At 39.0% G+C, this 144,179-nt stretch overlaps 4 protein-coding genes and 1 long non-coding RNA gene across 7 annotated transcripts in view; 4 read left to right on the forward strand and 1 right to left on the reverse strand.

The window, feature by feature from the left end:
• The first annotated feature begins 7,054 nt into the window (after positions 1-7,054).
• Positions 7,055-66,393, forward strand: gcgrb (glucagon receptor b). 2 transcript variants are annotated; one of them, XM_040014336.1, is made up of 14 exons: positions 7,055-7,348; positions 46,975-47,118; positions 47,236-47,332; positions 47,414-47,521; positions 49,305-49,393; positions 51,280-51,386; positions 51,497-51,653; positions 53,586-53,745; positions 60,499-60,559; positions 60,759-60,828; positions 61,895-61,983; positions 62,187-62,331; positions 63,392-63,433; positions 63,743-66,393. In XM_040014336.1, exons 2-14 carry the CDS (start codon positions 47,065-47,067, stop codon positions 64,142-64,144), a joined length of 1,581 nt encoding a protein of 526 aa, XP_039870270.1. In that variant the 5' UTR covers positions 7,055-7,348; positions 46,975-47,064; the 3' UTR covers positions 64,145-66,393. The 2 variants fall into 2 exon arrangements, with proteins under 2 accessions (XP_039870270.1, XP_039870271.1); XM_040014337.1 differs by having other exon boundaries at positions 51,283-51,386.
• Positions 66,394-95,726: 29,333 nt separating this feature from the next.
• Positions 95,727-99,067, forward strand: LOC120723058 (tubulin beta-4B chain-like). Its single transcript, XM_040014342.1, has 5 exons — positions 95,727-95,947; positions 96,967-97,075; positions 97,175-97,285; positions 97,488-97,732; positions 97,816-99,067. Exons 1-5 carry the CDS (start codon positions 95,891-95,893, stop codon positions 98,626-98,628), a joined length of 1,335 nt encoding a protein of 444 aa, XP_039870276.1. The 5' UTR covers positions 95,727-95,890; the 3' UTR covers positions 98,629-99,067.
• A 675-nt stretch (positions 99,068-99,742) lies between these two features.
• dennd1c (DENN domain containing 1C) lies at positions 99,743-118,901 on the forward strand. Of its 2 annotated transcripts, XM_040014160.1 has the most exons (23): positions 99,743-100,100; positions 100,524-100,588; positions 101,189-101,232; positions 101,761-101,810; positions 101,904-102,023; positions 102,145-102,214; positions 102,634-102,714; positions 102,809-102,874; positions 104,957-105,010; positions 105,138-105,248; positions 106,922-107,022; positions 107,127-107,172; positions 107,287-107,388; positions 111,719-111,844; positions 112,051-112,152; positions 112,462-112,552; positions 112,641-112,681; positions 112,764-112,814; positions 112,930-112,977; positions 113,065-113,172; positions 114,257-114,339; positions 116,861-117,086; positions 117,159-118,901. In XM_040014160.1, the coding sequence occupies exons 1-23, from the start codon at positions 100,084-100,086 to the stop codon at positions 118,161-118,163; spliced, it is 2,808 nt and encodes a 935-aa protein (XP_039870094.1). In that variant the 5' UTR covers positions 99,743-100,083; the 3' UTR covers positions 118,164-118,901. The 2 variants fall into 2 exon arrangements, with proteins under 2 accessions (XP_039870094.1, XP_039870095.1); XM_040014161.1 differs by lacking the exon at positions 102,809-102,874 and having other exon boundaries at positions 99,754-100,100.
• Positions 118,902-119,742: 841 nt separating this feature from the next.
• On the reverse strand, positions 119,743-122,184 carry LOC120722968. The gene is made up of 3 exons (XR_005693648.1): positions 122,025-122,184; positions 120,025-120,089; positions 119,743-119,856 (listed from the first exon to the last, which is right to left on the reverse strand). It is a non-coding gene; the product is annotated as an uncharacterized LOC120722968 (long non-coding RNA).
• A 2,925-nt stretch (positions 122,185-125,109) lies between these two features.
• LOC120722965 (complement C3-like) overlaps positions 125,110-144,179 on the forward strand; it is a 20,975-nt gene continuing 1,905 nt past the window's right edge. The window contains exons 1-39 of the mRNA XM_040014157.1: positions 125,110-125,233; positions 126,862-127,057; positions 127,177-127,339; positions 127,942-128,036; positions 128,268-128,356; positions 129,058-129,140; positions 129,252-129,339; positions 129,452-129,557; positions 129,710-129,830; positions 129,925-130,040; positions 130,183-130,329; positions 130,718-130,817; positions 130,957-131,051; positions 131,175-131,366; positions 131,488-131,643; positions 133,988-134,117; positions 134,339-134,407; positions 134,692-134,889; positions 134,983-135,103; positions 135,188-135,276; positions 135,367-135,506; positions 135,890-136,102; positions 137,262-137,325; positions 137,413-137,502; positions 137,649-137,855; positions 138,005-138,080; positions 138,221-138,380; positions 138,546-138,641; positions 139,088-139,238; positions 139,857-139,942; positions 140,474-140,551; positions 140,661-140,816; positions 141,103-141,165; positions 141,289-141,370; positions 141,489-141,537; positions 141,651-141,741; positions 141,839-141,928; positions 142,033-142,135; positions 143,918-144,007. Of these exons, the coding sequence (XP_039870091.1) occupies positions 125,160-125,233; positions 126,862-127,057; positions 127,177-127,339; positions 127,942-128,036; positions 128,268-128,356; positions 129,058-129,140; positions 129,252-129,339; positions 129,452-129,557; positions 129,710-129,830; positions 129,925-130,040; positions 130,183-130,329; positions 130,718-130,817; positions 130,957-131,051; positions 131,175-131,366; positions 131,488-131,643; positions 133,988-134,117; positions 134,339-134,407; positions 134,692-134,889; positions 134,983-135,103; positions 135,188-135,276; positions 135,367-135,506; positions 135,890-136,102; positions 137,262-137,325; positions 137,413-137,502; positions 137,649-137,855; positions 138,005-138,080; positions 138,221-138,380; positions 138,546-138,641; positions 139,088-139,238; positions 139,857-139,942; positions 140,474-140,551; positions 140,661-140,816; positions 141,103-141,165; positions 141,289-141,370; positions 141,489-141,537; positions 141,651-141,741; positions 141,839-141,928; positions 142,033-142,135; positions 143,918-144,007 (4,513 nt within the window). The 5' untranslated portion in view covers positions 125,110-125,159. The remainder of the gene's footprint in view (positions 125,234-126,861; positions 127,058-127,176; positions 127,340-127,941; positions 128,037-128,267; positions 128,357-129,057; positions 129,141-129,251; positions 129,340-129,451; positions 129,558-129,709; positions 129,831-129,924; positions 130,041-130,182; positions 130,330-130,717; positions 130,818-130,956; positions 131,052-131,174; positions 131,367-131,487; positions 131,644-133,987; positions 134,118-134,338; positions 134,408-134,691; positions 134,890-134,982; positions 135,104-135,187; positions 135,277-135,366; positions 135,507-135,889; positions 136,103-137,261; positions 137,326-137,412; positions 137,503-137,648; positions 137,856-138,004; positions 138,081-138,220; positions 138,381-138,545; positions 138,642-139,087; positions 139,239-139,856; positions 139,943-140,473; positions 140,552-140,660; positions 140,817-141,102; positions 141,166-141,288; positions 141,371-141,488; positions 141,538-141,650; positions 141,742-141,838; positions 141,929-142,032; positions 142,136-143,917; positions 144,008-144,179) is intronic.

Genomic DNA, 144,179 nt, shown 5'->3' on the forward strand with positions numbered 1-144,179 from the left:
CAATAAAGTTAATCACTTTAGAATTTTAAGATAGCTTAAAGAACTACATCCAACAATAACGTAATCAAAAGGTCATATACACAGGTCATATACTGATGCAGTATAGCCTGATGTGAGCAGGATAATAGTTACAAGAGTGAGTTTGGAGTAAAGTGGTCTTCATTTTCTGCAAAGGCCCAAACTTTTAAGGTCTCTCCAATAAAAAATATATTTTCACACTTTATAAGTATTGCAATTAAATTGCAATTAAATTTTCTGTCATCCTTAATCCAAGCGCTTTCAGCGTTTTTCAGCGCCTTTTGGTCCTAACACTGGTTTGGAAGCCAATTAGTTACTAATAGTCAAGTGGACATTTGACTTTTCCGCACCACATACATGGAGAATGGATTATCTAAGTGACCTCAAATAGTGGTTTCCACGAATTCGTTAAACTTTTGAAAGTCGTAATATTTGCCTAGTAACTGAATAAGGAAGGGGGGGGGGGGTTATCCTTTTGTTATGTTCTCTCTTATAACTTAACTGGTAAAGTAACAACACCGTTTTGGTTGTTAGTAACTTACTTTAATAACCATGTTGTGGGAAGGCACAGGCATATCAATGCGCACATACACCACACTTGGTGTTCTCTACTTTACACAGAAAGTAGTACCACAAAACTATAAACTGATTTTACTAAATGCATAACACCTTTTTTGTGGAAAAAATGTATGAGACAAATTTTGATTCAAAACAGAGCATGTCTGGAAGAGGGGGGGGGGGGGGGCAGAGAGAGACCGATGTCATAAATAAATGATTCTTTGTTCATTGATTAAACTGCTCTCAGCTGACTGGAAACTAGATGTTTCTGGGAAATATTTTTTACACGTTAATCATTCAGCTTCCAACTCTCTGTGAACCTAAACATTCAATTCAATTTCACAGCTTGAATAACAGTTTTTTTATCATTCGCATTGCAAAAAATAAAATGTAAAACACTGCTGCTAGTATTTGTCCTTGCCCAGCATACGTTTGAGAATCGTGCTTTAAGATGAAGCTTTAGCAGCTCAAGGTCAGAGGCAACACTTACTGATTTGCACCACCTAGAATACGAGGAAAGAGGAGGCAGACTGAGGAAGGTAGAGGAGAAAGACAATAATGTCTAACATGAAATAAGAGGCTAACTCAGAAAAAAAAAATTCAGACATATCTGACAGATTTATGAAGCTTTTTTGTGACTTTCATGCAAAGGCTGTGGCAGCTGATGGCAGGCTTCTCAGCTCAAGGTCCTGCCATGTGATTTAAAAAGTAAGCCTCATCGCTCAAACCCATTCCAGAATGATGAATCGTGATGTGACTGGGCTGGATTTCATTCCTCAGCTCTTATCATGGTTAATTAATTACCACGAGGAATTAAAGTGACAATCATCAGAAAACAAACTATTTTAATGGCATAATGTGGAAAAGAAAATTCAGGGAGTAGATTAAACTGCCAGATAGTCAGACATTTTTAAAATCTCTGTGTTTAAACCACTCATTTGGAAGAAGGAATGCGCTTCAGTGCACTGTAAATGCTTTTGTATGCACAACAACATTTCGGTTCGATATGTCTTCCTTCTGACGTACTTATTCCTCTGCCAAGCAATGTTTTCGCTGCTGTTTGTCTGTTTCTCTTGAAAATTGATAGGTAGCACTCAAGCCTTCTACAGCAGACCCCTCGCTGGTCAGCTAAGTTTTGGCACATTTTACTTCTTACTGCTTCATTCTCTGTACCATATTGCTTCATTCATTACTCCAGTCTAGCCGTGCCTCATGGCTCCATTCATTTTTCCCCTGAATCATCGTGTTATCAGTTTAAAATTCACATGGCGGCTCTCTCCTGACCAGCATCACCGATGCCAACGTACAGCACTCACCTCCTCTCTTTACTTTCTGTTTATCACTGTCTGTAAAAAAAATAAAGGGCTGCAAATGTTCAAGAGAAATGAGCAAAATTTAATGCTAATTTGTCATTTTTATGAGCATCATCTGTGACAAAAATGTCAGCAGTTGAATCTGTATGTCCTTTTTGACACAGAAGAGGCAAATTTTCTTTTAAAATGAACCGAACTTCCATTTAACCATATTTTCATTTTCCTGATGGTTGAGGACCCTGTGTTACTGCAGGCGTATAGCCAGTTTACAGAGCTGAAATTGAAGAGACGGGATAATAAACATGGTTTCCAGTATCATTTCCCTCATGAATCTTGTTGCTTTATCAGCATGTGGGTTTTCTACATGACCCCCACTTTCATGCTTCAGCGGTCTCAGTCGCCTACAAGCATGTTATCTAACTTGTTTCTGTATTACCACATGGTGAAATAGTTTTTTGAAACAGCTTATTTTAAAAACTTGTGTATGATATAAAATATGAAAACTGATATTGTGTCATTACCTATTCTCTACACTGCCAAACCAAAACTGCCTCATGGACATTCAGGAAGGCAGGGAAGTCAAAGGAATAGCTGCAGACATACTGTCTGTAATAAAATAATAAGAAAACATGTTCATTATTATATTAGGCTCTGGAATACCTAAATAGATTACTTTTGTTTGCTATAGTTATCAATGATGAGCTCAATATCATGAACAAAGTCTTTGAAGTCTTGTTTTATCGTACACAAACAAAACCATGTAACGTCTTCTGTGTAAAGAAACAAAGGTCAAAAAGAGAAACGAAAACCTTGCTCATATCAGACGTGCCATTGTTTGCCACAGAACCAAACAGGAGAGCGCTGTCCTTTGATTGGTAAATGTCACGTAAAAGTAAATGCTTAATTGAAAATGCAAACTGACATTTAATATTTTCAAATTTCAAATTTCAAATTTTATTTGTCACACACACAACCATACACAGTATGACATGGGGGTGAAATGCTTGTAGCTGTACAATGCCCGACCATTAAATGACAGAAAAAAAGTTTTACAATATTTACAATTTACAGGTTACTACAAAATTTACAAATTAACTTAGGAATTTACAGTAAAGAATGTGCAAATAGCAGAAGAGATTATAAAGATTATAAATTATAGGAATTATAGGATTATAGGAAATGTGTGGTGGTGCGTGTGGTGATGTGATGTGTGTGAGAGTCCAGTCTTATAGTGACGTGTGTGGGAGAGTCCAGTCCTACACCCGGTTCAGGGCCCGGATAGCCTGGGGGAAGAAGCTCCTCCTCATTGTCTCTGTTTTGGCCTTAAGGGAGCAGAAGCGCTTCCCAGACCTCAACAGTGAGAAGAGTTCATTGTTGGGATGGGAGCGGTCCATCATAATCTTCCTAGCTTTGGTCTTGCACCGCTTCGTGTAGATGGACAGCAGGTCAGGGAGCTCTGATTGAATGATGCGTTCGGCTGAGCGCACCACTCTTTGCAGATCTCATCTGTCCTGCTTGGTGCTGTTCCCAAACCAGGTGCAGATGTTTGCCGTCAGGACGCTCTTGATGGTGCAGGAGTAAAAGTTCTTGAGCACCTTCAGTGGCAGATGGAAGTCTCTAAATCTTCTGAGGAAGAAGAGACGCTGACGGGCTTTCTTAACCAGGGTGTTGATGTGACAGGACCATGACAGGTCCTAAGTGATGTGGACACCCAGGTATCGGAAACTGTCCACTCTCTCTCCACTGGCGTGCCACTGATGATGAGGGGTTTGTAATTCCTCGCCTGCTTTGTAGTGAAGTCCACGATCAGCTCCTTAGTCTTGCTGATGTTTAGGAGGAGGTTATTCTCCTGGCACCAGATCTCCAGGTTCCTAATCTCCTCCAGGTAGGCCGTCTCGATGTTGTCGGAAATCAGGCCCACAACAGCAGTGTCGTCAGCAAACTTGACAATGGAGGTGGTGTCTGATGTGGCTACACAGTCATAAGTGTACAGTGAGTACAGCAGGGGGCTTAAAACACAGCCCTGAGGCGCTCCAGTGCTGAGTGAGATGGAGGGGGAGACTTGTTTTCCCACCCTCACTGATTGGGGTCTGTCTATGAGGAAGTTGAGGATCCACTGACACAGTGATGAGCTGAGTCCTAGATCCGTCAACTTGGTGAAAAGCTTAGAGGGAATTATTGTGTTGAATGCTGAACTGTAGTCCACGAACAGCATCCTAACATAATTCCCTCTGCCAGTGTCCAGGTGACTCAGGGATGTGTGGAGCAGGTGAGATATGGCATCGTCTGTGGAACGATTAGTCCGGTAAGCAAACTGAAGTGAGTCGATGGTGGCAGGAAGTGAAGAAGTGATGTGATCTCTCATCAGTCTTTCAAAACACTTCATCACAATTGAAGTCAGTGCTACTGGACGGTAGTCATTGTGGCAAGCGGGCTGTTGTTTCTTTGGAACAGGGACAATGATGGACTGTTTGAAGCACGTGGGAACCACTGCTTGGGCCAGGGAGAGGCTGAAGATCTCTGTGAACACCGGTGCTAGCTGGTCAGCGCAGGCTCTCAGGACCCGGCCAGGGATTGCATATTTCTTACATATAAACTTCTGTCAGAATTCTAATGTAGTGCAGATGTTTAGGTTGTTGTCTAAGGTCATTTAATCTTTCATATATCATGCAACAAAACACAAATCAAATGTCATTTTGGTTGCTTTTGATATTTGACTTTTTTCCACTCTTTTTTACTTCCTCAAGCTGTGATCAACTCCTGGGAGTAGAAAAGTCGGAGCAGCTTCTCAGCTGCTCTTATGAATGCATTGTGCTTAATAGAGAAATCAGATGAGCTATCAGAAATCTTTTGAATTCACACCCCTAATTTCTTAATATCCTATTCCTGCTGGCACCCATTGGAAAGTGCTTCCTGTGGTATTCTATATACCATATACTTGCTATTTTCTTTTTCTTTTCTTTTTTGTTCTCTTTGATCCGTGTTGATGGGTAAATTATGCTTTGTCCCATTCAAAGTATTTCTGTGCAGGTATTTCTGAGTTGAGTTGCCTACAAACATCTATTAAACAGGATTAGAGGGGGGTAGTACCTCACACAAACACACTTTAAAACAATAAAACTCGGTTATTTTCTGACCAGTATGACTATGAAAATGACTTCCTCATTTTGCAGTGTATTTTTTTTATTGCAATGTTGCATGTAACCATGTTTTTAATTGCATCCATGGCTAAGAGTGGACAAGATTTACTTACTTATTTATTAATTTATCAGCTAAATGCCGCCTCTTACTGACGTTTTCTGTTTTTTGTTTCCCTTTTAAGATACTGGGGGCGGAATCGTGATGGACTCCTTACTGCCAGCAAACCACTGGAGGTTCAATGTTACCAAACATTAAAAAGTGCACACAACGAATCTCTTAAGATGTGCTGACTTTGGAGTCATTTATTCGTGTTACCTCTTGAGTCTGCTGGATAGTTTTATTTTATTTAATTTATTTATTTGTGTATTGCATTTATTTAATGATGTCTATTTTCACTTCTTCCCACCAACTCCCCACTCCAATCACTGTGTGTCACTTGTAACCATCAAGTGATTATTTATTTAGTATTTTATTTTTATTATATATATTCCAGATGGAAAACTCTGCTGTGATCGCCTCTTCAGGGCCAACACTTGAGTTAGAAAGGTAAAACATTCAATCACATTCAGTTAAAAGTACCGGTGAGAACGGACCTACATAAAGCTAACCATGTTTAGGAATAAGCCTCCCGGAAGTTAAGCGAATTTCGTTTCATAATAAATCAAATCATGCCAAATTAACTTTTGTATATGGATTTACGAGGGGAAGGTGTAAAATTTATAGCCTAAATAAAATATCCATCATACAGTTGTACTAAGAAAGTATCTGCAATCGAGGCACATGTTCAGCGCAAATACCAGTTTTACAGGTATCACAACATGTTGCGACATTTGGAAAAAGAAAAATGAGGAAAATTAAACACCTTTGAAATAAATGTATGACACGTTATATCGTCGGCTTTACCTAGACAGCTGAGAGCGTGGGCTCAGCCTGGGTGTCACTGGGTTTTATATTTCTGACCTTTTTTTTCTTTTTCTTTTTTTTTGAGAACAGCACGATGGCACGGTGTAGTTAGCAATGCTGCCTCATAACAAGCAGTGGGTTCAAATCCACTGTTCGGTGAAGGCTTTCTGTACGCATTTTGCATGTTCTCCATTTATCTGCGTGACTTTCTCTGGGTTCTCCAGCAACTGGTGATTCTGAATTATCCATAGTTGTGAATATTTTGTGTCTCTCTGTGTTAGCCCTGGACAGACTGGCCTATAGTAGCTGGGATAGGCTACGTTCCCACCGACCGTGAACTGGATAACTGGTAAGAAATGGATAGATGGACAGTTATTTCCTGGTTTTGTCCAGTCATTTTATTTGTTATACCTGTTATTTTTTTCCTAATTGTTTTTTCTAACTTTACCTGAACAATATTTTATAATATTTTATAATATATATAATATATTTTGCATTTTTATTCATTTTATCATATCTATCTATCTATCTATCTATCTATCTATCTATCTATCTATCTATCTATCTATCTATCTATCTTTCTATAAATTAAAGCTGAAATCAAACTTAATATACAATAGATGTGCGCTGATTTTGTGAAGTCTGCTTAGACATAACATACACAGTCTTACATGATAACTCAAGTAAACCTCTCACATAAGGCAGGAGCATATTTAACTTTTTGGAGTTATGATATATTAGTGTAGCATTTTGGCCTGTTACTTAATAACTTTGATTCATTATAGTCATTCATTATAGCCCTGCAGGCCTTTTTTTCTCCAGCATCTTTTTTCCTGCTCATTTTATTCGTGCACCTAATGTTAAATCACCTTCTATTGCCACATTCATTTGTTAAAGTCTAATAATTTTTATTTATATGGGTAAATAAATGTCGCCACCGAAATTATTACAATTCTGATAGTGCTTGTGTTTATACAGACTGACTCAGGTATAGAAACACACATACATTGTTCCTGCCGTTCATCATGTGGAGTTGTATTTTGAAACTTGACACCGGAAGTTGGAGTCCTTGTTCTACATCGCTTTCTGTGAAATACAGGAGCGCGGAGCGCCATTAGGAGCGCAGCGTTGAGTACAGCGCACAGCGGACCGCACTGCAAAGAGAGCGACATTTACTTTAAAAAGTGATTTACAGACATCAAGAGTGAAACAAACAAAAAGACCCAGTGCTGCTTAACTGGACTAGAGCTAATTTGAGAACTCACAGGTTGTTTTTTCGTTCTTACTTTATAAATCTGCCTCTGGACACTGTGATACATAGTCTGTCTGCTGTGGACCTACCTGCTGTGATGGGCCGGACGAACAGCGGGCAGTGTGGGGGTGCCAAGAGCGCAAGAGGAGGTCTGGACGCATAGGTAAAAAAACAGAAAAGAAAACAAACTGGTTGGAGTTCGCACTGTTTATCTGATTTTCTGGTTTCTGTCATCACAGAAAGTGATGACTGATAATTCTGGTTGTCACATGCGAGTTTCTCTGTTGAGGGACATTGTTTTGAGGGACATAATTTTTCTCCGGCATCGTTGACTGAAATGTGAAGCTCAGCTTTTAGAAGTGCTCTACAAGCTGAGGCTTTAGGTGATTGTTTCCTTTTTGCTTTTAAAGTGTTAGGACTGTTCTTATTGAATGCCTTTACACAGTTGCAATCCTTCTTGTCATTCACAAAATCCTTCTTGTCTTCCACGCCTCTGTGCTCTTGTATGACTGATTCTCAAGGATGTGTGAGTGCACATGAAGGGACTGGCAAACCTTGTTAAATGTGCCTCGTCTTCCGTCAGTTATCATCGGAAGCACAGGTAGCCTTTAATATAAATTCGGACCAGTTAATTTGGGCTGTTTTAAAGGGATGGGACATCAGATAACTAAATAATATGAAATGCCAGTGTTAGTTTATCTCGTGTGGTTTGTTAATCTGGAACGAAAGGTCCGTGATCACTTAAATCGGATTGTGGAAAAGTTGAGTTGTGATAAATATCTCTAGCAAAGCCATGAAGTAGACAAGCTCTTCCAGCAAAGCAAGTTTTAGTGTTTTGCATTAACACAAAACTGCAAAGATGTAAGTTGTATATGAGACGTATTTATATTTCCTTTTGCTTTACGGCAATGTTATTGCTGTATGTGCCTAAAAAGTTCCAGTTTCCTAACATTTTTCATCTGCAGCTAAGGACCATGTAACATCAACAAGTAATGTGTCTTCTCTTTAACCGTAAATTTATTGTTCTTATGTAATCACTTGATTAAAAAAGAAAAAAGTGACAGTAAAAATCGTCAGACCTTAGCCAATATCTGCCAGGTAATTTACAGCTTTCATCGCAGCTGTCTAATGCAGCTTCAGACAGAGCTCATAGTGCAATATGTCAGTGGAGGCTAAGAGTGCCCCTATACAGATAAATCAGTCAGTGTTGTAGTTCTGTAAGGGTCTAATGTTGTGCTTTTTGTGATCATTTCCTTGACTGTGATATTAAAAAAAGAAGAGCATTACAACTAAATAGAAAACTGTGACTGCAATTTAAATTATATAATGACCTCACAAAACAGTCAAAGCTTTTTATAGCTGTAATAGGATAAATTTTAGTATGGTTATGTATTGTAATTGTCTGATCCTATTTAGAAGGAAAATAGAAAGAAAGAAAGAAAAGAAAATAGTTATATAGATGCTTTTCATGGTTATTGTATTTGATGTATTTTTATTTGTGTTTGCACCTGAACGCTCTGCACACCGATTGGTTTGCCCTTAGAGAAGCCAACTTGGACTCTTGTCCCTGGGGGCATTTTAGATTAGGTTATGACTGGCTACTTTCAGTCACAAGACCACTGTATTCATTTCATCCATCCTTAACACCATATATTCTATGCACAGATAGACCTGCTCTGAATTGTAGTCTTCTGAACACAAAATACCCAATGTTTGTTCTGATGCTTGCATCCAATTTCTTAAAAATGGAACCTTTTCTCTCCTCTTGCGTCTTCTTGCCCTCTTATATGTTTTTTTTTCCCTTTTCAATAAAAAAGAAATGTCTTGGCTGAGGGCTCGGTGCTTTCACCCAGACATCAGACCACTCTTTTGTAATGGTATGATGGCCAGAGATTTGATTTGCCTGGTCAGGATGGGCCAACTGTATGCAGGGAAGATTTATAAAGGACAGATATTGATTCACAGACACTGATCTACAAACATGAAAGCAGGTGAAGTAAGCTAAGGATATTTATCTATTAACCATTTCGACCTGCGGCAATCATCAATGTTAAAGTCTTAGGGCTTCACTGGCAGAACTTTTTCAATCAATAGTCAAAGACAGAAAGGGTTTGCAACCCAAGACTGGGGAAATCTCATCAGTTGGATTTTACATGGACCCTTTCGAGTCATTTATGATATAAGACTGATTTTATTTAATTTAATAAACCCTTCTGTACTGCTAGAAGGTACAGTTAGGTCCATAAGCATGGCAAAGTTTGTGTAATTATGCCTCTGTACAACACAACAGTGGATTTTAATTCAGACAATCAAGATGTGATCGAAGTGCAGTCTTTCAGCTTTAGATCAAAGTTGTTGTTTTTTTAAAAAGTATTGCATTAATAATTTATGTTTGTGGGTATCTACCTTCAGTTTTCTCTTCAATATCTGAAAAGTATGTTCTTTTGGGTTGCGATCAGGTGACCAGTTTAGCTATAGATGGTCACCTGATCATCTATCCCATTCCTTTTCTTTGCCTTGAGCAAGTCTGGGTGTGGTTTGCTTCTGCAGTATGCTTTGGTTCATTATTCATTTTCACAGCATTTGTCTGAATCAGACCAGAGACGGCAGCTCTGTACATCATCAAAAAACACTAGTGCATTGTTTCCACTGGCAGCATTGGCGTTTGTTAATACATTATGTTTGCTAAACTCTGAAAGGCTGCCCTACAGTCACATCTTAAATGCTTAGTTTAAAATCCACTGCACAGTTGTCCAAATCTTGTCAGTGTATCGACCTCTTCATCTTTCTCAGTGGAAGTCAAGTTAAACATATTTTCGGTGTGTGATATTTAGAGGTCTAGCCCTGAAGTTGTACAAACACACTCTCTTGTACAAAGCAACACATCTCAATGACATTTTTACTATGAAAACAGTGAATGTGACTGTGAGGCTGTGAAATGATTGTTATAAAAACTCTTCACAAACTACACCTATGATACTCCAGTAGTCTCACAATTCTTTCAGATAATGACATATGTTAGGCATTTACTTGTATCTACAAGTCAATTATATTTATGTTTTTTTCCATGCTTGGAGATTTCTATGGATTCCTGGACTTTTAACAGGCTTAACATTTGTTCCTCTATTCTTCCTTCTTCTTAAGCTATGCAACCCTGTGCTCTGTTTCTCTTTAGCATGATATCCATACTAAGTGGCAGAGACCACTTTACTCCCAAACCCAACTAACTACCCCAAGATATAAAGGCTGTGAAGGTTGTAAACCACAGATGTAAATTGTGCAGTTGTGGTTTGACAGAGTGACTTGTTAGGATTTGCCACTATCACCCCATGTCACAGCATGCCAATTGTGTAGAAAATCAGCGCTTACTCCCTGGAATGTCATATCCTAACCATCATACCTTGATTGCTTTTTCTGTCTGCGTGGCAGGAACAGTGTGTGGGTGTCAGTGTTGCAACTCAAGTGATTTCATGCTTAGGGACTGCATCCAGTGAGTGATGGCTGATATGATCCTTGATATTTTCCCGGGAAGTACTCCAAGGTTTTTAGCCATTCTAAACATGCAACTCTGAGTCAGTATCAGTGGAGCTAAATAGGACTTAAGGTTCGTTCACATTCAGTATAATCACGCCACCACCTGCACACACTGGCCATGTTACCTGCCCAGACATACATTCAGCTCCTACTTGTGTGATTTTGCTTTCTTTTCAAATCTTATTGGTTTGGGAGGTGTGATCCATATGCATACAGGTGGGACAGTCTGCGTCTTCTTAACAGATTTAGGCATGCATCAGTTTACTTTGTGCGGTTGTGGGATGCAGTGTTTTATTGTTAAAATTTGATAAAAAATGATGGAGCGTGAAGCTTGAACTTTTCTTGTTGGACTTTTGAAAATGAGGCATGTCAGGTGTAAAAAGGTTTTAAACTGCTGTATTAGAGTAAAGCAAAAGACTGTGGAAGGACCCTGAATGTTACTGTCCTCTAAGACGCTGTATGCTATTATAGTTGTACTTAAGCTGAATGCTAACATTTTCATGCTGTAATGAAAGTGTTCACAAGATATTAGTTAGCTTTTGTTGGCTAAATATAAAATACAGCTGAAACTAATAGCTAGGGCAGGACAACTCTGAGTCAGTAATATTTATCATGATATATATTTGAAAATATGCGATAACGATATTACTGACAATATAATTGATGCGAGACAAAATACTTAATAACTCATTAACTTTATTTGTGGAAAAAAAACCATCAATGTATTTTCACTTAAACAAGCAGCTGTTTTTTATGTGCATTAAAGCTATATAAAAATGTAACAGTGCAAATGCAAATTCCTTGCTGACAGTTTAACCAAAAGGTATTTCCAGTGGAAATTGGCCGACATATCCTGAGCATAACCATGTATAATATCCACAAAACTTAAAAATTGGTTATATACACACAATGCGGTAATATTATGTTAAAGCACAGTACGTATTACTCCGCGAGGCTCCTGACTACGGTAGCTGTAATGCTCCGACAATCCATCAAGCGGTGCGGCTTCGTAGCTTAGCAAAGTCGTACTAAAACATTTTTTGAGCGATTTTTTTAGTGCCGCGTACCACATAAAATTGGTTCGTAATAACGACGGCCCGCTTGCATCCTCTACCAAAAAATGTGCTTTGGTGTGCATCTGCCGGACGAAAGCCAAACCAGTTCCACACCACTGAAGTTACATCATGTTTACAAACCAATTATAAACATGGTTCATCTGTTTCATTCAACGATACGCTTTCGCCCTTCTCATTCTCCGTCGCTGCCGTGCTTTTTCCGCCATGTGCGTATGAAAACAAAGGCACTGCGCGTGCGTTTTACCCGTATTCTATCGCGATATCTCATTTTCTCATTTTTTCTCATTTTCATTGCCTAACATTATACCGGTATTACCGTGAACGGTATGATATGGCCCAGCCGTACTAATAGCAATTGCTTTTTATGACCACACTTTATTTGCCATTATACTAAGATTTTGAATTGTATATGGACCTGGAGATATAATATTACACTACTCTTTACATTGCTTTCACATTACTTCATATGGTGATCTGAAATGTTTACCATCACTCTGGGTTCTTTACTAGCTTTCTGTGCAGATTCTTGCAAAAAGCCGGAGTTGTTTTTGCAGTAAAATCCACTTATTTCTGTCCTGGATCCAGTTTTCACTTTACCATTGTGCTCCTGTTCATTCGACTGTTCACTCCACTCCTCAAAACATGTAGGGGGAGCAGTCTACAAGTTTTTCACTCCTCAAAAGGTGTAGACTGCTCCATCATTTTCCTTCTCCTGCTCTTGAACTAAAATAAAAGATTACTGTAGCGCAAGATAAAGGCCATGTTTGAAGTTTTTTTTTTTCTATCCACTTGCCATGCAGATGCAGTAAATTCAGAACCTCTGTAATGCAAGTAACGACATAATTGCAGTTGTGTTGTGATTACTGAATTTAACACAGTAGGACATTACATTCTCTGTTACTGAAAAATGTAATTTGATGAAAGTAATGCAATACTTGCATTACTTGGTGCACACAAAAGCATGGGGGCCGTAAAATTCAAAACCTGCCACTTGGTTTTCCATGAATTTACAGCTGAGGCAAAACAAACAAACTGCATTTGAGGTTTTTTTTTTAAATGTATAAATTTAAAAAATATCTGTTATGGGATTGCTGACATTATGCACAGAGAATATTTATTAAATGCATAAAACACCAAAGTCCACGAGGAACAGCTGAGATGTATTATGGCTGTTGATGAACTGGAAGGCTTAATTAATACTTAAATTACTCCACTCTAGAAACAGCTATAAATAAATAAATAGTAGCTCCACTGAAGGCGATAAGATGTTCTCCTGTTTGCTTGTGCAAGGATGAACTCCAGTCTTTTCAGCAACTGTAAAGTCTAGCAGGTAAACTACAAGGAGCTGTGTTTGACTTCTGGTTTAAGCAGAAAGGATGATATAAACACACACTGACATTTGCCGCTTAGTTGAACAGCCAGTTATTATTCTCACTGTCTTTTTTATCTGTGGCATCACGCAAGAAAAACAGAGGCTCACGATAGCATTATAAGAAGTGAATGGAAGCCCAAATTACAACATATTCAATGATGCATTTAAACCACAGGCTAGACTTGCACTCTTTTCTGAACTCCACGAGACCTAATTACCAAGATTAAATCAAACATCATAGGTTACCTCACATCAGAAAGCATAAATACACACATGCACAGGAGTGCATTATTTTCTGCATTACATTACACGTTCAAAACAAAATAACCAACTGCTTAATGCTGATTGGATGGTTTGTTTTTCTTGTGTCGAACTTCAAAGTCCCTGACTGTTGTTAACATGCTGAGAAATAGAAGGTTTATGTTAAAGCCAGCCTTGCGTATTTCATTTTTCTTTTCTTTTGTAGAGTCCTGTATTTGATCCTGCATTTGTTATTATTTCATTACAATGAGTTAAAGAACAGAGAGAGTGATTACACTCAGAATCTCTTATTAGTCATTCTCTCCTGCATACAAATGTGCACATGTACATTTCAGTCAGGAGCAGTTTGGTCAAGAGAAGACTGTTCCAGTTCCTTCTGCAGTAATTTATATTTGGCGGCATGACTCTGTTCTTTGAAATAAGAGCACAGAACCCTCATCCAGGACATCGATTACGTTAGACAGCATGAAATGGATACGCTAAGGTGAAGTTGGATTACCGAACCTGGTGGTACATTGTTAAACAAACTTAAATGGTGTGCCCAATATAATATTTGCCAATTGGATTTGTGAAGGGTAGTTAGTTGAGCCATCAGGAGATACAGGCTGGCACTGAGATGGGTTGTTTCAGCTAATGTACTGGGGTTGCTGGCTGACTTGGACTTTGTGACTTGCCTGAACTAATACTGATACTTTGTGTGCCAGCTGTGTCACCACAATCCTGTCACCGTTAATACTGGAGCTCCAAACCTGATGCAGTACTCGGCTGAATGAAAGGTGTCACCACTCAGTAGAAGAAATCAATTCAAAAAGCAAACAACTTTTTTTCACAGTTTTCTCCAGAACCTTTCATCTTTTCAGACTGTTCCAGCATCTCCCTCTGTGAAATCTAAAAATCTCTGGGCTCCATTAAACTGCTGACAAGGACGGACACAGAAGTACAATTATGTCTTTAAGTTGCCCACGCCAGCCTCCCTGCTGCTCTCAGCACTGCACATGGCAGGTTACAAAAAAGTGAGAGGTGCACAAAAAACAAAAACACCAGCAAAACTCTGGCACTGTTTACAGGGTGACAATGGTGTTACAGGCATTGCTTTCCCTCCTTGAGTTTTCTCATTACATCAAGGGTCCTGCCTTTTTGTTTTCTTCCCTCTGTTATGGTAGAACTCAGTATGAACCGTGCAAAATGTCAATTTCAGCAATGAGCTTGAAGGAAATGTACTAATCTCAGATTCTTGTGAATTTCCATTTTTTTCTGAGTGGAAAATTGTACTAAGCTGATACCCATTAACATTTATTCCGTTTTAAGAGGGAACATTTGCTTTGTTTTCATTAGTTATGAAATAAAGACAGGATAGCAGAACATGCTGAAGGGTGAAACTTTGTTGATCTGCGGGTATTCTTTTTATGCATGCGTGTTGAAAGAAGGCCTGCTATATAAACACAGTTGTTTAATTCATCAACACTGACCTAGAGTGGCTCGTGACGCATTCTGTACACACACACACACACACACACACACACACACACACACACACACACACACACACACACACACACACACACACACACACACACACACACACTATAAGCGCAGATTGCCCCAGCTTGCTGAAACAAAGTTGGTGTACGTCAGCTAAAATCACAATAATTTAACTCCTCAATCTGATGTCATCATCATGAGACACCCTTGTGGCTATTTAACTGGCTGCAGGGCAATGTGACATGAGGCCTTACAGATGTCTTAAATTGCTGAACTTTTAGTGTGTTTCACAAACACAGTTTGCTTACAGGGATATACGTCCTTGTGACTGTCAAAAATAAATGAATGGGAATGTGTTGGGAATGGGGGTATAAAAGAAAAAAAATGGAATTGATACAATTTTGTTGAACATATGCAATGACAATAAAAGGCTATTCTACTCTATTCTAAGTAACACACGGTGTGTGAACGCTGTCTCTGAGTTGCTAATTGCTGAATGGTACAGAGGGAAGTGTGCAAGAGTACCCATGGGATGTTTGGGAGTGTTTAGTGCATTTTTTATATTTATTTTTTTTTAAAAAAAGCGATTAAAGAATTATGAAAAGTTACTAACTCTTGCTACAAAGTTTGTGTTATGTGTAATGAAGCATGGCTATCATTTCTGTGAGTGAGAGGGATGTCAGGCAGACAAGCTGAAATGACAATAATAATAAAACGCTCAGCCTGTAATTACATCAAACAAAGAATCTTGGCAGATGGCCTCGTGTCTAATTTTGAAATTGTGTCATTTTCTAAGAAAATTGCCACATATGAGTTAAAGATAATGGATGTGCTGTGATTTGGACTAGAGTCACATCTAAAACGATCCCTGTGATAACAAGTCAGAAACAGCAGAATATCTCTGAGGAAGTAATGTTATGTGAATAGGCTGAAAATGTAAAGTTGTTGCAACAGTATTTTTTCCAAATTGAAAAGCACTGAATTGAAAATGTACACTAAAGAAATTCCTTTCTGCATTTTCTTAGCTGTTTCACCTATTTAGTCTGCTGTGAGGCAACAGTACTAACTACTGCGCCACTGTGCTGCACATGCTGAACAAACAATTATCTGACTAGTCTAATATGTGGGCACAGACCCAGACTAACATTACTATAGCTTAAACACAACAAAGAACAGTAAAGGATTTTCCATTTCCAACATCTTTGCATATCCTCATTATATCCCCTCCTGGAGACCACGGCGGGTCTGGGCCCACGCTGGAATAATAGCGCAGGGCAGGATGACTGCTGTGTTTCCTTCGGATTACTCCTCACCCCCTACCCAACCCTGTGGCTTGTCACGTGCTCCATAATGTTGTACTGTGGACATTTATGAGCCGTCCGTGCAGAGGAGTTTTTTTGTTTCCTGTTCTCATGCTGTCCTCCCAGGAGCCCAGTATGAGAACAGGAAACAAGGAGGTCTCTTTTTCCTCTTCTACTTTCCCATTGTTGTGTACTTTTTCAGTGTTTTTCTGTAACGCTGCCGATCTCCGACCTGTATTCCCATGTGATGTCTATGTTGTGCGTGTAAGTCGGGGGGGGGGGGGTTCTATTCCACTGCGGGGCAACCTGCATGTGGCCAATAAAGCCTTGATTCATTCATTCATTCATAAAGGTTTTATCTTTGCAGTGAATTCATAATGACAAAAGTGGAAACGTTAAAAACTCTGTAAAATCTCATGTTTCCACCACTGTACAATGTTATAAACACATGTCAAAAAAAAGAGATGTGTATTTACAGTATTGTCATCAACAGTACATTACACTCCCTTTTCTCTATGAATGTCATTTTTAGAAATGTGGTGCTTAATATAGCACATACATGATAAAATTAAGACAGGGTCATCATTTCCTGCTTGTTACACTCATTATAAATATAGCTAACAGCTTGTTAACTCACAGCAATTAACAACAGTAATTTTTGATGGCGGCTATTAGCTATATTTAGTTTTATTTCTTTATTTATTTTATTCTGTGCAGCTAACTGTGACATTCATGCATGTGCCTGTGATGCCACTGTGGCTGCATTCATTAATGACTCTCTGTCCATTCTGGAAGTTTTTCTAACTGGCAGCAAAATTGAAAAGAATAGGACCTTCACATTTATCACTACCTGCGTCATCCCCTGCTCTATTATGTCAATCTTACTCTTACTGTTTCTGGACTGCATCTATTACCCTGTTCACCCATCGGTGGTAATAACCCTCCCTTTTTAAATCTAAAGGATTGGGTTAAACACACTCCCTTTGTTGTTCGGCTGGATTTCTTCCTTTTTCAGTTTCCCCCTTTTTCCGTTATCTCTTCACACTCTACAGTAACCATCTCTGTAGCCTCCATTATGCTCTCCCACACCTCCCGCAAGTCTTGCTTTAAAATTACACCACTAGTATTCTTCCAATATTTTTTTCATTCTCTTTCTTGGTGCGTAAAATTGAACTTCTTCTGTCTCTAGCCATCCCACAAACGGAATTGTATGTGAGTGGGTGGTACCTAAATCCTTGCCCTTGACTTTCATTTGACCCCACAACTGGAAGTTTTGCAGTGGGAGAATGTGTATACAATCATACAGAGCACAAGAACATTTACACAAGACTCTATTCAGCCTTGTGAAAAACTCAGTATGCCTCATGATTTAATAGCTTGTAAAACTTTGTAGAGAGATGAAGCTTTCTTCTGACAATCCTTCCAAACAAACCATTGTTGTTCAGTCTATTTAAATGAACTGTCATGAACTTTAATGTTTAACAAACTAACTGAGTGTGAGTTGTAGCTCTTGTTTTTTTTTTCCTGAGCTTTGCATGCAGTGAATTTGCTGGAATATCCACTCCAGGATTGTGAGACTGCATTAACACAGACCTGAGTAAACCAGACCAGCAAACAGCCAAACTTCTGCTTTTATATACAGAGTTTGTCGATGATCTCTTAATCAAGTGGATTTGTAAATGTGCACTTAATCTTTCACAGGATTGCATAGCATTCTGTGGAAATCTTCTTTTCTACATGACTGTAAAAATTATATATTAGCGTTCTCTCTCTCTCGTGTCTAAGGTGATTGACAGAAGTAATTATCAACAACAACTTCATAAAGAGAAATGAGCAAGAAAATCAGCTTTTAAAACTTAAAATGTAAATGTGTTTGTTTCTAAAAACTACATTGTATTTGTTTTATATGTAGTAATAACTCATGTTAGTGTTCAAAAAAGATGCATTTTTGGATTTCACTGCAGATTTTAATGCTACATTTATTTGGTTGCAATTATTTGTTACAATATTGTTTTTAATATTGCTTCAAATCCAGAAGCCACACAGGAAGCCTATCAGCTGGTGGATAATATAATATAATACACGAGTTCCTCTTCCATTATGTCTCTGTTAGATACTTGTTAGTACACTTTTATCAGGTACACTGTGTATATCAGCGGTCCCCAACCCCCGGGCCATGGTACCAGGCCGCGAGAGTTGAGGCTCGGGTGTGAAATGTATGGTTTTCAGGGTTTTTATCAGTTTTTAGCGTTATTTTGTTATCGTTTTTATTGTTAACTCGGTTTTCCTTGGTCTTTTCACGTGTGTTATGAATAAATATTCTTTTTTTCGGTACCGGTACTAGTTTTATTTTGTTGTATTTATCCATGACACTTTAAAGACCGGTCCGTGAAAATATTGTCGGGCATAAAACGGTCCGTGGCGCAAAAAAGGTTGGGGACCGCTGGTGTATATGATTCACTTACTAATGTAGTATAGTGATAGGATGGTGACGATGGAGTTGCTAGGCAGGAGGAAAAGAGGAAAACCACAGAGAAAATTCATGGATGTAGTGAAGGAGGACATGCAGAGGTTTGGTGTGACCAAGGGGCATGCTAGGGACAGGATGAAATGGAAGTAATTGGAAGGAAGGATGGAATGGAGTTACTCTGCTGTATTGGAACAAATGTACCACATCCTGCCGTAACTGAATTTAGTCTTCTAGTTTGAAAAAGGCTATTTTATGACTTGTTTTATCTTATATCTTAGATATAAATAGGAAACCATGTTTAAACTGAGAGAGTCAAAGCTACAGCCAAACATTATCAAAAGATTGGCATATTTTAATGTTTATTGCGTTTACTGTATGTTTTCATTGATACTCATTGTCAAACGTTTCAGTTTAACAGAGTCTGTTTACTTATCTTTGTCAAGAAACCATTAAGATATCCTTTGAGCAGAAATATAGAGGAAAGAGTTTCTTATTCTAAGTCTGTGTTAACTAAATCCTCAGTGCAGACAGTTTTTCCTGCAGCGATGTATCACTCTGTAGTTTTTTAGTTGTGCAGCAACTGGACCAGAAATATGCTGGAGAAAAAAATGGAATGAAGATATAGAGAATTCATCGCTTCAGAACTTATCCATTTTACATGAAGCGCTAATATACATCATAATGTGATCTATCATACATAGCTAAGGGGGAAAGACAGAAGAAGATGGGGAAGAGAAAGATAGACAGGAAATTGTAGAGAAAAATAGATGAGGTTTGCCTGTGCTCTCCGGCACTTGGCTGAGTCAAGTCGGACATTTTGACACAATCAACACAGATCTGCTGTCACTGCTGTTTCCTGTCAGGAATGAATCCCAATAGACAATCCCCCAGTGCCACTTACTCATTAATTACTGTATATAAATAGGCAGTAAACAAAGGCTGATGAATTAATTCACTGCCAGATGCTTTTCCAAACCAGTGTGGGCACATAAACATTTTTATGTAACTCTATCTCTAAGATATGCACACATGCCTGCAAGTCAAAAAATGAACTGTGATGCGTCCAGGTTTATCGGTGCTGAGATCGCGCAGGTGTTCTGGTTCTGTCCATCTGAGCTTTACTGAATGAGGTTTTATTTGGCTCGTGCACTCACCTGTGCATTCTGGGCATTGTCTCCGCACAGTTATGTAAAAGATAGTAGTGCTCGTGGAAACAGTATTTAGACTCAGATGGGCGACCATTTACCCTCCAGGATATCACTTACCCCTCCGCGTCTTTCACAGACACCTAATGTTTTAGTCATGCTCCATGTCTGTCGTCATGACTCCTGTTGTTTGGACAACCAATATCCCAGCTCTCTACAGGACACACAGGGCAGCTAAAGTTTAAGCCATCTACTCTGGTACATGGAAAGTGATGTTAGGTTAAATAAATTGCTAAATTACTTTATTGCTGATGAACAGCCAACAATATTAAGTTGCAAGTTCTTTTTTGTAAGAATAAACTGATAATTATAGATACATATAGAAACCACAACAATAATATGACCTAAATTCCCATCTCTAAAACTACATTCATGTCTAATAGGAGGAGCAGCATATCAAAGACATTACATGCATGAATGTAATAAATATGTACTATATTATTGCACATTTTAGTGGATTACCCAGTTACTTCCAGAGGAAAGTAATTTGTTATCCAACTTGTTACAGAACTTTCATGTTACAGAGTAACATGAAAGTTAGCTTTCTGTTTTAGCTAAAGAGTCTGCACCATCTTGGAAATGTCCTCTGAGCACCCTGCATTCCTTTACACATAACTGTTTCTGTACAGAAAACATGCCCTCTACCCTCTGGAAACATGGGACTGCAGTGCCTATAGAAGCAATATAAAAACAGTGTCTATAATGAGTTTGACATTGAAAAGATGTCCACAATAAGCACATTTTAGCCTGTACACGGAGGCTGTACGACAACACTAAACGTTCGGTAGATGTTAAACAAAAAGACGTCACCAGTGTACCAAAACTGAACATACATAACTGACATGTCAAAGACGTCACTTTGACGTCAGTTTGCACAGTGGGAAACTTTATGCGGCCTTCAGATTAGCTCAAAAAGAGTGTGTAGAGAGTTTCATGCAATGGGTTTCCATGATCAATCAGTCATATCCAAGCACAATGCAAGGCATTGGATGCAGTGGTGTAAAATACACCACTGGACTCTACAGCAGCGTTCTCTAAAGTGACAAATCACTCTTCACCATGTGGTAATCAAAGGTCAAATCTGGATTTGGTGGTTGTGAGGTAAACGGTACATGTTTGACTGCATTGTGCCAAGTGTAAAGTTTGGTGGATTATGGTCTGGAGCTATTTTTCAAGAGTTGGCTTGGTCTGGTGTTCTCAGCATACCAAGACATTTTGGACAATTTCATACTCCCACCTTTGATGGAACAGTGGTGGAAGGTCCCTTCCTGTTCCAACATGGCTGCCCACCAGTGCACAAAGCAAGGGCCTAAAATCCTGAATGAGCAAGTTTAGGCAGAAGAACTTGACTGCCCTGCAGAGAGTCCTGACCTCAATGTGGTAGAACACCTTTGGGATGAATAAGAGCAGAGACTGTGAAAAGGAATTAAAAATTCCCATAAACACACTCCTAAGCCTCTTGGAAAGCGTTCCCAGAACAGTTGAAGCTGTTATAACTGCAAAAGTTGGGCCAACATCATATTAAACCTAAGAATCAATCAAGTTCACATGCATGTGAAGAAGACGAGTGAATACTTTGGCTAATAAAGTGTATGTATTCACAGTCAGTCAACAAGCCATAATTGACCACGTATTTTGTTGCCTTGTTGAAGGACTGCACAGTGTGTTTCTGCATTCCCTTTGATTGAATTCCCACAATCCCTCTTGTTGTATAGTTTGAGAGCTTAACTTAGAGATGTAACTTTTTTCGCAGTAGTTCAGAAAAATCGTTTTCTTTTGGTAAAATTTATGAAAGTAAGAGAAAATATTGCAGTTTTGTTATACAAATGATCATTTGTCATGACAATTGTCACCAAGCTCAAATCTTTTGATGAAATAATTACAGCTTTTTGTATTCTGTGTCATTTTGGCTGATGTGGGTACTTGATCAGATGCAATCATACTGTCAGATAAGCGGAATCATTTCAACAAATTTTTTTTCTGATAATTCGGTTAAACAAAATGGGCGTTATTTCACGCAGCCTGTTTGTGATTCATCTAGCAGATGGTGACAAGGAGGGAAGACAGAGTAGTGGCAGGGAGAACGCTGTCAGGTCAATAGAAATTTATGAATGCTATCTCAGTATCAGACTTGAGAGGTTTGAACATCTGTTTGACTGAACACAGATGTCCCTGTAGTATTATTACACTGATTGCTCTGTTGCTCTGATTACATTCCAGATAACATGGAACGTGGAATTCAGCTGCATTTTTTTTTTACTTCCAGGAAATGCAATACATAGACATTATCTAGTTATGGCTGAAATGTAAAGTGGGTAATGTTTTCATAATGAAGAAGAATGTATGAAATAAAAAACAATATCTGTAGTTATGCTGCGCTGACTGCAATGTCATAAAAGTGCAATGGTGCAATAATATTTTAGATGCTTCATCACATCACTGGAATGCGCTAGAACCCTCCAAACTTGAATTTTGCAGATACTTCTGTCAGTAAACTTTCATATAGTACACTATGTACACTTCCTGCTTAGGTGATTTTTTTCAAAGTGTAGTTTTGTCATAAATTAACACAACTAGCTGTATGTTTACTGGAAATGACTTTCATGGTTAACATTGGCCATTTGCCTCTGACCAAAGTTGTGGGAAGGTCCTTGGGGGTGTTGAACTGCATCCCTGGAGGGGTGTCTAGGTTCTAAGATATAAAATGGATATAGTATTCCTTTTCACTTGTCACATTTTAATATAATTCTACAAAGCTATGTCGTTCTTGCAACTACCAGAAGTACATACAGCCAAATCTTAACTGAAATGGTCCACACAGCCAAGAAAAATATTCTGGCTTACAGAAAATACTTTAACACTAATGACAATAATTAAACCCCACAGGGCACACATGTCAGGCACAAAAAAGGGTGAGCAAATCCATAATGAAACCTTTAAAACATATGTCAGTCTTATAAGGCAGACACAGCAGTCAAGGCATACAGTCAACCGATTTGCACACAACATAGATAACATTTTACTTGACCCAAAAGACAGATTTACACAGATAATCTGGTAACTTTTTGCAAGAAATTTAGGACTGTGAAATTACTGATTAATTACAATGTTAAACTGCATGGTGCCAACTCATAATAAGAGTTACCTTCATCTGTGTGCAGGTCATAAGACTCCAAATGTGACTTGGACATCAGATCTTTAGGCGATAAATACCCTCACGAGTGACATCGATGCCCAAAGTGTTAAAAAAGTCTGTGAGGACATTTAACTAGTGATAGGTATTGGGTGATAGCTCATTTTGAAAAAAGGCACCACTTCTACTGATGTCTACTATGTAATGTCATTTGACCATGATGCTTGATACATGGGGCTTCACTCGCACATTTCTACAATGAAAGCCATATGGCACGGCTATGTAGTGGGTAGCATTGTTGACTCAGAGGATGAGGGCTCGTGATTGGAATCCAAGTCTGGCATATTTTAATGTTCTCTCCCGGTACTACAGCTTCCTCCCATAGTCCAAAGACATGCATGTTAGGTTGATGTTAGGTTGACTGGTGTTTCTAACTTGGCTGTGGATATAAATGTGTGAGTGAATGGTTGTCTGTCCCTTCAATAGACTGACAACCTGTTTGTGGTGGTTGTCCATTAAGGGTTATAAGTGTACAGTATTCCACATTGAATGTTTTGACTGTCACGGGAAGCATTGCTGCTCGGTATCAGCCGATGCCTAAAGCCAATAATTGTATTATATTGAAACTAGAAAAAGTGGGATTGGTTGATCCCTAGCTTCTTTTTTTTTTTTGCCTGTCCCGTTTGGTTCTTTTGCCATTAGAATTATTGTCTAAAGGCGAGGAAAGATGCCCAACGGATTTACTTTACCAAATGGACCATCCCAGCCTTGCCGTAATGATCTATTTGATTCACCTTTTATTGTTTATTTTATTTTTTATTTTCACTTGTTAGATACGGGACAGACTTGAATGAGGAAAAGAAAAGGGAGAAAGGAAGAGGGAAAGAAAAACAGCAGAGAAGAGGGACAGGGATAAAGGGCAAAAAACAAAAACCAACTAAGAAAGCAGACAAAAAAAAATACATATATCAATCACCTGGATCACCTGTTGAGAAAGAAAGCAGAAGAAAACGAGAGTAATAGAATAAACAACATCACGATGATATATGGGAATATAACAGTAAATACTAAATATTAAACATTATTGTGCAGCACGTAAGATCGACAGCGCACAGTGTGCTTTCAGGTAGGAGCCAAAAAGGGTGTAGTTTGTGTGTGTGAGCACCCGTGTGTACACCTGTGAGCATGAACGCGCTTGTTTTTAAAAGGGCGGGGAGATAGGCCTCCATACCTTGGAGGGCCCGAGATGTCCCCAGAGAGGTGGCGTCTGATACCCGACCTGACATATGGACACAGACAAACAGGCACACACAGATACAAACATCCATTCCCACCCTCATGCTCTCATATGCAATTACTCAACACTCAACCAACGTGGAAACAGACATAGAGAGACACTGTACACACAATCCCTAGCTTCAAGTTATCTAACAGGATGCTTATGGCTTTCCTGATTAAACTGTATCCACACCAGAACTGTAAAATGGAAAAAGGAAGTTACAATAATAGTTAAAGGAACTGGATTATATTTAGCATCTGTTGTATCTGGGGATTAGAGCAGCGCATTGAGGCGTGAATGATGGAGTGGAACTCTATCTGACAAAAATTGAAAAGATTTATCTAAATCTTTCTGAATTAAACCAAAGAGGCTCTTAAACATTAAGTACCCATTTTAGAAGTGCTAGTGTTAAAGTGAATATTTAAAATTTCAATTTAATGTCTACAAAAAGTCTGACAGAAATGGTAAGATTAAGCTTTCATTCCCACAATAGCTGCTGCTGTGTGCGCAGGTTTGGCTTTCTTTATGTATGACTAAACTCACAGATGCTTGAATAAGTGTTCAAGGACAGCAACACACAGAGCAGCAACTGCATTGATCTTGAATAACAACAAGTCCTCTAATTCCAACCTTGAATCACACTTGAGGTCTTTTGTGAATCACTGATATTTCACTTTATTGCGCTCTTAAAACACAATTTCTCCCAATTCCAAACATGTAATCAGCCGACACGTTCACAACTGACTATCTTCTCAATCACTGTGTGGAACACCTGTCCAGCTCATGTCATTATGCTGCGGAGCTGAAGCATGCCAGTTTAAGAGGCTGATTCACACTGGTGTACAGCCACCTCCTGTCACTGCAACCACAGCGAACAAAGAGACACTCAGTAAAATGAGTACACAATGTTCCATGACATTCAGTCCAGATTACTGCTAAAATCACCCAATTAAGAAAACGATTGAGAAAATAAACTACAAAAATGTCAGAAACAAGCTGTTCTGCCGTCTGAACCGAGCTTTTAACCAAATACTTTCAGGATATCACTGTCCAAGAAACATGCGATAGTTTCTGACGAGCCTAAAACAAAACGAGAAAGCAATATTGAATGCACCCAAAAGATAGTGTGAGTTGTCTGTAAGAAGCATGTCACTTGACTGATGCTTCTTTTAAAGCGGCTGTCACGGTGCTTTCACAAACTATGACGTCAGGAGAGTGCCATAACCATTTGTGCCCACTCCTGAGGCACACTTGACTCACCGAGCTGTTCTAAACTACAGATGTTGCTGCACAAGATAAATAAATGAAAAATTACTTCACAGTCGGAATAGGAATAGAAGATGTTAAAACAGAAAACAAATTCATAAAGTCACAAAGGTTTTTCCATGGTTTTCTCCCAGACGTCTGTAGCCACCACCCACTATGCTGTCTTGCCCATACTTTCATTTTATCCATCAGAGAGACTGATGTTGTAATGTTTTGAGCAAGATGATCCACTGTGGTCACCCCTAAAGGGAGCAGGTGAAAGAAGAAAATAAAGAGACTGATTTTCTGTAGCCGTGTTAGACGCCGGGTCGCAAAAATTACATTGCAGGGTGCATTGTCAGCCTAAACAGTACCAAAGTTTACTCAATTCCAGCAGTGATGGCATTAATTCTGGTATTTGCCACAGTTTGCAGGAAAAGCAATTCCTACTTCTGTACATCTTTTGTGTGATAAGAAAGCAGAATTAATATTGCAAAGCCAACTTGTACTGCTTCATATACACTTTCAAGCTATAGGAAGCTCACTCTCACATTTTGGCACTCTATTTGAGCTCAGAGTTTCCCATCTCTCCTTCTAACATGCATGACTGGATGTCGTTTCAGCTGCTTCAGCCCCTGGTGAGCTATTTACTCATCATGTCCTAATTTCTCAATGGAACATATTTGGGTTAGCTTTTGGGGAAGCTGATGAGCTCTGGCCCTAGACAAATAGAAGTAGGCTTTCTTTGCATTTCTGTATTTTGCTCCTGTAATAAATAATTTTGGGTTGTCTGAATGAATTGTGGACATGGTTACAATGAGCTGTATCACAAGAACAGAGTTTTTACTACAATGGAAACATGATGTCAGTGTGATATTTACTCATACAATGATGTGAGTCTTTAACTCTTAAAAATACATTTGATGAACAAACACACGCTTGCCGTCTGCATTTTTTTTAAAGGACGTTATCCTTCATTTACTACAATGAAACTCTGATATTCATGTTTTTTTCTGTTCTGAGTACCCAAAGGTAAACAGGTAACACTTGAAGGAAAAACTTAAGGAAAAAGTCAAGAAATTTCAGTTTCACTTGTTTATTAATTTCTGTCTTTTGGGCTTCATTGGAGCATATATCTCCATTATAGAACTTGTTCAGTAAAGATATTTGAAGCATCTAACTGATCTCTGGGACAGGAACTTTGATAGACTGCTGCCTCTGGCTGGGTGAGCTTCATGTTCAAGTTCAAAGAAATCCAGATTGGCAAGAGAGCCATGTTTAGCTTCATGAAAGTGTTTGGCTGTGCAACATACCTAGAGTGCTGATGTTGTACTTCAATTTATGAAATGTTGGACCGGAAACTTCTTACCAGTATGTGGATGGGTGAAAAATATGACTTTGGATTGGTTGTCTGCATTGACTTCTTATTTGAAGTTTCCTTTTAAATGAAGCCAAGTATGCTTGTTTGTAGTATGCACAAGGTTGTCTCGGACTGTTTGAGCCCATAGAAATGATGAAGGACTTACTTTCAGTGATGCTTCTGCTTTTTACGATCTAACAGTGTCTATTAAATTGATGACCGTTGTTCAATTCAGTGGTAAAAGGTTTTTTTTAAATATATATATATTTTACATATATATATATATTTATGTCAGAGAATTAATGACCTTACGTCTGAAAATTGGTTGTCAGCCACAGCTCAAAAGGTCCTTAACTTAGAAGGTCGCTGATTTAGAAAAAATATTTAATTTAATTTAAGAATTAATTTTCAGATGTCGTAATCTACTTTTTTTAAAAAAAACAAAAACAAAACAGCAGTGGTTTTAAACCAAAATTAAATATTTTTTTTAAGGTAAAAAGAACAAAAAAGCATGTAAGCACAGAACTTTACCATCTGCTGTTTTATATTTTTGCAGCCTCTTTCTTTTTGTGTCTGTGCGGATTTCCTTCTTATTCTTTCTTCTTAATCTGGCAATGAAAAGACCAAGAGGCTGGTTGAAAAAAATGGGTGAGGCATCATGTTGATATCTTAATGAAGCCACTCATCTAAGCTCCTCTGTTTTGACACTGATGGTCTAATGTTATGAATGACATCCATCGCAGTCACAGGAGCTCTCCACTTTGTTTTTTTTTACTTACTTTCTTATCTGTTATTTTTCACCTGAAGCAGAAAGACATCAGATGATTGGTTTTGTTGTCAAAGCAAAACTCCTGCTGAGTTAGTCTACAGGTATCAGTGCCCTGCACACACAAACATATACACGAACAACACTCTCACAAAGCCTTGCTGTTTTCACCTCATGTGTTTGAGGCAGGTCTGTGTTGGTAATTCACACAGCTTTCTTTACTCTGATACACAGAACACACTATGAATTCCAGCAGGTACATCCTTAAGGCTGTTGTGTGTAAATATTCGTGTGTGGTTAATTTTCTGCAGAGCACTTTTAGTGCCTTTTGATAATGGACAGTATGATGAACCCTGGATAAGAGAAAGTAGTCCATGCAGGGTGATTATGGAGGATGACAACAGATTAAGCATAAAGTGTATCCTTGTATGCATCTTGCATCAGGATTTCCTTTTCTGTCACTTTGACATTGCATGAAGTTCAGTTCAGTTCTATTTGAATCAATCTCAGTGTTTTTGCAGTGCAGGAAACTGTGGGACTTGCATCAAAACACTGAGAACTTAGTAGAGAGCAATAGGACAGAGCCAAGGTTTTGTCACTGTGCTCACAGCTTTGAGGCATCCAGGGAGAGATTTTATCAGAATACACTGATTCTGATAACATTTTCCCTTCTTGTTCCAAATAATTAAACACTCCTAGTGGCAACAATCACACACATATCAGATGCAAAATAAGACACGCTTTTCTGTGTTAAATTTAGAGTGCAATTTACAATAAACTGCCTGCCACAAATCTTAGTTACTCAGGTTTGTGTGATTCATTACATTGTATCCTTATTTGGAGAAATAAATGACGGAGCAGATGAGTTGCTCAGCAGCACAAATTCTGACTGATTATAACGTGTTAGCAATCTGTTGGAGGGCGAGTGCAGTCAGTCTGAGGTAGGATTCCTCCCACCAAGTGACCTGTGCAATTGTCTTGTGACCAAAAGTGGTTTCCAAGAGGGTGAGAGTGCTGCATGCTCAACCTCTACGTGACCAGTTGGAGGTTGCCATCCTATTTTTACACTAGTGTGATGGTAATCATGTACAAGACTGTTTCTCACATATTGCAAAAATAGTGGATACTGGATTTTGGGCCATTTTGTTAGTTAATAGGGCAACAGTAATTTATAAAATCCCAATGATGGAGAACACCAACAGCTCTGTAAGAGCTGGGTTGAGGTTTATTTATTTTCCCCTATAGTTTTCCCTGCATTAAATCAGATAGTAGAATATATGCAATATAAAAACACAGGGAGCCAAGTTGTACATTTAATGGGACTTTTGTATTGGACAAAGGTTTTGATTCACCCCTCATTTCTCTATGTTTCGTTTCCAAAGAGTCAGACTTGTAATTTTTAAAGGAGTTTTGAGCAGTAGTTCTCCAGGCTTTCTGAATGTCTTTCAAAAAATGTCCTTTGAACATTGGCTGCTTATTCGCTCTTTTTAGGATCCCAGTGTTTTGAGTTTTTATCTACCTTGTATATTTGCTGGCTTTACTGCATTTTGATATTCAAAACTTTTGTTTCTCATGAAGTTTTGTTCTGGGTTTTATGTTTATATTGTATCCCTTGAGTCTTTTATGTATTTCTGCCTCCTTTGTGTTCCTGTGTCGGGTTTAGTCCCATCTCTGAATTTTGTCTCTTGTCCTTTTGGGGTGGCTGTAGTTCAGGTGGCAGAGCAGGTCAGCCACTAATCAGGAGGTCGGTGGTTCGATCCCAGGCTGCCTCCTGGCTGCATGCCAAATATCCTTGGGCAAGATACTAACCCCATGTTTGCCTACTGGTGGTGGTTGCGCTGACTCATTTGGCTATCATCCTTGGTGACAAGAGTTAGGACGTCACACAGTCCTTGGCAGTAGAATAGCCCAAAGAAGGGTGTCAGTGCACCCCAGGGCAGCTGTGGCTACAATGTAGCTTGTATCACCAGTGTGTGAATGACTGAATGTAGTGTAAAGCGCTATACAAATGCAGGCCATTTACCATTTTGTGTCAGTTTAGTGGTAATTTCTCAGTGTTTAGTGTTTCTAGTTTTACTCATTTGGGTTCTATTCTGGGTTGTTAGGTTGTGCTCCATTCATAGTTTTCATTATCATGTTTCCCCTGTGTTTTGTCTTTAACTTGTAATTGTCTGCATGTGATTCCAGGTTTAGTTACTTCATGTTGTACATTAGTGGTTATTTGTCTGCTGTGTTTGTATATAATTTAAAGCCTGTTGTCTTATCATTCTTAATTTGTTTCCTTCTGTGTTCCTTCGTGTCCCAGTCTCATCTGCTCTTGTCCTTTTATCTTCCCATGTTCCCCTGTCTAGTCATCTTGTTCTCCTCTATGCTGAATTGCCTCCATTCACTGTTCAGATAACTGTCTTTTCTCTTTGTGCCAGTTAGTCATGTCTTCATGCTTGTTTACCTTTTTGTCTGGGTCAGACGTGTGCATTGTAGTCCTGGTCTTTGTCGTAGTTACTTCCTGTTTTTTATTCTTGTCGTTGTTTTATTTATCTTGATAATCCCTCATCTCATGGAGTCACTTAACACTGACCTGCATATAAAGGCAGCCAACTCAAGGTATGAACCTGTGTTGTGTCGGCACATAACAGACAGCTTAACACCCAATTTAAAATTTTATCTCCTGTTACTAGCAGCTTGTCACAAAATATATGGGTACATTAGCAGTAGCATTTTGCGACAACAAGTTAATTCCACAAGAAAACTTGCCATATCTCAGGACAAAAGATGGACCAAAGAAGGTAGGGGCAGGCCTACAAGGCAGATAAACAGTACCTGAAAGTTATGACCTTAAGATCAAATAAGAAGACCTGACACAGGAACTGAAAGTCACATCTGGCCCTTCAGCTGGTTAATCTATGGTTCCCTAAAGCTTCATCAGGTCACAGCAGAAAAGTAGCTGTTAAGAACACATTCTTAAGGAAGGGAAATGGGCAGAAAAGACTGGTGTGTGCCAAATATTCAATTCAGTTCATTTCAAATCAGTTTTATTTATAAAGCACCAAATCACAAGAACAGTCGCCACAAGATGCTTTCTATTGTAAGGTAAAGACCCTACAATAATAAATATTAATAATATAAAAATTATATCAATAGTAAATATAAGGGTTTTTTATGTATGTGGCCAAACTCTGTGGGTTTACACTTTATTAAAGTTGACGAGGAGTAAAACTGAATATTACATGAGCAAATGTGAACAGTTATCTACAACAGCTGAACCTCCTCTCTTCGACACTGTATCACCAAACACCTCATGTTACCAGCTTCGAGAGCCCAACATACGTTGGTTAATGTGGCCAGTGTTTGGAAAGCTGCTAGTTTGATTTTCTAATTTATTCAGTTGTTTTCACTTTTATAGAAGTCAGAAAGAAATAACAGTTGGTAATACTGCAGAAGGCATGTGTGCATCTGTTACTGTGCGTGTTAGTCTGATGAGCTGCCATGTTCAAAATGAAAATGAGAATATTAGCAGAAGAAAGCAGATCATATTTACTTAAGGTCACTATTTAAATGCAAATAGAAAACCTACAGCAGTTGAAACACTGTTGATAAATGAAAAAATGGCAATGTAGAGACATGGATCAAAGGTTAAAATAGAAGTACATACAGTTTTAAAGCTTTAGATACAATATTTATACTGCTTTTTAATACTTTTCTCCAAGAGCCAAGTTCAGTGTCCTCTAATTCCAACTGCAGTCACAAAATTTCAGTATTTGGTTATTATTTGGCATTTTTTAATGACTTTGCAGCATGTCAACTCACTTTGTAACGTGACGTCCGCTCTGGTGCGTGAAAATACCTACTAATCATGGCTGGAGTTCCACTCCTGTTTCCTTGTTTTGGTCATAATAACAGCTGTCATTCTCAGGTTGTACAGGATCGTTTTCTTTTTACTGTGTCATTATTAAACAGTGTTGTGTGACATGCAGCTGAAAACCACCCATAACTCTAAAATACACAATTGTGTATGTTATGTACTGCGATGTGCTCTCAAGTACCACAAAGAATTGGTTAGTTAAGCTCTTTGAATGACATTATAAAATACCTTATTTTACATATTAATTACAGCTTTCTTGACATTGAAAATATGCCCGTTTCTTTGTGGGTTCTGCTGCTTTACTGCTTCGAAGCATTTACAGGGATCAAAACATTTACAGGGATTTTATGTTATTTTACATTTGACATGTAAAATCAGTCTATTTATGTAAATTTTATGATATTCTAAAAAAGCAGGAAAAAAAACTGTAAAATACACAGTAAAAATACTTTTATATTACAATTTTTTTTACAGTGTGCTCCAAACACAGAACAGATTTTAAGCAATAAACATGGATATGTACAACATTATTTTTAGCTTTCATTTTACTGTCAGTCTGTGCTCATATCTGTCTCGTATACTTCTCATATTTGTAAATCAAAAACTTTCATGTGAGAGTCTGACAAAGATTTTTAGCTTGTGCTTTGTAACTGCAGTCAGTTAGAAGCTTCATGTTAAGTGAACTGCAGATGAAGCAAATACGCACTGCAGGTGAAATGTGATAATAACTTAATACCTTACAGACCTTGTCTTCGCTGAAGGCATTTTAACTGTAGATGATGACATTAATTATAACTGCATTCCATTTAGTTGTGCCAGCGGCAAGGTCCTGGTATTGCTAATGGTGTGGACTAGGACACCTGAGCTCTTGAAATGCGATCACCTGACATGTAAACTGTGAAAAAATGAGCCAGCTTCATCCTTAGCTCTAATCAGACCAACAACTGTACAGATACACTTGTTGCGTTCTTATAGCCAGTATGTGTCAGCTTTGATATCACCATGTGCTGTCTCTAATTGTTTTTAGATTTAATTTCTATATTTGAAAGGCAATTATCAGATTCAGAAGAGCTATCTGGTTGACGGAAACTTTTTTTTATGCCTTCCCTAGATTCTGCATGATTATGCATAGCATAATGGCCTTCAATGGAACATTTAACTGCATTTGAAATAATAGTCCTTTTCTATTGCATTATGTGTTATCATACAAAAATTGAAATTATTTAAATACCTTAAAGGACGAGGATGATCAGCTAGATCAGAGACTGTTCCTACTGCATTCAGATTTGAGGATAGCACAGTCATGGTTGTCAAACACATGCTAGAGGTAATTTTCTGAGCCAGGATGTTCTTGTTTGATCAAAATCAGGACCTGTTAAACTTGTTTTTGTGATTTTCTGCAGATTTTTATTTGTGATTTGCATCACAAAACAGCACCACAAAATATCCCATTGTGTCAGCACTGACACAGCGCTGACTCATTTGGCTATCATCCTTGGTGACAAGAGTTAGGACGTCACACAGTCCTTGGCAGTAGAATAGCCCAAAGAAGGGTGCAAGTCACTTGTGTCATTACAGGAAGGCTCGGAGATTTCTTCAATGTTCACCAAGTTTTGCACCAGGTTTTTGTTGTAACGTAGGGCGTTTGAGGGAGAGCATTAACAAATGACCTGTTGAGATTTTGTTGTGTCAATGCACCCCCTTATGACACGTTGAAAACATGCTTGTTTTTGGCTGCACTAACAAAATCATCATTATTCATTTTGCACTCTTTGTAAAAATACATTTGACACCGTGAAGCTTCCAGTGAAGCATCATGTGATGCACGTGGTGCTTCAAGCACTGAGACAATGGGACTACTAAGTAGCATTCCAAGTTTGGGAGGAGTTCTGGATAAGGCAACTGCTTTAAAGCTATAGGTAACAAAATTTAAGTCAGGTACACTTGTTGCTTTCTTACAGCCAACATGTTTCAACTGTCTCACCTTGTGTTATCGGTATTGCCGCTTTTTGCTGCTACTTGTAAAAGAAAAAGTCAAAGCTGGTGTTTTTTGTCACATTAATACTCATTTTTGAAGGGAGTCTGGTTAAGGTGTTGCTTCTGTAAGTACCCCACACTCTTATTTAGGAAACACATAATTTAATTGAAGCAGTAATTTAGTTTTGAAAATATACTGGAAAAGAAAAGATTACTATATTCATGTAGAGTTGCCAGGAGAAGATGTATTTATCATTAGAATTTGATGGCATAGTTCATTCATTTAGATAAATGTGCAGCGGTAAAAATTACATGGCTGACACAGATTGATCTCTTTTCTCAAATAAAATTCCTTTGCAGAAAACTGATTTGTGCCTTTATTATCTTTAATTTAACAGAATTTGTCGCTGAGTTTTTAATGCACTTTATTTTTTTTTTACCCCTTTGAGCTTTTCTCAAGCCAGTTCATTGAATCAGATTCCCTGTAATGTAATTTAAGAGGAATGGGACTGCTCCAAACAAACTAGGTTGAGTTATGGGCTGGCCCCTCAGGATGCAAATTCATGCACATACAGTATAAACACACTCTTTGTATCTTTCTGGCTTGCACGTCAACAGTTAAACTGCATTTTGTGTCTTGTGATGCCTGTGGTGCTTATGGGTCTGTTTAATTTTAACATAATTATGTTTCCTTGTTAAATCCAAAATGTATCTAATCTGACAGAGATGAATGGAGCCACTTACTCCACTTACTTTTCACAGTTACTGGTTGAGCCCATCAGAGAGCACTGAGAACATTTAGTGATGTTTTTTTCGTGGGTTTACCATTAATTATAGTAATACTTTAAACATATTTAATTGAAGGACAGTCTTATTTACTGTGATCAGAAACGGGCATGCTGAACGAATACTTTCAAGGACCAACATGCAGCATGTAAATCAGTATTTTTTTTCCCTAAGAGCGGATTAAGACATTATGTATGCATCATTCTTCGCTACTATGTAATTTACATCTCAACAGCTTAAGTCGCTGATGCAGCTATAGAGCAGAATTTATACCATGAAATCACTCAATCTAAAGATGTTTTTTTTTCTGTAGCAACTGAAAACTTGGTCTTATGCTAACTCGGTTAGAAATATTACAATATGTGAATGTGAGTATTTTATTGAAAATAACTCTCTTTGATATTTAATGAGACTCGTAAAAGCTTAGACTTAGCAGAGTGCATTTTATAGACTTTGAAGGAGGAATGAATAATTGAAGCAGTACAACAAAATACAACATCCAACACTGACAGTAAACAGTCCCCTGTCCCTGGCAGCAAAGATTGAAGGATTTAGAGATAACCAGACCAGACTAAGCTATTTTTCTACTAACAAATATAATAAAGAAATGTCAGCTGAATTAATTGAGGGGGGAAAAGAAAACTGTTTCAGGACCTCCTGTGTATCAGATGTGGTGATTTTCCTGTTTTGTTATATTATTTTTACTACTAAACTGCCACAATCAGTATCTAACACTGTGTAAACCAGAGCATTCCTCCTAAGTAGGATGACATATTTTATAATATAAAATGCTTTGATTTTTGTGATTTGGTTGTATAAATATAGAAAAACAGAGACTGAAGCATTTCAACAACTCTTCTGTCCTTTTTCTGGTGTAAACTGAAGAGCATCTGTCAAAATTATAACCTGTATTCAAGAAAAAGATGAATTTGGGATACATTCTTAAGGAGCCATGAACAAAATCAAGGATTTTAAGATGGGCAGACTCTATTTTTCCATTTACTTTAAAAAAACAACAACCATGTGGTAACAAAGTTGCTTACCATCAGTCGGGTGGCAATTTAAACTTGGAATCTGACCAAGTTGTTCTTGCCTGAACCTAACCAAAAATGTGATCATTTAAATTTAGAATATGCCAGACTCAGTGGGATACGCTTGTGGGAAAGTGAAACATGAAAGACACTCATCTCTTTGTTCGTGTCTGGATGCGAGTAGAACAGCTTGTTTGTGTGAAGAAGTAAAAATTCATTGAGTTTAGGCTCAGAAACAACAACTCAACTCAAAACCAGTGATATACTGACTGTTTCCTACTGATACAAAAAAAAGGGATCGACAACAGAAACTTTTAGGGAAAACATTTTTAATACTGCACGTTTTGAAGTACCAAGAAACAAAACACAGATCTGTGAAAGAAATTCTCAAATACTTAAACACATCATCAGGCATTTATCCAATGGGGTCATCTAGCAGGTGATGGTGTGAGCTTCTGCAGAAGACAACCTCACCAGGAGGACACAGAAAGCATACTGGCAGCCTGTACTTCAAAACTGTGGGGCACATTTTGACTTTGCCTTGAAAAGAGTCTGTACAGCAAAGCTTAATGAGACTGAGTGGAAGTAGAAAAAGAGCATGCGGCCAAGTTCTGATTGACCAGGTCGCAGTCTGTGTGCAGATAGTCTTTATGCCTGATAGTGGATCTCTTCTCCTAATCAAAAGCTATTCAGAGGATGCCTCTGCTTCAGAGGAGAGAGAACCTGAACATTTTTCCACAGTCAGTTTAAAAGGGAGAGATCATTTCAAAGAACTGAACATGATTTATCAATATAGCATTTGAGTTATATGTTACCATGTTTAAATGTCTCATATCTTGAAACATTGAGATTTTTGGGGGGTAATTGTTTGGTTTTTGATTGTTGCAATCCTTTATAGATATTCACTTATGTCAGGGGATCTGATTCACTGCTGCCATGGTAACTATAATGAAGAAATTCACATCAGTGTCAAACAGTTCTAGTTTTAGGCTAATTTGGAGAGTTAAGTTCACAATAGACAGGTTTTTTTTCTAATTGTTGTCCTGTGCTACATGTGTAATGTAGAGGTCTAATGACATTGTGTAATTTAAAATTTTCTTTCTTTCCTTGAGTCTTATCTGTTGTGACACTGGTTCAATTGTGCTTCCTCAGCGCTTCTATGTCTTTTTTTGTGTTGGTCACAAGAATCAGACACCTGTGTTTTTACCCTTCACTCACGTCTTTTGTGTTTCAGTGTACCTTGGAGACAGTGCGGGTGCCATGATAGTCCTATATGCCTTTATTTTAATACACATTAATGCACTGACAGTATCTGTGCAGGTGCACAAATGCAGAGTCATGCACAATGAGCAAACATAAAATATTAAATTGACAGTCCTTGACCTCTTAAGCCCCACGCTCCCGGTACCGGGGCTTAAGAGTGAAACTGTAATTTTCCACTGTTTCACTTTAGAAACATAAATCTTTGCACAGATGATGTTTATATGTTGGTTACTGAATTTCTGGAATGAAATGTGAACTGAGGCATATTTTTAAAAGGGTTATATGCTAAAAACAAATTAAAAAATTAGGCGAGGATAAAATCTACTTACTTTTTCTGTGTTCCAGTCTCAGTAATTTTGACACAGTAATATCTGCTTCAATATTTATACCTCTGATGAAATTTCACAAGTGTTAGCTTTATTTTGATACCACAATTGTAAGCACGGAGTTTGTAATTGCAGAGAAATAATCAGTTAGTTTGGGGCATTTCATTTTCGAGCAGGAAGCTCAGAAACCCCTTTGGGGCTTAAGAGGTTTAATATTGCTATGATTTTTTTTAAAATCATATATCTTTATTGCATATTTTATGTATCTTCTACACTTCTGAAGAGACCAGGTCTACAATGCAGAGTTACAATGCAATCAAAACCTGAAAATCTGAAACACTGGAAAGGGCTTTCATTTTATACATCTTTCCTCTTCTGAGGAACAACTGTGTATAAAAAGATATTGAAGATGAGTGTTGTATGTACAAAACGATTAAATAGAACAAAATAGCAATCAAAAATACATAATTATTCATTGCTTTTCAATGAGAGGAATAACTCATTGGCAATGGCTCTGCTGTGTCTCTGATTAATTATTGTGCCCAAACTAACCAATTATGTCATGTGTCAGACTAACACCTTAAACACAACCCAATCAGTAGCACTTTTACAGTGTTGTTTTGGAAAAAAAATAGTAATGTCCAGATCTCGTGACATGTTACCTCATTAGTTCCACAAACTAAAATGTTTACAGTGGCTAATATCATATAAGTGCTAAGCTAATGTAACCCAACTAATGTTTTACTTTGATAGTGTGTCCTGTCATCAAAAATATACAGTTATATTCAAATCATACCAGTCATTTGAAAACCTTCTAATAAAGGGGTCTACGTTAAAGTACATGAGATAAGCATATTGTTTTGGTATTGAATTAGTTAGCCAGAATCATGTAATACTACTGATATTGGTTCCAATTACTACATTTCTGGTATAACATAATATGTTTAATTTCAATTCAGTTCAGTTCAGTTGTGCTTATACAGTAAAATGTCACAACAACAGTCGCATCAAGGCACAGACAGCGAGACAACAAGTAAGCATTTGGTGACAGTGGAAAGGAAAAAACTCCCTGTTAACAGGAAGAAATCTACAGGAGAACCAGGCTCTGCTGCAGCTAATTGGGGGTGAGGGGGAGGAAGACAGGACAAAAGGCTTTGTCACTGCTGGTCACTGTGGTGTATCATCCTATGTCATCACTTTACGTTACCCTCATGTTGTGGGAAACACAATAAGTCAAAGCCACTTTGTCTGGCTTTCTGTCCTTTTGAAGATAAATCACAGCAAAAATATCTGGCACAACTTCACCTACTTCCAAGGTGCATGGAGAGGATGAAAGAATACACAATGCAGGAACTCCAGCAACACTTAAGGGAAGATGAACAACTTTATTGACTGACCAACGCGTTTCGGCTTGTGGCCTTCATCAGGGTTTTTGTCCTTTTGCACATGAACCTGCTGTTTGTACTCGAATGTGTATGTATCAGCCCACAAAGTTGAGCTGTAATCAATAACTAGAATTCATTATTGGATCCATTACTGGAACATAATTGCAGTAATTGTTTAATGGGGTAAGGAATAATAATTTAAACTATTTAAATTGCTTGCAGGTTTTGCAGCGATTGTTAAAGAGTTTAAAGCGCTGTGCAACATTCTTGAACAGTTTAAAACATCTCCATCTTTAGCCACATAAAAAAAAATGAAGCCAAATAATATACGTAAGCTGTTGGATTCACATGACTTATACGCCTCCAATTTGTTATACCCTGTTCAAAAGAGTAAAGACAAAGATCGCTAATATTACTATGTCTTCATCGCGTGAATGATTAGACAGGGAAGTGTAATGTGCAAAGGAAATTAATACTAGAGAAAACCCACACAACAGACCATATGCCCAGAGAAATATGTGAGCAAAAGAATGCACCAGCTTGTGTAACTGAATAAGAGCCAAGACACGTTATTGGACTGTTGCTTCACTCCCATTCTGGCTTCACTCCCAAAAAACAACACTGACCCTCATGCAAAAACCCAAACACTAAATCAAGACAGCTTTGATAAGAAGTCCCTCTTCGTACACCTGGCAATGAAATTAATGTAATGAGGAAAATATATGATAAATATGTAGTAGCTTGCCAACCTCTGTGCAAAAGTAAAAAAATATGTTTCTAACGGTAACTTCTAAGTTATGTGCTGGATTATTTTCTGGCTGTCTGCAGAGACTTCAGAGCCAAGAAGTGGTTCATCACAAAACCCTCATAAAATCACAAACTGTCATTTTTGCAGTTTATTTTTTGCAATAAGGTCAGCTCTTCAGTTCTTTATCTAGTACTTTATACTTTTGGATGTAGGGGAGCTTGTGGGTCTCCCCTTCTTTGACATAGAAATCTACTAAACGAGACATAAGATACTGAGCAACTGTATTGAGCAATTGGGAGCAGATTTATTTGACAATTCAACCAGGTCACTTTGGCTGTTTCATTTCCACTTTATTATTTTTATGTTTTTATTATTTCATTCTTCCATTTTATTATACAAGCAGTCCTAGTGTGGAAGACATGTGCATTGTATTGTAAAGAATAATTTTATGAAGCCCAGAGAGCATAGTTCTGGCATGCTCCACTGGACACTAAGAATGGTATGTACTGGCCAAGCCTTTCCCCCATGTGCTCTCTATCTCTCTCTGTCTTTTCCTTCACACAACTTTTATGATGCTCATCTGGACACTGCGTTATGCGTCATCCCCTAGTTGGACACCTGCCCTGTGGCGCAGTATTGCCATGATTTGATGACATAAGACAGAAATGCTACCTTATTGTGAATGTAGCAATCAGCTAAAAGCTGCTCAGCCCATCTGCCATTGGCTCAGTGGTACCCAGATTTCTTTCCAACCCAAAGTTGAAGTCCTGATATTTCACATGAATCGCAAAACGGGACTATTTTAATATATGAATAATGGAAAAAGAAAGTTGACTGTCTAGTTTTCTTAAGCCAATACTGAAAATTGTAAACACACGGTGTGAAAGTAGCTGATGAATCTGGATAGCAAAGAACTGTAAGCCTCACAATTACATAATAATAATAATAATAATAATAATATATTTTATTTGAAAGCGCCTTTCAAAACACTCAAGGTCACTGTACACAGTAGAATAAAAGCAACATAAAAGCAAGCAGTTTACAGAATCATAAAAGCATAAGTCATAAACAAATAAAATAGCAGAGTGGAGAGGTTATGTGGGATAAGCTATTTTGTACAAGTGGGTTTTGAGTTTGGACTTAAAGAGTGAGAAGGAAGAGATATTTCTTAAATCAGGAGGTAGGGAATTCTAGAGTCGTGGGACGGAGAGTGAAAGGGAGGAAGAAGATCTGAGACAACGAGATGGGGCGGTGATCTTAACCAGATCAGAGAGATATGGAGGAGAGAGATGATGAATAGCCTTAAATGTGTATAAGAGTATTTTGAAATTGATGCGATATTTGACCGGGAGCCAATGAAGCTGCTGCAAGGCGGGAGTGATGTGGTGGACAGAAGGGGTCCTGGTGATGATATGGGCAGCAGAGTTCTGGACCCGTTGGAGCTTGTGGATGGATTTTTGAGTAAGACCAAAAAGAAGTGAATTACAATAATCAATCCAGGAAGTAACAAGGCTATGGACAAGAATGGCAGTGGGGTGAGAAAAGGACGGAGATGATTAATGTTGCGCAATTGAAAATATGCAGACAGAGTAACATTATTAATGTGTGAATTGAAAGATAAAGTACTGTCGAGGATGACACCTAAACTTTTCACAGAGGAAGAAATGAAGACCAGTGAGTTATCAATAGTAATAGAGAAACTCTTGGTTCTGGATAATGTTGATTTAGTGCCTACCAAGAGGAGCTCGGATTTATTACTATTGAGTTTGAGAAGACCAGTTTTTTTTTCAATAATGGGGTGATGGCGGCAATTTTGAGGGAAGCAGGAACAGTTCCAGTGGTAAGTGAAGAGCAGATGATAGCAGATATGACGGGAAGCAAAGAAGGTAGACATGCCTTAACCAAAACTGTAGGAATGGGGTCTAGCTGACAAGTAGAAGGTTTTGACTTACAGATGAAATCTGAAATATCAGTAACCGAGGGGAGCTGGAAAGCAGAAAAACAGTGTGATGGGAGATGAATTACACAGGAAGAGCTAAATGGAACCTCGGAAACCAGTTCTTGGTGTATTTTGTGAATTTTCTCAATGAAAAATAATATTAAAGAATCACAAAAGGAGGACGAGTAAAGATGAGCAGGTTAAGAATCTGGTGACCTGAAAGAAGAGTTGAACAGTGAAAACAGTATCTTGCTTGAGTCATCTTTTGAACAGATAATGGTGGAGTAGTAAGCAGATTTTGTTTGATTAATACACTCCTTATAATACATAATATGATTATTAAACATTTCCTTGTGGATATTCAGACCAGTTTTCTTATAAAGGCGTTCAAGTCGTCGTCCTTTTGCTTTCAGGAGCCTGAGTTCAGCTGTAAACCAGGGTGCTGACTGAGAGAATGATACAGATTTGGTTTTGAGTGGGGCAACAGTTTAGAATACTATTGAGACTAGAGTTATAATAGGAAACTAAGTCCTCTTGGGTAAGCAGGTTATGAAAACGCAAATGACTAACTACTTTTAATAGTATGACAACTATATGTCTGAGGTCCATGCAAAAGATACAAGCCTTTGCCTGTTGGTCACCTCTGTGTTTCCTGCTGCAAAGATTTTCCACATAAGCCAAATCAGACAGAAAACAAGATGGGCAAGAATTCTCCCCCGAGGAGGCAGAAGGAATGATAAGGCAGGGAACAGAGGGAGATTTTCAGAAAACTTGTCCACAGGCATTTGTCTCCTTGCATCTGACAAGCCATTTTGCTTCTAAGTGGTTCAAGGATCATAAAGTAGAAGGATGAAGGAAGCAGAAGGTGAACATATGAGAGAAGGTGAGAGATGAAAAGAAATATGGCACTTGTTCTGTTTGTGAAGCGTAACATCTGCTGAAGGAGCAGATTCTGGATCACTTCCATCACACACTTCAGGTACTCATAAAATACAGGCTCACTCCCTTACATGCACACACACAAAACACACTCAAACACAATCTTATGCCAAGTGCACCTAATCTGATGAAGATAACAGTGATCCCCTCAAGACCATAATTCAAGCTCTTCTATGTGACTTCACCTTCTCTGTATAAGAGTCGAATGGACAGCATGCAGACACTGGAATCGTATTAGCTCAGGTTTTGAGATGCCAACCCAACACATTAGATAAAAGTCTCGTTTTGGCTTAAAATTGATTGAAAACTTAAGATTAGTACTTATTTCCATAAACACCCTTTTGAATAAGTTCATCTGCACAGTGGTTTTCACTCGGACTATTTATTTGGCAGAAAATACTTCCAAATGTTCATAGTGAGGTGTGTGAGAGAAGCAGGAACGTTTTGTATGGAAAAACACTGTTATTGCACAACGTTTTGTGCAGCTCAAACCCAAATCCCAATCACTTCCAATATACTGAGGTGTAGACAGAAGTGCTGCAAATATTATAAAAACATAAACAGATCCTACTATAAGTCTAACTACTTTAAGGTTAGATGTAGAATTACTGTATGCATAATGGTCTAAATTTATTTCAAAGGTTTTTATAGCACAGGAAATGGTGCTGTAGCTCTTTGATTGCAAGTTAAATTAAATTCTAATGAAGAACTTAACATTTGAAAAACACTGAAAAGAAATGACCACTATTAATTTAAAAAGCCAACTTCTTTAACTCAAGTGATAACCTTTTATGCATCTAGTTTATTAATCTTATGTAGGCTCACGTATTTAAATGCAAGCAGCTTAGCAAACCAAAACCACTCCAGTGCCTCCTTTTCATGCTGTGTCTGAATGAATCAGCGTCATATGCGGTGTCACCGGCGCCTGTTCAGTGCAGGATTCTTATTCTGCCTGCCACAGGCTTTACAAATGCACACGGAAAAGAGGGGAGAGCCCAGAACAGAGTCATACCTTCAAAGATAAATCAGTGCAGACAGAAGAAATCTTTTTTTAATAGTTTCATCCTGACTGCAATGTTTTTTTGCATTCTTGGGAGGTACTGGTAGAAAGCATTAAAAACACCAAGCAAACACAAAACAAAGTAAAATGAGAACTACTTAAAGTCCTGCAAAGAATATTATTGGAGTTAAAGACCATTTGGCTGTCAGTCACCATATGGGGCTGGAGGGTTCACCAAGGCAGAAACAACATAATTACAGCTCTGCGTTACAGCCACTGCACTCCTGTCTCTGCTACCACCTACATACTCTCCATACTAATTGCCTGCTCCTCCTCACATAGGGAATGATTATTGATTTAAACAATATAATTGGTTGGCACTCACAGCAGATAATGCACTTATCCATAGAAACTATGGCCTGAATACAAATGTACAGTTTGAATTAATGGTGATGGGGAACCATGTGTTTAACGGCTAATTTTCATCACTGGTCATTTCTTTGATCAATTAAACTTAAAGTCCATGATGCCCGAGAAGCAGTAATCACAAGGCTATATTTCTTTCCCTCACTTTCTCATCCTGCAGTTTCTGTATGTTTTTGTTGTCATTGTTGTTTTTGTTTGTCTGTTGTGCGTTTTACACATTGTGCAGTTAAATAGAGATGTGTGGGAGGAAGAGAGTGACAGGCACGGCCTTAGCCTGTATCTGGTACACTGATACCGACAGAAGAGGAAAATGAAAGATGACATTTTTTAATGGAAGAATCAGATTGACCATTTGACTTCCTTCATTCATTTTATAGTTAACAGTTTAAACAAAATTATAAAGAATTGCTGCAAGGCATAAGTCCATACGAAGTACGTGGGAGGCTCCTGTAGTCAACTGTCAATAATTTCTGTTATGAGTTAACAACACAGTGATTAGAGAGATGTTACACTTACACCTCTTTCTTCCCTAGAAAGCAGAGGCAGAGAGTGTGTGAGAGCGATAAAGACAAATGCACAATGCAGGTGAAGGCTGACACTCAGTTTCTTCAAGTAAATAACCCTAGGGAGTAACAGTAGTACTCACCATACACATGCACATTCACATTGTTTGTGGTCTGTCATTTGTTTTGATTTACATGCGCATTCATATGAAAAGGATATTTTTCAGGAATAATTTAATGGGAAATGTTGAGTCATACAGGCTTTTGTAATACAGATTAGAAGCTGGGCAAATATCTTTTTCACTTTCCATCTCTGGCTTTTTCTCTCTGCTTAATAACACACACAGACTCCTGTATTCATCATATCATCATTGGACAAGAGCGCTGAGCCCTTTCCATTTAACTACCGTGTAAAATGGGCCCAAGCTGGATATTTAAAAGAATGCAAGCATTGGTTCACATACAATAGAAGTACATAGAAAGTTTTTGGGTTTTTTTTTTCGAGTAAATGTATCATATAAATAAAAGGAAATCAAGTAAAAGCAGCATTAGACAGCATTACACAGTGTGGTGCTCACTGCTTTAAATACATCCTGTAGCCTGTGGATACCAACATTAAATTTAACTGCCACTAAATATTCTATCTACACCCAGTGAAAGGCAGGTAAAGTGTTTGCAGGATTGGAAATTAGGGTATACCTACAGTGCTGCCTGAAACTATGTTTTATAAATGCTGAAATACATTCAAATATCAGCAGTCCACAGCATGTTAATGTGTTTGTGTAGGCGTATGCATGTGCAAGTGTTTTATGCACATGTGTTTTACGTATGTGTAATGTAAAATCTCCCTGTGTGGTCGATAAGGCTATCAGTTTGAAGCAGTCTTGTAATTTGCATTGTCCTCTCCTCACTGCTAATATCTAAAAAGAGATGCACAGATGCAAGTAGCCCAGTGGGGTTTGCATGCACAGACATACGCTTATATGCACACTTGACACACACCAACTTAAGCAGGAAAAACAGACTAGAGCGATTGCCAGCAAATACTGGGCACAATATCCTCCATTCAGCCAAGAATCTGAAAATAAGCTTCTCCTACAATTAAGAGTGATCCAAACAGACCACTCGTTGTGGCTCTCAGAGGTCTGTAGAGCATAAACATTCTGTGTGAGCAAGAAAAGTCTAAAAAAAATCATTTGCTGTAAAGGTAAAACAATGTTTGCAATTTGTGCTGAGTACTTTAAAAATTGAATCTAACTGTGCATATGAACGACTCATTGTGCATTTGCAACAGAAGGTTTAGTTACTGCTTTGTGCCCAAGGTTCCCAAAAGTGTCATAAAACTGCAATTTCAGATTTAATACTATGTGATTAGAGAACTGGAAACATTAACAACAATTTTCTAGTTTCACTCAGTAGTGGAAAACAAGTGAACATTAAATCGATAAATCCAGTAATGTTGGAGCTTGTGTCAATATTTTCTTATTTTGAAACCCATCTTTAGTAATAATCCCACCAAACTTTAAAAAATAAAACAAGAACTTAAAAACACTGTTATTGATATTAGATCTCTATGGAGTATTTAAGGAACATGTTTAAATTAGGTGAATTCAAATGAGTCGCATGATAATTCCAAGTGAAACGCAAACTTATGCAATTGTGTAGTTCAAGGTAATGTACACTTTTTGGACAACAGCTGTGTTGTGAAGCACATGGGAGGAAGATATATCAGGCTTTGAACACAGGATCCAATTATTGCTGGTTCTTAACACTTTGTTTCACTTGTTTTATATACTCTTGGCTCTTTACTGAGTTTGTTAGAGTAAATATCCACAGTACGGTCATCTCAGGCACTTGGCTGCTGTTCCATTTTTTTTTCTTTCAACCCAGAGAGGCCTCCTCTAACAAGGAAGTTAAAACCCTGATCCTTCATGTTGTGAGGTGACAGTGCAAATCAGTGGCTCACTCATATTTTTAATATTCATAGATTCATTCCGATATTTCACCGTAAACAGTAGTATAGTCTAAACTCTCAGATTGTGTCCTGTATAAGAGCTTATGAACTGTCTGCTCTTCTTCTGTCTGTCTGCTTGACTTTGTTGCTCAGTCAATAAAAACTGCATGTGGTTCTAAGGAAAAATATTGTTCCAGCGCCACAAGATAAAAGATCTATTGCAGCAACAAAGCACAGCAGTATTTTGCTTTATTGTTGTTTTTTCCTCAGCTCTTAGCTCTTAAAATGAAGGTGATAATCTTTGTGCCCTGATAATGACAGGCTATTTATGCCGAGTTTAGTTCACTTTAGATCACTGTCACAGCATTTTAGCGCCATGGGGTAACCACACACAGAAACACACACCCACAGCCCGACGAAGCACTTCAGCAGAAGCAAAGAGACTGGAATAGAATGGAATTTGAAACGTTTTAGCTAAAAATGTTTCCATGCTCAAGGTGTTTTTTGCAGAAACGTTTCAGATTTCGTTTTGTTCTCCAACTGCGTTGGTGAAGCTCGTCAACTGATGCCACAGGAAAGCCACTGCTCGTCGAATTTAAGACATAGACAAAGGATGGGTTTCATTCAGAAGTATATATAGTTGTAGTGTGGAATTCTAGATGTGAGGGTTGGCATAAACAAATACACAAACGTACCAGGAGTGTGAATCAGAATCAGATTCAGAAAACTGCATGTTTTCAGAGATATGTAGAAAAGCAAAGGCCTGAAATGACTCTCCCATATTTTTATTACTTTATTAATAATAAATCTTCTTCTTCTTCCTCTTATTATTAATATTATTATTGTGCTAACAAAGTGATAGTCAGCAACTCATTAGCCCATCTTACTGATTGTGTTACAGATTTTATATCCTAATATTGAGGTCAATAAAGCACATTAATGGCAAAGGATGTGTAAAAAATAAAATAAAACAAAGACTTTTAGGTGTTTGTTTTTAACCAGGTATCTCGCAGGTGCATATAAATTATTTATGTTGTGATTGTGACGGAGAAGCGCGTCACTGATTATTGCCTGTTTTTTCTGTTACCTGTTTCACAGTCCCTTTGTTATTTCAAGTTATCTACACAAACACACGCCTATAACAAGCTTCTCCGTGTCGTTTGCAGGCCAAGTGGTGAAACAGGGCTGAGACTGCCTCATGAGTTGGGCCTCTTCTGTGTTTTGGTCCCCACCCCCATCCTCCCAGCATCAGTGGGATGTCCCAGGTGTGTCTCCTCTTGGCCTTGCTCATGCTCTGCAGCTGCAAAAAGGTATGACTCCCAGCATTATTCACTTTCACATGCCAATTTTCAAATATGTTTCCTTTTTCTTGATTCACACCGTCTACTTCTGAGAGTCATCAAAAGAAATTTCCTCTCTCCCTTCAGGTCTCCTCTGCTAACTCTCTTGAGCTTGTGAAGGAGCAGTGGAGCAGCTACAAGAACCAGTGCCTTGACCACCTCGGTGCCACGCCCCCTTCAACAGGTGATTCGTTTTCCTCCCAGCACGCAAGTCCATAAAATGCATCTGCACCAGCACAGACTAAAGATTTGCTTTCCCTTGTAGGGCTGGTGTGTAACAGAACCTTTGATTTGTATGCGTGCTGGCCCGATGGACTTCCAGGAACCACTGTAAATGTCTCCTGCCCATGGTTCCTGCCATGGTACCATAAAGGTCTGTGTGAGTATATCTGTGTGAGGTAGACAAAAAATAACAAAAGAGTAACTGCTGCGTCACAATGTACTGTTGCTACAGTTTGCAAATGTACGATTTAAATCTAGTCTTATCACTCTTATCTGTAGCATTTCATTATATGCCATAATTTTAACCTGTTTTTTTTTTTTCATTTACATGGATAAAATGCTTATACCTAACTCACTGCACAGTTTGACTGCTAATTTAAAGGTTTACTTAACAAGTATATAAGGTGATAATATGTAATTATTGTGTTTGATAGCTTGCTCACCAAAACAAAGACATCCATGTGCTCACTGTGGCGCTTTTTTTAACTATTAATGTGAATAAGTACAAACAGTGAAACAGTGAAAAAAAGGGGAGTTAATAAAAGCTTATGACCACAGCAGCCTGATGCTGCTGCACCTGTGTGTCAGGGTTTAGTGCTTCATTTTCTATTATATTTCTAGGTTTTCAAGGTTTTTAATAATTAAGCGGTCAATCTGCGTTACATGTGTGAATGACCCACTGTAAGAAGACATGTTTCAAAAATTACTCATGCATTTCAGGGTAACACGACCAGTTTTCTAACAAAACATATAATGTATACAAACACTTGACAGATTGGTTTCTGGTCTTCATGTACAGCAGGTAATCGGTTGGCAGAATGATGTACTGAATACAATGTACTGAGGTGCACTGAGGTTTCAGGGAGTGCTTAATTGAGTGTGAAGGCCAAATATTACTCAGCCCTGACTTTACTCTCAACCTATGAGTGGTGTAAAGACTTCACACTGTGTCACCGGTGGCAGCACACCTGTCCTGTGGAGCTTTCTCAGTCATTTACCTGTGGTGTGCGGGCTTTTGCTTCAAACACTTAACAGTTTTGGTTCATAGCATGAAAAGCCTGGATTTTGACTGCAGCTGTCTGTCTACTATCTTTGTTTCTATGCACAGGCTTCCTCCAGGTTGTTTTGGGCCTCTGAATAGGTGTGAAAGGGGGTTTATCTTTGCTATCTCCGGAGGACTCGTAGCCTTGCAGGGGTGTGTGTAAACATCTGATGTGCAGCACTACTTTAGACCCAACCTGTGTTTCACTAACTTTTGTTTGAAAATATATTATTCTGCTGCAAGAAAGCTACAAAGTGAGAGTATGTTAAAAATGTGAAAATTCATCTTTTCGACTTGTTGAAAAGACTCATAGAAAATGATGTCTGTTTATGTTTAGATTTGGTTACAAACGGCACATTTTCCTTCTCTGCCATACCATAAGCGAATCTACTAAGAGTTGCCTCACAATATAAAATAGTCAGTGTTGTGAATTGGTAAAACTCTAAAATTGAAGTAAAACTGAAATAAAGCTTTAATTTAATTTAATGGGGCGATCGTGGCTCAAGATTTGGGAGTTCGCCTTGTAATCGGAAGGTTGCCGGTTCGAGCCCCGGCTTGGACAGTCTCGGTCGTTGTGTCCTTGGGCAAGACACTTCACCTGTTGCCTACTGGTGGTGGTCAGAGGGCCCGGTGGCGCCAGTGTCCGGCAGCCTCGCCTCTGTCAGTGCGCCCCAGGGTGGCTGTGGCTACAATGTAGCTTGTCATCACCTGTGTGTGGATGACTGAATGTGTAAAGTGCTTTGGGATCCTTAGCAACTAGTAAAGCGCTATACAAATACAGACCATTTAAATCCAAAAGTGTCACTGTGTTTAGGTGACAGCACTATTTGCATAGTTTACATATGCCACTCTAAAATAAAATCTTACAATCGTTGTTTCTTTGTGTGTATAGTTCAGGATGGTCTGGTTCACAGATTCTGCAGTGAAGATGGCAAATGGGCACAGAAGAATACCAGTGAATGTGAGGACGACCCTGGTGAGGTGTGTGTACACAGTGCAGTACTTTGTTTTTGTGTGTGGCTTTCTTGTTAATTAGTGGCCATTTTTGAAGCTGCCTGCAGTGGCAGATTGTTACACGGTACTGCAACTTAAAACATTAACTCATTATGATCTGAACTTACTGCCGCATGTGCAAATCCTCCATCTGTTCAGTAAACTATTAGGATCTTTTTGTATTGTTTAAATAAAGCTGAATATAAATTGTGTGTTTGTATCTACAGTGGGGCAAAAAAGTATTTAGTCAGCCACCGATTGTGCAAGTTCCCCCACTTAAAATGATGACAGAGGTCAGTAATTTGCACCAGAGGTACACTACAACTGTGAGAGACAGAATGTGAAAAAAAAATCCATGAATTCACATGGTAGGATTTGTAAAGAATTTATTCGTAAATTAGGGTGGAAAATAAGTATTTGGTCACCTCAAACAAGGAAAATCTCTGGCTCTCACAGACCTGTAATGTCTTCTGTAAGAAGCTTTTCTGTCCCCCACTCGTTACCTGTATGAATGGCACCTGTTTGAACTCATCATCTGTATAAAAGACACCTGTCCACAGCCTCAAACAGTCAGACTCCAAACGCCGCCATGGCCAAGACCAAAGAGCTTTCGAAGGACACCAGGAAAAGTATTGTAGACCTGCACCAGACTGGGAAGAGTGAATCTACAATAGGCAAGCAGCTTGGTGTGAAAAAATCAACTGTGGGAGCAATCATCAGAAAATGGAAGACATACAAGACCACTGATAATCTCCCTCGATCTGGGGCTCCACGCAAGATCTCATCCCGTGGGGTCAAAATGATCATGAGAACGGTGAGCAAAGATCCCAGAACCACACGGGGGGACCTGGTGAATGACCTGCAGAGAGCTGGGACCAAAGTAACAAAAGTCACCATCAGTAACACACTACAATGGCAGGGAATCAAATCCCGCAGTGCCAGACGTGTTCCGCTGCTGAAGCCAGTGCATGTCCAGGCCCGTCTGAAGTTTGCCAGAGAGCACATGGATGATACAGCAGAGGATTGGGAGAATGTCATGTGGTCAGATGAAACCAAAGTAGAACTTTTTGGTATAAACTCAACTCGTCGTGTTTGGAGGAAGAAGAATACTGAGTTGCATCCCAAGAACACCATACCTACTGTGAAGCATGGGGGTGGAAACATCATGCTATGGGGCTGTTTTTCTGCCAAGGGGACAGGACGACTGATCCGTGTTAAGGACAGAATGAATGGGGCCATGTATCGTGAGATTTTGAGCCAAAACCTCCTTCCATCAGTGAGAACTTTGAAGATGAAACGAGGCTGGGTCTTCCAACATGACAATGATCCAAAACACACCGCCCGGGCAACAAAGGAGTGGCTCCGTAAGAAGCATTTGAAAGTCCTGGAGTGGCCTAGCCAGTCTCCAGACCTCAACCCCATAGAAAATCCGTGGCGGGAGTTGAAAGTCCGTGTTGCTCGGCGACAGCCCCAAAACATCACTGCTCTCGAGAAGATCTGCATGGAGGAATGGGCCAAAATACCAGCTACTGTGTGTGCAAACCTGGTAAAGACCTATAGTAAACGTTTGACCTCTGTTGTTGCCAACAAAGGTTATGTTACAAAGTATTGAGTTGTATTTTTGTTATTGACCAAATACTTATTTTCCACCCTGATTTACGAGTAAATTCTTTACAAATCCTACCATGTGGATTCATGGATTTTTTTTCACATTCTGTCTCTCACAGTTGAAGTGTACCTCTGGTGCAAATTACTGACCTCTGTCATCATTTTAGGTGGGGGAACTTGCACAATCGGTGGCTGACTAAATACTTTTTTGCCCCACTGTATGTTTGAATGTAGTGCATGTATTTAAATGACTTTATCTCTTTCAGCAGCAGTATGGCCGCATCCTCACTCAGTTGCGGATCATGTACACAGTGGGTTACTCTCTCTCACTGGGGGCTTTGCTGCTGGCACTGGGAATTCTCATCTTCTTCAGGTACATCATGTAAAGAGGACGTGTTAAGGGGGTTAAGGAGCAGACCTGGTTTGAATTACGGGATCTTGTTTACATCTTCTACCTTCTTACTCTCACTTCTTACCTCTTAGGAAGCTCCACTGTATGAGAAACAACATCCACATGAACCTGTTTGCCTCATTCATCCTGAGAGCTGTGTCCATTCTGGTTAAAGATGCTTTACTGACCCTCACACTGGATCCCAGAAGCAACAGTGACTCACAGGCACGAAGCTGGGTCAACATACCGGTCAGCGAACAAACACACATCCAGCTCACCTGCAGTTGTAAAACCTTAGCCATAGCCACCATATTACAGTAGATATAGAGTGTAGAGGCTGTTAAATAATAATATTAAGGTGATTAGTGATTGGAGGAGACAAACATATAGATAACTTACTTTTAATCCCTCACTTTAAACATCAGTGTTCGTCGATCGCAAATGTAATGTAGTGCAGTATGTGCCACAAACACATACAGAGAATATTCTACCACGATATAATTTTTATATTCAACAGTGTGACTTGCACAGCTCGTCCTGAACATAAATTCCATGTAGGTTTTAATAACCACCACACATATATTTCAATAAACTGCTGACTAGATAGTGATTGGGTATGTCTAGACCAACAAATCTGTGATAAGAAAGACATATTCTACAAAACATTATTGATGTTGTTGGTGTTGTTTTTCATGTCATTTCCTGTAAATAAAGCTTCAGTAAACGAATATACCCCATGTTGACAAAAGTAATGGGTCACACCTCTTAATATTCAAAATGAGGTGTTTTCAGTCTCATTGCAAAAGGTGCATAAAATCAAACACCTGACCATGCGACCTGTTCTTCTAAAGAGCACACCAGCCCTAACATGGCACTTTATAGGATGTATAGATTATAGACTTTCTTCCAACAACCTTTATAAGTAGTGTTACTGCAAAAGAAGGGAAAAGAAACTACAGCATGTCAGCCACAAAGTGACACACCACGTAAAGTTGAAAAGCGGGGTCGCCAAGTGCTGAGGCGTATAGTGCGTAAAAGTCGCCAACGCAGTGCTGACTCAGTAACTGCAGAGTTCCAAACATCCTCTGGCATTAACATCATGTGTTTCCATAGCCGAGCAGTTCCAGTAGGTGTAATGTGTGGGTGGCCCAGTACTTTTGTCCATATAGTATATAGTTTATATATGTTTGAAATTCACATGCTATTCTAACCTGTCATGAGTTCATAAAGGTCCATAAGAATTTAATTTAAAGTTCTGAAATGCGGTTGCAAGAGAATATCAAGAAACATAAAGGACTGATCACTATCTAGGATTTATTACACAGAAGATGAGCGAGGGCAGACACCTGTTGATATCTGATACCACTCAAATGTATACTGCTATTGCCCATCTAATTATCTCTGTTGCTAAAACACACAGCAGAATACTTGCACCATATTAGAGGCTATGGGCAGATCAACATTGCTTGTATTTCTGGATAAATACTTTACATTTCATTTGATACATCTCTCTACAACATAGAAGTAAAATATATGTAACATGAATTAGCTTTATTTGCATCACTGGCAATAAATTAAATGAACCACTGTTTGGATGTTCTGTAGCCACTCTTAATGGGTAATAAAATAACATTAACTTTACAGCTGAAGAGCAAAGTAGCATATACCTTTTACACACTACAGTGTGGGATGATTTTCTACTACGTTATAAGTGGAATAAAAACTACAGTTAAGAAATTTAACATTAGTACAAAAAGATAGTGACTCAATGTATAGAGAGTGGACAGTGCAAACTCAGCTATGGATATATTCAAGTTCCCCTTGCTTCTTTTTACATGAAACACTCCACATTTGTCGAGGAAGATGTCAGATAATCCACATTTAGCTCAATCATTAAGAAGTAAAAATCACTTAAAAATATTACATGTTTTTTTTACTTTCATTTTTGTGGTGTCTAGCAAAGGGGGAACTACCCGTGTATTCCACAATAAAACACCCACTGTGCTGTACTGTAGCTGTTGTCCCTGAACTGGAACAATGTTAAACTAATTCATCTGAACTGAAATATTTGTCAGCTTTTACCCTGTGAAGCTTTGTTTAAAAGCTGCATTTGCTACATTTGTGCAAGCAAGGACAACTTGGCTTATTGTTTGTGTTACCATGGTATCTGTCTCGTGTCAGGCTGTGATGTGGTGTCGTGGTGCCATGGTGATGATGCAGTACAGTGTAATGGCCAACAACTATTGGCTTCTGGTGGAAGGCATCTATCTTCATAGCCTCTTAGTCATCACTGTATTCAGCGAGAGGAAGTACTTCTACATTTACCTGGCCATTGGTTGGGGTAAGAGCATAATCTGCTAAACAGCAGCTGAACACTTGGCTTTGTGCTTATCAACGTAATGCAAAAGGTCCAACAGTGAACAGCGCTCTGACTTTCAGCCAGTTTTTTGATGGGTGATTTAGTCAGACGACAGACATTAGCAACAACAAGTCAGCCAACAGTTATGTTAATAGTAGGGGTGCAACGATACTCGTATCGATATTGAACCGTTCGATACAGTGCTTTCGGTTCGGTACGCATATGTATGAACAATACAAAATTTGTAATTTATTTTATCAACTTTCCTTCTGACGATGCTGTCTGTGTTGAGCGCTCAGTGAATCTGCGTTCGACTACTCCGCCTAGGCTGCACTGTTGAGCGCAGATCCACTGAGCGTTCAACACAGACAGCATCTTCAGAAGGAAGAGCGCAGGGCAAGCTAGCGAGACAGAAGTTAAGCTCTCCTTGCAACATGGCAAATTGAACCTCCCCCACCCTCATTCAGATCTGGCGTTTGGAATTATTTTGGTTTTCATGTGACCTATGAGCCTGAAGGTAAGCGCGTCATGGACTAAAGTAAAATAGTATGTTGGATGTGCCACGCAATGCTCAATAACATGGGTGGGAACTAGTGTGTTAGCGCAGTTAGCTCGTTAACGTGTTGGCCATCTAGCCCCACACAGGGGTAGCTCGTTAATGGAGATTTGCCGTGTTGTGGCGTTAACGTCATTTCAACGAGATTAACGCTGACAGCACTAGTGGGAACACAACGAATATGACTGCACATTTACGCCAACATCATCCTAGTGCAAAGACAAGTGGAAGCAGACAAAAACAATAAGCATGCATGCTACAAACTTTAGACAGCCGTTAGCACATGATTCTCCTTATGGGGACCTGATATGTTTAATATTGTGGCGAGCTCAGACAAGGAGGAGACGGAGGTATCGTTTGGTCTTGCTTCCCGTGAGCTAGCCAGGGAGCACAGCCGTTATTGACATCTGCAGAAGAACACTGCCGCTAGCTAACTGCTCAGCGCGGCAACCGCACAGCACAACAACAACAACACACAGGGCGCCCTCTGACCCCGGAAAGACACACCGTCGCAGCGAGAGGGCGTCACCCGTCACTATGGCAACATAAACAAAACATAACTGTACAAACAGAACCCCGAACAGCCCTGACCCGCTACAATATGCTGCTGAGAATATAGCCCAGAAGAAGCGTATAGTATAGCTTTTATTTTGGAAAGAGCCATTTCTCTGTAATAAACTCTCTTTTCCAAAGATGAGTGATTCCTCAATCAGATACAGGTGTTACCGCGCCAGATCCGCGGCCCCGAACCGTAGTAAGGAAACCTCTGGCAGTTACTTGAAGGTTCCGTAACTGACTCGTAGCCGGCAACAGCTTACTATACAGGTCAACTCCGCTAGCAAAAAGATCGAAGGAGGCGTAGGAAACTGCTTCACCGAACTTTATTTCTTCTCTAAGGCACGAACACCATGTACAGTGGGCTGAAACAGTTTACTCACAGCGAGCATCGCCGACACAACTCTGGCTGTCGAGGGAGTTATTATATTCCTTTTATTTATTTTCTTTTCGTCTCTTCTGTAGCTAACCGTTACTTTTCCCCCTTCTCCGCTCTCTCTCTTCACACACACACCAGGCAGTCCCGCTACACACATCCCGAATACATTTCCCATCAGGCTTCATCCTTAATTAAAGGGCCATGCCTGTAACACAGGGCTTGCAAAATCGCTAGCCCGACGTCCCGGGGCTAGCGATTTTTCCAGTCATACTACCAAAATCTATCTCTGCCCTGCCCGTCGGGCTATCATAGGAAGGAAAAATATATGTCAATGCTTTTGCATTCTTTCGGAAATGTAGCTGGGTAATTATGTCATTGGCATCGGTGAGCCACTGTCAATATGTGACATATTGAAATCGCGTTTGAATTTGCGCTTGTTTTTTGCTTTCACTTTGCAAATGTCCAGGTGCCTTCTTTTGGCGCACCGGCCGGTCATGACCGGCGGGGGGAAAGTCACTCGGGTCAGAACATGGGGTGCCACCATCATCCCACTTCTGACACCAATGTGGCGAGCTCAGACAACGAGGAGATGGAGGTGTCGTTTGGTCTTGCTTCCCGTGAGCTAGCCAGGGAGCACAGCCGTTTATTGACATCTGCAGAAGAACACTGCCGCTAGCTAACTGCTCAGCGCGGCAACCGCACAGCAACAACAACAACAACACACAGGGCGCCCTCTGACCCCGGAAGGACACACCGTCGCAGCGAGAGGGCGTCACCCGTCACTATGGCAACATAAACAAAACATAACTGTATAAACAGAACCCCGAACAGCCCTGACCCGCTACAATATGCTGCTGAGAGTATAGCCCAGAAGAAGCTTATAGTATAGCTTTTATTTTGGAAAGAGCCATTTCTCTGTAATAAACTCTCTTTTCCAAAGATGAGTGATTCCTCAATCAGATACAGGGCTTGCAAAATCGCTAGCCCGACGGGCTACCAAAATCTATCTCTACCCTGCCCATCGGGCTATTGTAGGAAGGAAAAGTATATGTCAATGCTTTTGCATTCTTTCGGAAATGTAGCTGGGTAATTATGTCATTGGCATCGGTGAGCCACTGTCAATATGTGACATATTGAAATCGCGTTTGAATTTGTGCTTGTTTTTTGCTTTCACTTTGCAATCACGCGAACTGTGTATAGAGAGCGACAGCACTGATTGGTGAGCGATGATAATTTGTGCACCAATTCCTCTGACATCGTCTTATCAATCGTTAGCTTACTATGCAAACATGACAAGTGAAATCTCCCGTAGCAAGCTTAAACATATGAGAGGTTGATCGCGCAGAGAATCGCTGACCGTTATGTGTGTGTGTGTGTAAAAGCAGCAGGATATTTATTTTAGTTCTGCTGAGCCAAATAAGACAGGTCAGGGTGAAGAAGTGACAGCCAAAGAAAAGCTTACCACAAAACGGAAAAGTTATGACAAATCAGACTATAAGGCAAAAAGAAAGTGCAGCTTTATGGTTTCATGGACAAAAGAATTTCTGTGGCTGCAATATGACGAGCTATATAACCGGGGCTGCACATAAGTGGTCCGCAGGTGCGCATTCGCTGTCAAAAAAAAAAAAAACAACGTGCACAAGATAAGAAGTTGCAATGCGTGTTTGCATACATAAGATTTTCTGGAGGAGGACAGACATTTGTTTAAAACTCTTAAAGATGTCGAAGAAGCTCCTTTAAGCAATTACTTTGGTGTTCCTCTACCTCCAAAGAAATGTCAGAAGGAGTCCGAACCACAAAAGAAGCGCGTATTCTCGGAAAAGTGGTTGCAGGAGGTGAGCTGGCTTCAAACAAATGATGAACGCACAGAGATGTGGTGCAGAATGTGCCGTGAAAATCCCACTCTAGCGGACAAAAACAGTGCTTTTTATATGGACGCAAACGCGCGTTGCAACTTCTTATCTGGTGCGCGTCTTTTATTTTGACAGCGAATGCGCACATGCGGACCACTTATGTGCACCCGTGTAAATAACATAATGTTCTGCCGGGTGTGTTGTTGGTTTTCTCTCGATTTCTGAGTCTGTCATGAACCGAAGTTCCACGCACAAGTTGGACCCAGGAGCAGAACACACACACAGCGGTACGAGAGAACAAAAATAAACTTTATTATAACTGAGGGTGTCCCGGGAGGGTAGAAGGGAAAAAGCGCACGGAACCAGAAAAACCGAGGGACCGGGAGGTGAATCGCGCAGGAACGCCGAGAGCGGGACTGTGGGAGGCTGAAACAGAAAAAGGAAAAAAGGATTATTGGGGTGCGGGGAAAACGGCAGTATACGAGGGGAAGTAGAGTACGCGTCTTACGATGATAGCGGGGCCGAGGGAACCGGAGGGAGGGGTGAGGGTCCGTGGGGAGAAGCTTCAGAAAGGTCGAGGCGGCTGGGGCTGATCGTGATCCAAATTCCGGACAGGCAGGTGGACAGGCTGGTGGCTCAAACACGCCGAGCTGTGATCTGAGTATACAAGGCAGAGTTAGTGTTAGTTCACACGGATAGGTTTGCATAAGGGCTTTCCCGCAGGTGTACGTTACCGCTGAAGGACGACACGGACTGGCGTGGAGCAGCAGGCTGGGCAGGATTAAATAGTCCACCTGGTGATCGCCTGGGATGGGATGCAGGTGTGGAGTTAGCAGCCACGCCCACGGGAGTGGGCATCCCATCAGCACCTCGGACGCCGGGCCGCGGACCATGACAGTGTCGACAAGCGCCTTTGTTACTGGGACCAGTCATTTTAAGAAAGGCCCCCATTAGAAGCCATGAGAAATGCAAGAAATGCATTATTGCTCAGTCTGCAATATCTTTCCCAGAACAAACACCAATTGCAAATAACATACTAAAAATAAACCTGAAAAATCTGTTTAGAACAGCGTACTATGTTGCAAAGAGTGAACTACCACTGGCAAAATTTAGCAGTCTTTGCAAACTTCAAAAAGCAAATGGCCTCGATCTTGGTTCCACTTGTCTCTTACCCGTGACTTCAGTGGAAATTTCAAATTCAGGATCTGACACAGACTGATTCATGTCCTACACAGTTCTTACAAGTTCATAGAAATTTCTGTTCAATTAGAACCAAGTATTTGAGTTGATGATTGTAATTTTTATACAATGTTGTAATTTGTTTTTCAGCAATTTTTTGATTGATGTTTTGTTTCCTGTTTTGTTTCCTTTACAATATTATACATTAAAGTATAATATTGTAAAGGAAACAAAACAGGAAACAAAACATCAATCAAAAAATTGCTCTCTTTTTTATTCGGGCTACTTACATTTATTTTGGGCTACCAAAAACTGAAGAGTCCCTGCCCGAAGGGCTACCAGGGATTTTGAAATTTTGAGAGCCCTGAGATATATTTATGTTTTATAATTACTTTTGTTTCAGCAACATTAAATTTAAAAACTGTACTTTTGAGTTAAAATATATATTTATAAGTTTAATAAATGACAAATTAAAAAGGCATGAACATTTTTTTTGTATCGAAAAAATATCGAACCGTGACACCAAAGTATCGAACCGAACCGAACCGTGAATTTTGTGTATCGTTGCACCCCTAGTTAATAGCTCTGAGAGCAAGGAGAGGAGGTACAAGAAAATCTGCGGTCTCTAGCTATTGTATCTCATAAACAGCTCGAGACTACTAAAAACACTACACCTTACCTTCTTTTCATGTTTGAAGTGGGAATGTATCCTTAGTGGTTTTCTCTTGCTACCAATATGTTTTGTCTGTCTGTCTCCCAGCTGCTAGGTGTAACAACTTTCTTGTATATATAAATATTGTGTAGCACACAGCAGAACTAACTTATCAGAAGGGTGTATTTTACCCCAGACCGTAACTGTTAAAGGCTGATGGGGAGTTCACGTCGCCCCACCAGGCGGGCGGATAAGTTTGAATCTCAGTGACCTTAACCTAAAGGTCAAAGGTCAGAAGCCAGGTAGTCTGAAAATCCTGTGAATGCAATAACCTGAGAACAAGGCACTATAGAGTTTTCAAATTGATACAATAGGTGCGCCTTCGAAGAGTCTTAGGCGGCTTTGAATCTCAGTGACCTCGACTTCAAAGTGTTTTCTAAAAATCTTGTGAATGCAATAACTTGAAAACAAGGTGACATAGGATTTTCAAATTGACACCACAGGTGTTTCTGCTAGGAGGCTGAGAGATACCACTGACGGTTACAAATGTTTTTTAGACCTTAAAACTAAGCTGTGACTGAAAATAGAAGGTTTTCAAAAAAGCCCTGAATTCAAACTTCTCTGACTAACCAAATAATGTATTCTTCATTCTTTTTTAAAACCTAAAGCCTGCATTAGTGTGTCTCTCTCTGGAGACAAAGAAAGATTTATACAGGTTTTGTTTTTACATTTCCTTAGACAGTAGCACTCTGCAAGACCTGCAAATTGACTTTGATGTATAACACCCAGTAGTCTTTAAGACTGTGAGATATCTAATTCATACCCAAGAGACACTGAAAGAAAATATGTTTTGTTTTTGTTTTTTCATATCACTGTAAACACTTAACGGCGTGGAACTCTGTCAAGTATTGTTTTGAAACACACAAAAATGTAATGAGTCCAGCTGCTACTACTACTTAACAAGTCCTCAGATTCCATAACAACAAGCATTCAAGAGCAGATGTGCTTCTCCAGTTCAGACTTCCTAGATTCCACCATTTTTACATTTTCAAATGAATATTGAATGTATGATTTTCAGCCTCCTGTTCTGTAATAAGAACTTAATTATACAGCTGTCCATAGTTAAGTTCTTCTATAGCTTTTAAAAATACTCACTGAAGAAAACAACTCATCCATGTCTAAAATAACAACTGTCCAGCTCACCTTGATGTGTTATAGCCTGACAGGACTGATACAATTCTGAGACCACATTCATAAACACATAGGGATTGAGCTCATTGAAGCTTAGATAAAGGCAGACATGACAGAGATGATTTTAATATTTAGAGACCTTTAAAGTCTGCTTAGGATAAGACGAGAGCGGAAATATTTGAAATGGTAATGAGATATTAAATTCACAAGGACAGAAAAAAATCTAAAAATTTTGTATCATGGGCAGTGATATAATAATATAACTTGATACTGATTACTGGACTAAAGTATAAATATTAGCTAGGACTACTGCGTGTGCTTTGGAGGAAATGATTTGGGATCCTTATTCTTTGCTTTCTGTCATTCTCAGGTGCACCGCTCATATTTGTGTTGCCATGGATCACAGTGAAATACCTGTATGAGAATGAAGAGTAAGTTTAATCAATTCATGAAATTCTCACATCAAATGGAAGACAGTTTAATTATTGCCGCTTTTATCCGTGACCCCTGAGGAGACAGATGAGTGCGGGTCTTTTTTCTCCTGGTTTCCTTTAAAGAATTTATATTGCAGAGGAAATGTTGATAAAATGTGTTATGCCCATAAGTTTGTGTGTTTGTTTCTGTATCTAGGTGCTGGGAGAGGAATATTAACATGGGATATTGGTGGATTATCCGATCTCCTATACTTTTTGCTTATCTGGTAAGACTCTCTGTTTCTCTTTTTCTCTCTCTCTCACCTTTGTGTTTAACTTTGTCAGTTTACATTTGGATAATGTTTTAAAGACAATTCAAAACAATCTATGTCTTGGCAGATGCTTAGGAGTGCTCATAAAGATACCAAATGCTTTTGTCTGCCTGCTTGTATTTGAATGTGTGTAGATGAGGCAGCTGTTGAAAATAGGACTGCAGGAAAAATGTAAGTCGTGTAAAAATAGTGACTTTTATTTTCTGCAGTTGATATTTTATCAGTTCCTACATTCAGTGCCGTGCTATTTCACTTTGCTCAGTCTGATGACAAAATATAACTTTATACAACCACATGTGCAATATTCACAAAATATCAGTATTTAAAATTTCATATAGGACAACATCAATGTGTTTACACTCCCTCTTAACAACATCACATACCAAAACCAGCTGACGCTTTCCTTTTGTGTGTTTCCTGATTCTTGTTTCCAAATAGCATTATGGATGGACACACTTATGACCAGTGCACTTAAACATGCGCAGTGCTGCACTGTGTGGGAGCATTACTTTTTAATGCAGTTGCTGAAATAGTTGGTAAAAATGTAAAGTTGTTGTAAAGTCTTTCATCATTGTGCAACAACCCCAGAGCTGTTCTGCAGTTCTACTATTGTGCAAACAACCGGATTCACACCTAAATAAACTGTGTTTGTGTACACTCCACTATACATATTTACACAAATACTTGTGTTGAGACAGCACACGCACTTTACCAAACTTGGAGCGCCAAAATCTTGAGTGCTGTGATAATAAATGACCTGCCATCAGTAAGTGTCCTGCACTAGATCACAGTGTGTGCGCACGAGCACATGCTTGTTCTGTGCGCAAGCACTTGAATTGCTCGTGTTGTGGGGACGTTAATCCGTCTGCCCAGTCCCACTGTGAGGACTTCGTTTAAAGTCCGACTTTGTGTTAACTACTGACGCGTTCCAAAGCGGCAGTAATCTTCTCTCTAGCACCATATGCTAACATATTGCATTGTGTTTGCTTCAAAGTGACTTTCTTTATCCTCTTTCTTTCAGATTAACTTCTTCATATTTATCCGTATTATTAAAATCTTAATGTCTAAACTTAGAGCTCACCAGATGAGATACACTGACTACAAGTTCAGGTGAGAAATCTGTTCCTTTATTTCTTTTCTTTTTTGTTTTTTTAAAGAAAATGCAGACAGCAAGCATTTACTTAGTCTTAGTAGCTTTTCGCTTGGGAATGAACTTTTTTGGTATTATAGCCATTTTTATATATAGTCCCCTGTTTTCAGAGTTTTCTTGTAATCTCTAATACCATTTGCTTCCCCTTTCTCCTTTTTTCCAGACTGGCAAAATCTACCCTGACTCTCATTCCCTTGCTTGGGATTCATGCCATCCTCTTCACCTTTGTCATTGATGAATCTGTTCCTAAAGGCTCTGTTCTGCGCCTCGTTCGCCTCTTCTGTGATCTCCTGTTCAACTCCTTCCAGGTATAAGTTCAAATTTCACTTGTTCCACATGTGCCCATAAATATAACAGAGGGACCTCAGAGGATTAATACCCAGGAAGACATAAACTGCACGCTAAAGTAATAAATTATCTGTATAACTCAAAGATGTCACAGAGAACAAAGAAATTGGCACTTTTCTATGTTGTACATTTGCATATAAAAGCAAACATAGGTGAAGAGCCTGGGTTCGACATTTCTTTTGCCCAGCAAACTCCTTCTTAATCCTCACATTTTATTTTTTTAGACTATTTCTTACTCAGGCAGCACACAAATCCTACCCTTCTGTCAGATACTGCTGGTGTTGCAGGAAATGTGAACAAGCTGTCCTGGCACCTGTGACTTGATGAACCAGATGTGGCAGCATTCATGGCTGAGAGATAAAATTCTTTTTTGGAAAGACTAGGAAGTGCATTTATTACGGTGGAGATGAAAGGTGGAGTAAGTCACAAGAAGGCACATTAATTTTGAATGCTCTTGTGCTGTTGCTTGTAATTTAGGTCTTTGCACCATAAACTTACCTGATTAGTTTTAGCGAAAAATTACTTTGTGGTACAATGCGCCCCCTCATAACAATAACTCTACACATTAAAAAAATGGCGGTGCATTTAAATGTGGCTTCACGTGCTTGTTTGCAAGCATCCATATGTGACAAGCTGGGAGTGAGAGAGCGTCTCTCTATTTCTATAAGACAGGTTTCGGTGCATCTGTGAGATCCCAGCGGCTCTGACAAAATAGTAATAGAGATTTTGACACCCTAGGAATGAGATTGGGCTGCATTAATTATATTCTCCATCATTCATACTATGCCTCTGCCTTTGGCAGTTCAGTGATCAAGTGTTTTAGCTGTCCAGTGCAATAAAATGACTCTTTTTTTTTTCTTTTTTTTTTCCTCTAGTTGAAAAAAACTGTTTTTACTCTTTTATTGTGGGGACTAGATGAGAGTAATGAGGCAAAAATAGTGATTTTCTGGGTATTTGTTTCTAATAATGGAAAAATGTATTTTAAGTACAATAAGCATATTAAATGTTCTTCCATTTCAGGGCCTGCTGGTTGCCATCCTGTACTGCTTTGTCAATAAAGAGGTGAGACAGATTCATTTTGATGGCAAAAGCCACTTTAATTTTAAATGTATCTTCTTTGTGAGGATACATTTTTTATTGTCTCTGTCTCTTCCTTTATTTGTTCTTTTGTATCTCTAAAAACATCTTCAAGTTCCACTTTTTTTTCTTTTGTCTGCAAGGACCAGCAGACACGACAGGATCCATCTGCTAATATGCAGTCTTTTAAATGCAGTTTTTGGCAAAGAACATCCATCTATTGATGTCCTCTGTGTCTTGTTCAATCTTCATCACCACTATCTCTCCTGTCTCTCCCATCGCTTCCTCTCTCAGGTGCAGTCGGAGATGCTGAAAAAGTGGAAGAGGTGGAAACTGGGTAAGGACATTGATGAGGAGTACCGCCACACACACAGCCAAACGCCACACGTTAAAAGCGGCAGTATCGCCACTGGCAATGTGCCCAACACCGGTGACCCAAATGTTGACTGGCCTCGCTTCAACAAAGCCAACAGCGGCCCGGTTTGCTCCGCTGCAGCTGAGGAGAACCGCAAACTCGTTGTCTCCTTTAGCAACGGGACAGGGAAATGCAGACCTGCCAAAAGCAGGCACACCCTGCACTTCTCTTTCCAATCGCACAGAGGCGCCACCAGCAGCACTGCCACAGAGGATGTGTGTCTGGAAGAGCGCGTGAAGTACCGCTCATATACTCTGGAAGGAGAGGAAACTAATGTCTGACTTCCCTGAGACCTCATCGCAAAAACTCTCACTGATTGCGCTTCTTGTTTTGGATCCGTGCTTATCATGTGGCAGTTGTATAGCTTGAGCAGGAAGAGGATGAGGAAGTAACAAACAGGGATCATGATGTTCACCGATTCAGAACATTGCAGGAAATGCCACTGAGTCCTGCCCAGCTGCATATGAGTATTTATTGCTTCTGGGAGATGGAGGAAAAAACACTTATTGACTTCAGACATTAGGAATGATCAAATAAATTAAAACTTCACTGGCGTTCAGTGTGCGTACGTGTGTCTGCCTGTGCGCATATGGAGGACAGCTATTTCAACCCTTCTCACATCTTATCCGGTGTAACCATTGTGGGACATGCTTGTGTCGTGTGTGTTTGCAGCAGTTGGCACTAATCTGTGGTACAGAAGAACCTCTTGGTGTCAAAGTATGATTTTATTTCAACTTTTGGTTCGATGGAAATGAATGTGAATTGCACCATGAGAGACTCTTGATGTCTGAGTGGTCAGGAGTTGCAATTTACTGGAGACCTCTCTATCTTATCATGCTGTGATAGGAGTCAGTGTTTGCTATGCTGAGGCAGGCACACAGAATATGGACTCTTTCACCTTTAGAAGGAACATGATACAAAGTTTAACTTATTCTGGTTTTAACAAGCCAAAGCCAAACAAGAAAAGAATAATATATCACAGGTTTGTTATTGACTGCATAAAGCACGAAATCCATATTTTTATTCATCTACTCCATTTTTAAACAAATTTTGATTGAATGTATATGGACAGAGGAGCAATTTGGTTGAACTGAATTTTAATTGAATATTTAACTGTATATATGTAATTAGATGTACACGCTCTATCCAGAGCCTCTTGGATTTGTCTGACACCTAACTCAAATTCCTCATTTGCCTTCATTGCCTCATTGTAAGATTCATGCTTACACGGTTACAGTCACCGTCAGCTGCACAATTTTTCAGGCGTACTTTAATTTTTAGAAATATAATTTTTGCACAAAATCTACAGCTTGTACAGATGTCCAAAGATTGTTTTATATTCCAGGATGGTTTTTAAAGAAAAAGGTTTTGCATTTAAAAACATAATGTATGACTCAGATTTTTTTGTTAATGCACCACATTGACAATGAAAGTTAGATTGTTTTTATGCTTTCTATGTCAAACTTAGTAACGCAGAACAAAAATTGTGCCCCACCCACCATATTTATTTGTTGTTGGGGTTTTTTGATACCGGAAATAAATGAAGCCAGCAATGAAACACTGCTTTAAAAAAATTAAGAGAAGATACAATCTTCACAGTATAATACAAAACCAGTGAAACTTGTGCAATATCAATTTGTCTAGTTGGGAAGCATACATTTTATAGGGCTGTAGCAATGATGGTCATCCTAATTTATCCAAAATTATTAAATAAAAACAATATTAAACTCCTCTAAAATGTGTGTTCACTAAGTGTGAACTATTGCTAACAGGCATGATGCACACATGAATTTGAAAGCTATCAGTCCCTCTATTGTAGCAAAGGTATTTCCAAAATTAATTCTTGTTTCATTGTAGTTCGTGCAGAGAAAGCAGAACCTGACACTGTGTTTTTTTTTTAGAATAAATGTGGACATTTATTACAGATATTTTTATTAATACGTTTATATATTATATGTAGATATATAGGAAACCATATAAACAAGAAATAGCACCTTGAAGTGACTGTTTTGGTGTAAATAAAATTGACTTGAATTGAAGAAATCATTGTGAATCATTTTCAGCTGATTTCTCTCCAGTGCATCAGTGCTAACACTTGCACTGGAGTGGTAACACCAAGACACCTCTCAAAAAGGAAGTAGTAATAGCTGATGTCTGTGGACTATTGGCATTAGATGGTAACTGCAGCCCATTCTGGTTGAAAAAGCAGCTTCTCTAGGGTGTTACATCCATATCCTGTCACAAAAGAGTGAAGGACATACCAGGAGGCAGGATGCTACATAAGGAGAACTGGAGAGGGCTATATAGGAGCAACAACCCAGCAGCAAAACCAGCATGTTTTCTATTACGCAAAGAGCTATAGGAGCCCTACAAAATTACCTCCAGCAGGCTACTCATGTACATGTCTCTGACTAAAATGTTAGAACGAGACTGAGGAAGGCGTGAAGTCAGTCTTTAGCAGGAGCTGTGCTTACAGCCCAGCATTGTGCAGCTGTGTAGGAATTCACCTGAGAACACCAGCGATGGCAGGTCAAATAATGGATCCCCAATTACTTGATCTATCTGTGACAGGCGTGAAAGCTTCTGGATACTCTGGCATCTCCAGATGTTTTGTCACTCTCATTTGCACCAGAGCAGGTGAAATGCAATCATAGCGGTTTATGTGTGTCAGCTGGTCAAACTGACAGTTTACCTGATTATGTGTTATACTGTGATGAAGGTTCCTTTGTTTTATTGAGCAGCATATATACCTAAATGACCTTTTTTTTTTTCTTTAAATTCAGAACAGAAAATAGACACTCTTTAAAGAGTTAACTATACATATCAATAAAGCTAAATAGACAAAAGCAGGTGGGTGATTGGGTGTATTGTTATGCTAATGGTTACAGTGCAGGTGACTCAAAAATGAAAGCAGTAAGAATTATTATGAGAAAAGACTTTTCTTTCACAAAGCATGTTTGTAACTATCAGATTGTGTCTCTTTGCTTAAAGTATTGTAATTGTCAAAACAGCCCTAAAGCAAACATTGTCATTAAGAAAAGGAAGAGGTTTTGTATAAAAGCCACATCATTGTGTTTCATATGCCTCTGTGGATCCAATTAAATTTGATTCTGTCAGCAAAAAGAGTCTCAGTGTATGTTGTGTCAAACAGAGTCATTGATGCAACTCTGACTGAAAGGTAAGTAATACACCTGTCTCGGTTTTGTGACATTTAAAAAGAAATACTTGGATTTAGCTGATATTTTGCAGTGACTTTCTGTAGAACTGCTCCTGTTCAATAGCCAAGTTCCAACCTTAGTTTAAAAAAGCACACAATAAGCTAATGAAATGGTCTATGTGCACACATGCAGGAATAACACTCTCAGTTATTGCTAATTACATGTGACATAGCCGATTAGCGGCCTTATTACTAACCATGTTTCCAATGGAGATTACTGCAATGTGAAATGGTTACTCATATATCTGTGTATTGTTGTGCAGAAGGTAATGAGTTGATGAATTATGTATTAGTTAGTCATACATGTCTGGGAATGTGTGCTCATGTGTGTAATTGATCTCGAAGTCTCTCTGAAAATATTGCCGTGCCTGTGTGTGCATTTACATATAAGAGAGAACATAAACCACCAAAGGCAGAACGCTGCATTCCAGCATCGAATATTGTAAGTGCAATTCTGATTATAGAAAAAAGGGATACAGGGGAAATTACAGGGCTGGACAGGCTCACAACAACCTAACATTTCATTTCCAGGAAAAAAATCTGGATTTTGTCCCACTTGGATTATCAGCTTCAGGAAGTGAGTGTGTGACTGAAGGTTTGTCCACAACTCTGGAGCAGAGTTTACCATGAATTATTTAATTGTGTACTGTTGGCAAGAAAACTGTACTACATCAAGTATAATAGGAAAATTTACCCTTTGGTTCATGTGCAAGCCATCTGACATTGGCTACTGACTTTCTTACCTCACTTAGTAGGAAAGGTATAATTACTGATTACAACATGTCCAATAAAAAACACAGTTTTTTCTTTTTGTTTAAAGCAGAAAATCTGGTGTGACGTCAACACCGTGAGAGACACAAGGATGCACTGAGACCCTGCCATTAGAGCTAGCTTACAAATCCAATTTCAATCCGTCTATTTAATTTAATTGTTTTTCTTGTGCAGTTTTACTTGAAAACTGAATGTCAGAATTTGTCCCAAGCCAGCTCATAGCCACTGAGAAAGAGGGGAGACAAGACAGACTGCGATGTCAAAATAATAAACATGAGGTGTGAGGAGTCAGAGGAATCAGTCGTGGTATGCATGAATGGACAACTGATATATTAGTGCAGTGTGTCGGCAAAAAAAAAAAAAATCTAAAACCCGGTGGTTTCATTCCTTGGCATTTGCCCAGTGGGCCAAAACACTTGTGGGCTGATGGTCAATATGATTTTTTTTTCTTTGTCAATATAATTATACAGGCTACTGGGTGGCTTGAATGGCAGTTGCACACCAGCCCTACAAGCATTTCCAGCAGCCCTTTTTCATAGCTGACACTGGATTGCCCAATCAACAGGTTAGTGTGGAAAAAGTGATCTATAAAGATGGACAAACAAGTGAAAAGTTGGAGCTGAAAAACTAAAAGAGGAAAAGAAACTAGAAATAAGTGTAGAAAATAACCAACATATCAGCTGTCAGGGCTGCTGCTGCTGCATTCTCTACAGTAGCACCAGCAGCAACTAGTAAAAAGCTGTCACAGCTACTACCAGCCTTGGAACCTGATCAAACAAAATCTATAAACAAAACACAGTTTTACTGTTATTTATGTGTTTGTTGGGGAATAACACAGTTATTTCCCTTTTTTTGCACATACTACTAGGCTCTACCTGTTGTGAGCCTTACACAGGTAAACCCCAGTCAGTTTAACCATCTTCTCCAACATACGACCTCAGAAAGAGAAAACCCTGCAAAGTATAAAGGAAGTGGAGGGAGCATAACACACTCAAATGAAGAGCTACTTAGAGCAGGGGTGTTCAAATCCAGGCCTCAAGGGCCGGTGTCCTGCAGGTTTTAGATATCACCCTGGGTCAACACACCTGAATCAAATGATTAGTTCATTACCAGGCCTCTGGAGACCTTCGAGACATGTTGAGGAGGTAATTTAGCCATTTAAATCAACTGTGCTTGATAAACAACACATCTGCAACCCGCAGGACACCGGCACTTGAGGCCTGGATTTGGCAAACAGTTTGTAGAATAGAATAGAATTAGTTTTATCTAAGCAGCACCGATTCACAACCCTCATCATCAGGGAGCTTTATAATCCAAGGTGAAGAATGTAGAGAATGTTCCCCAATGATCAGACAATTCCCTGAGAGCATGCACCTGGCAAAGGAAGGACAAAAATTTGCTTTCAAATTCTGATAAAGAAGCTTTTGTCTCTAATTGGTGTTTAAATTGCAACCATAATCTCGTTAATTGATGCAAAAATAAAGCGAGACCAAATGTATTACAAAAACAGAACAAATACTCACGCTTGCTCGGATCGGCCCACAGTTCTTAAAATGTCTGTTTTAAGAACTCCTATAATATTTTAACTAGTGGGACCCAATAATATCCCAGATGGGCATTTGTGATGTTGCGAGTCTACAGGGAGGATGTCTGAAAACACATTATATCTTTGGGGTCACTGAAAACATATTACTTTGGTCAAACTTCTTCCATACATCCTCCCCAAAGCTTCCCCACAGGATGCTGAAACCATCTGTGTGTAATTTCAGCTGACTGTGAAAAAATCTTACAGCAATAATCTGAATTTCACTCCCAAACCACAAACCCATGATAGCAAATGGATTGTAGATGGTACAAAACAATTTCTGGAACTAATAAAATTGCTGCAACTCAAAAAGGATATAATTCAAATAAGCGCAGTAACTGTTATCTACCTTTTTTTTTTTTTTTTTAACTACAGTTAGTCTGCGTTCTAGTTCAGTATCATTTATAACCCTCAAAATAAAAATCTTATGAAAATCCTTAAAGCAGAAAGAATCTCAGGCAAGGCTGCAGTAATTATTTAATAAAATAGGAAATAAAGTTATATCTAATACTGAAGGAATAAATATCCAAAGGCTAAAATCAGTTTTCCTCTGGGTTCACTGACCTTTTGTGGTTGGTATTAGATTTGAAATCACAGTCTTCGTTATATCTGTGCTGTGTGTCTGCGTTGTGTGTGTGTGTGTGGGGGGGTGTTAGAATCTGCGAAACTGGTTTTTATAATCTAATTTTTATCTGTTTTTTGTGCTGTTGAAGTCTCCGAGTTTACACTGGACAAGAAGTAGTGTACATGCAGTACACAAAGTTATGAGACGTTATTTTGAGATCAGGACAAAAACAGCTTGAGGAGCTACGTGGCGCGGGAATCAATCAGCAGTGACAGATCTATTGTGAAAAGTACTTGAGTCCAAAAACAGGCACAGGCTGGGTTACAGTCCCACAAAAGTGCAGTAAGAGGAAAAAACACTGCTCACATGTGTACAGAATAAAAGACCATATGTTTGTGTGTACTATAATGGGAGGGGTGTAGATATTGCAGAAAAATAATTATCTGCCTCTTGAGCACAAAGCATTTAGGTCTCATGTGGATCAAACTGTTTTCCCACTGTAATTACTGTCATCATTCTTCTTGTGTTTAATAGTTACGCAGCCAGATTTGGTCTTTCTGAGAGCTATCCTTGTTTTTAAAGGAAACATCATACTGTAGCTGTAATCAGTTACAGTATGATAGCAAAATGAAACCACTGCCATAGAGTTATCCTTGTTCATGCTATTGTACAAAAGATCTGATATTTTTACAGTTAACCTGTGACTCAACAGATGTTGAACAAAGCTAAAGCCTTTCAGAGATAAAGAGAGATTAATGTGTTTTTGTAATTGTTGTGTGCTGCATAAAGCAGTTTTAAACTGTGGGCTCAAAATTGTGTTTTAATGGCTTTATTTATATCGTTTGTACAGAGGTTTGGCTGGTGTAGGTGAACTTTATTTACTTTATCCACCATTTTTTCTGTTCTCCTGAGTACTGAGATCCTGAAATGTCATTGCATAAAGTGGTTTGACAATGTTGGTACTGCAGGCTTACTCACCAGTACAATTCAATTCAAGTTCAATTCAGGTTTATTTCTATAGTGTCAAATTACAACAGTCAACTCAGGGCACTCATTTACTGTAAGGACTATACAGAATTTTGAAGAAAGCTCCAGGGGAGCCATCTGCTGAGAATGGATGTGGGGTGAGAGGAAAAAGAAAAGATGACACAAAAAAAGAAAAAAAGAGCCTGGGGAGACAAGGTGAAACAGAGAATAAGGGAGCGAGGGGAAAATATTTAATGACATGCTGCATGTGAGCAGTGGAAAGAGGTGAAAGGCAAAGAAGTGCTAAGTCCTGCAGCAGTCTGAGCCTATGGCAGCAAGGTACAGTAGCTAAGGGATGGTTCATTGTCCAACCTAAACTATAAGCTTTACCAAAAAGGCAAGTTTGAAGCCTAATCAAGGTATGGAGGGTGTCTATGGGTCAAATTCAAACTGGGAGTTGGTTCCACAGGCGAGGGACCTTACAGCTGAAGACCCTGCCAACTCTATTTTTAGACACTCTTGGAACCGCACATAAACCTGTAGTCTGGCATGGTGCTCTATTACAATAATAGGATAATGGCAGTGTTAATGTTTTATCATGTATTTTATTAGCTTGGTTTTGTAGTTGCATGTTTTTAGAAGTTTGCATGCTTTTATTTTGAAATGTTTTTACTTCCTACCCATGTTTTTCTAATCCAAGAAATTATGAACACCTGCTCACTACACAAAATGATTGTGGGGGGTCAGAGAGCAGGTAACAGCAGAGCAACAACATGGGCAGTACAGTTTGATGCCAAAGAGACCTGAGATTGGAATTGTTGGTAGACAATTGGATGTGTAGGACTTGGACCCAGTAAAAGACTTTTACCAGTGAGAGACAACCAATAAAAAGACTGATTGCTGTACTGGCTGCTTGTGTAGTGTTTGCCTTAATAATGTTACACCCATGCAGTTGGACTGCTAGTTTTTGTTATTTTTTGAGGCCCTGGGCTTGTTGTTATTGTAAATGTGTTCTTAACTACTACAGAGTTGTAGTATTCCTTGGCATCCCTTTCTGTTTTTATCCTGCTCTCAATTGGACCTCACTCTTCCTTTTCTCACTTTTTACAGTAATACAGAAAGCAGATATATAGTATGTAGGTGTAATTAAAGATAGGACATTTTAGTTTTATAGGAAACAAATGATCTGATCGTTTTCTCTTTTTGTCAAGGACCCAAACAGCTTTAGCTTACAAATAGTTTTCAAAAACAGATGCCACGCATAGATGTGTGAGGATGTAAAGAAGTGCAATAAAAATATTTTATTAAATGTATTATTTTATTATTAATCTTACTGCTGTTTTTATCTTCTTACTAGATGTTTTGTATTCATGACCTGACCTTCCTTCTGTATTGAGGTTTGATACCTGTTTTATTTAACTCTTCTGGTCTATTAGTGCCTCCATTCTGTCTGTGCTAGTGCTGATCTGCACCCTGTTATTGACTTATGTTGTTTCTCCGTATTACTGTGAAGCACTTTGGTGTGCCTCCGGATTTTTAAATGTGCTATATAAATAAAACTGTATTGTATTATATTGTATGTGGGTGTATCTAATACAGAAAACCTGTGATCTCTTCTAAATTAATGTTGTGCTGTTTTCTTTTTGAATACGTCCAACTCATAGAACATTTCTTAAGTTTGATAGGTTTCAACTGAGTCATGCAGTAAAGGTTTAAGAAATGTGACAATCCAACCATGAACACCAAATAAATGTGTTTCTTTTGCAGAAAAATAGTTTTATCTCATAGAGGTTTTACCCTCTCAACACTTTTTCCTGAAAATATATCCAGCTTTATCATTTCAGAGAGTATTTTGCAGCTTGAATTTTGAAATGGAGAGTTTTCTATGTGGTTATGACCCCTCTTCCAGGGCCCTTAAATAAGAAGTAAGACTGACCTTGAATAAACTGCTCTGTCGATGCCTCACAGCTCTTAATATATATAATAGCAAATGGAGAAGACAAGGGTAGATGCTGATTCGTTCCACTCTTGGCTCAGACTTTGATAACCACTCATAACTTGTCAGCTCATCTGCCAAAAAAGAGCCATTGCTTCACTTTTCACCAGTAAAATGAATTTTCCTCATCCTGATGCTGTACTCTTCTGTCAAACTAACTCTTGTTTTCATGTGTTACACTGTCTGAGTAAAAGAGCTGAACATCTTCCTGTTAACTGTGTACTTGAATAGACTCTGAATTTAAGTATCTAAGTAGATACCCACGACTGTGTTGCCTCCAGTAGGGATAACACCATACTAAAGTTCGCGGACGACACTGCAGTGATTGGTCGCATCACTGGAGGGGATGAAGTGGCTTACAGCAGAGGTGGCCGGTCTGGTGTCATGGTGGGAGGACAACAACCTCAACACTGATAAGACAAAAGAGATGATGGACACAAGGAAGAAGAGGAAGCCTCACCAGCCGCTGTTTATCCGGGGCTTGAAGTGGAAAGGGTGAGCAGCTTTGGACACCTGGGCGTCTACATCATTGAGGACCTCATCTGGACACTGAACACCACACAGCTGGTCAAGAAGGCTCAGCAGCGGCTGTATTTCCTGAGGAGGCTGAGGAAATTCGGTATGTCGGCCAAGATCCTCAGCAAGTTCTTCAGCTGCATTGTGGAGAGCACACTGACCAGCTGCATCACTGCATGGTACAGCAGCACTAATGCTATGGACCAAACACCTGCAGAGAGTGATAACACCTGTGGAGAAGATCATCAGGACCCTGCTGCCCTCTCTGCAGAGCATCTACCATTGCAGAGTCCATCCCCAAAGACCCCACACACCCCCCAACACGGACTGTTCACACTTCTGCCCTCGGGACAAATTTGCTTAATTCTAAGATTTAACAAAATGCTGGAAACATTCCTCAGAGAATTTTGTTCATATTTATATGATAGCATTACAAAAAATATGTGCATTAAGTTTGCACATCAGTGATGTGACTCTCCCATTCCACCACATTCCAAAGACACTTTATTGGATTCATATCTGTGAATTATGAGGAGTACAGTGAACTCAATGTCATGTTCAAGAAACCTTGCGTCACATGATCTGGGCTTCGTGACATGATGCTCAAATCATGCTGTGAGCAACCATCAGAAGCAGCTTCAAGGTTTGACGTGTTGTGCATTCAGAGATGCTCTTTTGCGTGTTTCTGTCATCTTCCTATCCGCTCAAAGCAGTCAAGCCATTGTACTCGAGCCTCTGGTTTCAACAATTCATTTTCATCCAGAGAACATTTTGATTTTGGTTTTGTAACTCGATGCATCATTTAGTTAGTTTTAATCTAGTTTTTGTTTATTTTAATAACCATGGTGCACCTGTTTTGATGATGAATTATAAATTAAACTACAGTAGATCTCGGATGGGGCTAGGACCCATGCAGGCCTCTGCTGTGTTAAATCACTGTGCTTATCTCCTCTCTCATGCTGTCGTCTGTATAAACAGTGGCACATTTTAGGAACAATCTGTCCACAGAGACTGTGCAGTGTTTGTTCAATGTCTTATTAATGACAAGCAGTTTAGCCCTATTATCAATTACCCCATTAGTCTGTTTATGTGTGCATCTGTGCATGTCAAGGGTCAGGGTTAAGCTAAGACATGATGTAGTTAAAGTTCAATTTGGGGGCTTATTGTAAAGAGTGGAAACTCCCAACAAGTCTAGTAAACTTTATATGTTTGTTCAGAATTTTTGCTTCCTGTTTCATGGTTTATCATCGCAGCATATTTTGTGGATTAAGCAAATTCTATAATTTGTGATGCAAAGTCAAATTCTGCACAATTATGATTTGAATTTTGAAGAGTAACAGCAAGAAACAGAATCACAGACCATGAACAGAACTGAGTTTGAAGAAATATCTGGATTCTGCTGGATCAAATGAATATAAAAATCGAATAATTATTTCAACAATATGCAGAACAACATGCAAAATGCTGCACTCAGAAATTACTATACTGAGTATGATGTTTAAAATATGGAAAAAGAGCTAGCTTGGCTCTGCCTTGAGGGTACAAAATTAGCTTTAGAAGTAGCACAAATCCCTGTGCTACTTCTAAGATAAGTTATCAACATATTTGATAAGTAAAATAATGCGTGTGTGTGTGTGTGTGTGTGTGTGTGTGTTATTTATATCCTATATTTTCTTCTAGCATTAACTGCTTTTGTGCTGTCCCTTGACTTTGTGCCTCCAGCTGAGACGTATTGAATGTTTGCATTCGGACTACAAACACTCCAACAGCAATATCTCTGCTGGAGTGAAATCATATAAACAGTGACACCGTTTTCAGAAAACAAATCTATATATGTTTTTATATTTATATATAAAAGAAGTGCATAGTAGCAGTTCAAAGGGAGATATGCACAAAATATCATATATTTTTGTTATTAAATATATAAGGAGTTAATATGTGCTGCATAACTTGCAGAAAATGTAAATATTTTTTCTTACTGAAATGTTTTTCCCGTGATAATTAAATAGTGAGTAGTTTTCTCTCCTTATATTCAGGCCTGTCATGGTCCTGGGTCGCGCGACCCAGTGTTTTGAGTTTTAGTCTATTTTGATGTTTATTGTTTGTTTAGGTTCATTAAGTTAGTCTAGCTCATTTGTTATTATATTACCCTTGTGTTAAGTCTCCCTTGCCCTTCATGTGTTTATGTCTGTGTGTCTTATGTTGTCAAGTTCATGTTGTCGTTTCTGTCATCTTCCCCTGTACTCGGTCTCCCTGGTTCGTGCACCTACCCGTTATGTGTCATGTCTGTGTGGCTCTTGTTGTCTAGTTCATTTCATGTCAATGTCTCTGTGTTTCCTGTTTTATTTTGAAAGAGTCTGTTCTTTGTTCACTGCTAAATGCAGTGAACTCTTTCCTGTTCATCATCATTATGTATATCCAAATCAGCCGTTTCCTCATGTGTCTCCACTTCCCCTGATCGCCTCATGTGTGTATTTAAGTCCTCAGTTTTCTGAATGTCATTGTCAGGTCGTCTGTTATCCCCACCATCGTCTTAGTCATTGTTATACTCACAGTCATAGAGCTTCATAGTGTTTGTTTAGTGTTTTTTAGTTTGCTTAGGGTTACATGTTTAACTCCTGCCATCATCCAAATAAAGGATCGCTTTTGTTTAAACCTGCAACTCTTCGTCCACAACTGCTTTTGGGTCCTGTTTCAAAAAACACACCGGCGCACCCCGTCATGACACAGGCTTATAAACAAAAAATTTTCTCCTGCTCAAACATTAGATTGCAACCAGACTTTTATTTAAACACACAGTGTTATTGGAAGATATGCATAATGTGTTAATTAGTGCAGTTAATATTTGGTGATACATAAACTTACTAAACTGAGAAAGTGGTTTGTTGCATGCCTTTGATATTGGCCCGCCACCTTCCTTTCTTTTTCTATCAGCGTTCTCTCCCTAAATCTGTGAGTCTGTGGAAAGGTTTCCATGCTCTTGTGACCCCTTCCAGAGGTGCAGCCACTGGGTCTTTGACTAGCACGCTTATTGTTCAACACTTGCCTTGTGCTTGCATACTCCCTTGCTTGCAACCTGCAACATTTGCTCTATGCCTGACATCTCTGTGTACTGCTTTTTGGAAGTAAAACATAAAAATGTTGAGAGGGTAAGATGAAGCCAAGGATGTAAGCACAAGTTGCATTTTAGGACTTTTTATCCATCCAATATTGAAATCTAAAATGGACCGTGAGCCAACAGTAAATCTATGCCGAAATGTTTGCTAGGATATCACTCCCATTATTATTAAACTACTTAGTGACCCCTTGTGCCCTATGGATGAGGGCAATACATTTTGTATTGATCGGCAGCAATGTAAACCAGGGTATCTAACTATCCAGAGCCAGTGGAACCTCTCAGTGCATTCAGACCTGTACTCTTCTTCTACTGTACACTACAAATGCACTTGGCCAGTTGCCTAAAGTAGGAGATGACTCATTTGACCATATCTCTTTATTTCTCTTTAGACTAGTTTCTATGGTTTCACACCAGTAAGCTCTCAAATGTGCATTTATCTTTGTAGTGGGGAGTGAATGCACTGCAGGTCTACACTAATATTGGTTTTTATAACTGTTAATGGATTGTTCTTGCTGACTCCAAAAAGCTCAATTTAAGAGAGGACGAGTTACTCTTTCTGTTTGAGTCATATATTGAATTACTATACATGTGATATACATTCTTTGACTGTATTTGTTGATGCATTTTTCATCATTCTAAATGGAATTTTAACTTTAGTCACTGTTCCTAGTATAACATGAGCCAGAGCATGACACATAACACAAGTTAATCTCAATCCTGACACAACAATGAATGCTTGGAATTCATGTATTCTGATTTTCCTTGATTTTCTATATACCTTAGACAACTGAAATATGAGTATTCCTGTGTTCGGCATCAAAATAAAAAGAATTTTACCAAAACGTTTTGCTGTTCATTCAAGTGAGATCCATAGTGTATTTGTGTGCTTTGGTCTTTGCCTGTGGATGGCATGCATTTGAACACCTGCACAAAATGCTAATGTTAATGCAGTTTCCATTCGAATCGCAGGTATATGAGAAAGCATGAATAATTAATATATACCCATCCACCCGAGTATAACACCTGCGCCTGAGACGGCAAAGATTTAAAGTTCATTACTGTAACTATGCAATAAGAAGGACTTGGTGTTGTTAATCACAGTAGTGTAGGAGTGGGAGCTTCTCACCATGTGTATGTGCAGAGAAAAATGAGGGTCCTCATCATGTGTAAACACTAATTAAGCAGTGTTACTGCAGTAAAGGATCTTTTAGCATGATCTGAGTCTTCAGTGTCCACAGGACTCTTCAGCACTTCCGTACAGTGAGACTGACTGGACTTTAATTATTAGTATTTTCTTTTAGCTTTATTTGTATGCCACTTTTTAAAACACACAGTTACAAAGCGCTTCACAGCTGAATAAAACCAAACCAAAAATCAGTGGTTTATTATCATTTATTCTGATTATTTGTTGTACATGCTTTGTCTGTGTTTGTGTAGCCCTTTAGAAAGATGTAAGTGTGAAAATTAAGATTTCTGTAAGTGTACAGCTCCAAGGTTAGCAGCGACTAATAAAGAGAACAAAAATCTGTAGAGAAATAAAAAACACCAATGAGCCAAACCAACATGAATTAATTAAGAGATAAACAGAGCGTGCAGGCGAGTTTTATTACCCAAAGCTCCTGTGGGATAGAAGCCATCCCTCTTCCTCCTCTTCATTCCATCATCCCCTCTCTGTTTCACTTGATTACTTCTGCTACTCTCTCCCTTAATGTCTATTTTTTCTCGCCTCGGTTTCTCAGTACCCAGTGTCCAGAGGGAACTGAGCGCACTGAGGAGAAAAGAGGAAGCCTGCAGCTCTTTCTGTTTGCACCCCCTCATCGAGAGGCAGATGAAAAGTTCAGCTGGACTATGTGTTCACACCTGTATCCTCCTCTTCATCATCGCTATTGTGCCTCTCGTTCCTTCACAGTGTTGGCCAACCTCACTTGAATGTTTTAGTTCTACTTTATCTATAGATTAGTGATCATATATTCTAACCTATTCTTTTTCTTTCCTCTGATCTCACTCCACCTCCTCTCTGCATGAAAGGTGAAATCATGCTCATTACAAACAGAAAGCAGGGTTTTGATTAAAGGGCAGCTTTAATTTTAGATCTTGTGTAATTAGGACCTCTGCATTGGTATGCTCTTGTGTGCAATATTGCGTGTTTGAATACGTTGGCGTATTAAAACAAGACCACAGTGGAGGCTTGAATATCTGCTGGAATTTTGTGTCACACCTCTGATCCTGGGTCTTTGTCTTAATTTCTCTCTCGCCCAGTGTGACCCATGAACGCATCCGCCGACGCACTCACTCCTCATCTCTTTTGTTTGTTCTTCCGTTGAAAAAATATCTTTCAGAGAAAATGGAAAATTTAGCAGCAGGCTTTGACAACAGTCTTACACGCTTTTAATATTTATCTGCTGCGTTGTCACTGAATACAAATAAAGAGATGGGGTTGTAAATTTGTAAACTTTACAAGTACACAACCTGCTGTTAGTCATCTTCAGCAGAGATAGCTAATACTCAGATTATCTAAATAACACCTTCATTTCTTTAATTACACTAATGCATTATCTGTGCAGTATGTTCTGTTATCTAAATTTTGAACTGTTTGTAATACTGATTCACTGATTTTTATCTGTTGTCTATGACACTGACCTTTTTAGTGATGCTAATTGGACCATTTCACCACACCACTTGTTACTTTTCATTTGAAATATATCACATTATTACCACATTATATTATTTTAATAAATAACAAAACTTAACAAAACTAGCCAAATATTAGATTACAAAACTAAATTAAAATTAGTCTGATGATTGATATCATCGATGATGATAATATCTGCTGTTTTGTTTAGTATATCCAGACAGCTCGCTCACCTAAACCACACAAAGCTCCCAGCAGTGAAAATGTGTCTCAAGGGTACGATTTCCTGCTGTCCTACATATGAGAAAGAACCACTGTGAAATATCCACATAAATCTTAATAAAACATTTTTGTTTCATTACCTTATTCTCTTTTCCCAAGTTTTATTTCATACTGATGCTAAACCCACTTTTGAGTGTGGGTGTTTGGAGGATGCTGTCTAAAGTCTAAAATTGCAACCTAATTGCATGCAATCAAAATTATATTTTATCAAAACTACATCTAAAGTTAGCAAGGCATTAGACTAAAAGTAGAAACTATTAAAAAACTAGCTAAACAAAAACCAGAATATAAAAAAATAAAGCTCAGCCAGTGAGCTAAATCTGAATGAACCAGTTTCTGGAAGAAATCGTCCTTTAAAATGGATAATTAACAGTGTCAGCCATTCCCTAGAAAGGTTTTCTGGCAGTAATCCCTAAATATAAATGATAGCTAAAAGGAAAATAAGGATAAAATGGAAAACATGCAATAAGTTTAAAAAAACAAAACAAAACAGAAATTGGTGGTATTAATAGACAAGTAATAGAAAGTAGAGTCATGTTCAGTTCATCATCAGTCCATGCTGAAATACTGGATGCAACAGTACTAACAAGAATCAGTACTACCCAACAGTACATTATATTGTATATTAGTACTTTATTGTTTCTTTATCTATGGGCTTTTTTTCCCTCTTTATTGACAGATTAGCAGTAAAGAAAAAAAAAGGAAACAGGGGAGAGTGTAGGGGAGAAATATAACAAGTTAGACTTGAACCTGGGGTATTTACATACCTGCTCAACCATCGAGATAAACTACCACCCATACTGTATATTACTTATTGTAATATAAACTTATATTATACATATTATTACATTATATTCTGGAATAATTTCACCTTAGCCTGATAGTGAGAATAATCCTTTATGTGGTTTCGTTTATGATTTAGCTATTTCATACTGGCTGGTAAAATATCCAATGAATTGTCTGCACTCAGAATCTACAATGTCTGCTGGAAGCAGTTCATTAATTTTTGTCACGTAAATCAAAGAAAGAGTGCACAGCCAAGCTACAGCAGAGGTTCTTACTCCTTGTAGGATTATGTTATAGCACTTCTCACACATGGAAACAGATGTCGAGCACAGCAGCAAACCTTTATTTGAATAATTTAAAAATGGAGATGAAGGCAGCAGTTCATTGATGAGTGGTTATTGAAATGTTGGTTAGACGGTAACTTGTATCCTTTTGATTTTGTTATTGTACAACTGTTTGTATATCTTCACAGTAAAGTGCACAGTGTGACAAAACATCTTTTTCTAAGAGCACATGAGCATACTCAGCACTTAGATTTCATTTTCATCTTGTGGCCAAAACATCTTGACTTAGGCAGCAGGTTTAAATTTGTTAATTAGCTCTGTCCACTGTCGTTTGTTTCTGTTTGTCTCTGTTTGTAAACCATTTTCATACATGAGCCCCAGACAGTCGCTGGAAAATAATAAGGTCATTTTCCAATTAGAATTAATTGCACATTTGCATTCAGAGCTGCAGGGTATCTGTGATCACAACTTTAGAGGCTGGACTTGACATAGACTTGACTTTTTGGGGCAAAACAATTTCCATGGCTCAGTCACATTTGTTCTTTCAATTTTCCTTTTGAATTTGTATCATCATCAAACCTAAATGCTGATATTATTCAGCTAAATCCATGAAATGTAAAGCTCCCAAGTAGTCCTGATAAAAATCTGATTTAATGTCAACAGCGTCTAAGCACTTCTTTCAGCCGTATCTGTAATTGTGGCCACATAACAACTGAAAATCAAAGTGACTGTATCTTTGATAAGCAGAAGTTAAATAGAGAGATGTTGAAAGTATCTGATAATGAAGACGACAGATGATTTACTTTAAGACATTGTGCTCAAAAAGAAAAAAGCATCCGTTTGAAAGATTTTTTTTTTAATTGATACAAAAGTAACTTGTAAAAAAGTTCAGCCAGTCAGCTTGATTTGTTTATAGAGGCGACACAGTTCACTCTGCAATAGTTTCTGTCTTTCCTTGTGTTTTGACAGTGTTGCTCTTGCTCTGCACCACAACCATCCCAATGTCCACCTGCAGATATTTACTCTTTATTTCCCAATAAATCATTGCAAATGTACTCTGGGGGAGTGACAAGGTCCTTCCCTTCAGCAAAATCTATTTCTGCAGGCTGAAAACACCAACAGATAAAATCCATGTTGCCCAATGTAAGTATAATGATCAGAGATGGGCAGTAACGCGTTACTGTAATCTGATTACTTTTTTCAAGTAACGAGTAAAGTAAGGGATTACTATTGCAAAAACGGTAATTAGATTACCGTTACTTTCCCGGAAGCACGCTGCGTTACTGCGTTACTAAAACCGTGATTTTTTTGCGAGAATGTCTCACGACAGTGACATAAGCAAGTGCGCTGTTAGTGACAACAGCTGTGTGCAGATCAACAATGGATCACATATCGATTGTGGGAGAGAGTATGAGCGTGCAGCGTTTAAAGCGTGGAAGTACTGACCTTACTTTGAGTTTGATTCCATAAAAAGTGACAAAAACATTAGTGTCCGTTGTGCGTGGGAAGAAAACTTCTTTTTACAGCGAAAAAAACCCCTAAACTTCCAAGCAAGCATAGAGTGCGCAACGACGTAATGGGAAATTCACAGAGAAACTCGCGGATTCTTCAACTGACCGCGGCACACCTGCACCAGGGTAAACCTCCGCCTACCACAGTCCTGCTTTACAGGTGAAAATAGAGCAACAGGACCGCTGAGTCTTTGACTTTATTTATTTTCTGCTGTGTTTTACTTGCAGCTATTTGAAAGAGGGAGTGTAAACACAAAAAATATTTTATTTTATGTGCTGGAATGTGCAGAAAATAGGTTTAAATGTTAAACTAATTTATTCGAGTCAGAGAATGTTGCATATAATTACATTTTTGCTTGATGCATAAAGTTAAAAGATTAAAACTAATAAAACAAGTTAAAAAAAGAGACTTTTCCATTTGATTACATTTTGTATGATGGATTATGTAGAAAAAGTAGAATTGGGCTGAAAGATCTATCGCTTTATCACCTCTTCAGGTTGTAAATCGTGTTTTTAAAAAGTAACTAAGTAACTAAGTAATTAATTACTTTTGAAAATAAGTAATCAGTAAAGTAACGGGATTACTTTTTTGGGGAAGTAATCAGTAATTAGTTACTGATTACTTTTTTCAAGTAACTTGACCAACACTGATAATGATACACTTTTGTAATAAAAAAGCATACTTGTTGATAAGTTTTTGATTATGCTTTTATGCTTTTACTTATGTTTATTCAGGAAGGACATGAGAAACTTGACATTTGGAAAAACACATTTATTCAATTTCAGAACGCATACATGGTCAAGGTCAAGGTCAAGGTCAAATTTATTTATATAGCACATTTCAAACAGCTGATGCTGCACAAAGTGCTTAACAATATAAAAATGGTATTAAAAAGCAACAATGTAATATAATAATAACAATAAAAAACAATAATAGGACAATAAAAGAATTAAAACAATAACTAAACTAATTCAAATAAGACCAAAATGCTTGGGTCATAGTGTGTTAAAAGCCAGGGCATAGAAAAGTGTCTTTAGTAATGATTTAAATTGATCAAGTGTTTGTGCAGATCTAATATTTAAGGGGAGACTATTCCAAAGTCTGGGACCTGCCACAGAGAAGGATCTATCACCACGCCATTTGAGATTAGTCCGTGGGACGGACAGCATTAGTTTTGAGCTAGACCTCATGGTTTTTCCTGGAGCATAGGCAGAGAGGAGCTCAGACAGGTAAGGAGGGGCTCAGGCATTAAGTGACTTAAAAACAAAAAGTAAAAGTTTAAATTGGATCCTGTAGGAGACAGGAAGCGAGTGTAAAGAAGCTAAAACTGGGGTTATATGCTCTCTCCGTTTGGTACCAGTGACCTTATACAGCTCATGCTGCTGTAGCGGCCCCTCCCAAACACACATATACACTTAGGAGCATGACCAAATTTTTCATGTGTTAAGGAAACATAATGTATCACACATTATGTTACTGAAACATATAATATTCATGCCAGTCAAGTCAGTCATGATGCATTTGAGGTGGCTGGGATTAGCTGTGTAAAATGATTCCCTTGGTATTCACAGCATGCCATCTTCATATTTTCAGTGTTTTGTCCTCTCTGTCTATTCTTTTGTCTGTCTGACTGTTCATAATAAAATCTGTGTCTACAGAAATCATTAAAACACAAATATGAGAGGAGGAGAAGGTTGAGGAAGAAACACTATGCATTTGTTTTTTGCTCTTTCGTGTACTTTTTCACTTTCAGTGAAACACCTGAAAGAGAAGAGAATGACTACACATCAAACAAGTACACAGAGACTGCAGAAGAATTTGGCATTTCAACAGCAGACATTGAGCGATCTAAAGCAGATTACAAATGTACGTTTTGGGTTTTTTTTTATTCTTTTTTATTTAAAACAACAGACCGCTATGAAGGTATTTTTTTACTTTGTTTTTGTTGTTGTTTTTTGTTTGTTTTTAGTTTGGTGTTTCTATTAGCCATCAGGTTTAATGCTGCAGGCTATCGAAAACCCACTGAATAATTTATGTGCTTGTGCATAAATAAGAGAAACATGCCATTTTGAAATCTGAGCTTTGGAAAAGTGAATTACGTGAGCACACTCGCTCATGGGCACAACACATTTTTCTCAGTGATATACCCTGAGTAAAATTCATTTGTTTCTTCTCTTTAAGACAAAAGAGACGGGGGGGAAAAACCAGTAAACAAGAGAAAGTGTTTGTATTCCGTATAGACATAAACTTTCCCTTAAAACATTCTTCGTCATAGAATTAATTCCATCTATTTGCTTTTGGGTTGTTTAGTTGGATGTTAATTTTGTAGGTTTTGACTTCCTAATGGCTGCAATTATGATAATATACCAATGTGCTTCACATGTGCCTGGAGGCCCCACCTCAATAAACACCCAAGTGTAAATTTCAGTTATTACTAATTTTAATAGTATTTTATTCACTACTTTCAGCAGCTGTACACTATGTAACTCCCACCCAACCTTAATCCTCCAACAGTCCCTATGGCCTACCACTTGGCCACTCTTTGAAAAAAGAAAACAAAGTCTCTTTTAACAGGGAGACACCTCTGGCAGAACTAGGCTCAGGGAGTCAAACCATTTGTCAATCATCTGCCACAAGTGGTTGGAGGATGAGGTGAAAGATAATAAGGTGAAGCGAAAAGAAAAAGCACAGAAGGTTAATGGCATGAAATAGGGGCATATAAATGAATAAAGAGTGAAAAAAGGATGTAGAGGTGAGCTGTCCAGTGCATCATAGGATCTCCCCCAGCAGTCTGATGATATAGCACCAATAAATAAGCCATGGTTCAAGGACAAATGAGCCAGCCCTACTATAAAGCTTTCTTGACACATGAAGTACAAAACATGGTGGGAGAATCAAGTCAGTCTTGAGCATCCCCTCTTCATTTAAGTTATTGAAACACTGAAACATGGATATGTAGTATTTATGCAAAAGTTTTTTACAATTTTAATGAGCACATTTATGCTGAAGCACAAACTGACCTCTGATAAGCAATCTGTATTCAAGTAGTTTTCAGGAATAGGTCTCCAGGCTTCTCTAAGTACGTTACCAGACTCTTCTTTCGATGTTGAATGCCTTTTCTTTCATTCTCTGTCAATATGATCCCACACTTTTCAATAACATTGATATCCAGTCTCCGGGGAGACCAATTCATGACTGATAGTGTTTCCTTGTGTTTTTTTAATCTGGGTAGACTTTAACTGCATCGGAAGTTTGTTTGGAAGCATCGTATTGTTGAAAAATGAACCTGTTCCCACTCAAGACGCCATCCAGATTCTGATATATTGGTGGACTTATTGTGCACTCCTTTTGTTTTGAAAATGTTTCTAAAAACATTGGTTTAATAACAGAGAAAGACCTTTAGCTCTTTGGATGTAAAATATAAAGGATTGAAATCAATCCTACATTTGTCTTCTGCTCCTCTTTTGGCTGTAGTTCATGTGTGAATGTGAAAAGTGGCTTGAGTCTGATTGAAAAAAATATATACTACAGTCAGTAAACCTATAAATAACTGTGTAAACTGTGTATAACCCCCTAGGTGGATCTTTCATGTGCTGCACTTGTCCACTAATCCAATCAAATGGAGAATTTAAAATGACTATTTTGACTGAACTGACTGAATTTAAAAATGTGAAGGAATCACACCAGCTACCCCACCTTAAAAAAAAACAACACATCAAAAGCAATTATTTATAACAAATACCAATTACAAGAACATAAGGAATTTATTTTAACAGTTAAAAAGCTTTCTGGAGTAGAACAGGAAAAAAGGCAGTCTCATCAGGTGAAAATTGTGCGGCAAGCTGTTTGAATTACTACCTGTCTTTTTCTTTGTTGTTATGGTTATTGCGAGTAACAGAGGATGAATTTGGTAGGGAACCAGTTAACATCTTGATGCATGTGTGTGGTAACGAGCAGCTTTGTCACTTTTGTCACATGATTGACAGTTTCATAGATCTCCTCTCTTCCTTTTTTTCCTTGGTTTGTATAGTGCCACACAATATCACCATTTAAAGTGAGCTATATTTGAAACACACGTTGGGCTTTAAACACACTCAAGGATACTTTTTATTTACATAATGATGGTTTATGAAAAGTCAAGTACTGTAAGAGATAAGACTTGGACTGAACCCATAATCCACTAATGAAAAAATAAAAGTTTCCAGCGTGTCGTTTTCTCATCTGTTAGGACTTGAAATTTAAAAATTGAGAGCAAATACATCAGAAATCAGATAATTGTATTCTAAAATTGTGTTCCACTGTAGCCAAAACATATGACTTGATTATTTAGATGACTAGTACAAAATGACCAGATAATGCAGTATTGGTTTCTGATATTTTAAGATAAAATAGACTGAAGAGTTTGTTTCTGACTCATACATTGACCTCAATGCTGAAGAAACAAATGGCATCATAGCATTGATGTAAAATACTTGCTCTGAAGGAGTCATTGATTTTTCCATCATTGCCTACAAAACCTGGGGATATTAAAACAGTAACCTCTGTGATAGTCCATGTGCATTGCATATCATCATATTACCTAATGTGGTCTATGAGTCAGAATCCAAGCCAAACGAGAAGAAAAAAAGGGGAAAAAAATCATTAGCTGACAAATATTATGAAGATATTGTTCATGCCATGCACTTTTTATTTCCTTTTTTTAAAGGGTCTTATTATTCCAATTTTCAGTTGAACTCTTGAAATAGAATAAATAAGTCAAATTGAAAAAATCCGTATTTATCTTGGTAGAGCACCAAATGGTTTCCAGCTAGAAGGGAATGTTTCCACATAAAACTAAAACGTAATGTTTTGACTGTAACATCCTGAGAATGTTGCTGAGATGTTTTGTTATAGTTTATGTGATAAAATGTTATTTTATGAAATATTCCGACAATGTCACATGGTAACAGTAGGAGAACATGCTTAGTGAAGACAATTTTCAGGATATTGTTGATGACAAAACACATGCATAAAGAATGTATATTCCAAAGCAATATACCTTTTTAATTTAGGATTTAGGTCATATTGTTACATTTCACATATTTTCATTGGTTAGCACTGTTAGCAAGAAGTTTCTGGGTAAGAATCTACTCGCCAGCTGGGGCAATTTCTCCGTTTGTGGGATCTCTCTAGGTTAGTTTAATCCATAATTCGGAAGTTTACCATAGAGGTTAATCTAAGTGTGAATGATTGCTTGCCTCAGTATTAGCTGTCTCTCACCAAAGTCAGTCAGGCTTTATTAGTTTCAAAAAAATAACTCTAATTTGTTTTCTAAAATGTTAGGTCATAAAAGTCCAACTGAAGTAGTCAATGGTAGTGACTCAAAATGGCTTTAGAACAAACATTTTCTACCTGTATTAGCTCCTTTTCTTTTAAGAGTCTTCTCATTGACTGCCACTCCCAAACAGAAGGCTTGAACAGCAGATAGATGAAGCTAATGTACTCATAGCCAGAGCTGTCCCTGAGATCACCATATTAAAGGTAGCTGCTCTCCCTGTTATCGTATGGCTCCAACTGAGAGTTCAGACCAATCCAAAACCTAAACGTTAGCCTCATATAGATTACTTGCTGATATGATTACCCATTATTTGAAAATTTGTCCATGTTCAATACAGTACCAACATCCAATCACTGTAATAGGGTAACAGAAAAAAGCAAAAGCACACTGGGTCACCTTCAGAGTTTTTTCTATTTTCTTTTGTTTGTATTTTTGTGGATGTAATCTGAAGGAATACTACGAAATAGCTAGAGCAAGTGGTGAGAAACAAAAAGCCAAAACCAGTTACCATATTCTTATCTATTTTATCTTATTTAGATAAATAGCAGATTTTTTTTTACCCAATCCAATTTATACCAAGAAATCAGGTGATCTTCTCTATTTTGTCTTAGTGTGTATGTATGCGCACATTTTGTGTGCGTATATATGTGTGAGTGTGTGTCCTTAGAGCTGAATGCCCTCTTCAGTTATCTAGGTGTTTCCGACAGACTAGCTTTTATGACTCTCATTAACGAGGGGTAATATATCCACCAGCTCATGCATCAAAAGAGGAGTGGCTGGTCAAGTGTTCATTTCAGTGCACCATATTTAAACAATTAAATTCATGAGCCATTAGAAGGATTAAAAGGTCTGGGATTTAGTTTCAAATGTGGGCTTTGAACGGTGCGCTGTGGGAGAGAATGGCTGGTAGGCCAGATAGATGTGGAGGAGATGCTGTTGATGATGGTAACAGCTGCAAAGTGAACGGTGAAACTAAGAGAGAAAGACAATTGTGACCTGAGGTGATGTATGTGTGGTGGAATGTTTTCAGTATACGAGGAGGCATTTACAGAGGCAGGATGATCTCTCCCTCTAACTGTGTGTGTGTGTGTGTGTGTGTGTGTGTGTGTGTGTGTGTGTGTGTGTGTGTGTGTGTGTGTGTGTGTGTGAGAGAGAGAGAGAGAGAGAGAGAGAGCGAGAGAGCGTATGTGTTTAGTGTTAGTCTCTTAATGTGCTACTTCTCTCCTTAGGCAGCCAATGCCACAAAAATAATGGTATATTTAAAAAAGAAACAATGTGAGAAGAGATAAGACTCAGTTAACCAGAGGCTACATTTTTCACCATAATTTAATCAGCCCAAGAGTTTAGGATCTCATAATGGAAAAGAAAAAGAAAAAGAAAAGCTTTTAGCTGACCATTATAAGATATCTACCGCCCCTTTGTGGATGACTGTTAATACTACAGCCAGATACAACCGTTATAAACACACTTTGTATTTTGTGCGCTCTTGCCATCTTAAGCTACGAACAATACAAACAGTCAACACTCTGTATGCCTGCCTCTGTGGGTGTGTATCATCACAGCAAAACCTGGCCCTGAAAACTCACAGCAGGAATTGCTACAAAGGTGTGTAGCTGTATATCTCTGGACAGATCTTTTCAAACTGAAAGAGAAACTATAGAAATATTCACAAAACTTTACAGATTTGCAGTAGTTGAGCGCAAAATGAAGGTCAAGATGAGTCTTTAAAAGAAATCCTCAACATATTTTTCAATTTCTTTAGATTGCTGTATATGAAGTATACAGTGTGCAGTTTCTAAAAATATAATATTTTAGAAAATTGGTATTGTTGCATCCTAAAACCTTTTCTGTAGTTTGTAAAACAGGGAACCCTGTAAGACTGGAGTAGCTGCCTTTCTTAGCTAAGTTGAAAACCAACCTAGACCGTTAAGACTGCAGTAAACCTAACTGTTAACAATTTTATTAATAATCTAGCATCACCTTTGGGCAATAATAATAATGGCAATAAAAGGACATCAGAACCATTGAATGGAGTGCATTGTAGGTTGGCAAAAAAAGAAAAAGAGGATAACAGTACTTTCAGGTGTGTTACAAAAAACATGCAAAAGGTAACATGCTATATAGTAATCATTAATTTTATATTAACATCTGATCCAGTAACAATCTGGACAGGCTCACATGAAACTCAATGAATGAGCACTATCTCTGCAGTTATAGTATACAACCCTTTTTCTAGAAACTGCAAGCAGCTGTTTTCATAAACTCTAATAAACCCAGACAAACAAGGTTAGACCAAAGGTTAGATTAAACCATGTAATCACAGCTAACCAATGATCCAGGCTGATGTTATTTGTTAGTCTGTTGGCTTTGTTTCAGTGTGTTCCTGGCTTTGGTTGCCTCACTGACGGGTAACTGAAATGTTATTGACCAGTGAGAATCATGTAGCTGAAGGTCATCTGAGGGAAAGACAGACAATGTGAAGCACAAAAGAACCTACAACAACCAAACTAGCCATAATGTTTATATTCTCATGCGTTTCCCAATAGTATCTTGAACCCAGTCTTCATGCAGCTTATCACAATTGATTCTAAGTGCCATTTCTCACCAGATTTCACCACCTCATTCACATTCAGCATTTTCTTTAGAAAACTATGACTGTTGGAAAAACAAAAGGTTGAGGAATGCATTCCTTTTGCAGAGTATCTCATACAGCTTCTATTTCCTTCCAGTCTCTGTTTTCTAACTTCCTGTCTCTATGGGCAACAGCACAAACAAAACAAGCTGCTTCCTAATGATGGACAAATGTTCAGCCCCAAAGCTACCACTGAAGACACTGACGTCATGTAATGTTTCTTAGGAATTCTGCTGCAGGGAGAAACATCAAACAATGAATACAATACACTTAGGAGTAATTTTATAAAATGATTCCATACTTTTTGTACAAATGACATTCAAACCAGAAAACTTTTGGAAGAAAAAAGGAAATCCATCAGAACAGGACAGTGCAGTGTACTGTGAAAGCTATGTGCACTCACCATATTCTAGGCACATGTAAACCTTCGTCTTCGTTCAGTATACCATTTTCACAGTTTCAAATGCCACAACACGACATAACCAAATGGAATTAATGATGGCTCAGTTCCACTAGATATTCCAGTCCATAACAGCACATGCAAACACAAGAACCTGCACTGCTTGGAATGCAGAAACATTAATACACCTGAACTGTGTCTAGTGTTACAAGTCTGCTATGAAGAAGGCCTAGTATCTCATCACTCTTGGCAACAATACAATGCATGACATCATGCAAATATAAGTCAAGCGTTTTAGTTAGGGCTTTTTTTAATTACCCTTTCATCTCATCTGTCCTCCTGCCCGTGACTAGGAAACCAATCTCTGTGTGTTACAATAATGAATACCTAAGTTCCTATAATGAGCCTGACCAGCTCTAACTATGAACAGGTTTTGGCTCAGCCCACCTAAATGGGCATATTAGAAATGTATGATGTATTTGTTTATTAATTAAAAAAAACACAGGTACCATTCCTAAATGTTGACTGGGTTGGCAGCCTACAGATGATGCACAATGTCTTCCACTACATAGTTTCAAATGGATACCGTCCTCTGACTCTTTGAGTTTGACAATTGAGTCAATCTGTTGTTCATTTTGATTTTGTTTTTTTAAACTGTAGTTTTCTAACCTGCTGTCTCTGATTTTGAGCTGCCATGGATTACAGATGAAAAGTAGATTCTGGCATATCTAACAATATTAATAAATGAATATACCTCAAACGTGCACTATGAAAAAATGTCTCAGCCTCTTTCTTCTCAGAAGTCATGACACTGCTTTCCTTTAAGTTGCCTTTACAGTTTAACAGCATCTGTATCAGTCTCAGCAATACTGTATTTACTTGGTATTGGATCATTACTAAAATTTGCAGTGTTGCACATCACTGATTATTGTGCAAACAGGACTAAATGTATTTTGTATGTGTAACTTTTTTTTAGTTAAGTTTATCAGCTGCATGATCAAACTTCTCCCCTACATTGTAAAATAAAAATATGTACATATATCTGCACATTCTCCTCATATTGTGGCCTAGTTGTCATGGACAGTCCTGCATTCAGCATTAGGCTATAACAAAAACAAAGAAAATCCACAGGTGATGGCGCTGTGCCAAACATCATGTTTAAATTAAGGAGAAAAGATTTATCATGTTGTTGATGTTGTTGGCTTCTGTCTGGATCTCTTCATCAACACTTCCGCTTCCATCTCTTATTGGAGAAGCTAAGATGTACAGAGAGGAGGGAAGGAAAATAAAAGCTTTGTAGCCTTAGTGATGAGAACAGGGGTTAATGGTCTCATCATGCCATCTCATGTGAGCTTTGACTGTGGTATGATTGTTAAACATTTGTGTTGACAGAAATGCTCACAGCCCATATAATGACTACAGCAACTACAGAAAAAATGCACATCTAACATATTCAACCTCAAATAAGCAAACAACACCAGAAGACTTAAGATTTCAGGTTTAAGTCCTGTGTTCCAGGAAACAAGGCTCTAAGGCTGTAGTGGCACATGTCCATCCAAACAAGGCAGATGAAAAAAATATACTATGGTCTGATGACGTTTTCCTTCTGCTCAGGCTACAGATGGTATGACTCAAATTTGGCATCAACAACATGACCTCATGTGTCCTTGTGTCAACAGTCAGGCTGCTTGGTAGTGGTGTAATGGTGTGGAAAATGTTTTCTTGGCAAACCATGAGCCCTTAAGATCATCAGTCATGGACTGAATGCGTGTGAATAATGAAGCCAGCCATGTGTGCAGTATCTCCTTACGGCCATCTTCTTACAGCTACTTCTAGCAATGACAATGTGGCATGCCAAAAGCATCCACAGAAGTTTCAAAATGATAGTGCTTTTATTGAACTTCAGTGGCAACATCATTTAAAGTTCAGCCCAGTGTTAGTATGACATTCACAATATAGTGTTTGCTGAGACATTGTGTAAGAAGTTCAAAAGATTTTTATTGGAACTTTACTTCTTTCATCTCTGAGGGATTATTTTCGTGTGCATGAAATAACCATAAATCAACTTTTTTCATTTTTATTTATTCATTTATTTCTTGGAAGTGAAAACATATTTTGGATTTCCAAATCTGATGCCTGTTCATTGTACATTTTAATAAGATCGAACAGATGCGATGTAGCATGATCCTGAATTATTTGATTCTTCACAGTAGTTGTTGGATTGTGTGATGGACCGAGCTGAAAAAGCAGGAGGAGTCAGGAATTATTAGAAAATTAGGGTTTTCATTTATTTAACCCCAAAAATTATATTTACAAAAGTAATAAATGTTGAACTCATATAAGAGGTCAAAGAAACTAAACTAAACTCAGGCAAAAACTGAACTTAACAAACCAAATGACTGCCCAAACAAACATAAATGACCTATACAAGAAATGACACACAGGGATATATATAATGTCTGATCAGACCACTATGACACACGAGGGGTAACTACACAAAACACAATCGCAAACAACAAAAGATGCAGTACAGTCTGGTTTGTTAATAAACTAAACACTAAAGAAGACAATCAGAACTACTGAACCCTAATTTAAAGTATTTAATTAAGTACAAATACTTTGTTTTTAATTAAAGAAAACACACATTCTCCCCTTCAGCAGGAAGTGGTGGTACGATCCAACTATCCCTCTTGTATTTAACAGCTTCAAACCCAAGCCGCTACCTTTTGTCTGGCAACTCCCAGGGATCATGGCAGGTAAGAAATAAAAAAAACAAAAAAAAAGCAAAGGTTAGTCAAAAAAACCAAACAAAGTAATGAACTGATATGAATACATAAGTAAACTAAATGTGCACGCTTACAAATAGAAGAAATGTCCATCCATCATCCATCTTCTTGGTCGTGTGGTCAGCAGCCTAAGCAGAGAAGCCCAGACCTCGATCTCCCCAGCCACCTCCTCTAGCTTATCCGGGGGAACACCAAGCCATTCCCAGGCCAGCCGAGAGATATAATTTCTCCAGCGTTTCCTGGGTCTGCCCCGGGGCCTCCTCCCGGTGGGACATGCCTGGAACACCTCACCCAGGAGGCATCCTTGTCAGATGCCTGAACCACTTCAGCTGGCTCATTTCGAAGAAGAAATGTATCCAAACCAAACAATAAACTTATTGAAACTTAAGTGTGTTATTGTGTTCAAATAAAAAAATAAAAATACATAGAAGTTACCGACTTTAAAGTGTGGCCATGGGTTTGGCTATTACAGATTGGTTGTGACAACTACATATTCATATGGTCTAACCTACTCTGGAGAAAGTTTATTTACACAAGATTAAAGGAAGAAGTTAAGCATCTAATATAAAAACTGTTTCATTCTTGCACAAAGGATGTATTTTGATTGGTGCATTTCGATAACATAGCTGCAGTACCAACAAAAGAAATGCAATCACAGACTTTTGATATGACACAAACAGGATAAATGCGATGCACTGGTACCATCTCTGAATATATAGGATAAGATTATATCATATATATGTACTAAGTTTTAATCGCATTCTTGATCTTGTCCTGACGTATGGCATAGAAACTGAACATTTAACAATAGTTCCCGAAAAACATCTTTTATCTTACCATTTCTTAATTACATTTGAACTTAACAGATTTTTTCCTATCCAGGGACTGAAGACAGTATTTACTGTAGATGGTGGTGATGGTGGTGGTGATGGTGGTATTTACTGTACAGTGCTAGGTGCCAACATATTGATCATGGTGTATGACTCTGGATACTGTGGCTTCATAAAGGCCTCAATGAAGCTTGACATTTTGTTAGGATCAGATGAGCCGGAAACATACCTTAGTTATGCTGCAAAAGACTTATGTTCGATTTTGTGCTTGAGTGGGGGAGCGGAAAGGAAGTCCACACGGAGTCGCAAGCTGCTTGTCTATGTATAGTGTTTGCTATCAGTGGAGGCAGAAATAAAAGTATGTGGTACGGCCAGTCTGTGGACTACTCCTGGCTGTGCCGTTAGTGGTCAATCGGCCAACCATGGAGAGGAATGGATTTACAAATAGCTGAAGTGAAAAAAAGCATTAAAAACAATGAAATGTGAATTACTGCAGCAACGGTCTGTACTTTTATGGTTGCATTTTTGGTGTACTTCACTCAGTGATCACAACAGCATGCAATTATCTCAGGTGACTGAGTTCTGTTTTGGTAACCTAATTCTCTTGTGCCTTTGAAGAACCAAACCTCGATTAGCTTAACCAAGACCCAGGATCATCCCATTGAATAAATCAACGTTGAATGGACGGTGAATGGGGCTATGCATAAGGCCATATCTGAAAATGCTGGCAAACTTGTGTTTTGTGATTGGTGGCCTGTTATCCAACATAGGTTAAGTGCTCAGTTTCTTCATGTCTGACTTAAAACCCTGTGCACAATTATCGAGATTTTTTTCAACCTTTATGTTATAATGCATTCACTTAATTTACTATGACACAATACACCCTGTAAATTAAATCATAATCCAATGTGACTACAGTAATACATTATATTGAAAAGTAGCTGACCCTCAGGACGTGCTGCTAATGCTGACACCCTGACATTTTCAAGTTATTGACAAGTTAACTAGTGACCTATAAGAGTAAAATCAGAGACCACTTAACTAGTTAAAGCCCCTGAAGCCCCTGAAAGAGAGCAAAAGGTTGGGGGTCAGAGGGAGAGTTTACTGGATTATGGATTGTGAGCCACAAAAGAGCTTATGACTTGATCTTGGCTCAGTGCAGCTGAACTCTTTCTGCAAGTCCCAGCAAGTAGATCTCTGAGCACCGTTATTCTTTATTACTCAGGAAATTGGTACTGAATGCTAACACACAGACAAACACACACTGTTGCTCAGTTGTGCTAAACAAGCAGTGCAACATGCAAAACTGTATTTGTCACCCATCTTACCCATTTTCATCTACGTTTTGATCACTCTCAGGCTACATTTAATTCATTATTCCCTTTACATGATGCAAGCTAACCTAGACTTTACCCTTGGTGTCGGCCTGTAACATTTGACTCGATCTTTAGGACTCAATCTCTGTAGTTTATTCTGTGCAGTGTTATCTCTCACAGGCATGCCACCGAAACAACAAACGGTGTATTATCCTCGTTTTTCAACTTCCAGCTAACCAGCCAGCACAGGCAAGCCAAATTTTCCGGCTGTGCCCGGTTCCCGTTGTCATGGAGATGACGTCATGCTGCAGCACCGGGAGGAACGGCGCAGCCGCGGACGGAGGGAGGGGACGGGGAGCTTAAACCGCAGCCATAGCTCCTCCGCCATTCAGCCAGACTGCCGACTGATCCTGGAGGGCCAGGACTGTTCAATTGCAAATCCGGAGCCCACCGCAAGCTTCCCCTTGTTTCTCCAGCAGCAGCTCTCTGTGAGACACCCCACACCGCAGCGACAAAATGCGTGAGATTGTGCACCTGCAGGCCGGGCAGTGCGGGAACCAGATTGGAGCCAAGGTGAGAAAAACAAACGGATCCTTGTTGGCATGTCGTCTACCTGTTAACTGTAGTCGGTTTTATGTAACGAAACACAAGTTTATCCTTGCTGCTGCTGACGTGTGTCCAAGCAAGAGGTCATGCTGCTCACAGGAAATACTAAATAGGTCAGCATAGTGGGGTGGAAAGTCTTGAATAAGCGTACAAAAGCATCCTTCAGGATGGGCGGTGGCAAGTCGAGACGTCCCCATTATTGTCACTTGATGCACTTTTAAATGAACGACAGCACATAAACGGGGACCACGGGGTGTTATCGGTGTAACACAGCATGCTGGATGAAGCTTATCTGTGTGTGAGAATATATTGATTTAGGCTGACAAATCATTATTCGGGAATTTAATGAATGAACTGACAGCAATCGTGTGTGTGTGTGTGTGTGTGTGTGTGTGTGTGTGTGTGTGTGTTTGGGGGGGGGAGCGACACACTGAGAGGGGTGTGGCTCAGACAGCGAATTGACACGAACACCGGCAGGCGTGCAGCCATGCAATTCCCCCCCACATGCAATCATATTTAATTATAATAATAATAAGTAGCGCTTTAGGCTGATATTGTATTACCCATCTCTTAAACCTGTCCTTTAAAGGTGTCTGTGAACCAAAGATGTAAGATTGCTTGAGAAATGTATTACACAAGATTCTGAGGTTGGATTGATAAAAATACTAGCAAGGATAATGATTTAAATTCTGATTTTTTTTTCTTCTAATTTTTCAATTCATTATTCCCAAATACCATCAGAACAGAGCAAAAGCAGCACGCGTCACACCTTAGGAAATATTTACTCTTTAATATTTGCCCTTTGATTAAATTTGTTGTCAATCTTCTAAGCAATTAATCACTTGGTTGAGCTTCTATGGTTTAACAAGTACAGCAGGATATAAATAGCGTTGAATTTAGCTGTCGGCATTTGAATGTCTCGACACTGCCACAGCACGCATTTAACTGCTCTCTGGCATGTCTGTCTCTAATCGACCTGTCTGCAGTTCTGGGAGGTGATCAGTGATGAGCACGGCATCGACCCAACAGGAACCTACCACGGAGACAGTGACCTGCAGCTGGATAGAATCAACGTCTACTACAATGAAGCTTCAGGTTGGAACTTTTGAAAGGCGCCTATTCACTGTATGTGTCGATCTTTGCTTTCGAATGGTCTGTATTTGACCATTTTTAACACGTGACTTTGTATTGCAGGTGGAAAATATGTGCCTAGGGCCATCTTAGTAGATCTGGAACCAGGCACTATGGACTCTGTCCGCTCTGGGCCTTTCGGACAGATCTTCAGGCCAGACAACTTTGTCTTTGGTATGGGATAAACCACACAGACACACACAAAAACACACATCATTACATGCCTTATTGATTATACAGAAGATAATGATAGCTGAAGTACTGGCTTTGACAAGTAAACCGTTTAAATAACAAACTTTGACATTTTGATAGCTAAATATACTTCTAGACAAACAAACCCTAGCTCAGCCAATCACAATGAACTTGCTCCTTCCAGGTCAGAGTGGAGCGGGTAATAACTGGGCGAAGGGCCACTACACGGAGGGAGCCGAGCTGGTGGACTCTGTTCTGGATGTGGTTAGGAAGGAGGCTGAGAGCTGCGACTGCCTTCAGGGCTTCCAGCTCACACACTCTCTGGGTGGCGGTACTGGCTCTGGTATGGGAACTCTGCTAATCAGCAAGATCCGTGAGGAGTATCCAGATCGTATCATGAACACCTTCAGTGTGGTGCCCTCTCCTAAGGTAGAGTGATTATGCAAACCATCTTTGCTGGCATCCGTTCGTCTCCCTTTGGTTTTCCTGATCTTTGCCTTTTCTGTCTCCAGGTGTCCGACACAGTGGTGGAGCCCTACAACGCCACACTGTCTGTCCACCAGCTGGTTGAAAACACAGACGAGACTTACTGCATTGACAACGAGGCCCTGTATGACATCTGCTTCCGCACCCTCAAGCTCACCACTCCCACTTACGGAGACCTTAACCACCTGGTCTCCGCCACCATGAGTGGGGTCACGACTTGCCTTCGTTTCCCCGGTCAGCTCAACGCTGACCTCCGCAAGCTGGCTGTCAACATGGTTCCCTTCCCTCGTCTGCACTTCTTCATGCCCGGCTTTGCTCCCCTCACCAGCAGGGGTAGCCAGCAGTACAGAGCCCTCTCTGTGCCCGAACTCACTCAGCAGATGTTCGATGCCAAGAACATGATGGCCGCCTGCGACCCACGCCACGGCCGCTACCTCACCGTGGCCGCTGTGTTCCGAGGGCGCATGTCCATGAAGGAGGTGGATGAGCAGATGCTGAATGTGCAGAATAAAAACAGCAGCTACTTCGTGGAGTGGATCCCCAACAACGTCAAGACAGCCGTGTGCGACATCCCGCCCCGTGGCCTCAAGATGGCCGCGACCTTTATCGGCAACAGCACTGCTATCCAGGAGCTGTTCAAACGCATCTCTGAGCAGTTCACGGCCATGTTCCGCCGCAAGGCCTTCCTCCACTGGTACACTGGCGAGGGTATGGATGAGATGGAGTTCACTGAAGCGGAGAGCAACATGAACGACTTGGTGTCCGAGTACCAGCAGTACCAGGATGCTACAGCCGAGGAGGGAGAGTTTGAGGAGGAGGGAGAGGAGGAGGTGGCCTAAGGCTGAAGTCTCTCATTGTTTCTCATCTGCACTCATGACTCCATCCAACCATCCATCCACTCATTCCGGTCCTACTCTGCTCTCTTTTTCTTTTCTTAGAGCACTGTCCTTTCCCAGTTTTCTTGTTCCTGTATTTTCTTAGTTCTTCCCGTTTCTGTCTGCCTCTTCTCCTCATATCTCTTGACCCCCCCCCCCCTTCCTGCCAGAGTAGGACTCACACTTTAAACATGTAAACACAGTGCTCTTTTAGAGGTAGCTAACACAGATGTGTGCTTGTGGGTTATTTGTTAAATTGTTTTTATTTTGGAGGGTTTGTTTTGCTTAGTGTTTGTTAATTATCATCGGTTAAACAATTGCATACCTGGAACACATTCACTTCATTCAAATATTATGACTTGTGTAATTTGACATTGATTAAAATACATTTGTGGGAAAAATATCCATTTGTGTATTTACTTTTTTCTCTCACATTTGAAGTTGGTAAATGGCCTGTACTTGTTTAGCGCTTTACATGGTCCCTAAGGACCCCAAAGCGCTTTACACACCCAGTCATCCACCCATTCTCACACACACACACACACACACACACACACATTCACACAAGTTCGCTCTGATACGCTATTATTAAAATAATACTTCAGTCTGGAAGAGAAAGAACTTGATTTTAACTTTCAGCCTCGATGTCACAGGAAGTAAATCAAAATGGAGCCCTACAACAGATTTAGGCAGTGTGGCTGCAGCAACACAAGGAGGCAGTATGACATTTGTGAGTGTGGTTCTTGTCTGAGCAGGATGTGCGTGTGTTATTGTCGCCTCACTACTTCAGTATTTTGTTATGGTGTTCAGTTCTAATTCCTGCTTATGTGAGCAGTATCAAGAAACATATTTAGCTTTCTATGTCGGCTATATGATTTATACTAAAGTGAAACCAGCACCTTTCAGTTCCTCAGTAAAGGCTGCCATTACGTTGGCACTCGGGGAAAGGTTTAATACAGAGTGATTTATCAACAGGTTCCTGGCAACTGTTCTAATGTTAAAGTAAAGACTTATCCATTTTAAAAACTTAAATATGCAAATTTCCCAAAGTTTTTTGTAAGTTCTTTACTTTTGCAGCTGCTAATGTGAATATGTGGTTTTTGTTAAAAGTCAAATTTGCATTTAAAATGCATGAAGAACAAAAAACATTAAAAGATAAAGGAATTTTAAGCCAAGTGTCTATAAATGGCCTGAATTTTGATAGGTGGTCTTATAGCAGACGTCATTCACACACGAAAACCACACATACTGACATAGATCAGGAAGTGTTCTGTCATTCCAGTGCTGATTGAGCAGGCTGCTGTTACTGTTGCAGTCTCTGTCACTGTTACATCAGAGGTATGGTTGTCAACTAGTACACCTGCTGAAGACCTCTCTCCTCTTGGATGCCACACATGGACACAGTCGCATTTGGACAGTATGGGCTCCAGACTGAAGTAAGTAATTATGTCATTTTTGTGTGTCGACTTCCATCACCATCAGTATGCCCGTCAGTCTGTTCTTGCGGTTTCTATTACTTCCTCTCGCAACTGCACAGGAAGTTTCCTGTAGCAGTTCTGTCGCCTTCTATCTGTTGCCATATGCTTCACGGTACATTTGTTCTTGTTCACAGCAAAGAGAAAAGTTCCTCTTTCGTTCACACATATGACTCGTTTGTATTACTTGGCTGTTGATTTGTTCTCAACATTACACCTGGTTTATTTTTGTTTATGCTCAGAATCTTCTTCGTTTTGAGAAAATTGATGCTAGACGTGGTGTCAATTCGAAGCACTGTCTCAACATGTATATGACTATATTTGGTGGGTAATGGGTTTTAAGAATAAATTTGTGTCATGGCTCTTAAATCTCTTTCCTGTCAGACAAAACCCTGAGCGAACCTTCTACTGGTTCTTTGAAGCAACTTGCCCTGTAGCCAGAGACAAAGGTGAGGCCTCTGTGGTTTATCATCTGTTGCAGAGCAACTTAGCTACGCAGAGTTGATTTGTCAGCACTGGACAAGTTGATTAAAATTGCTCTTCCATTATTTTCCGTAACTGTATAAACCTACCTTTTGTCATCTTCTTACATGACACACAGCACCGATTTGAATTTCAAGCACTTGGCTTCAAAAATAAAAGATGATGTTTTTTTATTTATGTATTATAAAATCATTAAAACGTCACCGCTAGTCTTTATAAAGGTGTTTCTGCTTGCACTGAGAATTGTTCATGCTTCCTGTCATGTGATCAAAAAACCCACACAGCCTGTGTAGTCAAACATGAACTACATAGAAAGATGGTGTAGTGATCCCTCTGACTGAGCAGCTGAGCATGTGCAGAAGACCTTAAATGCTAAATAATGTTTAAAAAGCATTATATTTATACATTTGGAATCATTTGCCACTACTTTTACCTCATTATTTTCTTTATTTTCATCATAGTTATTTTCTAAACTTTTAAAAGGCTGCTACAAAATAACTTCTAAATACATTTTAAATGTAGAATTAGCATTAGTATTTGTCCGCTCACTTATTTTAATGTTACAGATCCTGGACTGCTGTTTCAGTTTCCAGAAGACTTCAATGATGAGGTAGCTTGTGTTTTCCTGCCCTTGTGAACAAACGTAATAATATTTATGGATATGCTTTAAATAAAAAAAATAGCCTTTGTTTTGTTTGTGGGTTTTTTTTACACAAAGTGAGAACCAGTGTTTTAAGTTGTTCAATATGAAGATTTACTTCTTGTTTCAGTTAAATTCCTGAAACATCAGCTTACTGACATTCTCATCTACAATAGGGGAACACCTTAAAATCATATCATAACATAACATTGTATGTGCTTGTTAACTTACTGGTCCTCTAAACTTCGATGGCATGCCCCCCTCCCCCAATCAGGCCTGAAAACAAGCAAAAAAAAAAAGGTTCATGCCCCACAATTTTTTTTAAATCTTTACAACAACAAAAGCTCTTCCAAATTGAAATTTAATGAATTAAAGTGCTCCACTTGTGTGGCCAAGCTGTAGTTAGATTACTTTCTGCTATGCGCCCTGACAGAGATCACAGTATGCATCTAGATTATTTGTTCTGTTAGGTTTTCAAAATTGTTTCCCACTTTCTAGGAGTCCTGTCAAACATTGCCCAGGTTCTGCTTCCCGTATGATATACAAAGGTGAGTAGAATAAACTTGTTGGTTTACTTCAGGCTGCATTTCTCTATCATTTGTGTTTCATATGTTGTCTTCTCTCTACATTTGTCTGCTCAGAGTGAGAGATGGGGTGGCTGTGCAGCACTTTACTTTTGTTCTAACTGACCTTGAGGGATGTCAACGCTTTGGCTTTTGCCGTCTCACCAACAGCACACATACCTGCCTTTGCATTCTAAGGTACATTTCAACATGTGTTAAAAATATTTTAACACCAATTCTATTTGCATTACTTTCGTTTTCAGGATACCGTTGTTAAAAAGTGTTGTGGTTGTGTTATTTTTTATCAATGTTATTACAGCTATCTTCCATGGTTTGAAGTGTTTTACAAACTACTCAACAACTTGGCTGACTATCTCTCAAAAGGGCAGGTAAGATTCTCATGTGTAATATTTATCTTCTCCCACTTGTCTCTTAACCGCAGTTAAACTATTAATAAAAGATGGACATAGCATTTGTTGGTTTGTAAGATCGTATATTGAGACTAATAGCTGAGCGTTTTGTCCATTTCCATTTTCCTACACAAGGATTTGACTGAGAAACCAAGGGCAGTGAATACTCTTATGGTAGTAACTTGTCAACTACAACATAGTTACACGTAGCAAATATACTTGCTGTATTGTATTCAACTCTTACAGGATCCTTGAATAATTCTGTATCAAATAAAAGAATGCAGGTTTAAAGCAGTTCTACATTAGCTTCACATTTCCAAGCAAGAGGCTTCGTCCATCTGTGTCCATGTAGCATCTGTTTCAGTATGCTTAACATGACCACTTCATCTCTTCAACAGACCAGTGAAATGAAAGTTCTTTTGGCATCACTCTACAACCAGCCCCTTCCACTGGCTGCTGGATCCGTCACCCTGCAGATGGTAAGTCTCTAATTAGCCAACAAGAACTTGGAGTCACACAAAACTATACTGCTGTTTTCTGTCAGTGGTTAGTGTGTTGTTGTTTTTTTCTGAGGGAGAGCAGGTTTTGGTCAGCACAGAAGTGTCCCATCCTGTTGGACACTCAGAGAGACAAAAGGGGGTGAGTCCCACAGGAGTTCATGTGGTCTGGAATCACAGCTTTGTAGATACAGACTAACTCCTGCTGGAAAACTACAGTTGTCTGTGCTTGGTGGCTACAGCTGCAGACTAAAACCTTGTGTTTAAACCAAAGCATGCACAACATGCACTAATATCTGGCATTCCTTATAGCCTTTGGAACAATTTGTTTATTAATCCAAAAGCCATAAACATGCCATTATGTTACTGACCCCAACAACTGTTTTGTCTTATAAGAAATGCCTCTGTGTGGCCGAAAGCTGTAACAGGTTTTATTTTATGAATGTTTGTGCTTTTTTGAGTTTCATTCCAAAATAAATTGGTTACCTGAAAAACATATTTACTCACCTTGTGCAATTCTTTTGCATTTGCAATGGAGAATATATTTAGAAAGTTTCAGTCCTGGTTGATGGGGAAACTCTTATGATTACAATGGAAAAAGCAGGTGTTACATTAGTAGCATTTTTTTTATGTAGTTCTAAATGTTAGTTGAGTTAAGTCAATTTAAATACATTGCTTTTGCAGAAAAATGCTAATCTTAAAGAGCAACAAAATTAAGTTTAAATCTCATGAAGGATTTCAAGAGTTGAGATTTGAGTTGAGTCAGAGACTGTATATAAAGGATGGACAAAAACACCGTGCTGTCGCAAACCAACAAACCATTGGTTTGTTGACTTCTGTTGTGAAACTTCAGGCTAATCATTTTTCATCAGTGTCCTAGTTTTTCAACAACACCCTATGAGAATCTCCACGCTTGTAAAATAGTGTCTTGTCAAATACTAGCCAAATGCCAAACCATATGCTGATTATTTTTATTATTACATTGGATTCCTAGGTGACTTTAGGATTTATATTTGATTATGATGCTTTGTATCAGCCTCAGATATGTATTTGCATTTATATGCTTAATCAGTGCTGTATGTGCCTGCTTTATGGGTGGTTGGGTTGGGGGAGGAGAGTTTTAAGGCTTGCTGTGTATACTTGATTATATTGCTTGTATCGTGCATCTCAGACATATACTTGTATCTTATAGCCTGTTAAATATTGTTTACTTGCCTAGGGACTGCAAGTGGAACATAGGTAGTAACTAAATATGGTAATGGCAAATCAAATCAAATCAAATCACTTTTATTGTCACATCACATGTGCAGGTACATTGGTACAGCACATGTGAGTGAAATTCTTGTGTGCGAGCTTCACAAGCAACAGAGTTGTGCAAAATACAATAATGTAAACAAGCAAAATACAAGAATGGCTACATCTGAAACTAATAAATATATGTACAATATATAATAGTATATGCATTTCTGGATGTGTATACTAAATATTTTTCTACGTGTGTGTGTGTGTGTGTGTGTGTGTGTGTGTGTGTGTGTGTGTGTGTGTGTGTGTGTACACATATTTTACAAATTAAATAGAGTAAACAATAAATAAAATATATAAAATAAAATATACAGAGTTGAGACATGTGCAAAACATGTCTCAACTCTGTATACTCTGTATATTGGCATGTGAGGTCAGTAAGTTTGTGCAAAGTTCCTGACAAATACAAAATGCAACTAAACCTAAAACTATTAAAGATGATGTGAAACTGGTGATTGTGGCCACAAACCTATTAGAAACATGTTCTCTGAGGTCATGCATTGAGTAAGTAACAGAATGACTTTCAAAAAGAATCCTACATAAATGATTTCATTTTGCAGCCAGATGTGCCATTGTCCGCTGCCCCCACCCTCCCCCCACTGGCTTCATTTTTAAGACCATGAAGCTACATCCATCTTTTATATACAGTCAGTGATTATTTTTTAGCTCGCATAACTGTGTGTGCATGTGTAATTGATTGCTGTAGAGGGAATTTTGGAATGAAATACTAAATTATATGTCTATAACCTTTGATGTGTGCATATATGATGTGGAAGACACTAATCAGCATACTAAACCGTGTTGCTAAATGCAAAAACACTTCCCAAAAATTTCAGAGACATTGTTTCATTAATATTATCTCAAGGATTACTGATAGTGTTGATAAAGTATGAGCAATGTTTTATTTCATATGTTTTGGCAGGTTCCATACTTCATCGCTCCAGACCCCAGAAGTCTCCCTTCCATACCTGAAAACGTAAGCATGGTTAGGTTAAAAATTTAAGGCTAAATTTTAAATTTCAACAAGCAGTGATGGATTATGTGAACACGCCTTTCCCCACTTCAAGCTAATATTTCTATCTGTTTCTTGTTTTATACACCAGAGGAACTTGACCGAGTTGATTGTGGCAGTAGACGTGGGGAACCTGCTTCAGCTGTATGCCAGTATGCTGTTTGAGAGACGCATCCTCATCTTTGCCAGCAAACTCAGCACTGTAAATTACACAATTCTCTTTTATCCATTGCTTTACTTTAAATGTATTTACATCAACTTTGTGGTATAAAAGAGAACTCCCATCCCCCTAACCCATTCATCACATTTGGTACATGACTAACATGAATTAATTTTCACACATCAAACATAATGAAAAGTAACTAGGCCTTATCAGGTCTTAAAATGATATAATTACCAGCTCAGACGAACAAAACCACATGCCATATCCTCCAGAGAACCGAGGAAACAAAAGTATCTTTCAGTTGAACTGTTTTTGTCCACTACAGAGGACACGATGAGTAGGTCGGATCTCAAGAGGATATTAAATGCCAAAATGCAGAAGCAGCGTGTGTGAAAAACGAACTATACTCAGTGATTCAAGAGATTGTTTAACCACTTTTGTCAGCAATAACTTGAAGGAATTATTTTCTGTATGACTTTGTCAGTCTCTCACATGATTGTGGAGGAGTTTTGGCCCAGACTTCTATACAACATAGCTTCAGTTAATTAAAATTTGTGCTGGAGTTTGATTGGGCCATGACAACACCTTCACTCTTTTCTTTTTTATCCATTCTACTGCACATGTACTGTTGTTCGGTTCCATAACCCAGTTTTGGCTAATTTTGTCCTCTCAGTGACTGCAAAGTTCCCATGCCCTGCAGCTGCAAAAAAGCTCTAATCATCAATTTTTATCTCTGTGCTTGATAGTTGGTATAATGTGTTTGTGTTTGGGTTGGTATGCAGTGTTGTGGCCAAACATCTCCAGTTATGTCTACTCTGTCCAAAGGACATTGTTTCAGAAGTCTTGTGGTTTGTTTAGGTGCAGTTTTGCACTCATGCCGTCATGTTCTTTTTACAGAGGCGAGGCATTGTCCTGGCAACCCTTCCAAACAAGCCATACTTCAAATTGTTCTGCCATGAACTTAACATAACATGTTACCTGAGGCGTGTAAAGTCTTAGACCAGTTGTTGGGATTGTAGCATCGTCTTATCATGGAGTAAATTTGCTTTAACTCACGGGAAGACTGGCAGTTGTCTTAAGTGTTTTCCACTTGTGAATAATATTTTTCATTTCTCGTGCCTCATTGTTGAGTAATGGATGTCAAATTGTTTGGAAATGGCCACACAAGTCTCCCCAAGCTCATGGGCAGTAATAGCTGCCTCACTATGATCATTGATGATGTCTTATGTTTTTTGGCATTGTATTAATACACACTTAAATACTCCACTCCAACAAACTGCCCAAACTTCTGATTTTGTTGATGATGAAGCAACGTCTGCAGGCTACTTAACCCCTAATTTAACAACATACGTAGTTTTTCACACAATGCTTCTACGTTTAAGCTTAGTTTGTTTTAAATAAATAATGGCAGGTCATGTTGCTTGTTGATGTTCATCAGGTTATGTTTAATGTTCTGATATGTTAAAGCTTAGGATGGAGAGGGGCTGTGCTTTCCCTTTATGATTGTACAACTATGTTTGGTCAGCTGCCATTAAAGTCAGTAGCAACACTAGTCTCTGCTGAATCCATGTAACTGGAAGTCAGACGTAGAGCAGCTAGAACATGTTTGAATCTATAGTTTTGTAGTCATACCTTGACCACTATTTTTGGCATGTGTCAAACCACACAGGAAGATTTGTGTGCTAAAGCTTTTCTCCATTTTGTGCGTTTAGCTGACATCCTGTGTGCATGCACTCAGTGCTGTGCTATACCCCATGTACTGGCAACACATCTTCATACCTGTCCTGCCACCGCACTTACTGGACTACTGCTGGTGAGATTTGTCTGTTTACGTATTTAACTGCCTACCTATCTATCTACATATCTGCCTTCCTGCCTACAGCTGTTTAATTGATATTTGTTTTTTTATGGTCACAGTGCACCCATGCCTTACCTGATAGGGGTCCACAGCAGTCTATCTGAGGTAAACTGCTGACCTTATACTTCAATATAAAGCCACTGTTAAACTCAAATCCTCCAAATCTGTCAGATTTGTCCTGAGATACTGAAGCCTAATCTGTTACTGTCTGTCTGACAGAGGGTGAGGAGTCGTGGGTTGGAGGAAGTTGTTATTCTGAATGTGGATACTAACACCCTGGAAACCCCTTTTGATGACCATAAAAGGATACCTTCAGATGTGGTAATAAATAGTTTTGGTTTGTGTTACGATGCATAAGCTGCTTCTTTTGTTTCCACACTTTTTTATTTTAAGAAGGAAAGTGTGATTTCACTAACTATTTTCGCCCATTCACTGCAGCCCTACACGCTACTTTGATCTTCAACATTCATAATCTTCAACTGGACCCATGTGAGAATAGCTTAGATGACTGTCTGGTAAACTTCAAATCAAATCAAATCAAATCACTTTTATTGTCACATCACATGTGCAGGCACACTGGCACAGCACATGCGAGTGAAATTCTTGTGTGCGAGCCCCACAAGCAACAGAGATGTGCAAACACAACAACACAAACGAGCAAAATACAAGAATGGCCGACCTGAAACTAATAAATATATGTACAATATATAATAGTGTATGCATTTCTGGATGTGTATACTAAATATTTTCGTGTGTGTGTGTGTGTGTGTGTGTGTGTGTGTGTGTGTGTGTGTGTGTGTGTGTGTGTGTGTGTGTGTATACACATTTTTACAAATTAAATAGTAAAAAAACAAAACAAAACAATAATAATAATAAAATATATAAATTATACAGAGTTGAATATGTGCAAAACAAGTGGCATTTATATACAGTGTGGAGTGCATAATGTTGAAGTTCCAGTAGTGAAGCTGAGGTGTCTATGACGTGTTCAGCAGTCTGATGGCCTGATGGAAGAAGCTGTCTCTCAGTCTGCTGGTACGGGACCGGATGCTGCAGAACCTCCTTCCTGATGGAAGCAGTCTGAACAGTTTATGGCTGGGGTGACTGGAGTCCTTGATGATCCTCCCCGCTTTCCTCAGGCAGCGCTTCCTGTAGATGTCTTGGAGGGAGGGAAGCTCACCTCCAATTATCCGTTCAGAGCACCGCACTACTCGCTGGAGAGCTTTGCAGTTGTAGGCGGTGCTGTTGCCATACCAGGTGGTGATGCATCCAGTGAGGATGCTCTCAATGGCACAGTGATAGAAGGTCCTGAGGATGCGGGGGCTCATGCCGAATCTTTTCAGTCTCCTGAGAAAGAAGAGGCGCTGCTGCGCCTTCTTCACTGTTTTGTTTGTGTGTACTGACCACGTAAGATCCTCAGCCAGATGTACTCCAAGGAACCGGAAGCTGCTCACTCTCTCCACAGCAGCGCCGTTGATGGTGATGGGGGTGTGTACTTCTCTGCACCTCCGGAAGTCCACTATCAACTCCTTTGTCTTTGCGACGTTGAGGGTGAGATGGTTGTCTTGACACCAGTGGGTCAGGGCGCTGACCTCCTCCCTGTAAGCCGTCTCATCACCGTTGGTGATAAGACCCACCACTGTAGTGTCGTCCGCAAACTTCACGATGATGTTGGAGCTGTTAGTGGCTGTGCAGTCGTAGGTGTAGAGTGAGTACAGGAGAGGGCTCAGTACACACCCCTGTGGAGCACCAGTGTTCAGTGTGATGGGGGATGAGGTGATGCTGCCCAGTCTGACCACCTGGCGTCTGTCAGACAGGAAGCTAAGGATCCAGCTGCAGAGGGAGCTGCTCAGTCCTAGATCCTGCAGTTTCCTGTCCAGCTTCGAGGGAACGATGGTATTGAATGCTGAGCTGTAATCTACAAACAGCATCCTCACATACGTGTCTCTCTTCTCCAGGTGTGACAGGGCAGTGTGTAGTGTCAGGGCTATGGCATCATCAGTGGACCTGTTGTGGCGGTATGCAAACTGTAGAGGATCCAGTGAGTCGGGTAGTGCAGAGCAGATGAAGTCCCTGACCAGCTTCTCGAAGCATTTGCTTACGATGGGGGTCAGGGCTACAGGTCGCCAGTCGTTCAATGAGGAGATGGTGGAGGATTTGGGTACAGGGACGATGGTGGCCATTTTGAAGCAGGCTGGGACTACAGACAGAGAGAGGGAAAGGTTGAAGATGTGCGTGAACACTCCAGCCAGCTGAGCCGCGCATGACTTGAGGACGCGGCCGGGAATCCCGTCCGGACCAGTAGCTTTGCGTGCGTTCACCTTCCTGAAGCACCTCCGCACATCCTCCTCAGACACAGTGTACGCACTGACGTCATCCGCGGTGCGCACACTGTCCGGTCTCATGGTGTTCGCTGCGTCGAATCTAGCGTAGAATACGTTTAGATCCTCACACAGAGAGGCCGTGGTCTGCGGTGTGCTGGTTTTCCCTCTAAAGTCTGTGATCGTGTTTAGTCCCTGCCACATACTCCGAGGGTTGTCAAACTGTTGCTCCACCCTGTCCCTGTACTCACGTTTGGCTGCTTTGATCGTCTTCCGGAGTTGGTAATGTGCGTGTTTGTAGTCCGATGTGTTCGCGGAGGCAAAGGCGGTGTTCCGTGCCGCCAGTGCCGCGCGAACATCTCTGTTAATCCAGGGTTTTTGATTTGGGAAGGATTTGACTGTTCTGGATGGGACGACATCTTCCACGCATTTCCTGATAAATCCACAGACTGAGTCTGTGTATTCATCAATGTCTCTGGCGGCCACGTGAAACATTTCCCAGTCCGCGTGATCAAAACAGTCCCGCAGCGCAGACTCCGATTGGTCCGTCCAACAGTGCACCGCCCTCCGGGTTGGAGCTTCCTGTTTCAGCTTCTGCCTGTAGGCGGGCAGGAGCAGGATGGAGCAGTGATCTGATTGGCCGAATGGGGCGCGGGGGAGGGCTTTGTACGCATCCCGGAAAGAGGTGTAACAGTGGTCGAGTAGCCGATCTCCACGTGTGTTAAAAAGGATATGTTGATGGAGTTTTGGTGAGACTTTCTTCAGGTTTCCCTTATTAAAGTCTCCGGCTGTGATAAACGCTGCCTCTGGGTGTGCGGTTTCCTCGCTGCTGATCGCGCTGTACAGTTCCCTGAGTGCACGGTCAGTGTCGGCTTGTGGGGGAATGTAAACAGCCGTAATAATCACTGCTGTAAATTCCCTCGGTAGCCAGAATGGCCGGCACTTAATCATCAGGTACTCCAGGTCCGGTGAGCAGAAGGATTTGACCGGGTGCACGTTCGCATAATCACACCAGCTGTTGTTGATCATGTTGATCTTGTTGATTTGCCTCCTACAAAGTCTGACAATCAGGCAGCATCCTGGCTGAAATCAAACACTGGACTATTTCAGGGGTGTCAAACTCATTTTACATGGTGGACCGCATATAGCCTACTTTGATCTTAAGCGAGCTAGATCAATGAAACTCCCCTTTCTGTCAGTGTCAATTACATATTTAACTTTGTTTTTCCACGATGAAGAAAAAAAAGGAAATCTGTCAGCACGACTCTTCAGACTTAAAGTGAAAGAAATAAAATCACATTAAAAGTTCTGGTAGCTTATTGCCCAGACATTTTTGTTTTAAGATGTAATCTTAAAAACTGAAATTTCTATACTAAAATCTGAAAAAGTGAAAAACAGAAACTTTTATGTTTTTCACAAAGTTACAGAGGTTTCATTAGAGACATAGCTAAGCATTTTACAATTTAGCATAATTTTGTAAGTTGAAATTTCTTCAGTACTGAATAGCAGAAATTAGGCTTTCATGTCAGCGGTTATATTTTTTGGGGGGGACTCAGTGGCCGACAACACTGTTCACAATGGTGAACTGTAATAAGCAAGCGAATAAAGCAGGAAATATCACTGTCAATTTTTTTATGGAAAACTGGTATCGAAGCACAGTGAGAGATAGATATAATTGCACACGTTTGATATCCCATCCAACTATTTTAAACATTTCTGAAGCGAACTATCTCACGTTATGTACTAAAGTAAGGAAGGGCAAGTTTGGACAATTCCCCAGCATATTCTCTTGATTTCACCTCCCTTTTAGTGGTAAAAATGACAATAGAATATAATGATGCTACTTAGGGGACAGGTGTTATGATGAAAACTAGGCTCAAAACCTATAAAAAGGAAACAAGAGTCCTCTTAACACATTTGAAATAGTGTTTACATGTGAAGAACATGAGACAAATAAGACCACTAATAAACATAGTTTACTAGTTATGGTTTAAATACATTTAATTCACAGTATACATTACAGTTGGACCAATCAGCGATTTTTAGACTGCCTTGGGTACTGGAAAATCACAAAGTTTTATCTCTGAGCAGGGACATACTGGGCCCAGAAACTGTGCTAAAAGAACAAAATTTACACCATGCAAGATTGTCGAGTTGCTCAAATAGTTTTTAAGCCCTTGTAAAAGTCAGCCTCATTAGTATGAACTAGTCTCAGTGCAAGTTTCCTGACACAGAAGTGCACATTCAACATTTAAAAAGGCACAAATTCTGAGCGCATATATATTAATAAACATATTACAGATATAAATACAGATGCTGTATGTGTCCAGATGTCCGGATTGAAGATGTGTTTGAAACGCCAAGCGGTGTCACCTGGATGTGGTGTTTCTCAGGCCTTCCTGAAGGCTCAGGCTCTGCTCTTTGGAGGCTACAGGGATGCACTGCAGCCTAATGAGGTCTGTCATACATGAAATACATATCGGTATTTATATATGTATTTAGAAAATCAATTTAGGCACTTTTATTTCCACATTTCCCAACATGTTTAATTTAAATTCTCTAAGTATTCTGCAGCTCTGCACATCTGTTATATCAGTATTTATTTTTAGGAGTAATTCTTCTTTTGTTGTTCATGGCCGTCTCTATGTGTTGCTTATTGCAGGAAGGAGAAATATGTTTCTGCGAAAACCTGTTTTCAGATCACAAATCTCCGAGTATGAAGCAGTTTCTTCAGAGTGCTGTTCATTTGCAGTGCTTCAAACAGGTAAACACTGCCCTCTGCTGTACAATTAATGCAATTGTAATAGTAGCTGAGCAGTGGTTGGACAGAGATTTAGAAAATGTTCGAGGTGATTGTATAACAGCCATTGATAGAGATGTGTAATTTGATGGATTGTGCTATGCTAAACAGATTACTATTTTTTTTTAAATAATAATAATCACTATTTTTTACATAATTAACAAAAAAGATTTTGAATTTGGCGTGAAGTCAGGTGCACAGGCCAAGCATCTTCATGTCACTATAAATGAGTGAGCTGTTTTGTTGATGCTGTATATTTGTTTGTTTTTTCAGTTCATCGATGCTCGTTTGGATATTCTGAATAATAAAAATGAACCAGATGATCTCTTTGAGGAGGAGATTATAAAGTGTGAATCCACAGCAGGTGTGTATCTGTATCTTTACCTGTGTGGTTGTGCATGTATATGTCCATGTTTTTCATTGCTTGCTTATGAAATTATTTCTTTTTGTAGGAAGAGGTAAATCCTATCAACAGTTAGTTGGTAATTTAAAGGTAAGTTCACTTAATCTTCAAAGAAACACTAATGCATTTGGCATCATCTTGGCAAAAATTCTTGCATTTGTACTTTTGACAGAAAGGAGGAGGTGCTCTCATCCTCAACATGAAGTCCAAAGCAAACATGAGAGTGAGTACAGTGTTGAGGTTTTTTTTTTTTTTTTTTAATTATTATTATTCTGAACTAATACTATGATTATGTTGCGCTGCTGTAGGTCTGCTACTAATCTGTTTATCTTTTCTAGGCCAAAGTTCTTGCCAAGTCAGGTCTGAAAAACCTGCTGATACATAAGGTGAGCGCATGTTCATGTGGGCAAATGCTTTGATGGATAAAAATTATACTGTGTTTTTAATAAACTTTTGTTTTGTGTTTGATGCAGGTTAATGATGAAGAGCACACCCTTCAGAGAGGTGGATCGGTATCACACCGCCGTGCCCAATCTGACTGCCTGCAGAACCGCTTACCAATCACACAGCACTTCGGGAGGGTGAGATACCACAATTTAATCTCATGCACCAAACCCACATCTTAAAAAAAAAAAAAAAAAAAAAAAATCACTCTTTTAAAATCTAGATATCTACACTCACTGGCTTTATTAGGTACACCTCATTGCATTTAGGCAAGTAAAAGTGATCAAGATAACCAGCTGAAGTTTAAACCCAGGATGAGAATAGAAGAGGAAGATGGTTTAAGTGGCTTTATACATGGCGTAGATGGGTGCCCATGGGCACCCCAGTGTTTCAGAAACCACACAGCTGTCTGTCCAGTTTTAATGGTCTGACACAGAGAAAATATTTAAAGAGTCACAATGCTCCACATAAAAATCGCTTGTTGTTGTCAGAGAAGAATCGCCACATTGCTTAAAGCTGAGAGGAGGGCAGCCATTATTCAAATAACCTTTTATTACACCCAAGGTATGCACAAAAGCATGTCTGAAATAACAATACATTAAACATTAAAGCAGATAAAAAAAAAAATCTTACAGCAGAACATGACCACACGGTATTATTCCTGTCAGCTAAGAACAGGAAACTGAGGCTACAATTTACAGACTCACCAAAATTGGGAAAGAGATTATTGGAAAGGCCTTGACTAATCTGATGAGTCTTCATTTCTACTGCAACATTTGGATGGTAAGGTCAGAATTGCGTATAAACACCATGAAGCATGGATCCATCCTGCCTTTTTTCAACAGTTCAGGCTAAAATTGCCTGCACAGTCACCAGATCTCAATCCAATAGAGGATCTCAGGGATGTAGTGAGATGGATTTCCAGCACTTGTGTGCAGCCAACAGATCTGCAGTAACTGCAGGATATTATCATGTCAATACAGACCAAATTCTCTGAGGAATGTTTACAGCACCTTGTTGAAGTTATGAAAGCAAAAAGGAGTCTAACCCAGTACTAGCAAGGTGAACCTAATAAAGTGGCCAGTCAAGGTATAATATAAATATAACCCTGTGACCTCATTTGCTTCTGTATTGTTTTATATTATTCTTATAACATCTGAATGGTTTTCTTGTGGAAAAATTGTATTACCAAACCTTTGCTTTGTTGTTGCATCATGTCAGTCACGTCCCCGTCGACCTGCTCATAAATCTAAGACTCCTAGAGACAACGACATCATGAAAGACAGTGAAGATACATGGGATGGGTAAGCTGTGATGAAATATATTCACTCATCTACAGAGTGTTTTAGAATACACTGAGGCTGTTACAGCTTAAGCCAGCATTGTATTAACTGCCTAGCTGTACTAAATGTAGCTGTACTTGTTCAGTTCAATTTATGTACTGTAGTGCAAATTCACAACAACAGTTGTCTCTTGGCACTTTATATTGTAAGGTAAAGAATCTACAATATTAATAAGAAACCCCAGCAACCACACAGCTCCTTGCCAAATGGCAATAGTGGGAAAGAAAAACTCCCTTTTAACAGGAAGAAACCTCCCAGGAAGTCAGGGAGGGGCAGCATAAAAGAAACACTATGAGAGAAAAAGACAGAGTGCAATAATTACCAATGATTAAATACAGTGGTCCTGTTTATAAAGGAGTAATTTAAAAAAAAAAAAAAAGTGAGTAAAAAAAAAGAAACGCTCAGTGTATCACAGGATGTCCCCCAGCAGCCTAATAAATAATCTGTGTGCTGTCTCCAAACTGGGAGCTGGTTCTGTAGAAGAGGGATAGCTGAAAGCTCTGCCTCCCAGTCTACTTTTGAAAAGTCTAGGAGAGACGGATGGGATGGAGTTCTCCACACAAGACCAGGATTTCTCCAGAATGTTTCCCAGTTATTTATGAAACACACACCATTTTTGGACACCACTGAGACAGTGAGAGGTTTAAGGAGAACATGACAGGAACACAAAGTAATAGAGTGACTGTACCATTCACCAACTGCTTTTCAGATTAGGGTTTAAAACAAAAACGGATAAAAACAGATCAAACAGGATTCAGACTCCTTCCCTTTTGCCAAGTTTTTGACTTTAAATAAATAAAATGGAAATAGGGGTGGGCGGTATAAACGGTATATGGTAGAAATGATATAAATTTGGCCAACGATAGAGATTTTGACTATATCGCTCTACCGCGATAGCGCATGTTGATGGTGTCATCAAGCTGCGCCTGTTTTGGTCAAAAGCATTGCAGCCGCTGCAAACAACATCATCTGCAAATTATGCCTGGCGACAGTAATAGCAAAGAGACAAAGTACTTTTGGAATATGGGGAAAGCCAAAAACTGTGCTTCCTCCACTTCCCTACCATTGATTCATTACTGCTGAATTCTCTCGCAGCTGCTCTATTCCAATGTTGTTGCAGTATATTAATGACTAACCTCGTATTGTGCATGGATTATCTCAGTTGTTCTCCTGACTGAAGTTTGGTCCGTTTATATCATCCTGCCATGCAATTGCATTTGTCCCTAACCATCAGAAACCCTCACGTTAACTTTTATCGAGTGGAAAAACGTTAGCGGCCATCCGTCAGCTTCACTGTGCTAATGTTATGCTAACATAGCTGTTTTGCTAGCGATCACGTAGCACATCCATACCACCATACATACCAGCTAGTCCGACTTCAGTAACCCTACAAACATCACTGCTGTTTAGTTTTCTGTCTTCATTTATGTTGGAAGTGATAGCAGAGCTGTACGTTTGAATTTCTCCAGAAATCTCTCAGTCAGAACATGTCATATCATGTTTAGGTCAGAGCTAGCGAGCTAACGTCCTGCTAACTTCTAACTCCGTTAAATTTAATACATTCTGTTTTCATGGATGCCTGGATGTTAAACTTAATTGTTACACCTGGTAAAGCAGCAGCTGATCATTTTATTAAAGATGAAAGAATATAGACAGTTTTTAACTCTCAGTGATGCCGCAGTGTAGGGCCCAGATTACTCCGCGAGGCTCCTGACTACGGTAGCCGTAATACTCCAACAATCCATCAAGCGGTGCACCTTCATAGCTTACCAAAGTCGTACTAAAACATTTTTGACAGATTTCTGCGCGCCGTGTACTACATAAAATCAGTTCACGGTCAGTAAGCACAACCAGAATTCTGACATAAGGCACACTGTCGATTTTTGAGAAAATTAAAGGATTTTAAGTGAACCTTATAGTGTGTAAAATACGTTATACAGAAGAAAAGAATATATCGCGATATATATCGTTACCACACATGCTTCAAATTATACCGTGATATGGATTGTAGGCCATATCGCCCAGCTCTAAATGGAAATATTAAGTCCTTAAAGCTGTACTCTGCAAGTAAAAACAAGTGTATAAATAACTAAATATTATTACATTAACATTCAGACTTTTACAATCCACACATGTGTTTTGATGTGAATTGTATGTTTTAATTACATTTTAGATGTTTGTAAAACTAAGTTTAACATTCAATTTTACAGGTTAGGAAGGGTTTAGAAAGACATGTGGTTTATGGACAATCCATCAATTCACATAGTCAAAACCAAGCCTTCATATCTAAGCAACTCTCTGAAGACCTAAATAATAAACTGCGGAGAAGAGTTTATCAAACAGCATGTGGAAAGAAAACTGTGTAGAACTCCAAGAATATGTTAGAAGAGCATCGGGCACTAATTATCATTTGGATAATATACTGTATCTTTACAGTGGAGAATTTTTGTTCATACTGTTTTGTTTGTTGCTATCATTTCAGAGCTATGTCTGGGTCCAGGACTGAGCCTGACTCTGAGCTCCAGAAGGATGAAGAAGAAGAAGATGAGGAGGAGGAAGATGCACTGCTGTGTGATGAAGAAGAGATGGATCTTCTTGGGGAGATCTTTGATACACTGAGCTCTCGTAGCTCCCATGACCGTGGCCTGCTGTACGGCACCCGCAGCCTGGATCTGTTTGGGCCAGACAGCCATGACTTTATCACACGGGTAAGAAAACGGGTACAAGTGTCCCTAACACACACAAGTGAATGCAATTTCTGATCTGTCTGTGTTTTCCAGCGTGTTCCAACCAATCCAAGCCAAGAGAGCTTGTCTCTGTCCATCAGTGGCAGTGGCAGCTTGCACAGCTGGAATCTGGAAACAACAGAGGAGTTATCAGACCTGACAGCAGACACTGACTGGCCATGCATGGACACTAGTGTACCAGAGGAGGAAGGGTTGGAGAATATGAATATGCAGTCAGAAAACAAAACAAAAGAGCCAAAAAATGGACAGAGGCAGGACGGAGAAAAACAGGAAGAAGTGACAGGAGCAATAAATGGGAATCAAGCAGAGGAAACTGATGATCAAAATAAGTTTAAGGAAGTAAAGTTAGAGGAAAATATAGAGAAACAAGATCCGGGAGAGGGTGTAAGTTTATGGGAGGACCCGGTTAATGAAATATGTGCCAAGAGCGATGAAGGCTTAAAAGAAAACAAAGAGGATGAGCAAAATCAGACAGAGGAGGTAATTGCAGAACCTGAGATGGAAAGAGAAACACATGAAAGTCCAAAAGCAAGAGAAGAAGAAAAAGAGAGCCAACTGGAGAAAAATGAAGAGGTAAGAGGATCTTTAAGCAAACTTATAAACCCAAATCCTAAACATCCCAACTCTGTTGAAGAAGAGCAAAATCAAGGGAAGGAGGCCGTTCCAGATACTACAGTCTCTCCTGGGCCTCAGATTCCTGCTGTTGACCCTAACCCTACATCAGTTCAAGAAAAAAAGATTGAAGTAGCTACAGAAAAACTGGAGCAAGAGGTAAAGCAGACCCCCTCTCCTCCTAAAGTGCTATCTGCTGCAGCACGTTTTCAGTCTCAAGGATCCACCCAAAGCTTCCAGGTAAAGTCCAGGGTTAAGGCCTTCACTGAACCTGGGAAACCTTGCACTGTGTTCAGAAACAGGGAGAATGCACAAATGCCATGTGACTCAAATACATCAGAAACAAACAACCGCACGGAGGAAGCTGAAGAGGAAGAACGACCTCCAGTCAAAGTGTCAGAACTGAAGAAGAGATTTGAAGCTTAAACAATGCTGGTTACATTCTAGTTTTTGTTACTTAAAATCCAATTAAATTGATACATTTGGTTTCTCTCTGCATTTCCCCTGCCTCTCCGTTACTCTTAATCCCAAGCCCATTTGGTTTTACTGAAAATATAAATTATGAAATAAAAGTCAACAATGTAGTGTTATTTAAAAGCTGACCTCTGTAAATTGTAGCAAATGTTACTCAAATGAGGGTGAATGTTGCACTTGGGGATAAGTTTCAGATGAACATTTTGTGCATTAGTATTTATGAATATAACAAGCTGCAGTGTATACAAACACAAAGTAATGAAAAAAAAAGAACAATGTTCCCATTTTAAGTAGTTTTGGACTTTTTAAAGGCCGTCTCTCTACAATAACAAAAACAATACTGCCACACTCTTACAAACTGGCTGTTTTCTTAGTATGTAAACACATTTTATTGCTTGTATATTTTATACTTGGTGAAATGGTTAATTACTTAGAATTAAGACAGCATGGCTGAAATAAATAAGAAGAAAGTAAGAAAAATGCATGAAAAATGTTTTTCCTGTTGCCTGCTGGGAGACCAATTTGTTACTGAAAGAAATTTTTTTTTCTTCAAATGTATTTGTGTGGAAAAGGCATGCTATCCATCAGATTCTTTAATAAAAACTGACGCATTCTGGGTATTTACATTTTGCGACCATTTCACTTACGATCTGAATAACCTGAACTTGAATAAAATAAATACTTTGAAAACTGCTTCTCAGCTTCAGCGCTCCAAGACGATGGGCAACAAGCAGGAATACTTGGTGTGCACATTGCAGTTTATTTACATAACACCTTGTGAAACATGCATTTTGATTTGTTTTAGATTAAGTTGAGCTTTTCCTAAGTTATATGAAAGTGCATCACAGTCAATCTTTTAAATCAATATTTCTTATAAATGCAAAAAACGTGTAAAAATATACATTTTTATATATAAATACACAGAACAAGCCGCACAGAAAAAATACTAACCTGCGTACAAATACAAAGTGTTATTTAACTCATGTTCCTTGTTCATGTGGCGGAATAAAAGGGAGTGACTTGTTTACATTGCAATGCACAAACCTCTCTCTTCTCTTCGTGCAGTGAAACAGATGATAGAATAAGTTTAGAGGTCTGATCAGTCTTTTGTTGTCACTGGCTATTAGAAGCTGCAGCACAAATAGTGTTTAGTTTACTTACAAACTGCTGCTGCAAAACATGATGATCTCTAAGCACAGGATCACAGGAAGCCATCAGTTATAAGTTCATAGCCTTACAAAGTGACAAAGTATGTGAGGACTCATATCAGACGTTCTTCTTTGGGCAATGGTAGGGGCAAGCCAGGTTTTTCACAACCCGCTGACCTTGACTGTTTCTTCTCCATCGCACTGGGCTTGTATGTTCCCTCCATGCTTCTTTTTTTCCTAATGACGCAAAGTAGCAACAGCGTAGTCAAGCTGAGCAGGGACAGCACGGTGGAGACAAACACTGGCACCATGGGTGAGATCGACACTTCCGTGGCCATGCTGAGGAGAGAAATCACAAACTTTTAAAGTCATCAATACGTAATTTATAACATCAACATGAAAGAAGTTGTTACAACCTCTAAGGGTCAGTTGTTCCAACAAGTGTTTCACATTTGCGCACTGGAGGGCAGTTACCTCAGTTACTGAATTCAGGCACCCTAGTGGGGATGCACAACAGTTTTTTTTGTTTGTTTTTTGTTTCTTTAACCAGAAACAAACAAAAGTAAAAATGTTAATTTAGACTGTATGATTAATGATCAGCTGAGAGGAAAACCGCATATTGGGTCAGTTGAAAAATAAGTTGAGAGTGTTTAAAATGAGCTCACCTCCCGGTAGAGTAGAAAGGATCATTCAGGTCTGCAGGATCTGTTCTTACATTTGCACCATGTAACTGTGGAGCATTAAAAAAATTATATATATATATCATTCAGCCGTAACATTAAAGACACCTCCTTAATACTGTGTCTTTTGGGTCATGTGTCCTGTGCACCAGGACATTGGAGAGTGCTTGATCTGTGCCAATGCTTTGGTGGATGCTATAAGTAAACATAACATTTACATAAGTGCCAGGACCCAAGGCCTTCCCAGCTGTGCCCCACACTGCAAAGACATTATTGTTATCCACTTTACACATCAGGACTTTTACTGTTGTGGCAGATCAGATACGTTTAAAACATATATGTAAAATAGAAGAGACTGTCATGTTTAACACTTTGTATTTACGAGTTTGTGATCACAAGTCATTATTTGCCTGAAAAACAAATTGTAAGAAGGGTTTAAACTGTTTACAAAAAAATCCCAAGCTGCAGCACATCCATCCAACCTGCTGAATGCCTGAATCCAATTCAAGGTAGCTGGAGTGCTGGAGCCTATCCCAGCTACCATAGGGTGAGAGGCAGAGTACACCCTGGACAGGTCACTAATCTGTCGCAGGGCTAACACAAGAAGACAAAATCATCCACACTCACATTCACACTTACAGGCAATGTAAAATCATCAGTGAACCTAACTGCATGTCTTTAGATTGTGGGAGGAAAGAGAGAGATACTTAGTCTCAAATGTACTTCAATTTAAAACACCGCAGCCAGAAAACCTGTGTGACATGACAGGCACATACCTTTCAAGGAAATCTTCCTCTTTCATTCCATAACCACTTGGAATACCAAAAGAAAGAGCTTATCACAAAGTGTTGGATGAGCCATCGTTTGCGATTATATTTTCATGGCATGAATCGCATGATTTTGAAATACTAATAAACTAATCAAGCAAAAAAAACATACACTAAAGCATTGCTGTTTAACCAATTTAGTCTAATACAAAACTACTTGATCAACTTGAGGTATAATTATGACATACAGACACACACCAAAATGTGTGGTTTACAAGCCAAAAAACCCCGCAAACTTCATGTTACAGGAATGCCATTGTACTGACTTCCACTACATTCCTTGGGGGTGTATTATTACCACTATGCAAACAAGGACCTCAGCCACTGAAAGTTAGCAGAAAGGGAAGCAATTTAGATTTGCTTTTTCTTCCCAGAATACTGTGCAACCAGCTTATTAATTTAGAGTGCTATTCTACTAACAATACTGTGTTAGTAGTGGCCAATATTAACAACAGGAACTGAATTTTTTATTGCACTTTCATTGTTTCCAGGTTCTCAAATGTGAGGAATGTTTGCCTTCTTTGGTTTTGTTACGTGATAATAAACCTATTATTCGGAATATAAAAATAGGTCAAATTGAGCCTAACCTAGTTCTCACTCCCACTTTTAAAGCATCAATGAGTAAATCCAGTGTATGGACTTTGCTGTAATTGGATCTATGGCCCTCATAGAAAATCCTTAATCATACCAGACAGGGACACTAGGCTACAAAAAACTATTCTAAAAAAAATCCGTGGAAGATTAAGCGTTACACACTGAAAAGGTAGTTAAGAAAATGTCCCGAACTCACCATAAATGTCCATATATATATAGACAGGAGATGCCGAACAACTCCTAATCTTAAACCTCAGTCTGCAAAGTGTAAAAAGTCTGCTCCCCATAAACCACTTAGACCAACAGACACTGACACACCCACCAAAGTTTAACATTGCCACGGGCTGACGTATGTCTCTGCCCAGGGCGGGATGTCACAGATCCCGAAACACCTGTTTAACCGGTGTCCTTCCGGCTCAGGTGAACCTGCTGTTGCTCTGAACTGTGACAGGTGAAACCGCTTACAGCCAAAGGAATGAAGGAGCGCGTGCAGCCTCACGAGGAAGCTCAGACCGTTGGGGTTACAGCTGCGTTCGTAGGCCAAGGATGACATTTGGTATTTACCTGCCGGTTAATGGGTATCCAGGTGAGACGATCAACGTTGTAGTGGCACCCTGTTCAAAGTAACACGCTCCCGGAAACCGAGAATGCTCATAGTCTGAGAGACAGATGTCGACGTGTTCGAAGCATACTGAAAGTATTCTGCCCCACTCACCTGTCGTATTCAAATGAGCCTGGTCACATGTCCTCTCTGCACCAATCAGAAACACACTCGCCTTTTTTTTTTTGCTTTTTTTTCCCTCAGGACCTCAACAGGACCTGGAAAAACTAGTCCATGCATTCATCTTTAGTAGGCTTGGCTACTGTAACAGCATCTTTACAGGTCTACCTAAAAAATCAGTCAGACATCTACAGCTCATTCAGAACTTTGCTGCTCGAGTCCTCACTAAGACCAAAAAAGTGGACCACATCAGTCCAGCTCTGAGGTCTTTACACTGGCTGCCTGTCCGTCAGAGGATAGACTTTAAAGTTCTGATGCTGGTCTATAAAGCTCTGAATGGTTTAGGACCAAAATACATCAGTGACCTCCTGACCCAGTATGAACCTTCCAGATCCCTCAGGTCATCTGGATCCGTTTTTTTATCAGTTCCCAGAGTCAGAACCAGACACGGAGAAGCTGCATTCAGCTTTTATGCTCCATATATCTGGAACAAACTCCCAGAAAGCCTCAGATCAGCTGAAACACTCAGTTTATTTAAATCCAGGTTGAAGACTCACCTATTCTCAGCTGCATTTGAATAAAGCTCCAAATCCACACTTTTAAGCTTAAATTTCAAAACTTAAATTTTAACTACTGATTTTATCTACTGTTCTGATTTTATCTACTGTTCTGATTTTATCTACTGTTTTTTTTAATCAATTTTAAATCATTCTTTTTATTGTTTTTGTTTCTAATGTCTCTGTAAAGCACTTTGAATCACCTTGTTGTTGAATTGTGCTATATAAATAAACTTGCCTTGCCTCTATATTTTCCTATCTCCTATATATTCCTATCCTATATTTTTTGCTTTGTTTTGTTTTAGCACAAGTCACTAAGCTTACAAGCAAAAGTAGGTAATATTTGGTTTATTTGCTTTGACAAATACAAATAATCACTCAGCTGATGTATAGAGGGTTAGGTTTAATAATTAAATAGAAAAGTCCTTGTGTGAGTTTACAAAGCTGCTGTTTGTCTGTGCACAATCTACCCTGTGGCCTACTTTCGTTATTACTGAACAAACGAAACTCTGATTACCAGAAGTCCTGGTGTGCAAAACAAAGACACGTTATACCAGATAAATAGCCTGAATTAAATCTTATGAAAAAGTAAAACGAAAATCCAGTTTCACGCCTTCTTACGACAGTTCACCCTACTGTTAGCTGTGTTTAAAGAGCTGGGGGAAAAAAAGTTATGATAAAGGAGAATCTTATAGCAAAACTTTGCTTTCTTCAGTTTGGTCATATTTTAATATTAATCAATGTGTTAATCTTCAACAACATAGAAAAGATTAAGGCACTGACTTAGTAAAGAAATAATCATTTATTTTTATTTATTTATTTATTTTTACAATTCCTACATAAAAGCTGTGCAACTTCCTTTAAAACAACAACATTTGATTTGCCTTTTCACACATAACATCTGTTGAATAAAAGCTGAACTTGTCATCAAGTCCTCCAAAAATTGACCCCCAAACCGTAATGCTCTACTGCAGGCACTCACCAACCCCTTTATTCGATGTTATGTAGGGACAGTGGGACGTGGTTTCCTTTAAAAATCAATAGCTTTGGTTTTAGACACATTTACTGTGAGGAAAGACATGTCAATTAACAAACCTCCCATAGATAAAAATACTATGTAGCCCCACCTACTACAGAAGACTCACAATGATACAGTTATTAGGGCCAAATATTGATATCTGATTGATCCGGCTGCTGTTAGACCATAAATCAAACAAAAGTGGTGACCACACACAGCCCTTAGTTTCATTAACCAAGACTCTTTTGTTTCTGTTTAAAAAAATGCAGTGAGCCAACACACTTTGCTAAAAACCACATTAAAATTAGGTAGGAGTCTGTGTGCAAGACATAACAGATTTAATGGAGCAGCAGGAGTATACTTCACTCCCCTCTTTGCCCTTCAGGCAAACTGTAAGGGGTCCAACATGTTTGTATGTAAAATGTGCTCTATTTCATTATGTTCAATTGCATATCACAATATTAGTGTAAACAGCATACTTCAGACTGGAGGACACATATAACTGGATAAGGGAAAAATAATGGATGGATGAATAGAAATGCAAAAAAATAAAAAATATGGAAAAATGTGCTTATGGTCAGAATTTACACATGAATTTAAGAGAATGAAAACCAAAAAACCCCTGCTAAATCCAGGCTGCTTTTGGATATATATTGGTATTAAGTTATTTTTTTCCTTTTTTGTTTGTCTTTAGCATACTTTGAACCCCATAGCATCAACTGACCATTATATAAATGCTACCGCCTTTAAATGATAAGCACTGTGGAGGATCATTAACGATGCTCTGCCCTTCTTTTAATGGTTAATGTGGCACAAAGAATTACATTTGTTCTGAGGGTAAAGGCAGGATTTATTTTGCTTTCTTTTCTTTCCCTGTCACTGAAATCCTAAAATAGAGGATATCATATCCACTATATTAAATATGTCAGATTGTTACTGTAAAAAAAAAAAAAAATCCATGAAGCCCAGCCAAATATGTCCTGTAAAGTTACTCAACACATTTTGATCAGACCACTTGTGTGATTATTTTTACATACTGGTGAATATTTGGGTTCAAAAGAGGCAGAACAATAATATGAGCAATAATATGAGATTTTAGAAAAAAGAAAAGAAAAGAAAAGAATATTTATTGGATCCTGTGAACTAATTACTAAACTGCATGGTAAGACATAATTTAAACATGTAAACCTTTATTGATTTTCCAGTGTTTACTTGTTTCTTTAGAGAAGAGATAATCAGGTCTAAACTGTTTCCCAACCTGCTGCTGGGAAATTGTGTGTACATGTGATTGGAAAGAGGATGAATAGACATTTTGTGGGAGTGCAGAAGGAGGGAGGTTAGTGAATAAAAGAAGGATGCTGCACGGCCACGGTTTACTTTAGCAGCAGAAAAGGGTCGGGATAATGAGGAGAACTCTGCTGCTGCTGGCCTCTCTGGCCTTTGTTTCTCTCACTTCTGTGGCTGATGGAGCTCCATTGTAAGTAGACCTGCTGTACTTTTACACATTCCCAGTAAGGTTGAATTAAGGGGCGACCGTGGTTCAGGGGATTGGGAAGCTCCGGTTCGATCCCCCTGCTTTCTCTGTCCTGGTTGTTGTGTTCCTGCTGGCTAGAGGGGCCGATGGAGCGATATGGCAGCTGTGGCTACAACTGTAGCTTGCTTCTACCAGTTTGTGAATAAATAGTGGCATTGTAAAGTGTTTTGGGTGCAATCCAATATTATGATTAATCATTTCATGCATGAATTATGACAACCTCAATCAGGACTTTTTCTTAATTATTTTTATTCATCTTTTCATGCCTAAAGATGAATAAAAATAATTCATCTTAAGAAAAAAATCCTGATTGAGGCTATCATAATTCATGCATGACAAAGTTAAATAACAATAATTACAATGAAACACGCCATACAGCCATACAGTAACTTTAAACAACCAGTGGGTGACACGGTATGGACTGACACATCAGTATCCAATGTACTGGTTTATATGGAAGTATACCATCAACACTGACAGAAATACAAGAAAACAGCCTTTGAATAGCTGTCCACTGTAGTGACCACTATGAGTGAAAGGGTTAATTCATGCAAAACAAGCCTATTTTGTCATTCCCAGTTCCATAATCTTGGATGTGTGCAGAAGGTTAAATTAAATTAAATTAAATTAAATTAAATTATGTCTGTGAAGGTCATCACAGACCAGTCATCCAGGTCATCATAGTCTAAGGAGCTTGGAAAGAAAAGCATCTGGACTTCTTTAAGTTGCTTGAAGATGTTTCGCCTCTCATCCGAGAAGCTTCTTCAGTTCTTAGGTCAAATGGCGGAGAGTCCCAGATTTAAAGCCAGTGGGAGTTTCCCCCCAAAGAGGGACAAAAAGACCCCCTGATGATCCTCTACCTAATCACATGAGCCAAGGTGTGAAAACAGGGTGTGGGTCACAATCAGCCAGGGTTTCGGGTGAGCTCATTGTGAAACCTGGCCCCACCCTATCATGCGATTTCCTGAGGTCAGATGGCACAGGATGTGAGTGGGCATTAAGGCGTCTGGGAGGGTATTCAAAATTGGATTATAGATGGCAGGCAGTTGGTGTCGTAAACCACCGCCTCTGTTCAAAGATGGTCGCTCACAGTGACCAGTGTAAAGGAAGCACTCAAAACATGCAGTTATCCTAATTGGGCGTTCATAAAATCAGCAAAGAGGAAAAGAAGATCAGACACCAGCTAGGGAGGATAAGAAAGACAGACGCAACAACATTGTCAGACATCAGGCTGCGATGCAACATTTACATATAAAGCATTTAAAAATGTGAGCTATTTTTAAAATAATTTTAAGGGTCCCATAGGAAAACAGCTGGTAAATACTTTTTTGTTATAGTCTTCAGTCATAAAACCTTTATATAATAAATACGTGAATAAAAATGGAAAACTTAATTGTTTTAAATAATTAAAAATAATTATTTCAGCAATTATTAACGTGTTTTTCATGGTGTCTAAAATGAACATATAACATAATAAATAAATAATTTATTCTTTAGTCAGTAACAGCATGTGTTTATCTACACAGAGACTAATATCATTAACATCTTTCTATGTTACCACCACTCTGCAGGCAAGTGATGTCTGCCCCAAACTTGTTGCGGGTGGGAACTGCAGAAAACATCTTTGTGGAGTGTCAAGACTGCCCTGGAGGAGACGTTAGGGTTGAAATCAATGTGATGAACCATCCAACCAAAACTAAAAGGCTGGCAACAACATCTGTGACCCTCAACGATGCAAATAACTTTCAGCAGCTTGGGAAAGTAACGGTAAGTTGAATTATTTGTTTACTGTATGATAATATTGTTGTTATTTCTATTTCATTAAATATTCAATTATCATTGAATATGCCATCCAAGTCTTTATAGACTTTTCATACTGGTTTCAGATCCCTGCAGGAGACTTCAGTAAAGATCCCAACGCGAAGCAGTACGTGTACCTACAGGCTCAGTTTCCCGACCGCCTCCTGGAGAAAGTCGTCATGGTTTCCTTCCAGTCTGGTTACATCTTCATTCAGACAGACAAGACCCTTTATACACCAAACAGCAAAGGTGAGTCTACCGCTACCTCATGACTAAGAAATACAGCACACACAAGGGTAGTTCTGTGGTGACCCACTAGAGGGCTCCACTCAAACCCAAGCTTAGAGGAGGGGTTTTTGTTGTGTTTGGGTGCGATGTGCTCAGTTGATGTATGGAGGTGAATAAAGCTGGAATGGAAAACTAGAGCTCCCGTGTCGTGTGTTCCATGCTTCCATAGTTCTACCTTTATTTTATTTAATACAGATTCAATATTTTTTTCAGGACCATTCAATAAACTTAATGAAACATGGTGCTGCTCCAATAATTTAGTTTTGAGTTTGAGACAAAAAACTGCTTGTTACAGTAATTATGTGGCTATGGCATCACCTTACACAAATTAGAAAGCTGCTTTGTGTAGTCCATGCAGTCCCTTGGAAAAAGGTTTGATAATTATTTTCAGTGAAGATTTGAAAGGAAAAAAAATCACATATTTCCCTCAGTTTGACTAAGACACATTTTAAATGAATGACCTTAAATGAAATTACTAAACTGAATTTCTTGATTAACTATTCCTCCCAAGATGTATACATCACTGCTCGAGCAGCAAAAATAACATCTTCTCTTCCCTTCAGTTCATTTCAGGATGTTTGCACTGACACCCCAGATGGAGCCTGTAGAGAGGGATGAAGCAGCCCAATCTGATGCTTCCATTGCCATTGAGTTTGTGGTATTGTGTTTTATTCTTCATGGGCTCAGAATTGAAATTGACATTATGCAAGGAAAACAAATATTTTATTTGCAAAGAAACAAAACAACCAAAATACATCAACTTTGTCTTGAATTTTTTTATATTGTCATTTACATATTAGTTTGGAAACTAATACACTGTCCAAAACTACCACTAGCAATACTAGTGCACTAGCATTGCACTGTTAATAGTGGTTTGTTTTTTTTCCAGACACCTGAAGGCATTGTTTTACCACTTGATATAGTCGCTCTAAAATCAGGTATTCATTCTGGAGATTTCCAGCTTGGTGAAATTGTTAGGTGAGTATTATTATTATTACTGTGATTATTATTATCATTATTGTGGCATGTGGGGAGTGGCTAGTTATCTCCCATCATGCCTTTGGAATATGTGTTTCTGTTTAAGATGCTCATTGTTTTTTGTTTAAGTTTATGTGACTCTTATCTGTTCGCTTAACTGTTCTTGTTGATGCTGCAGTATAAATTCACTGACAGTTATTGTTGATGGAAAGAATTTAGAACCATGACTCAGTTCAGGCATGTAGTTATTGACCATCTGAAGCACAGTGTAGTATTTCTGAAGTGTCCAATAAAGATCTCTCCCTATCTAATTTCTGTAGAACAGTAAGTTTAACTTTTGCATGGGTGCTTTGCTGTTAAGAATACTCAGCTGGCCACATTATTATTATTATTATTATTATTATTATTATTATTAGTGTATATTATGAAGGGTAGTATGTGCTACATTGATTATTTTTACTATATAATCAATCATGCATAACTTATACACTTCCATAATTTGGCAATTGTAGTCTAATTAGATCCTGTGTGTAGAATATAGTCTGCAGTCTGATTAATGTGCTGCCTTCAGTTTTACAAATGCTTGGACTATTTGATTGATTAATATATATCTCTCTCGCAATCTGTGTGTGTGTGTGTGTGTGTGTGTGTGTGTGTGTGTGTGTGTGTGTGTGTGTGTGTGTGTGTGTGTGTGTGTGTAGTACTGGACTGTGGAAAGTGGTGGCAAAATTCCAGAGCAACCCACAGCAAATCTATTCTGCAGAATTTGAGGTCAAAGAGTACGGTGAGCATCCCATTATCTGTACAGTACCTGCACAACATTTCTTTACTGTTTTTAAATGTGCCATACAAATAGCAATTTGAACTTGACAAAGAAAATATTTTAATCTTGCAGTTCTTCCCAGTTTTGAGGTGAAACTGATACCATTAACACAGTTCTTCCACGTGAACAGCAGAGATTTCACCGTCAGAATCAAAGCTACGTATGTAATTGTTTTGTGGATTTAAGTAGTATATATGTGATCGTTTGTTGTTACATTTTGACCTGGGTTCGAACTGGTTGTTAACAAGCACAATTTTATTTCATGGTTTAAGGTATCTGTTTGGTCAGGAGGTGGATGGAACAGCCTATGTGGTATTTGGGGTCATCAAAAAGGACCAAAGTAAGCAGAGTTTTCCAGACTCTCTTCAGAGAGTGCCGGTGAGCCCATATTTATACTTAAGATTTAGCCTTTCCATATAAAGCAATGCTGACATAAGAGTTTAAATACCTCCTACTATTCAGAAACTGTATTATTGTGCTATAACTGCGGAACATATTTTTACATAAACATTGTCATGTTTCTGAATTAGATTGAAAATGGTGAAGGAGAGGTGACACTGAGGAGGGAAGACATAACAAAAGTTGAGAGGGACATCAACAGCCTTGTAGGGGGCGCCATATTTGTATCAGTCAGTGTGCTGACAGAAAGTGGTAAGAAAAAAATTACTGTTTTTTGTTTTATATTTTATGAATCCTGACAATTTTTGGTGAGTATGTATAATTATTTTCTTGTACCCTGTCACAGGTAGTGAAATGGTGGAGGCCGAGCTGAGAGGTATCCAGATTGTTACATCACCCTATACGATCCACTTTAAAAGAACTCCAAAATATTTCAAGCCAGGAATGTCCTTTGATGTTGCGGTAAAGCACTAATTTACATTTACATAGTCTGATATAATATTACACTTTGAAATCATAATTTTGATATGTCAGTTGTGGTATTTGAAGAAATTATAATTGCTTTAAAAAGTGTTATGATTCAGTTTCTTTTTTCTGATGTCAGATTGAAGTTTTAAATCCTGATGAAACACCAGCAGAAAACGTTCCAGTAGTGATTAATCCTGGGGCAGTCAGGGGATTCACTGCAGCTAACGGCATGGCTCGGCTCACCATCAATACAGTAGGAAATGCAGCCGAGCTGAGAATCAATGTAAGTTTTAAGTTCTGAAAAAGCTATAAAAAGAACCCCCAGCAACAAAAACAACACTACTTCCACTACTACTGCAACTACTTAGAATAAAAACAAGAATGACAGCATTAAAAATAACTTTTAATAATAATAATAGGGCAGCACAGTGGCTGCCAGAATGCTATTTTGGATTGTTCTGGCTCACTTTAACGCTTGCTCACACAAATGCTGCCCTCAAGCAATAAAGATTATCACTTACTTATCACTTAATTTAACTTGTTGCTCATTGGTTATGTATGGTGGGCTTTAATTACAGGTCCTGACTGATCCTTGTATACTTGCAAATGAAAGCACATGAATGTTTGTCTTATGCTTAGTATGGCTTATGTGTGTGTGTCTTTAATTACAGGCAATGACTGATGACAACATTCTTACACCTGATAAACAAGCAAGAGCAGAGATGACAGCAAGACCGTACCAGAGCAAGACCAGGACTTTTATCCACATAGGTGAGAAAAACCTTGAAGAAGCATTGCATCAAGTAAAAGAATAAAGATTGTTACTGTAGGTAGAAGTGGAAGTATACTGTGTGAAACAGGCACTAAAAGATGTCATCAAACTAAAGCATTTATTGAAACATATTTGCAGGTGTGGACGCAGCTGAGCTGAAAATATCAGACAATCTAAAAATCAACCTCAATCTCAACCAGCAGCCAAATCAAAATCATGACATCACATATCTGGTGAGAGATGTATTCATTTGTTTTTGTATATATAGCTATTTTTTCTGTGATGCAACGACTGGTCATAGTACATACATGTGTGCTTAAGGTGTTAGGTATTAATGTGTAAATGTGTTTCCCCAGATCCAGAGCAGAGGTCAGCTAGTGAAATATGGCCGTTATAAGACAAGAGGCCAAGTACTGATTTCCCTGATACAACCAATCACCAAAGAAATGCTGCCATCGTTCCGCATCATAGCATACTATCATACAAGTTCAAATGAAGTGGTATCAGACTCTGTTTGGGTGGATGTAAAAGACACCTGCATGGGCACTGTAAGAGACTCAAGAGCTGTGAAAGAGTGAATCTTTACAGCCAAAATGCACAAATGTTACTCATTTCTACAATTAGAACTCATTTTTAACATATACAAATTTACATGTCACCCTCACTTAGCTGAAACTGGAATCCTCACGACCTGCTCCAGCCTATGAGCCTCGCAAGATGTTTAGTCTGAAAGTCACAGGAAATCCAGAGGCCACAGTGGGACTGGTGGCAGTTGACAAAGGTGTCTACGTCCTAAACAACAAGCACCGCCTGACACAGAAAAAGGTCATTTCTCAATTATTTTTTGCTTTTTATATTTTGTAAATTGTTTAGCTACAGTAAACAAATTGCACATATTGGATTTCATATTAATTTACGTATTGCATACATACCAAAAATGTCACCTCTCTGGTGGGGAAGGAGGCTGAGTTAGTGCGTGAGGTTGAGAGGTGCCAGCTAGTTATAGTCAGGGTCACCGCAACACATGGCCTGGCTCTGGAACCATTCTCCTGGAGAGGGGCTGGACTCTGTCTCGGTCTAGAGTTGCCTCGGGTGAGAGGCGTCCGGCTGGGGTGGGTATCTTGGTATCCCCTCGGCTTGCTGCTGGTATGTTGGGGTTTCTCCCAGTGGACGAGAGGGTTTGTTCCCTTCGCCTTCGGGTCAGGGAACGGGTCCTGACGGTCGTCCGTGCTTGTGCGCCGAGCGGCAGTTCAGAGTACCCAACCTTCTTGGAGTCCCTGAGTGGGGCACTGGAGGATGCTCCACCTGGAGACTCTGTTGTCCTACTGGGAGACTTTAATGCTCACGTGGGCAACAACAGTGAGACCTGGAAGGGCGTGATTGGGTGGAACGGCCTCCCAGATCTGAACCCGAGTGGTGTTTTGTTATTGGATTTCTGTGCAAACCACAGTTTGGCCATAACGAACACCATGTTCGAACATAAGAGTGTTTGAAGTGCACGTGGCACCAGGACACTCTAGGTCACAGGTCGATGATCAATTTTGTAATCGTATCACCAGACCTGCGACCATATGTTCTGGACACTCGGGTAAAGAGAGGGGCTGAGCTGTCAACTGATCACCACCTGCTGGTGAGTTGGATCAGGTGGCAAGGGAGGACGCTGGACAGACCCAGCGCACCCAAACGTACAGTGAGGGTGTCCTGGGAACGTCTAGCAGAGGCCCCGGTCCACGAGATCTTCAACGCACACCTCCAGCAGAGCTTCAACAGCATTCCGAGGGAGACTGGGGACATTGAGTCCGTGCTGGAAAGGAGAGTCCGTCTGTTAGTCGAACCTCAGATACAGGAGGAACAATGCGGTTTTCGTCCTGGTCGTGGAACACTGGATCAGCTCTTTATCCTCTAGCATGGGATACTCGAGGGCGCATGGGAGTTTGCCCAACCACTCTACATGTGTTTTGTGGACTTGGAGAAGGCATTCGACCGTGTCCCTCGAGGGGTCCTGTGGGAGTTGCTCCGGGAGTATGGGGTGTCTGGCCCATTGCTACGGGCCATTCAGTCCTTATACGACCATTGCAAGAGCTTGGTCCGCATAGCCAGCAATAAGTTGGATTCGTTCCTGGTGGGTGATGGGCTCCGCCGGGGCTGCCCTTTGTCACCGATTCTGTTCATAATTTTTATGGACAGAATTTCTAGGTGTAGCCAAGTGGCAGAAGGCTTTCACTTTGGTGGTCTCAGGATCTGCTTTTCTCAGATAATGTTGTCCGGTGGGCTTCATCAGGTGATGGCTTCCAGCTTGCCTTGGAACGGCTCGCAGCCGAGTGTGAAGCGGTGGGAATGAGAATCAGCACCTCCTAATCTGAGGCCATGGTCCTCGGCCGGAAAAGGGTGGAGTGCCCACTCCGGGTCAGGGACGAGACCCTGCCCCAAGTGGAGGAGTTTAAGTATCTTGGGGTCTTGTTCACGAGTGATGGGAGAAGGGAGCCGGAGATCGACAGACGGATTGGTGCTGCCATTGCAGTGATGCGGCCGCTGTACCGGTCTGTTGTGGTGAACAAACTACTTACCCATTTACCAGTTGATCTACGCCCCTACCCTCACCTATGGTCACGAGCTGTGGGTAGTGACCGGAAGAATGACAAGGATGCCTCCTGGGCGAGGTTTTCTGGGCATGTCCCACCGGGAGGGGGCCCCGGGGCAGACCCAGGACACGCTGGAGCGATGATATCTCTCGTCTGGCCTGCCGAACACCTTGGTGTTCCCCCGGATAAGCTGGAGGAGGTGGCTGGGGAGGTCTGGGCTTCTCTGCTTGGGCGGAAGAAAACGGATGGATGGATACGAAAAACCTGAAACTTATTATGTTGTTATAGCATGTTAACCTGTGCCTCAGAACAACTATGCCTAGCTGGGACATACGGCAGACGGCCCCAGTTTTATTTGTTGCTCTGAGGGTGTGTAGAGAAGAGGACAGATTATTGTGACTCTAAAATAAAAAAAAACCCTAAAAATATGACGGTGAGTTTAACGTAATAATTTACAATGTCAATAAGACATTTTTTATTTTTTAGCCCATTTGTTTTTATAGATTTGTGAGCCATATTCGAGTCCTCTTATTGTACGTTTACTGTTCAATTTACATTCTTGTATGTGTTTGTACTTTAACCTGTAGGTGTGGGACATAGTAGAGAAGTATGACACAGGCTGCACACCTGGTGGAGGAAAGGACAGTATGGGTGTCTTCTTTGATGCTGGGCTATTGTTTGAGTCCAACACTGATGCAAAGACCACATATAGACAAGGTGACAAAGCAACAGAGCATCCCACTCTTTTACTGTTGTCTAATACTTTTCTCTCGGCTGCACTGCTAAACCCTTGAAGAATGATGATTATTTCTATCATGTTTTTGAACAGTCCAACAACAAAGGTTGTGTTATATTCTTTCTATTTTAGTAACATAAAAACCAAATTCAGATTCAGGCTTGTTTGATATGGTATATTTTGTCTGTGTCTCATTTTACAGAAATTAAATGCCAGCCTGCAAACAGAAAGAAACGCAACGCTGCTGTAATGGATGTCAGAAGCAGCTTATGTAAGTATATAAATATATATATATATATATACACATGAATAACCACATATTAATTCATAATTTCACACATATCCCAGTTTTTACTTTTGACAGTCTATGTATTAGTCAACAGACTAATACATAGTCTGTTGACTATGTATTAATAATACACATACTAATACACATTTTTTTACGGTTTTGGCTTCATTACAAGATTTTCTGTTTACAAAAAGACATATTTAAAAATATATGTTTGTAACTTTACAGTGAATGACAGTTCTTATACTTTCTTCTTTACTTTTCAGTAAAAAATTATACAGACCCAGTAGAATCTGAGTGTTGCCTGGATGGCATGAAGGAAACCCCCCTTTCATACACCTGTGAGGTCCGCAGCGAGTACATTGTTGATGGTCAAGGCTGCCGTGATGCTTTCCTGCGCTGCTGCAAGGCAGTGGAAACTCTTCGAGCAGAGAAGAGGGAGGAAGACCTCAAACTGGCTCGCAGTAAGAGATGGAAACGAAATGGGTGATGGTTATCTCATTCATACTATGTGTCATAAAATTCACAAAATTATATCATTTTTAAACAAAATCCAGGTGAAGGAGAAGACAACAGTTTCATGGACAGCAATGAAATTGTTACTCGCACCAAGTTCCCAGAAAGTTGGCTCTGGTCTGATATCAAATTGCCTCCTTGCCCTAGAAACACACCTAACTGGTGAGTCACAGTGAATCACAAACACATACAAATGAAGTTACATCTTAACATCTCTCAGACTGTAAACATTTTTCTATATTTCAGTGACACCACATCATTTCTGAAAAATGTTCCTTTGCAAGATTCAATCACAACCTGGCAGTTCACCGGCATCAGTCTGTCAAGAACTCACGGTGAGGACTCGGTGACTAAAATATGGCTTTTTTTGGCCTTCCCTTTACTTTTTTAAAAATGTCATTCTTTTCTGCATATATTTCTTTAAGGAATCTGTGTGGGTGATCCATTTGAAGTCATTGTCAAGAAGGATTTCTTCATTGATCTCAGGCTGCCTTATTCTGCTGTCCGTGGAGAGCAGATAGAAATTAAAGCAATCCTCCACAACTACAGCCCTGATCGAATCACTGTAAGTACAGAACCACAGTAATTACTGAACTGAAACACAGTGGTGTTCAAAAGTGTCATCTTGTGAGTTTATCATGTGCATTTTCGTGTTGTGTTCTTAAAATCATTTTCATTTTCATTTGCCAGGGTGAATACATTTCCTTAGTTAAGGTTGGCTTATCATATTTGGTTTATCATCAACTAAAATTGAAGAGTACAATCCCTTTTTCATGTTGAGTTTATTAACTTAGTTTTATATGAATAAGGAGAAATGAAATTGCAGAAAGTTAAAGGAATGCTTAAAAATCTCCGTATTTATTCATGATCTTTGTATTCTTCCAGTTTGAAACACCACATGATCAGTCTCTTCTCCAACTTTGTCATTGCTGTTTTTCTTTTATAAAGGTACGCATTGATTTGACTGAGGAGGAGCACGTGTGCAGTTCAGCTTCCAAACGTGGTAGGTATCGCCAGGAGGTCACTGTTGGGCCCGAGACCACACGATCTGTACCTTTTGTCATTATTCCCATGAAGGAGGGAGAACGGCGCATTGAGGTTAAAGCAGCTGTTAAGGACTCATATCTCAATGATGGCATCATGAAGATGTTGCGGGTGGTGGTAAGAAAACCAATGTTTGCTATTTGGATGCCCAAAAATGTGTTCGTTATCAATTCCCTATTAAATAAAACAAAAATGTTTTTTCTTATCTGAATGTGAAAAGGCCATTTAAAATTGGTAGTAATAAAATAATTTGAAAGTTATTGTTTGTTGAGGTTTAGGCACAAAAAGGAACAGACAGAAACAATAACTGGAGTCTGGCTCAATCCCAGACCAAACATCAGACTGATAATTTTGTAGACTAACAATATGTGCTGAACTTTTCTTCTAATACTACATGATTATCACTGCCCTTAATAATCTTAGAAATGATCAAAATATTAACAACAATCATACTCATCAAATGCAATTTTAGTTCATTGCTTGTTTTTGTGTCTATTTTGTAAAAAAAGGATTTTAGTTAAAGTGTGACTATAGGAAGATGAAGAACCAGTACAGTACTCCAATCAGTACTGAACAGCAAACTGACAAAACCTAGCCAAAAGAAAAACTACACAGTTATTTATGATAATGTAGGTCAGTTTTATCCATATTTTACTTCTAAAAATCATGGTTATCATCAATATTGACATATATTATTGAAATACGTTCACTGTATTCATGTGGGAGAAATGTTACATTTACAATCACATGTAAATGTTGTTTAGTAATTATGCATAATTAAAAATGGATAACAGTTTAGTTAAAATTTAAATAGAGCTGACAGTTCAAGCTAAGTCAGTATTTGTGGTTTATATATTGTGATTTTGTAAAGGGTTTTGGCTTCATATTAATATTGATAATGTTATATTTTATGAATTAAAAGGAAAAATACTCTGTGCATATGATAACATTGTAAACCACTACAGTCACTTAATTATTCTCAACAGCACACTTTGCAACTACAAAGTACGCATTTTATAGCTGCAATAGTAATCTGACTACTAACATCATTTGCATTTTTGCTGCTGTGGCTACTTCTCTCACACATCGAGAGAGTTTCACTTCACACAACAAGAATACAAAGTTAAACTGAGTTTAGTCATAAAGGCTGCAGTTGGGCTTAGAAGGACAAACTGTTGAGGACTTAATTTAATTATGGATTTATTTCCTGTTTTGTAGCTACTACACTTTTCTTTGCTAAAATAATAATGACTTCCAATGTTTGTCTGTTTTCCAGCCTGAGGGCGTGCTGGTTAAACATCCAAAGATCGTGACTTTAGATCCTGTTAAGAAAGGAGACAGTGAGTTTATCTATTAAAAATATAGATTCTAATTATTCAGTCAAACCCTGATTTTCACCTTAATAAAACCTTTTTTTCTCTGTTTAGATGGTGTACAGAACGAAGTTCTTAACAGTGGAATTAAAACGAAAGATTTGGTTCCAAACACACCTACTAGCACACAGATCTCTGTGACAGGTGAGAAATATTTGATATTTATGCAGTTTATGTGATTCAGTGGCTATATCACCCTGAAGCTTCTATTATATATTGTTATTGTTGACATTCGGGACTGACTACCTTAATGGGTGTTGTGAACCTTTTTTGTATGTGTATGCATGCAGGGAGAGAACAAGTATCTCAGCTGGTGGAGAATGCCATTGGCGGCAACTCAATGGGCACTCTAATCAGACAACCCTCGGGCTGTGGAGAGCAGAACATGATCTCAATGACCCTGCCTGTTATTGCAACCTTGTATTTGGACAAAACCAACCAGTGGGAAACTGTGGGCTTTGAGAAACGTAATGAAGCTCTCCAACATATAAAAACTGGTAGGCTCTCACAGATGTACATGAATTCTTTGGTAACACAATAAACACACAAAGCTCCTCAAAATTGTTTCTAATTGATAAGAGTCAGATGCAAGTTGAATAGCAGTGAAGTAAAAAGATTGTTTTATTTCTTTAATTGTTTCATCAAGGTTACACAAACGAGTTGGCCTTCCGTAAAAGTGATGGATCGTTTGCTGCATTTGTTTCTCGCCCAGCTAGCACCTGGTGAGGCACCCACAAACATCCATGAATTCATACATAATATTTTGCACATGCTGCTTTAATTTCTGATTTTGCAAAGCCAATTTATAGTAAGGGCAAATAAATTATATTAAGCTATTGTATCCCCTCTTCCTGTCTATAAGGCTGACTGCCTATGTTGCCAAGGTGTTTGCAATGGCCCATCATCTGGTTGCAATACAAGATAATGTAATCTGTGATGCTGTCAAGTACCTTATTCTCAGAGGACAACAACCTGATGGTGTTTTCAAAGAATTTGCACCTGTATTGCAGTCAACAATGAATGTGAGTGCACTGATTTTATTAACACCAGTTCTTCATCTATACTTAAAATACAAAATAACTTATAACTAAATGAGAAACCAGTTATACAACTGCCAATCAGCTTTTATAAATATTAAAAACTGTTCTGTTAGAAATAATAATAATATGTTTGTGCTTCATCTGTAGGGTGATGTGGCCGGCTTAGATTCAGACGCCTCCATGACAGCTTTCTGCCTCATTGCAATGCAAGAGTCACGCTCAATATGTTCCGACACTGTCAATGTGAGTATTTCACCTGCAAACATTGTTGTTACAAAGTATCTAAAATAATCAAACGGTGATACTTTCTATTGCACTTGCATTGAAGATTTAAACCACAGACCAGCAAAAACAGACAGAATTCAATTAATCTCACCAACATGTTCTGTGGTCATGTCTGTATGAAGATCTTGTAAATTATAGATTGATAAAAACATAAAATATTCAGACTACACCTCTTCATGACTTGGATATACAAAAGCCTTAATTCTGGTGCATTGCTCATGTTATACTGAGTGGTCCAATTTCTAATTTTAACTTTCTCAATTAATGAGACTTGAGAGGCTCACAAAAGGATGAAGAACAAATGCTCCACATTCCAAGATAGTATAGTAATGTTATATTTCTTTATGTTTTGTTTTCCTGTCACTCATTATCTTCCTTTCTTTTTCCTTTTTTCATCTGCCCAGAGTCTCCCAGGCAGTATAGACAAAGCAGTGGCCTACCTGGAGAGGCGCCTGCCCAGCCTCACCAACCCTTATGCTGTGGCCATGACATCATATGCACTGGCTAATGAAAACAAATTCAACAAAGAGACCCTATACAAGTTTGTTTCGCCAGGTTTGTACAGAAAGAAAGACAGACACACACACACACACAGTTGAGACTATATAAATGTTTACAAGATCAGTAAATGTAAACTATGATCCTTACTGTTTCATTTAATTGCAAAAAAAAAAACAGTTGTAAAAACTGTACTATGTTCATGAGGATTTTTTTTCTAAGTCTTAGTTAAATGAATAGTCTGGTATTTTCAGTGCTTTTAAATTGCTGTCCTGTCCTTCTCTAATACAGGTCACATAACCATAGGCTAAAATACAATAATTTTTTGGCGTTAATTGTTGGTGCAAATGGACTCAAGATGTGAGTTCATCTTGGGTCACATCAGAACAGGTCCAGTGAAAGCAATAGTGCTTTTATTTACAGTAAAGTTACAAACAAAAATGACAACAGAAGGAATTGTGAGCTAGTGTGTCCAGGTTTGCAATATTTACAGATCCACAGAAACTCTCTTTACAGGGAAAACTCTCTGTCTTAAAAACTCACTAAGGCGCAACCAAGCGCAGATATGATATGTATCTTCACATTTTTACTATATTCACAAATTTACTACTGAGGTAGGTGTGTTCAAGATATATTATAGTAATAAAAATGTACTTGTGTGATTGTGTCTGTCAGAGCTATCTCACTGGCCTGTACCTAGAGGGGTCACTTACACTTTGGAAACCACAGCTTATGCTCTTCTTGCTCTTGTCAAGACTCAGGTGAGCATGTCTAAATTATATCATCCATCCATTTGCTTCCGCTTATCCTTTTCAGGGTCGCTGGAGCCTAACCCAGCTTAGGGTGAGAGGCAGGGTTCACCCTGGGCAGGTCTGTTGCAGGGCTAACACATAGACATGGGACAACCAGTCGCACTCACATTCACACCTATGTTCAATTTAGTATTTCCAATTAACCTAACCCCACCACCCCAACGACATGTGGTCATTGAAAATTCATTCTACAGTATTAAAATACCATCGGACCATTCCAGAGTACTCGAATTACCATTTATTTAATGTAAATTTCTCCATTTAGTTTTATGTTGTGTTATTATTGTGTGCAAACACAAATGAAAACAAATAAGACAGCTTTGTTATGAACTATGAAAAACATTGCTGTTTTCTTCCATTAGGCAAGTTTCTGGACTGGATTTTAATTACAGAAAGCCTAAAACTCCGAAGTACCTTTGAAAAACGTTTTCCATATTTTTTTTTTAAACTCTACTCTTGTCCTTTGCTGTTTTAATAAAGAACTTTGAAGATGCCAGACCTGTTGTGAGATGGTTCAACACACAACAGAAGGTGGGCGGAGGCTATGGATCAACTCAGGTAACACAAAACTTCCTGTCAATGAATATCTTATACAGATATTTTATACATATTGTCTCATCTGATAACCTTTGCCTTTCTTTATCTCCCCCACTTTTCTTCTCTCCAGGCTACTATAATGGTCTATCAAGCTGTAGCAGAGTACTGGATCAACGCTAACGAACCACAGTATGATCTGAATGTGGACATCAAGTTGCCAGGAAGGTCGGCACCTGAAAAGTACAATTTCAATCAGAACAACCACTATGCCACAAGAACGTCTAAGGTGAGAAGAAGCAACACAAACACAGTCACCATGTAGCACAATTTGTCAGTCTGAAAACATGTCCTCTAGCAGTAAATAAATCTCAGTACTGCTAGTGTTTCTGTCTTTTTGGCAATCCATCTCACCACTCTGCAAGCTTTTTGGTCTATTTCCTTTTTTCCTGTCTAACAGACATTCAATGCAATTTAAATTCAGTCGGTGGGAGCAAAGTGAGCTTATCTCTGTTTTTTTTCTCATAATATGTACAAACACATCTTTGTGTGTTTGTACATATTAATCCCAACAGATTAACGATATAAACCAGGACATCACAGTGACTGCTAGGGGAACAGGAGAAGCAACAGTGACAGTAAGTTATCTGTTAGTTGATCATTTCAGAATCCTAGACAAGGCTTTTTAAACCTTAAAAGAACAGTATAACAAAGACTTATTTATCACACAATATAAAAACACACTTTTTCTGATGCAACAGTTGGTATCACTGTATTACGCTAAGCCCAAAGAACGGGAGAGTGACTGCCAGAATTTTACCCTCAAAGTGGATCTCGTAGAAGGTACTTTGATGTCCTTTATCTCCTCTTTTTATTTTACTTATCTCATTAAATCTGTTTGCTTCAGTTTATGGCATTTTATTTGTTTGTGCTCATTTTTTCTTTTTCCTTATTCTTTCAGAAAAATCAAATGCAGATGAAAAGATATACAAACTTAGGATAGAGGTCATGTAAGTACAATATAAACTACACTTTAGAAATAGTTTTGGCTTAATTGGATTTTTTTGTTCCCCTCCATTTAACTCTGCTGTCATTTGAATCATTCTTATCATTCTCTCTACAGGTATAACAACAGGGATCGTGATGCAGGCATGTCAATCTTGGATATTGGCTTACTAACTGGTTTTGCTGTTGAAACAAAAGACCTGGATTTGGTAAGAAGAGACACCCACATTAAGTTTTGTGGTTACAGTTAAAGAAAAAAATAAGACCTCTTAATGTTTAAAAATTGGCCTTTTTGTGTGTCTCTAGTTGTCTAGAGGACGTGGCCGCACCATATCAAAATATGAGATGAACAAAGTCCTGTCAGAAAGAGGCTCACTCATCATTTACTTGGACAAGGTTGGAAATCACACCAATCTTTCTCCTTATCCCCCCTTTTCCACTTTACCCTGGTGTTTATTTATGTTTTTCACTTTTGTGTGTGTCTGTATTTCAATTCCCAGGTTTCTCACACACGACCAGAGGAAATTGCTTTTAGGATCAAACAGGAAATGCCGGTGGGCGTCTTACAACCCGCAGCTGTATCTGTCTATGAATACTATGAACGTGAGTTTTATAAACATCTTACCTTTGTTACCTTCAGGTGTTCCAATAAGCACCTAGACATGCAAACTGCTGTCTGCCGAGCAGCTGTACTTTTCTGACTACATTGTGCCAAGTCTAAAGTTTGGTTGTTTGTCAGGAGTTCCAGTTAAAAAAAGACAATTTCGCACTCCTAACTTTGTGGCAACAGTTTGGGGATGGGAATGTTTCAACACACCGGTTTTGCACTATAGTGCACAATGCAAGGTCCATCAAGACATGGTGTAACAGCAGTCTGGCGAGGAAGGAGCAGCTAGTAGGTCCAGCGGGCATACTGTGTGGAGGTTAGCCAGATAACTCAAAGCCAGTCAGTTAAATCAAACAACAGACCTTTATTTGACGTTAGCAACATAAGCCCACACAAGCCAGGTCTCCACTGCTTTACTCTGTCCGTACATACATGTGCGGGGATGGGTAGATACCAATGCCAGTGTTACAGGCCCCACTATGATGGGCGCATAGCCAGATTACGATCCTGTAAAACAGGAGAGAAAGTGAACACAGGAGACACGCTGCCGTTCACCTGGTCAGTCTTGCCAGAATGGAAAACTTACGGCCAGTGTTGCCAACTCCTCAGTAAGGAAAATCGCTATTGGTTGTCCTAAAAGTCGCTAGAAGTCGCTAAATGATGTCATCGCCTAATTTGCATAATTGGTCATGCTAATCTAATTGTAACCTATGTTGTTGGAGAGAGAAATAACATCGTGGAAGAGACATAAAGTGAGTAAAAAACGTCCTAAATGCATTTAGAGTTTATTTAGAACTACAAATTAAATTTATTTTAGCAATTATTGTTTTTTTAATGTCACAATTCCAACCCTGCTCCTTTACCCGGGCTTGGACCGGCAAAAGTGACCCGAAATAGGCACTCTGGTGGAGTTACTTTGTGTGTGTGTGTGTGTGTGTGTGTTTATAAGTAGTTTTAAACCTTGTGATCCACAAAACAGCATAAGAGTAAAAGAGTAAAAGAAGAACTGACTGCGTTACAGCACCCGCTACTTGTTGAGAGTAAAAGCGATACGCGCTTTCACGTCTTTTTTTAGCGACTTTTTTTAGAGAAAAAGTCGCTAAGGGGTCTGAAAACTCGCTAAATATAGCGACAAAGTCGCTAAGTTGGCAACACTGCTTACGGCAGCTATGCACCCGACTCAGTTCCCAAAGCACGCTGCTGCCCCCTACTGTCCAAAGTGTTATACACTCTCCTGGCAACAGGGAACTTACATGACATTGTGGATTTAAATTACACCAATAAACCAGCAAAATAAAACATGCATAATAATCTCCATATATCACAACACTTAACTCACAATTGTGACCACATTTCTGTGTGGATCACACCAGCCCGTTACAATGGTGAGGTCTTTCTTGGAACAGACACACGGGCAGCATGTACTGGCCTGCACAGAGTCTTGACCTCAACTTGATAGAACAGGTTTGGGATGAATTAAAATGGAGATTGTAAACTAGGCCTTTTCATCTAACATCGTCTGACCTCACAAATACACTTTGGGAAGAATGATCAAAAATTCCTATAAACACACTCCTGAACCTTGTGGAAAGCATCCCAGAAGAGTTGAAGCTGTTACAGCTGCAAAGGTTGGGTTGACATCATATTAAACCGTATGGATTAAGAATGGGATGTCACTTAAGTTCATTTGTGTGCGTGATTTGTCATTGCCATATACAATGTTATATCTACCATAGCGGTCACAAAATAATAGAGAAATACCTTCTTTTTTATTGCAGAAACACGCTGTGTGAAATTCTACCATCCAGAGAGGGAAGCTGGAAAACTACTGCAGCTCTGTAGAGATAACATATGCACATGTGCTGAAGGTAAACACAATCATATACATGTGATTAAAAAAGCTTATTTTACAACAGTAATTAAAATGTTTTCATGCATTTTTCTATAACTTTAAATGGTACAGAACACAGCATTAGAAGTGTGATTAAAGTAAAGGTTTCATTTTAATAGTCAAATTTTGAGCAAACGTGTTTTTTATGT

The sequence above is a fragment of the Simochromis diagramma genome, unplaced genomic scaffold (genome assembly GCF_900408965.1).
Source record: "Simochromis diagramma unplaced genomic scaffold, fSimDia1.1 OVJJ01000669.1, whole genome shotgun sequence".
NCBI lineage: Eukaryota > Metazoa > Chordata > Actinopteri > Cichliformes > Cichlidae > Simochromis > Simochromis diagramma.

Coding starts and splice junctions, on each gene's coding strand:
- gcgrb (XM_040014336.1), top strand. CDS start 47,065: ATGTCCCAGGTGTGTCTCCTCTTGGCCTTGCTCATGCTCTGCAGCTGC. Junction 47,333..47,413: donor TGCCACGCCCCCTTCAACAG/GTGATTCGTTTT, acceptor TTTCCCTTGTAG/GGCTGGTGTGTAACAGAACC. Junction 60,829..61,894: donor CTATACTTTTTGCTTATCTG/GTAAGACTCTCT, acceptor TCTTTCTTTCAG/ATTAACTTCTTCATATTTAT.
- LOC120723058 (XM_040014342.1), top strand. CDS start 95,891: ATGCGTGAGATTGTGCACCTGCAGGCCGGGCAGTGCGGGAACCAGATT. Junction 97,286..97,487: donor GCCAGACAACTTTGTCTTTG/GTATGGGATAAA, acceptor TGCTCCTTCCAG/GTCAGAGTGGAGCGGGTAAT. Junction 97,733..97,815: donor GTGTGGTGCCCTCTCCTAAG/GTAGAGTGATTA, acceptor TTCTGTCTCCAG/GTGTCCGACACAGTGGTGGA.
- dennd1c (XM_040014160.1), top strand. Junction 107,173..107,286: donor TCCACAGCAGTCTATCTGAG/GTAAACTGCTGA, acceptor TCTGTCTGACAG/AGGGTGAGGAGTCGTGGGTT. Junction 107,389..111,718: donor AAAGGATACCTTCAGATGTG/GTAATAAATAGT, acceptor GTATGTGTCCAG/ATGTCCGGATTGAAGATGTG.